The following is a 142,243-nucleotide window of genomic DNA, read 5'->3' as shown; positions in this document are numbered from 1 at the left end:
TAATCTTAAGCTAGTTTCTATGCAGAAGTAGCATCAGAAATGAACGACAGTCTGATTATGTGGTGATGGGGGAGAAAAGTGTTCTCCCCCTGACAAATCCCTTAACTTCATGTACCGTCTGAGAGTCCCGTCATTACATGCAGCTTTATCTGTACTCACTCACGGCTTTGGGATGCCTTTTCTTTTCAGTTTCTCATTCCAGAAACAGAAGTTTGCATCGGTTCAGCTCAGTGTTAAAAGAGGTTTTGGAGCAGGGGTAACTGTCTTCATTTGAGCACAATACAGCCAAATTCTTCTGGCAGCTCAGCTGTGGTACAGATAGTTCTTGAGCTTCTTGATGCCTTGTTGAAGAAGGGAAGTCCAAAATAGTTTTCTGAAATTCTCTTTAATTTTTCAAGTGGAGACTGTTAGCTCTCATGTTTGTTTGCGTGTGAGGATGGATTTTGGCAGTTGTCAAGTCGGATCAAAAGCAGCAAGTACAGAAAACAAGAAAAACATGATTGTTGAATTGCCTTCACTTAGACTGTTTCTCAACGATGTATGGCAAAATCGGAGGGCTCTTTGTGTGGTGTTAAGATGGGATGGGGAAGATCATCATCATCATCATCAATACTCCCTTGAGTATTTGTAGTGTGGATCTCTGGGACTATTCGGCCGATGAGTTGAATGTTGTTGATGCATTCCCAGGGCTTGCTTGTATATGTGGAGCCAGAGCCCACCCTGAGTATGCTTTCCATGACTATTATGTCTTGAAATGCCATGATACCATCATCTTAAGTTTTTAGTTTGTCTCCCTTCTTCTTGCTGCGTGTATTTGTTCTTTTTTCCTTTCAGTCTCTGCTGCCCGATTTTTTTTCTCCTTGCTGTTTGATGCCTGTCGCCTCTCCCAGTTGCCTCACCTGTTTTCCCAGGGCATTCCTCCCCCTGCCCATGATAATGATTTCACCAGTGTGGGAAATGCAGCTTACCACATATGCTAGCTGTTCGAAGCCAAGATCACAGCAGTCGAATGTGAATTGGTTCCTAGTCCAGAGGCAATTTTTCTGCTTTGCTTTCTGCAAAAAGACTGAACTGGAAGGGACCTCCTGATCGTTGGATCTCATCCCCTCATCAGCAGATAGGTTTCCCCAGTGCTGGCTGTCTCGCTTCTCTACCTGTGATCTCTGCTAAACACCCCTTTTTTGGGGCTGGAACAGACTGTGAACATTTTGAAGCAGTTTTAACTTTTAACTCTGGCATTTTAACCCAGGGTGCCATTTTTGCTGTGACTGTAACGAATGAATCCTAACCCAGACTGGGATTCCTATGTCTTAACCACCCAGCAAGCAAAATTTATGGGGTTTTTGTTTGCTTCCTTGTGAAAAAGGCACATTTAGATATGCACCATTTTGGTACAGATAGGCTAGGATGTGGCTAGACGGTAGGGGAAGCATTCACGTGGATTTAGGGGACACAGCTGGGACTTCCAGTTGTCTCATAACCCGTGCTGACACAGGCTGTGCTTGCTGGGCTGAAGCTAGCATGAGTATGCTTGCAGTTCTGCGGTTGCAATTTAGACATGCCCTCAAAAGCAAAGAGCTCGTAGTTTTTCTTCTTGGAGAATACTTGAAAGTACTGTTTACTGGGGATTGTCGTGGTTGAGTTTGGCTCCTGCAGCTTAGACAGCTGTTTGTCAGATGCAAATGATGTTGGTGGATGTTGCCTGCGAAGAGGTGCAAAGCCAATTTGAGGTTTTGGGGTTTGTTAGGAAGGGTAAAGACAGAAGCATGTACAGCGCCGTGGCTTACAGCTAATCAATCCCTGGATTGCCTGGGCGTAGGAAGCCTTGAGCGCTGGCCGACCAGGTAAATTGATGTTAGTATGCAGCAGTTGCAGGGCCAGTTTTGAAGTGCAAATTGAAATCCCGTTTTTGTGAAATCATTGCTATTAGTTAATTGATGTCTGTTACCAGCAAGAGCAGTTCAGAGGACTGACTAATCTATCACAGATGGATTTGAAAGGACATTTTGTAGCTTCTGCCTTGACTTGCTGGACATTCCCTACAAGACTATAGCAATTTTTAAGCAAGTTCCAATATCTTTATCCTTTTTAATTTAGCATTTGCTGAGGAAGTTTACGATACCCAGCCTTTCATACAAGAAGCGTGTAGGTGTGCTCTGCTCCCTCTGCTGGCATCTGCCCCTGCTAACTCGTGGTGAGTGCACATCGGTTTCTCAGGGCTATGTAACCAACAACACTACAAAGTGACCTGTCCCTCATTGATAAAATCAAGTGAAATACAGAAAATCGAGACTTGTAAATCAAGCAAATAAATACTGTATGTTTGTTGGGGGGGTGGGAACCCTAAAACTCCAAACCAACAGATAATCTGTAGCCACTAATGGATGTAAAGGAGTTTTTTTTTAAGGCTCATGTTTTAATGACTCGCAGAATTTCTATCTTTACAGTCAGTTTCTTAAATGGTTGGGATCTCCTTACCTGGAGTTGGGGCGGGGTGTGTGTGTTTTCTCTGCCTGTCCCCTGCCCTCCCGCTTGACTGTGAGTTTTGGTGCATTAAGAAAGTATGCAAATGGCTGCCTGAGAGTAGCATCAGAACATGGGATTAACCCATGAATGTAAGAAATCCTCTCAAGTTTCTTCTAATACAAAATGTTAATAACATTTCCCAGTGCACAAGTAATATTTTTATTTCCTTTTTCATGTAGTTTCCAGCTGGTTAGCCTTTTATCTGTCTTGTTTCATAAAATGCTTTCTTTTATGATTCAAAGTACTTGCAGGTATCTTCTTACCTGACTTTCTTCTTAGGGATAGTGGCAGTGCAGGTAGCCTGAGGTTTGTTTCAGTTTCTGTTGCGTTTTAGTAAGAGTGTTGCTGTGCTGAAGTATGTATTCTGTCCTTTGCTCTGTAGGATGAGCTTTCTTACCGATTTGTGCTAGCCCTACTGTGTAACACGAAAGGATTGTGGAGCTATGTAATCATCTTAAATCTATGCCAATGTATTGGTCATCTGTGAATTCATTTGAAAGTGAATTATGTTTATTTGAAAGCCAAAATGCCATAGAGCAGGAAATAAATTGTTCTATGCATGTGTTGTCTTCCTTAAGGAACACCTCTCGACAGGTTGAGCACTTTCTAACTCCAGTCAAATAGATGATCAATTCAAGTTTGGCAACTTAATGTGGAAATTGGGTCCTCTGCTTATATAAAGGCAGTACAATTAAAACCATCGACACTCTCCGTTACGTTGTCCCATCAACACGTCTCAATTTTCAATGTGAAGATAAGCTTTTCTTTTCCCTATCGCATATATACCCCACCTTGTGGGTCCGGATTTGAATGTGATGGAATTAAGCACGTCACTGAATGTGGGAAAGGCTTCTCTATCTTTTCCTCCCTTGATTAAATGCCTCCGCATCATATGTGATGCAGGAGCGCATCGGGATGAAATTTGTACACGTCTTTTAGTGTTTCTATTACAGGCACGAGGAAGTAATTATACTGCAGGTCTGCTCTGTGTAGGCACTTAGTGGGAAGTGATGTGTTCTGGATTGTGTTGGTGTTGAGTGGAGTGTATGCTGTGGAGCGCTGCTGACATGCAGATGACGCCTGGAAAAGGTTGGCATGAAAACGTTCGAGCTTGTGACAAGATGAGGTGCCAAACAAGTGGGGAGCCTTGGAGTTGGAAGCAGAGCCTAAATATATAGAGCAATGGTGTGAACCTTTTTCTAAGGGGTCTATAACGTCTGAGCAAAGCAGTCCTGAATCCGCTATTGGGAGCCTTTCTGTCTGCAGGGAAACTTGTAAGGCTCTGCATATAAAATGGGCTGGAAACCTTTGATATAAGCAGAGTAGTAACAATAAAGCCGTGATGTGTAACCAGCAGGTGGGCAGAAGACAGGACAGTATGATCCTGTTTTCTTCATTTAGAGGTAATTCAGCGGCCAGAGATAACATGCGATACGGGAGCCCACTGACTCCCAGAAATGCGTTGTACATCTAATAATATATGTCAGTGAGAAGGTTAACATCATTCTTAGATTATTAATAAAGATAGCAACCCCGTAGCAAATGGGAAGGAAAAAAACCAGCCCATGCATTGTTTAGGTAAGACACTTCTTTCCTTAGGCACCTCTCCTGGGAAGACCTTGGTACTTGTAAATGAATCTGCCGCCTACCTTGTGTACCTTCATTTTAATGTGGGGATTGAGGAGGAGCCAGCTATCGGAAAACCAGCCAGAGATGGATGCGTTGGAAAGTTGCCACTAATTACTGTGGCGTCTGACAATTAGCTGTTGTTAAGCCCTTCCTTGCAAGTTCTCAACAGTGCACCAGGAAACAAAAACAAGGACCTGGAGAAAGGCAAGAGCTGTCCTCGTAATGAGCTTGTAAAAAAAATTTCTGGGTGGTTGTTATTTTGCTGATCTTACTAAAAGCAGAACAGAGAGTTGATTCTGACGTGGTTCCTTTCTAGCGGAGCAGGCAGGATTTGATGAACCCAGAAGCTCTTTGGTTTTTTGCTGTCGGGCTCTGTCGTAGTCGGCAAACTTTTTACACCGCTTACCTATAAAAAAGGTTTGAGGCTACCGTTCTTCACGCTAAAGCTGTATATCAGTAACATCTGCAAAGTGTTACTGTTGATGTTAATCTTAGAATTCTTAACAAAAATTAAGATTTAATGAAAATAATAATAAAAAGATGCAAAGAAATCTTGCAGTTGGTTTCTCACATTTGCCTCCAGGGTCTTCTGACTTTGTTTTTACTTTGTGGCAGTGATGAATAGCACCAAGCCTTTTGCACGTGTCTCAAGGGTGTAGTTAGTTAGGAGCAATGATTGAGCTGAAGCTGGCAGGTATCTCAAGGATTGGGTACAGAAGCTAAATTGCCCCCAACCCGTCAGGAATCAGACCTGCTCTTTCTCTGGAGATAACTTTTACGTTGCCAGGACAATGATGATTTTGATTAGAAAGGCCAAGCAATGCAATTATTTCTTCCTTGTCAAAGGAGCTGTTGGGGAAGATGTTTTTGTGTCAGTTGAATGTTTGCCCTACTGAGCTTGCGTTTCAGACATTACTCAGGCAGCAAGGCCCAGAGCATCTTCCAGAGTAGTTTACCCAAGTACGACCCAGGCTTTGCACTGACTCGCGTCTCTCTGTAATTCCATTGACTTGGAAGGAGTGACATGTAATCTCTAGACAGATCTTGAGTCTGTTTTAATATGCATCTCTGATCTGTAATACATGCGCAGACACGGCGATCCTTTTGGTTGCCACTGAAAGCAGCTATATCTGGGACAGAGAGTGGCAGCTGTTTGACAAATGTCATAGAGTAGGTATTATAAAAAGAACCAAAGTAAATTTCTTCCTCTTAAAACTGATTAAAGCAAAAGCAGCATTGCCGATGTTTCTTGCGAGCTTAATGCTGCTTTGCAGGGGTGTCTTGCTTGGACGCTTTGCTGTCCCTGTACCTATTCTTAGCCTGTTTACCAAGAGCTGTTGTGTGCATATTGAGGGAGCGCTGTGTTAACTCCTACTGTGTACGGACTGCTTGTATGTTTATGTGGAGCCTTTTCGGGAGGGAGGGGATTATACCTGAGCTGTTCTGTCACCTTCCCCTGCTACTGTGCAGATTTATAATCTGTAGGAAATAGAGGTTAACGTTTCCATAGTATCTAAGTGTATTGCAGTGCTTCTGTGATGTAGGGAATTACTGCCCAGTACTTGTTGACACTGACCTTTTGGATTCGGGATTCATGACATGGTTGAACTGATTCCATAGTTTGCTGCTGGAAGGGATGGCCTTGGTTCCTTTCCCTCTCTCAGCTCTGCAGTCCCTGTCATTTATATGATGTCTCAGTGAGGTGATTTGGTTTGATAATCCAACAGCAAACTGCTTGTGGGTTTTTTGGGGGGAGGCAAAGCATTCCTTTAGTAGTAAGATTTGGGGCGGAGATTGCTAGACACCGCTTCTCTTCTTCTCTCTGTTATTTTACTGTCTGGATGTTCCTGCATTAGGATATTCCTGTCTTGAGTCCAGCCTGTCTCTGCCAAGATGTGAGATATGAGCAGTGCCTGAGGAGGAGACCCGCTCACTTGGCAGGGGGCAGGGAGTGTCTCTGTATTTTGATAGTTCTACCCAGCTCTAGTACTCTGAATTTTGCTGCCCCAAGGCTATGAGGGATAGATGCCTGGTACGAGGTGACCTGTTTCTGTTACTCAGAAGGCAAAGTGAGAGACAGAGCAGTGAGAAGCTGGACAGAAGCTCCTTCTTTGCTGCAGGAGGGGATGGTAGGGATGGGCACCTGCTACTTAGGGAGGACAGTGCCTATATGTGCTTGGCCCCTTCCCCTGGCAGCGACAGGAGTGGCTGAGTATGGCAGGGCTTGGGCAGATACAGATGTAGAGAGAGCCGCTGTGCCGTGTCAGAAGTCTGCTCCAGCGCTCTTTTATCTTCATTGCAGCTCTGGAGTCTGCACAGGACCAATGAGGGTAATTTAATGAAGCTGGGGGACTTGTTATAAATGAACGCGCTGAATGGACAAGAATGGTTCACTGTTGTATATGACTATGAAGGTCACTAGAATAAGATGCTCATTTTTCAGTTCCTGTATGCTGCTGGGTGAAACCGAGGTTTGTGCTGACACACGCAGTTCTTGTTAATGGGGACTGGAGTTGCACTGAAAGAAGAAAATGGCCTGTTTTGAAGGCTGCTTGGCAGTGAGACAACTGGAAAGACATGTGGTATTGGTACGAATCTTTTCAGACTTTGGTGCTTCTTTTTATTGCCTGACTTCTTATTCTGAGGCCTTCTTACTATGACTTCTGCTCTTCTGTTATGAGAAGTGAAATTAATAACCTCCCTTATTTCCCATACATGGGAAGGAATGTCTCCATTCTGGCCCAAGTTTAACTGCAGATGAGATCTGTTTTGGGAACTGCATTATGCAAAAGCAGAGGAAGAGGAAACAAACAGTTGTGTAGCCTACTCACTTTGAAATGAAGTTTTAATGGTTCCCTGGTATTCATATAATTATTTAACTGGCTATGCGATCCTTGGGATTATTACTCTTTCCAAGTAATAACTAGAGCAGTAAAGATGTCTTGTTAAATTGAAAAAAAGAATTGGCATATGTTGTTTTCAGTATTGCATTTTAGTAATTGTTTGCAATGACCTTTTGGAATCACAGAATCACAGAATCACAGAATCAGTACGGTTGGAAAAGACCTGTAAGATCATCGAGTCCAACCTGGGCGGGGGGAAAAAAAAAAAAAAAAAAAAAAAAAAAAAACAACCCACAAAAAAAAAAAAAAAAAAAACCACAACCACAAAACCCACGCCACACAACAACAATAACAAGCCACAACCCACCCAACACCACACAGCACCATGTCCATCAAGCTACATCCCACAATGCCACATCCACACGCTCCTTGAATACCTCCAGGGAGGGTGACTCTACCACCTCCCTGGGCAGCCTATTCCAGTGTTTCACCACTCTCTCAGTGAAGAACTTTTTCCTAATGTCTAGCCTGAACCTCCCCTGTCGCAACTTGAGGCCATTTCCTCTAGTCCTGTCACTAGTCACTTGGGAGAAGAGACCAACACCCACCTCTCTGCAACCCCCTTTCAGGTAGTTGTAGAGAGCGATAAGGTCTCCCCTCAGCCTCCTCTTCTCCAGGCTAAACAACCCCAGCTCGCTCAGCCGCTCCTCATAAGACTTGTGTTCCAGACCCCTCACCAGCTTCGTCGCCCTTCTCTGGACACGCTCCAGCACCTCAATGTCCTTCTTGTAGTGAGGGGCCCAAAACTGAACACAGTATTCGAGGTGCGGCCTCACCAGAGCCGAGTACAGAGGCATGATCACCTCCCTGCTCCTGCTGGCCACACCATTTCTGATGCAAGCCAGGATGCCGTTGGCCTTCTTGGCCACCTGGGCACACTGCTGGCTCATATTCAGCCGGGTGTCGATCAACACCCCCAGGTCCTTTTCTGCAGGGGAACTTTCCAGCCACTCATCCCCAAGCCTGTAGCGTTGCCTGGGGTTGTTGTGGCCGAAGTGTAGAACCCGGCACTTGGCCTTATTGAACTTCATCCGGTTGGCCTCAGCCCATCGATCCAGCCTGTCCAGATCCCTCTGCAGAGCCTTCCTACCCTCAAGCAGATCAACACTCCCTCCCAACTTGGTGTCATCTGCAAACTTGCTGAGGGAGCACTCTATCCCCTCATCCAGATCATCAATGAAGATATTAAACAAGACCGGTCCCAAAACCGAGCCCTGGGGGACTCCGCTTGTGACCGGCCGCCAGCTGGATTTCACCCCATTCACCACAACCCTCTGGGCTCGGCCATCCAGCCAGTTTTTTACCCAGCGAAGAGTGTACCTGTCTAAACCACAGGCCGCCAGCTTCTCTAGGAGAATACTGTGGGGAACAGTGTCAAAGGCTTTGCTGAAGTCCAGGTAGACAACATCAACAGCCTTCCCCTCATCCACTAGGCGGGTCACCTGGTCATAGAAGGAGATCAGGTTGGTCAAGCAGGACCTGCCTTTCATGAACCCGTGCTGGCTTGGCCTGATCCCTTGGGTAACCTGCACGTGTCCCGTGAGCGCCCTCAAGATGAGCCTCTCCATAACCTTCCCCGGCACCGAGGTCAGGCTGACAGGCCTGTAGTTCCCCGGATCCTCCTTCCGACCCTTCTTGTAGAATCTCACAGAGAAAATTTCTTTGTTTGACTTTCTCCTAGATTGGCTCCTGGCTATCTCGAAACAGAGCAGAAATGAGTTGTTTTGTTTTTTTTAATTACCTTCTGACAGCAAAACCTATTCTTCTGTGTGCGTTACAGTTCTGGCTTTTTTAAAGGTTAAGCTGTCTTTAATAGGACTTCTGCAGAAGTAGTTTTGTGAAACATGAGGATTTTTTGTGTTTGGGGTTTGGGGTTTTTTTTGAGCCAGAATTGCTTGTCCTTGGTGTTATTTCAAAATAATGCTTTATTTATTTATTTTTTAATCTAAGGGGAAAATTCTCACTGTATTTTTGAATATCTAGAGACGTGATGATGAAAGGGCTGTGGTTTGTTGTTGGATTTTGTTTGGGTGTTTGGTTTGGTTTTTTTGTTTGTTTGGTTCGTTGGGGTGTCAGTGTTTTGGCGGTTTTTTTAGCTTAACAGGTTGGAATGTGATTAGGTCATAGAACCTTACCAGGTTTGGGAAAAAAAATCCTTTTTTCATTTTTTTCACAAAGTTTTAGCAAAACTCTTGTGAAATCTTGTTCCTCGATGTCACTGGATTGTGGTCACAGGCTGCTGTGGGTTTGGTATGTAGGAAAATGTCAGACATCTGAGAGGGCCTCATTCCACATAGTGTGTCTGTGTGAAACCTGCTATTCTCGGGGACAAGATCAGTGGTTCCTTCTTTTACCCTTTCAAAATGTCTCTTCTGGCATTCTTCCTCTTTCCTCTCTAAAATCTGACAACTCTTGAGATCGAAGGGTCGGAAAAACAGATTGTGTGAAATCTCTCAGATCAACTCGCCATTTAAGCATGAGTGTTCACATGCGAGCCCATTGCACCATGTGTTTTCCAAAGCTGTACTTGGAGCAGCTGTGAGAGCCTGGTCCTTCAAATACACCAAAGAAAGCTCTGTGAAACAAGCATCAAATAGCAGGTGCTGCAAAATTAGGGTTCTGCTGAGTTTTGAGAAGCAAAATTGCACTGACAGAGATCTGCATCTCTCAAGGGAAAATAAGTCTCCAAAATGAGTGTCCAAGCTGGAACAAGAGGACAGACACTGAAAGTATCTCCAGTAGCTCAGTTTGCAGCGGGTCCTTCCCTGCCTCTCAGTCTGGTCCATTAAGGCAGTGTCATATCTAGAAGGACTGAAATGCTGGAGTTGTTTGCCTAGATGACAGAAATGAGTGGAAGAATCAAATGGGACCCAACACCATGTCTCCGTAGATCCACACTCAACTGGATCTGGGCAAGCAGAAGCTTGTGTGATTCCAGCCCCTAATCAGGCTGGTTTTTACACATCATAACTTGAAAAAGTGGCCTTTTCATCCTTGAATCTGAGTAGACAAACCTGAGGGGCACTCTGTATTTCCTGCTAAATTCTAGATAAGATCTTCTACTGTTTGAACTTGCAAAGCAGTTTAGGTGTGTGCTTCCCTGCTTGCAGGGCTCCTGCACAGAGTTTGATCCACCCCTTCATTTTGTTGACTCTGTTAGGAATGAATGGTGTTCCTCAAGCTGTGAACACAAGAATGGTTTAGCTTTAAAAAAAAATAATTAAAAAATCCCCTGCAAACAGATGATGTAATGCCCAAGTCCCATGTTTAAACAGTAGCTAATTTGCCAGGGGATAAACCAGAGTTAAATCTGTCAGGCTTTCTAATTCCCAGATTCAGCAGAGCTTTGTTGTTTGCGCTTTCAAATGCAGGATATGTATGTATGTCCACTGCTGTCGGTGTGATTTCCTTCAGCTTTTGTAGCTAAAGAGTTTGTCCAGGGGTGAGAGAAAATGTTGCTATAAACCTTTTGTTTCTATAAACCTTGATACGTATCTATTTGTTTTTAAGTTTTACTCTGCCACTGAATTAAAAAGAAAACCATCCCGTCGGTGAGCTGCAGCACTGCGAAACAGGGTTTCTCCTGAATTTGGATCTTGTGTCTTTGCAGGCGCCTTCCTTTCGCCAAGCAAGACTAGCTCCCTGCAAGGTCCCAGGGACACTGCTGGTTGGCAGGCTCCACGCTCCGCAGCTGGTTTGGGCTGCATGTGGACTGTTTACGCCGTGTTTGGGCTCTCCTCTCCCAGACAGTTATGTACAAAACAGGGAACACTTAGTTTTCACGCATGTAGCTTTTGGTTTTTATGAGCAGCTTTCTCTGCTGGTGGCAGCTTTGACCTGTGTAATGCTTCATATCTGCTGACAGGAGGGGACTTACTGTGGTTGATTGTGTAAGAGGAAGGTTTGTATCAACACCTTTTTTTGTGTTTGGTGTTTGTTTTTTTTTTTCTTTCCCCGGGGTTGCTCTGTTTATTGGGATTTTTCACTGACCTATTCTTTTAATCTTCGATTTTGGCAGCATTTCCCAGGGCTCATGTGAGCAAAGAACTTTGCCACCTAGCAGGATGAACCAGTGCATGCAACAAGGTTAGAGAGATCCAGAAGCTTTAGTATCTGCCTGCAATCACGGAGGAGGGGAGACGATGCTATCCTGAGAAAATGAAGTGGCAGTTTAAGGAATTGCTTCTATTTTCTCTAGCTTTTTATACTGAAAAAGGAAAAATGTCAGTCTTCTAACCCGGAACAGCTTCATATTGAAGTTGACACCTATTTCTTTGTAATGTCATTAACCAACTTGGCATGTTGGGTGGTTTCAGCAGTTTTTCTTCCTCTAAACAGCACTGGCAGAAAACTCAGAGCGAGTTGCGCTGACGCTGCGCTTGGTCTGGAGATGTTGCTCTGGAAAACAGTCACTTTGGGAGAGATCACATCTGTGAAGAGACGTTGCTGACTCACACCATCGATATCTGCTGGGATGTGCTTGTTTTAAACAACTGGATTGCAGAAGGGGGTGGGAAGCTGAGAGACTGTCCTGCAGTTGATGGTTTCTTACTTTTTCCATAGTCTCTCTTGAAAACCAAGAGTAAGAGTAGTGGGCTGGTTGCAGTTTATGGTGGAGTTGTGCTTAATCTGTTCTGTTTATTATTTTATTCCTCACACTCTGCTTGCTGACTTGACTTCCTCCTCTTTGGCATTATTTTCACATAAATCGTTTTCCTCAGAATTTCCTTGTTCTCTGCCAGCTGTGGAGCAGCTGTGAAGATACCAGAAAACATTAACTGCTCTTAAGAACTGCTCAGAGATGTGTGGTTTTGCGATGGAGACTGGATTTAGCTGGAGCTCCTTGTATGGGCTGAACTGCCCTATAGCTAGCAGTGATGGGGATGTGTTGAGAAATTGTGGACTGGTTCAGACAACAGGCTTTTTGTTTGATTGCCTTAGCAACCCTGCCTCTCTGAAAGATGAGATGTTCTCACTCGCACATAGTGTTGTTTGCAGGAAGGTTGGTTGTTTCTCATGAGGCAGGCCCAGTTTGGAGGACTGATCTTGGGAGACACTGGTCCTTCTATTCCCTCACACCCTTTTTTTGACAACAGGAGGTCTCCAGCCAAAAGAAGTCCATGGTTATCTAGTGTTCGTCCCCCAAATCCCAAGCAGCGTGTCCTGCTGTCTCTCATCCTTTGCTATATCTGCTCCTGTGGGCACAATGCGCTGAATTTAAATAAATTGTAGTCCTTGCTAAATATCTGTCAAATATTGACTTAGTCTGTGGCATGAGCTGACTAAGCTGAAATTAATGGTGTAATTCTAGCTTGTTTGGCACGTGTGTATAGGCAATTTCATTGCAGATGGTAGAGGAAATTAAGATCTTACCTTGACTCCATCTCAAGGGGAGGAAAGAGAAGCCTCGGGCTTATAACGGCAGTAAGGGAAGACTTGTTGGAGACGTGGAGGGGAGTGTTTGTAAAGATGTTATTTGAGGGTGATAAAAACTCTTCCTAATGAGTGAGGTCATAAGACAAAATTGAGGAGTTGTTGTTAATTGTGTGCTATTACAGATGTCTTGAAATGATCGTTCTGGTCCATTGCCATACCCCTGGGATAATTTTTCTTAATCTGTTGAAAATGAGATCCAAAAAAAAATGAGACAATCTGGCTGGCTGAGGTTTCGGCATAGATCAGCAGACGCAGCGCTGGTATCTGCTGGCTTCCCGTGTTCTGTGGAAGCTTTACCCTCTGCGGAGATAAGGGTATCTAGAAAGAGACCATGGCATCTCCTTTCCTTGGGTTGAGGAGATATGGAAAACTCCATGTGTTTTTGGGGTGCTACTGCAAAATGACAAAGCACTGACGCCTCTAAGCAGGCAAAGAAATGGAGGTGCAAGGAGGTGTCTGAAGTCGTCAAGTTATCTGAATGAGCTGATGGCAGAACTGAAGCTAAAACAATGCAACTTCCCTCGTGCTTCAGAGCTACCGTGCAGCCTGTCCTTCAAACTCCTGGGAAGCTTGTGGTTTTTTGAGGTTACCATTGAGAAGTTGGTTGCTGGCATAAATAAATCTTGGGATTCAAAACAATAAAGATGCAGCTTCAGGTCCTGCTTGAGTGACTGCAGGGATCTCACTGCTGGAACTGTGAATCTGGTGGAAGCTTATGTAAATGGTGAGCTCATGAGTTGTGTTTTGTTTTTTTAAAGACACCTTTTTTTTTTCTTCACCACTCTAGCTTTTTGCTGCAGTTTTGGTGCAGGCAGTAAGATCTCCATTGTAGCTTTCGCTTTGTGGGAGCTTTATGTCTACAATTGATTGGTTGCTATCTGTTCTTCAGTAGCCCAGAGAGCAAATGTAATGCAGCAAATTCATTATATGCTAAAATATTTATCGTATTACTGTAAAGGTCATTGACGGCAATGAAGGCTCAGTACAATACAGTCCTGAATCTTTTCAAAGATGGTATCCGTCACCACTCTCTTTTGAGAGCAGTGTCCCTTGAAGTACCTGGAATAACTTATCCTTGGCACATTCTTATTGAGGTACATGCTTGGATCCTCCATAGGTCAATAAATAGCTGTTATACTGCATCTGAAAGTTAACAGCTGTTTTTAATTTTGTTGTGCGTACTCTCACAGGCAGGCATGAAGGGTAGAGCAGGAAAGGAGTCTTAATTTAACCTTGTACTTTTTTGTGTGATTGAAGTAATTTGCAGAGTTGTATAATAAAATCTCCGTGATCTTATTTCTATCAAGATTATAGTAATCTAGAATTGTTATTAAGGCTGAAGGGCATTTTTGCTCCTACGCGTGTAGGAGTGAATTACTTGTTGCATAACATGATTTGGAAAGATGGCAATGAAAAGGCTTCTCAGCAACGAGGTGGGCTGTGATTTGCCTTCCCCTGAACCACAAAACGAAGTATCATTTGGCAAATGGATTCGGGACTGCGAGGAACCTCTCAAACCATTTTCACAGGTGCGTGAGTGGTGATGTGTGACTGTTGCCTGTTGGAGGGCCCTGAATGGTGTAGGATATATGGCTGACCTATTTGCTGGCAGTTTTAGCATCTGGCTAGGATCAGTTGTTCAGCCAGCTGATACCCAATTCCTTCTTGTAATGGTAAGTCTTTAAGCAACAGTTAGATGACTGGAGGCTGAGGAGCATTTTGGAGTCTGGCCTTGCAAATACAGCTTGTTAATTGAAGCTACGCTCGCTGTCAAGGCTGCCTTTTTAAGTTCTGCTCTCTGTCCTAATGATATTCCAGTCTCTCTGGCTTCTCGTTGACTGCAGATGAAGCGCTGACTGCAGTCTGCCTCTGATCCTCACTTTGTTAGACGGGGACTGCAGTTCGTCTGCCAAGCCGCGGCTGCTGGCACGCACGTTTGTCACCTGTGGCCACTCCTCTTGCTGTGATGGGCTCTTTCCTCGTCGCACCGAGAGTTTTGCTAATTGGAAGTGAGCATTGAAGGGGCCGCGTTTATTGTTCAGTGTCACGAGTAAGCTCTTTGCCTGACTGTGCGTTTCAGGCAGCTGCATGAGGTTCAACAGCTTTGTCTGTCATGATCAGACAGATCTCTAGATAATCTAGCAAATCTCTTGATTATGAGGGTGGAAAATAATATGCTTTGATTTACAGATGTTGCTGCACAAAAAGTGCTTCTGTGAATTCTCTGAATGGCAATATCTGGGTGTGTTTGGCATCCTCAGTTTTGGAGTACATCCATTTTCTGAACATATCCTGAATTTCTGCATACTTTTCTGGACAGAGTATGCAGTTGCTTGCACATATAATGTGGACAGCCATTTTACAGACAAGCAGATGATTAGTAATTTTTCAGTAGCGTTTTAAGCCAAGTTGAGGGATTACATTGGGTCAAGAGTCCTTGAAGTTTATGATAAAAAAGACAAAAGATGATAGAGGCTATTGCGTTATGTCTGATTTTACAGGCAGAGCTGAAAAAGGGAAGGGGATGAAGCATATTTTGAATTAAATCCTCTGAATACCTTTTCCTTTTCTCCCGTAGGAAGCTGTAGACAAACTTGAAACCGTTTTCCAGTGTCTGTGCCTCTGTGAGCGGTGGAAGGGGAAAGAAATGCAGCAGCCAGGCATATCTCATATCTGCAGCTCGTGGTGCCTGTTTTGGTGAGGGTGCACCAGCAGCAGGAGTGTTGCAGGTATTTGTGAAGGGTGTTGAAGTATTTTCTCCTTTTGGGCACAGAAACTCTCTTGGTTAGAGACTGACTGACAGATATGCAGAAGATTAGGAAACGTTTTCACAACGCCTTGAGGTTGTGGTAAGCTGGAAGAAAGTGGTCTCTCTCCTGGCTGTGCGGTAGGGCAGATTGGGAAGTGATTGAATTGAATCTAAGCTTCCTTCTTGTTTGTGAGGTTAATTGTAACCTCAGTTCGCTGTGCAGCCACACTGTGCTTTTGCTGGGACAAGGAAGAGGAGAGATGATGGCAGGGTAGAAATACTCTGATTTTGGTTTGAAGAACTAATGAATTTATGGTGTTTAGCTTCTTTGCTATTTAAGGTGAGGGCAGCATTCGAGTGAGAGACATTTAGGTTGGGACTCTTTTGTACAGATGTAGTTGTCTACAAAGTTGGTGAGGTTTTTTCTTTTCTTTTTTTTTTCCTTTCCCTGAGGTCTGCTTTATAGCCAGCGGAGAAAAACAGCCATATCTGTAGCACAGTTCATCTTGTCCTAAGTAGGCATCTTGAACCAATCAAGTTTATGTGCCCCAGAAGTGCCTGCTGCTTTTGCTAGCTGTAGAGAGATCCAGACCAGCTAGTTTAGGTGTAATGTTAGTCGGTTGTGGCCTACCGTGACACCTTATTGAATGAGAAGTGGCTTATGCAAGGCCAAACCTTGGGTGCTGGGTAGTTTTGGAGACTGTACAAGCTCCTCTTAGTTGTAATTTCCTCCTTCTCAGAAGAAGGAAGAGCTGATGTGATCGCTGGATCTGATTATACCATGTGGTAGCAGGTCTGAGGTTTGAAGTATGTATGGCCATTTTAGTGAGAGTTGTTGTGTGATGGTTCAGATACCAATGAAGAAAGTTGAAGGGCTTTGTTTCACTCTCCTGACCCTGGAAGGATTGGCCAGTTTGTCATCTGTGATCCATCCACAAGGGAGGGACCCACCTGGATGGGGTGATGTCCTGGTAGCAAGCTTGGAGGGGTCTTACTGCACTAGCAAAGGAGGGAAGGAGATAGTGCAAAGGGTCTTTTCCCAGTGATTTTTTTATCTTTGGTCAGATGTGCATTGGTGGAGGAAATCACACTGAAAACGACCACAAAGCTTTTTGTTTTAACTCTCTAACTTGAGCCTAGATCATACAAAGCAAATCTCTGAGCCTGTGAAGGGGGTTTTGTGGAGGAATTAAGCTTATTGTCAGCTGGGTGTTCAGACCCTTGGGAAATTGTGACCATTGTCTGGGCTATTATTGCTTGATAAAAGCTTTGCATTTCCTCATTCAGGGTCTTGAAAATCTGGTTCTGTGCTTTTAAAAATAACTCAGCATGAGCCACAATTGGGAGCATTCACAGAGGAAATTCTTCAGCCATTTAAAACAAAGTGAAGGGAGGGAAAAAAGCCCTCCTTAAAGTGCTTTTACTTGTCCGTGAAGAGTGAGTGTGTCCGAGCTGTGCTTCTGCTATCTGGAGGAAGCACAGTGGGCTGAGAGCCCGGTTCTGCTCCTGCTGAAGGTTTGTTTGCCTGCAGCCTTCAAGGATTTTGGGTCCAGCTCTATCCCAGCTGGGGGGCCAGGGCTGGTAGTGGGCCAGATGCAATGAATGCATCCTCTTGGGACAGAGGGGATGGTGCACCTCTCATGGATGAGTATCTCCGGGCAGGTGGGTGGACTGGCATGCACTGATAGGGTTGATGCATTTTGTGCTTGATGAAAAGGCAGGATAATGTGTTTCTCTCTGCTTGTAACAGAGACAGTAACTTTAGGCAAACTGAAACTCGGTCACTCACTGAAGGATGTGCAGTATTTAGGGCACCTGCTACTGCAGGGTCTGCACTGGCTTTGGGGTGTTGCCTCAGTGCAGACACTGCTGCAGGCTATGACGGGGGTCACTAGTTGGGGGGCAGAAATGGAGCCAGCATGTATTGCAGTTAGCCTCACTGATGTTGGGATGCTGGGCAAGGGAGTGGTTTTTGAACCAGCCAGCGCTGGGTTGGGGAAGCGGGCAGAGGAGAGGGTGCTGTGGGCTCTGCGGTGTGCATCAGCCCTGAAGTTGGCTTATCCATAGTTTTTTACTCTTCCTGACTTATGCTGTGAGGTTGTAGCCCTGCATAGAAGCGCCTGAACTATTTTGCAAATCCAGTTTTGAAGGCTTATGTCTTTCCGTATGTGTGTGTTCTTGTGTATATTTTTCTTCTTGTGTGGAAATAAATATATTGCTTGTTTCTTATGTTCTGGCTTTGACTATGAGGAGGAATGTATTCAGGTTTTTTTTGTGTTGTGGTGGTTAGTTTTGTTTTTATTGTTGGTTTTTTTTTCCCTTCTACAGCAAGCAGCACAGTTTCTGCTGTTAAAATATTCTGGACAGCAGTTGCTGCCCACGTACAGCACAGAACTGTGTGTTTAGTGGTTGCAAGGCATGCTTGGACTGGGTGTGCCGCCTTGTTTTGTTCAGTGCAAGTGTCCACGTATATGATTTGCCATAATTTATCATTGCCGTTAAGCTGGGGAGATACCATTTACATTACAAGCACAGTAATTTGTGCTTTGTGAAGGCTAGAATTATATACATTGACTCTTGATTTTGAAATAAGTTTTCTCTTGGAGCTGCGTGTTTCTTGCAGGATAGAGGCCACAGCGTGAGGAGGGAGCTGCCTGGGATGACACTGGGCTGCAGCAGTACCGTAGAAGGCACTTGGTAGTGAAGAAGCTCGTGGCTGGGATATCAGCTCAGTTTTACCACTGAGATAGGAAATTAATTTAGGCAGAATATGCCATTTCCGTGCCTCAGTTTCTCCACTGGAAAATGAATACAGCATGACTTGCCTTTTCATTGTATTGGACAGCTTGCGATCTCTTCAAACTCTGCGTAATTAAGTCAGAAAATGGATGAATACGGGCACTGGAGAAATACCTTAACTGCAAGGTGTGGTGAGATCGTAGCGCAAGAGAGTGGTGGAAAGCCTAGTGTTGGTGTGTTTCCAAGCCGTGCTCAAGCAAGCGCTGAAATGCCTTAGATACGGTATGCTGCGAAGTTCAGCGTTAGTTGGACCTTTTGCCTATAGGCAGCGCTGAGGGCGGTTTCTTGTCCTTAGAAAGAAGGATAGAAAGGGTTTCCGAGTGTGTGTGTGTGTTCATTAGGACCAAGGAGGAGCTACTCTTCCTCCCTTTTACTGTCTTCTGTAGCATCTGTGATATGCACAGGAGTATGCGATGCAAGAGAATGGGGACAAGACACAGCCCTGCAGTAGCTAAATCCTGTCACACCTTTCTGTGGATTGGTATTACTTGACATTTTATAGGTCTTGTGCACTGTTAAAATGATTTCCATGCCTGTGTTTGGAGAATCTGCTGTGCCTATTTTCGTTTCTATCCATGTGACTGATTCAGGGCCATATGTTAAGAATATAACTGCTTTTTCTTTTTTTCAACTGTTGGTGTCTAAATATGTCTAATAAAAATGCAGACTGGAGCTCTTTAATGAGGCGATAAGTCATTCCTGCCTCTCTTCTTTTTAAGACAAAACCACCTCACACACTGGCTTCTTTTTGTATGGACTTCTGCTTTGCATTTCTACACATTCATCATAGCATGAAGCCTCTCACAAAAGGCAGTAAGAAAAGCCTGCTGAACAGAACATTTTGGTGTGCATAAACCTGGACTCTTGCAAAGGGAAAAACGCCGAGCTTTAGTGAGGGAAGCCACAGGCTGTGTCTGAGTGAGTGTGATGATAGAAAGTGTTTTGGGGAAAAATAAAAACTGTAGTGCTGAGTAAGTTTAGCATGGTCTTGAATTGTACAGCTAAGAACAAGAGCCATTAGGAAGCAGTTTGCAAGGAAAAATGTTTCCAGTTTTGGTCCTTCCCCTTGCAAAATTCAAGTGATTGTTGGAAGTTTACACCACTGAAAGTAAAAAACTTTATATTGCTGTCGCCTCGTTTCTTGGTTAAGCCGGTGGTCGATGTTGTGTGCAGCAGCATGCGAGTGGCAGCTGGGTTGTGTGTGGCACGGCTGGGCACTGGTATATGGATACTCCATTCCTGATTTTGAACCTTCGATTCTGGGAGGAAATAGCTTTGCTACAAGAGCAGCTCTGGTTTGCAAGCATGTTGCTGCGCACGCTGCTGCAGTGAATGTACCGTGGTTGTGGTTTGACAGCTGAAGTCAGAATACGGCTGGTAAATCAGATTACGCTTGCACACGGTGGCTGGGTGTGAAATCCCGGGTGGCTGAGTGGCACCGTCACCGACGCACCGCTGTGCAGTTGCACAATGTGTTTTCTGGAGTGGCAGAGTTGTCTCCCTGACTTGCCATGCCTGAACGCTCATTTGCGTCCCAGCGCTGCTGCTCGCTGCTTATGCCAGGACATCTGTTTGCCGGCTTATATTGTGAACTGCATTGCTGAAATGTCCGAATCAGGGGGAAAAGAAAAGATGCGCTTGTTTTGGAAGAGCTTCTTCCTTTTTCACCTCTCGCAGGTTGATCCCGCATGTGGTCGGTGGGGTGATAAGCTGGAAGTTGGGGTCCCCATCTCCTTTTGCTAGAGAAGACCCACCATGTGGCTACACACCAAGACTTGCTTGACCAGGCGTATAGAGGAGGAGGAGGAGAGGGGAGCCTTAGCAATTCCAAGTTGTGATTGAGGATTGAAGGCCAACTTTTTGATTGTATAAAACAATAGATCTGTGAGTAATTGTTTAACTATGAAGTATGTCAGAACAGCTGAAAAAGAAGTTGAGTTCTCTGAAATGCCAGCCCACATGAAAAGTTTCTGAGAGAAGGTAGTCAGGGTTGTGTTCAATGACCTCTTCAGACGGGCAGTCAAAACCTACTAATCAAATTTAGCAGGGCCTTGCATAATAAGAGGTGCTTTATTTACAGGCTGCACATTCACTTGTAGACATTGAGGCACAATGATATGTTATTTAACTATAGATATCCAAAGAAGCGAGCCAGGCGCCTGCTGGGCCGCGTTGTCTCTCGGCTTCCCAGCTTTGCATGTCCTCTGGCTGGCTTATTCACAAAATCCATCCATTTGCAGAAGCGGTCTGTCGGTTATTAATGTTAATTAGAGAGGTTCTGCTCTATGAATATTCCTGTAGTATGTGCTTTCAAAACATAAAAAGTGCTAAGCTCTTCACCCGTATAACGAGAGTGTATATAGCTAGATTGTTAATTAGCTGCATCCCTCCAAGGACGTGTGCCCCTCTTGGGAATGGTAGTTTTGGTGTTCAGCTGCTTGTGGTAGTTAGAGCAAGTCCCCTCTGAGACTTGCAGACTTGTGCTGTAGTCAGGTTGTCAGATTTTTGGCCTTTGTTTTAATCATTAGTTTCTCCTCAGTGCATTCTACTTACTAAACAGTGCGTTTTCTGATATTAGTTATTTTCAGATTTGCCATTAGTCCCTTGTTTTAATCAGTGCCAATAAAGCACCTGACTTGGTATATGCTTCAGGTAGGGGTTGGGATTTAAGTGGTTTTTCAAAAAAGCTTTTATGCTATGAGAATGGTGCTCCTTGTGCTGATGACAGTTTTATATCTCTGCCTCCTAATAACCATCCTGTGATAACACCTTCTTCCTCCGACTTACACAAACAACTCTTCCAAGGAGAAATTTCCCCCTGAAAATGTAGAAGTGCCACTTGTTCTGTGAAGTCCAGCTGGGGCTTTATTATTGCTCTGATTTAATATTCTTGCTGCTGGGATGTTCGTGGTGTGGGTGAAACATCTCTGAGAGATCTCCTCTCTCTACAACTTGGTAGAAAAACTTTCCCCCCCCTTCTTGTTTTAACACCTAGCACAACAGCATGGAGGAAGATGATACTCCTTGCTGTATAGGTAAATAAGAGGGCTGTGAATGAGAACCAAGTTATACTTTAATTTTTATGTATGTTCAGGATCAAAAAGCAATGTGAGATCAGCAGGTCTTTCCAGAAGAGGAGAGTTGTTCTCAAATACGTATGCTTTGTCCCTAGTTTTACGTTTTCAGTATCATCCAGAAGACTCTTGGTTTTGCTGTTTGATTATAATTTGCATTTAGATTGGCTGCCTGAAGGGGAGTCGCTTGCAAGGGGAGATGGGGCTATATGGCTCAAGTCTCTTGCAGATCTGGCTGAAAGTAATGGCATTTACATAAAAACCATTAGCTCTGTTATTGATAAACATGAAAGGCATCCATTTCATTTAATTTTCTGATGAGCAGTCTTTAATATAAGCATACAATAGCACTGCAGTAGTAATATTCCTGCCCCCCCTCCCTCCTTACTGACCTCTTGTTTTAAGGGCAAGTTTTGATTGGGATGTTGTTGGTAGGGAGATGTGGAGTTATTTCTATTCCAATTTACTGAAGTAGCCAGTTGTCTTGCTACATTGTAGGGAATTATTTAATGCTCATCTTAAGAGGTGTCTCTATTAATTGAACAGGGATTTAATGCCTCCCTGAAGCATAATTTGTCTGTGTGTGATGTATACTAACATGTATGTCTAGTGACAGGTTTTCCTTCTGTCTGCATCCCAGTACCATTCTATAGGTAATATTTTTCTTAATCAAAGTGGGTTTAAGCAGAAGTACAGCGGTTCTTTATTAAGGGGAGAAAGTGAGTGAAACAACAAATCTATTAAGGGAACTTCTTTGGTGCATGCTAGATCACATCCTGTCTAACCCTTCAGGACTGCATCTTGATAAAGTAGTTTTTGTGGCCAGTGGGGAAAAATTTCTTTCCCTGTGCAATGCTCTTGACCACACGTGTCATGGTGCGTTGGTGATCAGCATGTGTCACAAAGAGCTGTGATTTACCGTCTCTGTAGCAACTGGTTTTGCGTAGCTATTGGTGCTACTCTCTTTTATAAACATCTTGCTTTACTCTTGGGTGGCATCAGGTCTGACCTTCTTGAGAACCCCCAGAGGCAGCCGGTGCCATGGTTGTTTTCAAACATCACAGCATTTGCTTGAGAGACCTTGCTGTGAGCTTTGCAAGCTCTTTCAGTTCTTGACCTCAGTGTTTGGGGTGTGTTGGCCTACTTCTTGATTTTTTTTTTTTTTTTTTTTGAATTTTTAAAATTTTTTTTTGTCACTTTGTCAATATTTACAACTTTTTTCCTCTCTAATAGGCTCTAGACAAATGAGTAGAGAGTTGGGTATAGAAGAGGGACAGATTCCAGTTTCCCAGTTGATCACCTTGTACAGTAAGTACCTTAACATTTCAAGAATAAGATTTTCTGCAGTGCCTAACGTTTGCTTAAAATTGACTTAACTGGGGAGCAGCATTAAGTCTGCATGCTTGGACAATGTTGTCCTAGAAATGCAAGCTCCCTTGGCTTAACTCTTGTTTTGGGTGAAGCAGATGTTGTCGGCTCCAGCTCCTTTTATCTGAAGTGGTAAATTTTATTCGTATCCTCCTTCCAGTAGTGTGCACATTTCAGCAGGGCGGAGAACTGATGCAGTTATGTCTTGTACCTGCTCAAGGCTGTGGGGAATCAACAGTAAAGGTGTTGCCGCATAATTTAGCAATGTGTCATGTGTGGCTTCCTGTGCTGCAGAGCAGAGGAGGCTCTAGGGTCAGGAGAGCAAAGGTTCACCTCCTCTATTCCAGCCTTGTTGGAGGCGTTGAACTTGGCGAGTGGGGTGGATGAGGGACCTGCCATGGCACGTGTAGGCATTACTCATAAAGGCATGCTGTGAAATCAGGCAAATGAGGCTTGGCTTGACTTGTGGGCTGGAAAGGGTAAGAAAAAAGAACTGGAAAGTGTTGCCTATTTCATGGCAAGGATAACAGGTTTGTTGTGAAAGTAAAGGAGAAAATCATTATTTCATGGGGAATTTTTACACATTAGCATGCATGCGAGATATTTTAATGGGCTGTAATAACAAGCCCATGCTTTGAGGTGTCTATGAATATTCTTAAACTTGCTACTGTGAGGGACTTGAGCTAGTAAGTCCTGGTTCATTGGAACATCCTGGTGCGTCTGGTCCAGTGGCATAGCCAGGCTGAAATAGTTACCTGCCTACTGTAGGCATCTGCAAGCCAGGACGACACTCTGCTTCTGGGTGTGAAATGCAGGCGCAGATACAGCAGGTGAGTGTGGGAGCTGCACTGATTGACTGAGACCACTGTGCAATTAACGTTATTCTAACAGTCCTAGCAGGCGACTCCCCTAAGGATAACATGGGATGACGAATTTTAAAACTGAGGGCGTTCGCTAATGAAAGTCATGGATGAAATAATACACTTTGAGACTGGAGTGTGTCAGCAGGTTGGTTTAAATACATCCTGGGAGCAGGGCAGGGAATTCCTGTGCTTCTGTGCAAGAAGGGGAAAGAGGCTTACTTATTTGTGGCTTCTTAACTTCTATATCTGACCAGTATCGCATGATATGCAGGATGTCCTTGGTTCAGATGTTCTGTTCCTATGTATTACAGCATTGATTTAGCTTGTTATACTTCTGGATTCAGGACAGTCTTTTTAGCCTACTTTTGTAACATGCCAAACACAGTGAGGACTCTCTTCTCAGCTGGTATATAGCTACTGTAACAAACACAATGGTGAAAAATAAAACTGGAAGTAGTAGAAAGGTCACATGAAGAACAAATGATGCTGTTATTGACCAAAGGTGCCATCGTGCCATGGTCTTAATCGACAGATCTAATCCCAACGTGTGTTGAGAGTCAGATCTGCTGACTTCAGTTGCTAAAATAAGTCGATACCATTGAATTCTCTTTCTCCTTGCATATCTTAAGTAGAACGTAGTAAGTTACAGCCTGACAGCTGTGCAATCCGCAGAGGGCCACAGGGCTGCATAGGCTTCCCCGAGGGCATAATTTGGCCTGCAGAACACTTACTATGGCTGGTGTCATTTGTAGCAGGCTCAGCATTGACCTTTAGAAGCTGTTCCGCATTTGTGGGCCTGATGGCTGGAAGAATGAACATCGGAGACAGGGGTTTCAGGTTTGGAGTCCCTTTTGTAGGGCAGAAGACTGTGATTAAAGCAAGAAGAGTGCATGTTTGAATTTAGGTCAGTAGGAGATAGCTGGGCGGAGGGCTGTTTTTGGCAGAGAGCTGGAACAGAAGAGATGCTAGAAACATGGTCTGTCTGATTGCCATGGGACAGAATGGGAAAATAACCTGTTTCAAGGGAGTCCTTAACAAGTCATTCTTATGCAAGACTATCTCTGTGGCACTAAATACCTAAATAACTGGGCTGTGGCTGGAATATAAAAATATTTTCAGGAGACTCATCTTCAGGCATCACCTGAGGCTTCCTGGCTTGGCAGCAAAGCTAAGTATTGCAGGAGGTTGTATTGCAGGTCCCTTCCTATGAGGATGTGGCATCATCTGTATGAACATGAGTGTAGGTCTGATGCTTCCTGTGCAAGCACCAGGCTTAGCTGTGTACCTGCTTGTGTGGTCTTTGTCTGCTCACAACTGCAGTTAAGAAGGATAAGTGAGAGCAGTTAGTTTGGTATTGCAAGGAGGATTTGTGCTGCCTGTACCTCCTGCCTGCAGTCCTCCCGAGGAGCACTGGGCAGTGCAGGAGATGAATTCCTGCTTCTTGCTGCTGTTCTCAGAAGATGCCATAGGCTCTTGCCTGCTTTATTAAAAACTCAGAACATGGCAAACAAACACCTGAGCTGTGGGAGGCCAGAAGTGTGTCCTGTAGTAAAAATGGCCTTCATCTCAGATCAATTTATTTAGCTCTTATTTGAACCCACATGTTCTTTTGGCCTTTCTCCTGCTCCCAGACGTTTCAAAGTTTATAACTTTGTGTGATGAACCGCCTCCTTTTGGTAACTGAACCTGCTGCCAACTAGTTTACTGTAATAAGCTCCTGTTTAGGGAATTGTGGAATTGGCAGACGTGCAAACAACGCTGGTTTGGGTTCTGTAGATCCCTACCGTGCCCCTTGTTGGAGGTCTCTTTTCCAGACTAAACTGTCCTAATTAATTCAACTGTCCTTACAGAAGATGCTCCATATCTTTGACCATCTTCACTACTCTTCTGTCCTCTTTCCTTTTGACGGTAACTTTTGGTCATGGTGCACATCTGTTTTTTCTCCTCTCGAATGTTCTCATAGTCCTACGTATTAGAAGCTTGAAAGAACCATTAGGTTTCTGAGGGCCTGTCCTTTTGCTTCAGTTCTCTGTATTTTTAACCCTGGAAAAGTAACTAGGAATTTTGTATGCTCCACATAATAATAAGCCATAGACTTATTTTTTTTTCCTAAAAACCAGAAGTTTATGTGTCTAATCTAAAGACTTTATCTAAAGCTGTGAATAAACCTGATATGTTCCAGTGCACTGAGTTACTAGAACAATATAGTATTTAACAAGGAGCCCTGGCAGACATTGTGTGGCTTTGTGCTAAAGCTGTCAGCCAGGATATGAGATGTGTCTTTGTATCCTGCAGCAATTTCGTGAAACTAAATGGCTGCTGGTGTGCATTGCATCTTCTGAATGGGGACAAGAAACACTCTGGATGTTAAACCTTCTCCCCCTCTCCATTGGTTAGGAGGGGAAATAATATCAAAAGAGAGAATTAGTCTTATTGAGATAAATATAAATCAGTGTCATCAAACAGGTACTGGTTCTGCAAGGGAAGAGCATGCCTCTCCATCCCCTGTGCTTTGCATAAGTGCTATTTATTTTTTTAGTGCTGTGGCTTCCAAAAAGTAGAACCGGAATACAAGGTGATTAAAATCTTAACAGCCAGGGTTGTAGTCACAGGTCTGCAGTGATGGCCTGCAGACTGATGTGCCTGGGGCTGTGACAAGCCTGTGGTTTTGTATATCTGCGCTGACTCATATCCGTGGCTTTTGTGCTGCCCTAAGGTGAATCACAGCTCCCACAAGGGTGGTTCAAGTCCTGCCCTCTGGGCAGCCTGGGAAACATCGGCCTTGGTTCAGCTAAGGAACACTCCGCTGTTTTCCTCATCCTTTTCCTCAGCACTGAGTCAGAGCTCCATTGATCATCCAGAGCAGTTTTTCCCTGCGTTGAGGCTCACCTTTCGAGTCCCGGGGCATCCTTCCCCATGCCTCCCAGCTCCACGGCTATTCCTGCTGCTGGACTTTTCTTCCTCTTTCCTCTCTGTCACCTTCCCTAGTGCTTCCTTCCAGCTTTTAAAACCAAAGAACCCACACAGTCATTTGGGCCTGTCTGTGCTCTGCTGGTGGATTTTGTTCTGTTCAGAGGAGCCAAAGGACCTGGCTTCTGTCTGCCTCAGCCAACCCCATGTTGATCACCGTTAGGGTATGGGTATAGTTAGGGTATGGTGATAATTTCTGCCATACCTGTACCACGCCAAAAGCCCTGCAACCATTCTGCACTGGTCTGCGGTATCACGGTACTGTAAATGAGACCTACAGGTGTGGACAGACCAAGTCCTCATAGCAGTTTTCGCCCGAAGCAGCCGGTGTTGCTGCTGTGTCCAGGAAAGTATGTCAACAAATGTACAATCGTTTCATTGCACAGATTTGTCCAGACACTGGTAATAAAACACCAGCTCCCTAAAGCCTCACTAGGCCTGCCAAGATGTGTCGCCCTGGGCACACTGGGCTATCTCACACAGCCACACAGTCCTGAATCCAAGCTGTGGAGTCCCCCTCGGCAGGAGACATGTATGGCACGAGGAAGAGGAGAGAGGGAGAGAAATACATCCAGAAACCATAGGTTGATCTGGGGTCTGTCACTACCTAGGGTGTCCCAGGCCCTGCTTGTTTGAAGTGAAGGACTGTTGGCAGGAGGTTTTTTCATTCTTGCCTTGCCTTCTTCATATATGTATCTGTGGTTCTTTCTCATTCTTCTTTTGACGCATGCTTATGTGAAGTTGCACGCAGCTAGCTTGCCAGCCCACAGACAGCCTACTGTTATTTCAGATGTAGTTTAGTTAGATAGTAAATTGAGAGTAATTTTTAATCTGGCTGGGGTAAGAACAGCCAAATTGGCTGTTTCTCATATCGGTTTCAGCATTATTTTTGGACAGGCAGTCCTTAGAGGGTGTAAATGCACCAGACATTGATCCCTCTGAAAGAGGGATCAGCTCTTCCTGGACAGCACTGGAACACTGCATCTATTATGTGTATTTTTATTTTTTTTAGTACATTGAATGAATAATATAGCCAGCATGGAGAGGGCTTGTAAAATGCTGAGTTATGTGTTGGACCTTTGCTCTGTCTGGGAAAATCTCTTGTGACGGAGAGACTCCATGTAGGGGAAACCTCATGTGTTAGCTTGGAGCAAGGGAAGTCTGGAGACCTTGCCGGGATCCCTGCTGTGATCCAGTGACGCTAGCGAAGTGGTATGCTATAAATGGGGAGCTCCAAGAAGCCAACTAGCGCCATCACCCAGGGGACTTTTTCATTTAATACAGCCATTGAAATGGAGACTTGAGGCTGTGTGGGACAATGCTGTAATGGTAAAGCTGTAACAGGCTGCCTTTGTGGCAGAATTACAAAGCCGGCAGTATGTACTGAAGTGCTCCTGCTTGCTAAGCCTGTAATATCAGTTCAGGTTCTGTTCTCCTCCCTTCCCCTCCAGGAACTGGTTCATATTTAGGTAGAGTAAGTCACTGTTTGTGTGTTTATTTCTTTTCTGCTTAGTTCTTCTTGAATCCCATGGCGGGTTAGAGGAAGAGCGCTCAAGTGAGGCTAAACCCATCATGTTGCATGCAAGGTCCTCCATAATGTGTTAATGCAGGTCTGCAACTCTCCATCCCTCTTATTCTCTTGCTGTTGCTATTTTTTCAGTATCAAATAACAAAGCTCAGCTATCCCCTGTTGGGCTGTGGCTCCAGCTCTCCTGCTGCTCTTCTCCAGGCTGTTTCTTGGGTTCATTCCTGAACTGCTTCTGGGAGAATATCTGAGCAGATTCCCTAGCTATATTTTTCACGCTGTCTCTGCTACAGGGACAAGGCTCTAAGCCGGTTTCTTTCTGTTCCTCTGTCTTGTGCCCCCATCCAAAAAGGAGCGGGGAGGATCTGACCATTCCTGTTCAGAAATATCATGCAGGACTTGCTTTTGAAGCAGGGATAAACATTAACTGGCACTTTTGAAGCAACAGAGATAAACAGGCAGAGAGTTACTGAACTTGTAGCTGCAATTTTTATGTTGAGGCAATTTTTATGTTCAGGCGTTTCACGTTTGTGGCAAGGGACCATTTTCTTGCCAGCCTTTTCTTCATATTTATCTACAAGCACGGTTTGTGGGGACCTGTCACTGAACATGTGCTCTCCATTCTAGAGATAACAGCGGCTGATCAGAAACTGTGTCCCCTGGAGGCCAGGTAGCCTGCTGGGGCGGTTTCCTAGAACTATTCACAGCATGGGTTGGAAGTAGAGCTGGATTATGCCAGCCATGAGAGCTGTGGGATGGCATGGGATCTTCTCTGCAAAATAAAGGATACCTTGGCTCTAACCTGTGTCTTGGTCAGGCAAATAAGTCCAAATCCAAATTACATCCAGATTTGCCAAAAGGATGTTGCATGTGGATGATGGATAACCTTGGAAGCTGGACGGAGGCCAAGGAGTTGAGCCTGCAGTGGATGCCTCCTTGCAGTCAGACAAGCCTCATTGGATCTGGCCTGGTGGCTCCTTTGCTTTGCTCTGCTCCGTTTTTTTTCCATCAAGCACCCCAGGTACTGTAGCAGTGACGTGTGGCGGTTTAGGAGGCGGTTCTGCTCCTGAGGAGCGTGTCTGTGCCAGCCAGGGGTGAGAGGGCTCCGAGCATCAGCTTCCAGGTAATTTGTAAAGCAGAGGTCTTGACCGTTTGTGCTCATTAAAAGATTCCATCATAAGAATAGGGTTAGTAACCCTGGGGACTGGCCAGATTTCAGTTTGATTTAAGAACTTCTGGCTTCCCTCGATTTCTCGTGAGTGCAATATCATTCACTTATCCAAAAGCAGGTACTGAGAGCCTGCTCTGTTGGAAGTAATTTAAGTATATCTGGACTTTGGCACCTCGGAAGGGAACGGTGCTGGAGACAAGAATACTCCGAGGTACAAAACCTGAGAACAGATTAAAACTTGCTTGTGATACGGAAATGTTGCAGTAATTATTTACTATAATAAAGCTATTTCAAAGTGATTAAAAAAGTATTAAAGGGACTCTCCAGGTGGTTTGCATTACTATAGTAATGATAAGGAAGTAGGGAACAATGTTTGCCAGTAGCACTAATTTGCTTCTGTGAGTGAAATCTATAGACAGCTGGACGTAAACACTTTCTAGATAGCCTCAGACCTGATAAAAGATTGTCTAGTGAAATTTCAGTTTGGATAAAAGTGCATTAGCTCACATTGTCAGCTGAAGCTTTTTCTACACTGAAGGTTCACGTGGTATTTTGGAGGGAGGCCCCTCGGAACAATTGTGGGAAGCACAAGTGAAATCCTCCTTGCTTTTGTGTGAGCAAGGAAGTTTCCAGTGCAACTTGATCACAGAAGGCCCTGATATGAAAAGGATTTACTTTGTGGAATTGTTCTGTCATCACTCAGCAGGATAATTGACTTCTGATTAGGAAGAATATATAGCTGAACATCGTGTTTGAGGTTATAAAGTCCTCTTCAAAAGGCAGAGCTCTTACTTAAACAGCGACTGCTCTGACAAGGAAAGGATGCTTGCGACTCCATTATGCCAGTATTGATGTAACAGCTGCTGTTGTTTAAACAACTTGTTTCTCCCTCCTTCACACTCCTCCCTCCTCCTGTTGCAAATCAAAGGAAGAGTGGGAATCAGTGTTGTTGTTTTTCCAAGAATAATAACAAGGTTATTGAATTTTTCACTTCTGGAAATGTTTTTGTCATATGCTTCCTGTACTCAGTGGGTCTTGGACCTGCTGCTGTCTGAGTGTTTAGCTGGTGATGCTGATGACTGAAGGATACTTATTTCTTACAGACCTTTCTTCTGTTACTGCCTCCAAAGTGACACACGACCTAAAAGCAAGCCAAGATTTGTATCTCTCGCAGGCAGCAGAAAGGCTGATGTGGAACTCATGGGCATCTCACTGTGAGGATGATGCTTAAAATTTTAGAAGATGAATTCTTGGTCCAGATTGGTGAGCAAGGGGTATGACTTACCTCACTGGGAAGACTCCTGGGCAGAACAGGTTTCATTTCTGCCTCTATGAGCAGGCTTCAGCCTGGACCTGCATTAGATAGCGCTGCAGAAATGCTTATCTGGACACCTGAGTCTTTGTTAGTAATCTATGAAGAGTCAGATCATTGTTTTGCATATTAGTATTTACACTGTGGAAAAGAGAGGGGGAAGATTTTGAAAGCTGGTGCTAAGTCGATCTGGATCTGGAATGAGTTGAGAGGCGTTGCACAGTGCCTCAACCCTGAGTAAAAGTGTCCAGTGGTGGCTGCTGCTCTGGACAGTATAGATCTTATGGGCTATAGTTCAGGTCTTAAAAGCCAGTTCCTATGAAAGCATCTTCAGAAGAGACATGCAAGTTGGGAAGGGTGGAAGGTTGAATGCATTGCTGCACTGAAACTGCCCTTGAGGATAGCAGGATGCACTTCTTCCCTTTCCCCTCCTGTCTTCTGTGTGGGACTGCCTGGCTCCTCCACTTCATCCTGCTGATCCAGCTGCCACCTTTCCCTGTGGACAGATTTTGTGTCCTTTTAATTCTGTCTAGAGTGCTCACCGTGAGGCATCACAGAGCTGATGCCTTTGAGGAGGAAAGGAAGCCTTCGTTAGGTCTCTAGGGAGCTAATTTATACTGATACTCTTGGGTTCGCTAGTCAAGTGTGTCTTTGTTTCTATATGCTTTTGCCTCTGAGATCTTATTGTAAGAGTGAGATGAAGTGTCAAGTCTGCTGCTGTCTGCAGGACTGTAACTGCACAGTTCACAGTTTCGGATCTTTAGCAGGAAGGGGAGGGAGAGGTGACAAAATATTTGGGCTGAAATTGGATGTTTCAGCCTTTCTGGTTGAAGTTGGGTTTTGTTGTTCTCTCTCAGCAAGTTGTGGATTCTTTCAACCTTGAATGTCTAGACTAAAGCACTTTTTAATAATTATTACTAGTTTATTTTATCAGTGATACTAGCAGAAGATTAGAAAGTGTGTGGGGAGAAGAGTGATCTCACCCTTGCCAGCGCTGATAGGAGATATCACTGGCATATTTCTGTCTGATGTTGAATTTTATTTCAATACAGTAAAAAATTCTTAAATATTTAAAGAAGTAAAGTGTGTGGTATAGCTGCATTTTTTTCAAGCCATGATTAGAAAGAAAAAAACAAGGGACAGAAATTGGCTACTTGCTGTTGAACACTGAGCTTTGTCTAATAGCCAAAATTAAAAGTTTTCTGTGTCTGCCTTGAACACAGTTCACTCTCTCCAGAAACTTCTTAAAATGGAGCACAGCCTGAATGGGAAAGCTTTTAAAAAGTCTGTTGGAAATCCCAGATCAGCAGAGGGTAGATAGAAGTATCAATGGGAAAAAACAACCGTGTCTTCTGCCCGTGCAGCCTGGAGTTTGTTTTCGGAGAGGTTTTCCCTTTTCTGGAGAAGGTGGAAATGAGAAAGTGACTTAGAGAGTGAGTGGTGAAACCTGATGCCATCGCTGGGTCTCGGGATGGTTTTTCTGGCTCAAAAGAAGGCCCCCAGGTTTTTTCCTCATGCTCATTTTATCCAGAGTAAGTGTTCCCATTAGACTCTGTGTGTGAAAGGGTACTGGATGCTGTGTGAGATGGATAATAAGGTAGTAAGCCAAGAGCAGCACGATTTATAACATGTGAAGTGATTCTCTTCATAGCATTAATGAGTGGTGACCCAAGCACAGGTAAATTGTCTGTAGGTTTTTTTTTCCCCTTTCCTCCTAAACCTATGATCATTTCCCTCCCCAGGCAACCCATCCTTCACCACCATTAGCTTTGTCTCGGTTTTTGTCTACATTCAAAAGTTGAACCACTTTATCCGCAATTGATGTGTGCTCCTGTAGGGTGGAGAGCGCTATGGTGATATAAAAGCATTTATAATAGAATGGCTCATTCTTGTGTTGGGAGAGGAATAATGGATGTGAAATACAGCTTTATAGTTATAAAGCTATTTAAATTTAGAGTGTGGTTGTGCATTGTAGCTGAACTGATCTAATGTCAAGCTGGTGCTGCAAGGAAAGGTTTTGCTCCCAGCGTTGTGCTCCCACTGATCTTTTTGTGCTGATACGTATCTGATTCCTTCCTTCTCAGTACGGATAGTTTTCTTCCAGCTTAGCTCCCTGAATCAGCTCTCTGTGGATCCAGGCTTGGAAGCTGGGGAAGAGATCTCTCTTTTCGACAGCAACAGGCCATTAGATCAGCTGAGCGAGAGTGCGAAACCACATCCTAAATGAAGTCTTTCATGCTAGTAGCATGTGTCAGTATTTGAAAGGTATTTGCAGTTGTTCTGCTTTCCCCCCTGTGATAAGTGATATGTGGGGCAACCATTGTAAAAGCAGTGCTTTCATATTACTTTGTTAGCCTGAGTTAAGTTACTTCTTCTGGAAATAGCTGTATTTGCTTACAGCCACTAAAATAAGTGCAGAGAACTGTGGGCAGATCATTTCTATGGCATATGGTCTGTGATGTTCTGTGTGTTACGGCCAACTTGAAAAAATAATAAAAAAAAAAATGTTTTGCTGTTTCTTGCTGGATGTTGTTGGATACTTAATGGAGCTCATTGGCAGTAAAGCGCTCCCTCCCCAGGGATCTTTCCAGAGTCATTAGACTCAGTGAAGGATGATCTGGAAGAGTCTGCCACATAAGAAAATGCCGCTTCTCTGAAGCGTGGAACATTTGCTGGACACGGGAGCTGCAAACGGGGCCCTGTCAGACATCCCTGAGCAGCTGCAGGGTGGTAACAGAGGTGTGCTTGGGATGCTGAAGGGAGGCAGAAGGGTTACTATCTCTCTCTGTAAATATGTAATACAGACGATACCATACAGGGGGGAAAAAAAAATATCCTTTAACTTAAAGGACAGTGTTGATCCCCAAAAGGAATGATACTATAAGGCCACAAATAAGCAGCGACTGAGAGTTAGAAGAAGGCTTTTAGTCATGAGATACACAGCTTCAAAACAGTAGTTCGGGTGGAAAAAAGGGGGATGAGTTCAACAGCCAGTTGGGCTATTTCTAAAACATTTTGACGTTTTTCAGAGAGGGCTTTGAGTTGGTGACTGTAGCCAGTTGTACTTGATGTAGGAGGTCCCAAGCTGTCCCACGCTTGTTTATACTTGCTATCAAGATTCAAGGCTACTGAGCAATGCTTGCTTTGTGCGAGAGATGTGTGTGCGTGGTGTTTGCCTGCCGTGAGGGCAGGAGAGAGTGGGCACCGGTGGGGGATTATTGATCTGTGGGAAGTCATGAGGACAGCCTGCAAGGTGGCCTTTGCAAAATGCTTCACCTGCAAAGGGTTGTGGGGCAAAAATTTGCTGCTCTTTTGTTCGGTTGGGGCTTTCTTCTGGAAAGCATGCACTTTCAAGAAGGATTTTAATGCAATTTCCAGATGTTAATGTGATAGTATTTTTAATGCTGTATTTTGAGGGAGAAGCCTTTGCTGAATGTAACCTTCGGCAAAGTTTAAAACAAACAAACAAACAAAAAAGTGAAATGGGAAGCGATAAAGAGTTGGCAGTCATACAACTATGGATTTGTGTGGGAAGGCCAAAAATGTGCTCTGTTTCTTATCACAAAGAACGAAATAACAAGACCTGGCCTATGCCCTACACAGGCAGAAGGATACCCCCTGCTAGCTCCGGTCCTCCTGCAGCCTTGAGTGCCGAGCCTCAAACCTCTCCTTGAAGTTTAGAAGAGGAGGGTTGCTCAGATGGCAAAGCACCCCGTGCATTGCCAGGTGGGTGTGTGGCTGTGAACTTGGGGCCTCTCTGTTCTCCTGCAAGCTTCCAGCCTCTGCCGTCCCTGCGGGCAGAGCTGCCCCTGGCCCCCAGGTGGTCCCAGGCCTCCCATCTTCTCCCTATGCTGGGTACAGGCATCAGGTCACCAGTTACGCCACCTCTCAGCTGGTACCAGTGAGCTGCTACCGCACCATGCAGATGTGCGCTGTGTTGGAGGGTGCTGCTCTGTGCTGTGTCCTCAAAGGGCAGTAGAAATCCAAAACCAGTCCAAACATTGCAAACGTTTGTCGGAAGGACCACAGAACGGCAGCCAGGAAAGTTCAGTGCAGCTGCCTTGCATCGCAGTGTGTGTTAAAACACGGCGACATCTCTCATTTGGAATTGCCTTGATTCAAAGTTGTCATCAAGATAAAGTGTACTGCAAATACATACATTTCTGCGGGAATTGCTCTGAATGCAATGGACAGCTTTAATAATGTCTCAATATCTACCTCACTGTGTGCAATCTTAATTTAACTAGAAGCCAAGGGCATAGATGAAATTTCTAGCCAAAAAACTTCGACTCTATCTATCACTAAAAACTAATGCATGCAGTTGAGGTGCATTAACCTCTGTATTACCCCTGTATTACCACTATCCTGAGTGAGCAGGTTGGAGAAGCAGCCCTAAGATGGATGGGAAAGGAAGCGGGTGTCTGCATGGCAAGAGCTTGGACTGGATCTGGCATGTGGGGCTGGGTGGAGCGAGCAGTTGGGATTCCCTGTGGGTCCTGCCTCCCTGCAAAGGGTCGGAGAGGGGGTAACTAAATGCAGCAGCAAACATCTGCTGGCTCTAACCCAAATGTTTCTGATGTCTCTTGGCAGTGCCAGATTGCAACAGCACATGCAGTACTGGAATTGCACAACCAGCTACCTGGTTCCCTGGCTATGTTTCAGCTTTTCATGGTCTTAGGAACTGCCTCTGCCTTGGATTAGCAAAGAGAAGATGGTGGCCACCTGTGTGGGGCAGTGACAAAGCTGACTTCTCAGTGGTGACCCCACTATGCTGCAGTATATAGCAGCCTGGTTTTGCAGGCCATACCTTGCAGCTCCTCCAGAAAGTTGCTGTGACCATCCAAGCTCCCAAGAAAGCCAGTTGAGGCACTGGATTAGGCTAGGGAAAGCTTTCCATCTTCTGCATTTGGTCTAAACGCTGCTTGCAGACCTGCATAGTCTCCTGACCTGCTGAGCATAGCAGCCAGATGCTGGTGAAACCTGCACTGTGCCCTGTAGGGCACGGTGTTACGCTAAAAACATAAATGGAATATAAATTTTGTGTGTGTGTATATATATATGCATATGTGTGTAAAAACATAGTTACACTATGTTTGTGTAACTTGTGTCTGCCGTTGGGTATGTGAGCTCTTCGGAAGGAACGCTGTCCGACAGCATTTCTGGTGGATGGCAATATCTGAATAAGGTGACCATGCTAGGAGTTGGGTTTTTAAGCCAGGCAGGCTGGCCCAGGTGGCTAGTGAAGTGGTGTCAGAGCGCAGCTGGAGATGCGATGGACAATTTGAAAATGTCCTCACCTCTGCTGTTGTAGGAAAACATAACCTGAATGACATTGAATTTGGGTAAAATAGTCTAGAGCACATGAGACTAGATGATTTGAATGGCAGTTTGTATCCCCAAACTCTTACTTCCTTGGTAGTTCCTTTAGGTTGAAGAATGCTTTAAGTCGGTGCACTCACTGCATACAAAACCAGTGGACCTGTAATTGCTGCTGAATTGGCATGTCCAAGGGATCTGTGAGAGGCTCAGCTGCACATCTGCTTTTGCTGTCACAAGTGAGGGACTTGTGTTTGTCGAGCTTCAGGGTAGTAGCCGTTACTCAACACCTTACGGTAGAGGAAGAGACAACGCTCTTAATCTCTGCAGAGATCCTCCTTCTGTGTTCAGCAGGGTAAGGCAGAAGGGGTCTTTGTCAAGTATGTGTTAGATGAAAAATTAGAATGGAAACAAGGTTTTAAACTACATATTTTACACTATTATGCTCCTATCCGAGCTTCTCCTAGGCTATACATATGTTGGGGCGAGATTTTTGAAAACTAGTGGATTTTACGCCTTTTAGTGTATTAAGTCTTTTGAATGTGCTCCACTTATTTTTAGGTTTCCTTTCCAACTGCATCATTAAATGTATTTCCAGCTGAAATATATACTTAATCAGCTGCCTCAAGGATTTTTTTTATCGGGGAAGAACTCCAAATATGCTTATTCTCATGGTAAGATCACAAGCATTGGCCACATTGTGTATTTTGGCTTTCTAGTTCGCATGTGTGTTTATGTATACTCTTCCTGTCTTTGCAGATGTTCTCAGCTACTTTTTGTAGATCCAATAAACTGACCCTTCTCCTCTTAAATACAAAATTTTCCATGTCTATTTAGCAAATAATTGACTGGTTTTCTTTTGAGGATAAGCTCTTTTTTACTGAAGACAGCAGTACTACTGCCTTGCCAGTATAGATGTCTCAAATACTTCATGCCTCTTACTTTTTTTTTGGCAATATTTCACTGCTCCTTTTTATCTCCACTGGTTCTCCCTGCTTTAACTCAGCATATTGGATTAAATTTACACTAATACTATTTTATTTTGTCACATTGGAGAGTAGTGTATGTATATCAATGTATGGAATAGGAAGCTTATATGGACGGTTGCTGTAGCTGTTGGTGGCTAGGCATAAAGCTACTTTGAAATACTTATATGTGCTGATATAATGTCTGATTAGAGGGAACGTGGATGAAACCTGATTGTTACTGGATTCGCAGGCGCTTGCCTTGGGCTCAGCGACAAGGAACTCAGCCCAATCTGAGGACTTGAGTCCCTGATTGGAGCATCGCGTGGGGGAGATGCTAGAAGTATTTCTCCTCTTCCAGCAGGAGAGAGCTTGTGTTACAGCAGGCAGATTGCTGGGGGTAAGGAGGACATACTCTTCTCTACCTGGCAGTGTGTGTTCTGAATGTAGGTAAGTGGTCCAAGAGCCCGGGACATTTCCCTGGACAGTGCCTTTACAAAGGTGGGTGTCTGTAAAGCGGTGTTGAGAAACAGCAGTCCTGCAGAGAAACAGCTCTCAAATGTGGGAGACATTTCCCAGCATGAAGCCCAGTCAGTCTGGAAAGGCTGAATTGTCTTTGATGAAGAGGAAAACCAAAGGAAGAGCAGCTGAAGTGTTTTTTTAGAACTCATAAAGGGATGGTGTTGCTTTAAAGCTTGTTTGTAGTGCTTGTATTCACCTCTGTTGACCTGCACGGCCAGAGCTGGCTTGCTTTTTCTGCAGGGTCAAGATTTCTGTTGGGGGCAGTAGGCAGAGGGAAATAAGAGGTATCAACTCTGTCCTGGCTGTGTGCTGGAGAAGGCTGCTGGACTGGAAAGGTTAATTTGCGTTTTTAATGGTGTGTGCATCTATGGGACACTTCCTAAGTAGAAAGAGTAGGTACCTTATGTTAAAAGTGCCCGAGATATTCATTCCCCTCTCTGCAAAATAAGAATAAATACTTCTTGATCTGCCAAAAGGGGCTGTGTGGGTTTAATTAACGTTTGCAAAGTGCTTGTGGATAGCATCTTTCATCTGAGAATCTAAAGGCAAAATATATTCTAGGCATTCTCTCTCAGCTTTGCAATTATTCCTCCAGCTGTCGTGAGCTGTGCCAACAAAAACTACTCTCCTGTCATCAAGGGATTGTTGATGCTTTGTGACTTGTTTTGATTTTGATATTCTCTTTCCCCCACTCCTTCTCCCCTCACACACTTGCTACACAAAATATAGCATGTTCTCCAAATCTGGGGGAGAGAAAAAAACCTATTCTTTTCCATCACAAACTATTTGTGTCTTATGTTATGCCCTTTGAGGGGTGTGTGTGTGTCTTTTCCTTTTCTTTTTTTTTCTGTTTTTTTTTTTTCTTATTATTGCCATAATTTGTTAAATCCCAGTCACTCCAGAGAGGCATGCTGGCCCATGCACTGTCATTTTTTATTTTAAGGTGGATGTGAAATACTAGATGAATTCCTCCATTCCCTGGACTCAGCTTCCCCTGAGTTCATACTCGGAGCATTTGGGGAGTTAAGATCTACAGCTTGCTTCTCCCAAATACTAATTTTATTGCTAACAGTACTTTGTAAAAGCCTCTTTGTAAAAATCAATATTACTCACATTATTTTTAAAGGAAGGCTTGTATGTATATAGTCTCCAAGAGAATAATACTAAGCCTAACAATTTTTAGGTTAAATAGTTACGGGTTCAACCCAGATTGAGGTACAGCCTTTCTATACAAGACCATAAGCATATCTATGTGAAAAGGGAAAATACCTCTGGTTTCCAAATACGTTCGCTGTTGTTGATACTTGCTGTGGGACTGAGTCCTTGTACTAAATGTCCTGCTGTCTTCATCCATCTCAACGTGTCCTTGCAGCACTGTCGTGTTGTTGGTGTTCGGCTGCAGTGGGCAACCACTGCAGACTTGGGTGGGTTTGTAGGCAGGCTGAGCATGGGCAGCCTGTGAGGGAAGTATAGATGTGGGAAATTGTTTTTTGGGAAAACTGAGTACCCCAGAGCACCCCCACAAGTCTATCGCTTAGGTAACTGTGGCTATTACTGCTATTCTTGTGAGGATTCATTGATCTTGACTTAAAAAGCATAAGATTTTAGGTTTGTTTTTTTTTAACTTGAAGAAAGTGCAAAATATCATTTGAAGTCTTGGAATGTTCAAGCTCATAATTATCTGTGGGAATGAAGGCTATGAAGAAATTACTTCAAGAGTAGCAACGTATGGCAGCTTTCATCAACCTGTGTGTTGAAGCTAGATCTGTTTGCTTTAGCACTTCAACCCTTGCTCCTGTTTGCCCTTCAGATGAAGTAATGCTGTGGGAGAACGAGCTGGAGTCTGTCCCACCGCATGTATCCCTATCGGAAAATGAGCTGGTTCTTAGTGACAAATTCTTTTATTATTGGCAAGGGTTTAAGAGGCAGAAAAATAAAATGCAGTGCGATATCTTGGTTTCCCCTCTTTAAATCCCAAGTCATACATCTCAGAGTACACAGCAAGATGTGATTATTCTCTGCCTGGTGCTTCTGGCTTGAGGGATTTGAGGCTCCAAATTGAAATGAATATCCCTGCTTCCCACTAAGAGTGGGGGGAGTTGTGTGACTTCATGAAGATTTGTGTCCATGTTTGGCAGTGTGAACTTCATTACGGGAGTAGAGATGTCTGACTCCCACATAAAATGTAGCAAGTTTTCTTCTCCCCAGAAGAGAATTCTGAATTCTGCCAAGTGTGTCGTTGATGGTTTTCTAAATAATAACTCTTAGCACGCTGCATGCACTTTACTCCTTACCGGAGTCTGTGGTATTTGTTGGGTGAGGATGCCAGTAGCTGAGATGCAATCCACCACTGCCTCCCTGTGCTCTGGTGCCTTAAGAGGGAATGGAGAATCTTTGAGTGAATGATGACTTAACCAGTAAGTTTGATTAAAACAAGAGATGAGCTCATCTGAGCATCCTAGTAATCATTTGCTCCTTTATGCAACTCCTGGGATTTGAGCTTAAGGCAGCACATTCCCTGCTGCCCCTGGGCTGCCTGTCCTCCACGGGAGAGGTGTGCTGAGAGGGGTGTTCCCAGTGCTGCGCTCACCTTTTTTGCTAAAGAGCTCTTGATGTTTTCTTGAGAAATGTCATGAAATGTTGCCTGGTATTTGGAAACAATTTTGCTTTGCTGTGTCTTTCAGAAGGGTTGTTTTTTCCCTCCTACTAAACCCCTTTCCCGTCTGACAACTGTATGCCCTCTTTGTGGCAACGCCTGTGGCTCTTGCAGCAATTTGGTCATTCGTGACCAGCAACCCTGAGTGGGGGAGTAAAGGGCGAGTGGCTCAAAGGGCCTTGCAGAGGGATCTGGACAGGCTGGATCCATGGGCCCAGGCCAATTGGATGAAGTTCAACAAGGCCAAGTGCCGGGTCCTGCACTTGGGTCACAACAACCCCAGGCAACGCTACAGGCTTGGGGATGAGTGGTTGGAAAGCTGCCCCACAGAAAAGGACCTGGGGGTGTTGGTCGACAGCCGGCTGAAGATGAGCCAGCAGTGTGCCCAGGTGGCCAAGAAGGCCAACGCCATCCTGGCCTGGATCAGAAATGGTGTGGCCAGCAGGAGCAGGGAGGGGATCGTGCCCCTGTACTCGGCGCTGGTGAGGCCGCACCTCGAATGCTGTGTTCAGTTTTGGGCCCCTCACTCCAAGAAGGCCATTGAGGTGCTGGAGCGTGTCCAGAGAAGGGCGACGGAGCTGGTGAGGGGTCTGGAGCACAAGTCTGATGAGGAGCGGCTGAGGGAGCTGGGGTTGTTCAGTCTGGAGAAGAGGAGGCTGAGGGGAGACCTCATCGCTCTCTACAACTACCTGAAAGGGGGTTGTGGGGAGGTGGGTGTTGGTCTCTTCTCCCAAGAGACTAGCGACAGGACAAGAGGAAATGGCCTCAAGTTGCACCAGGGGAGGTTCAGGCTGGATTAGGAAAAATTTCTTTCCTGAGAGAGTGGTAACACACTGGCACAGGCTGCCCAGGGAGGTGGTGGAGTCACCATCACTGGAGGTATTCAAGGAACATGTGAATGTGGCATTGTGGGACGTGGCTTGATGGGAATGGTGGTGTGTGGTGTGTTTTTTGTTTGTGTTGTGGTTTGGTTTTTTTGTTGTTGTTGGTTTTGTTAATGGTTGGACTTGATGATCTTACAGGTCTTTTCCAACCTTAGTGGGGGAGACTTGGAGGAGGAAATTAAGGAAAATAGGAAAACTCCATGTGCAAAGTTTGTTTCTGTAGCCCTGAGCTCTGATTACGTGCAGTTCTGCAGTGTAACGATCTTCTCACTCAACTTGTCTGTCTGTAGCTGTGAAGAGCAACCAGGGAGGCTGTCGAGCCGTACCCCTGGACTGGCAACCAAACTGCTTCTCCACTGTGCATCATCTTGTGGTTTTATTGCTGAAAAATGGGGCTCCTACTCCTGCTCTTAGGGGACTTCTTGGTGTTCCCGTAGAGCTTCATCATCTGAAGAAAGCTCAAAATTACATCTCTGAAATTGTCATTCTGTCATTCCAAGCAAAGCCTTGTGTATCATTGCCAGATAATTCCTCTCTCTTCAAGTTTGGGGAGCCATCATCACATGTTCCTGTCTCAGCTGCTTTTTAGCTACTCTTAGCTCCGGGGCTCTTCTGTTCCTGGAGCAGGAGAGATTAACAAGCAAGTTTGTCATGATTAGTTTCCTTATGTATGCCTTAATTACAGCACTTGAGAGGAGGAGTTTTTCCCATCTTTCTATCTTGTTTCGTTTATCTCATTGTAGGCCTTTCCTTTTGGGCTGGATTTAATTGGTGAGCCATGTCTCAGGAACTTTAGCTGGTATTTAGTCATCCCTCGCTTTAAAAGTTGGGCAGAAATCCATTCCTTCGTTTGACCTCTGTGCTGTCTGCCTGCCCCAGTGGCCTTTTTCCTTTTCCTAGCAAACTTAACGTTTCTGAAGCCGGGTGAGTTATTCGCCTCCACTGCTGTGTCGTGTTTTCCCTAAACTGGTATGACTGATTCAATTCATACCCTCTAAGCAGTCTTTTTCACCTAACAGAGTTGATGCAGTAAAATGAACTTGGAAAACAAATTTGTTATTCCTTAATATTTTTAAACTCCCTAGTCTCCCATATTTATTTACTTTTCTTTCTTTAAGAGAAACCTCCCATTGAGCTTTTTTGTCACAGCTTTGTATCTCGACTTTTCTCTTAATGGCTGGCTTCTGGGCTACAGCACTCAACGCACAAGGAAAATAGCCTTAAGCATCATATAATGCTTTCCATTCCCAGGATTTCTAAGCCCTTGACAGCTATACGTTCACAGCTCTGTGGAAATATAGCCATCTGGGAGGTGGAAAAATGATTATCGACTAGAAGAGCAGTATTGCGCTTTAGTATGGGAGCAGAAAGTTGGGCTGAGACTGCTATGGGGTGTTTGGAAGAATTTCTGGGAGGTTCATGGCTCATCTGCATATGGATATGCAAACTAATCTGAATTCAACTTCTCAGGTTCTTCAATTGTTTGAAGCTTATGAAATTTGGTTCTTACTCGGAATGAAATTTGCCTGAAGGTTTGTCTTAATTTACTTCCAGAGTCAAATTAAGGTAATTCAAAAGAAGGTCACTTCTGCAAATAGAGGTTTAGTATGGTTGAATTAATTGCCTTGGATTAATACCCTTTTAGTTAAAATAGAGTAATTTTCATTGAGTAGCGCTGCAGTGAAGTCAGCGCTGGGTTAGGACCCAGGAATTCTTGCTGTTGTCAAAGGGTTTTGACTTGCTTTTATTCATGCCCCTTTTCTGTGCCTTTGATGTGGGCACACAGGCTGGGCACCAGCTGTTTTGTATCACTTACCATGTGTTCGTGTGTGTTGAGTTTTCTCTGTGCACAGCAAATCCACCACATCATCAAGTGAAATCTGCCTTTCTATGCAATAAGATGCCTTGAGTCTAGCAGAGCAGTATTCATTTTAAATTTATTTTAAAGCAAGTAGTGTTTTTTTCCAGAGCAATAAGGCAATAAATAAGAAAAGCTTCCTCAATATTTTTAGGAAATTACAATTTTTGTTTATACTTATTCTGAAATCTGCAATGAAAACATGAATGTTTCTGTGACATGTAAAGGTTTTAAAGATGCTCCAAAAATGAAAAATGGTCTAAACCGAAAGCTTGGTCAGCTTACAGATCTGTTTTCCCATGGAAAATGCTTTTCCCTTGTGGACATAGTAAAGGCTGAATAATCTTGCTTAGAACTTGATTCTCAGATTTCAGGGCAAGTCTGCTTTAAACCTCTTGAATCTACACATATAATTCATCCTTCCTGGCAAATGCTCTGGTGCTGGTTTTCCTTGTAAAATCAATAAACGGAGATAAAGAAGAAAAACAAGCATTAAGATCTTTGACTGAAGGGGAGAGATGGTGCTTTTGAAGGTACTTGGAAGAAATGAAATTTAAGCAATTTTCCTCATCTCAAGCTGCTGTTCTTTTTGTGCGTATTGACTTTTAAAATCTTGTTCATTCTTCAGTTCCTGCTAGGAGGGTAACACTTGCACTCATCTGAACTCTAGCAGATGGCTGTTAGTTAAGTGTGTGAGCAGGAGAGAGGGACCCACAATTTCTCTCAAGCACCACAGATTAAAGAAAATTTTCTCTCCATAAAAGCATCTATACATGCTCTTAATGTTAGACCTTGTATATTTTATCTTGAGTAGTCATCCTTTCTACCTGAATTATGTTACTGCATTTTAATTGTAACAGATTATCTAGTTGATTGTGATGACTGTTTCACAAGCTGGGATCTTACATGCCTATAATTTGTATGGATGACTTTGGCATCAGGAGTTACTGTTTTGGCATTGATTTCAGCCTGTGAGTAAATACAGTCTACCTAGCCTTTAGTAAAGCCTTTGACACCATTTCCCACAGCATTCTCCTGGAGAAAGTGACTGCTCATGGCTTGGATGGGCGCACTCTTCACTGGGTAACAAACTGGCTGGATGGCCGGGCCCAAAGGGTTGTGGTGAATGCAGTTAAATCCCGTTGGCAGCCGGTCACAAGTGGTGTTCCCCAGGGCTCGGAACTGGGGCCGGTCTTGTTTAATATCTTCATCAATGATCTGGACGAGGGGATCAAGTATACCTTCAGTAAGCCTGCAGACAATGCCAAATTGGGTGGGATTGTTTGTTGATCTGCTGGAGGGCAGGAAGGCTCTGCAGAGGGATCTGGACAGGCTGGATCGATGGGCCGAGGCCAATTGTATGAGGTTCAACAAGGCCAAGTGCCGGGTCCTGCACTTGGGTCACAACAACCCCATGCAACGCTACAGGCTTGGGGACGAGTGGCTGGAAAGCTCCCCCGCAGAAAAGGACCTGGGGGTGTTGGTCGACAGCCGGCTGAAGATGAGCCAGCAGTGTGCCCAGGTGGCCAAGAAGGCCAACGGCATCCTGGCCTGGATCAGAAATGGTGTGGCCAGCAGGAGTAGGGAGGGGATCGTGCCCCTGTACTCGGTGCTGGTGAGGCCGCACCTCGAATACTGTGTTCAGTGTTGGGCCCCTCACTCCAAGAAGGCCATTGAGGTGCTGGAGCGTGTCCAGAGAAGGGCGACGGAGCTGGTGAGGGGTCTGGAGCACAAGTCTGATGAGGAGCGGCTGAGGGAGCTGGGGTTGTTCAGTCTGGAGAAGAGGAGGCTGAGGGGAGACCTCATCGCTCTCTACAACTCCCTGAAAGGGGGTTGTGGTGAGGTGGGTGTTGGTCTCTTCTCCCAAGTGACGAGTGACAGGACAAGAGGAAATGGCCTCAAGTTGCGCCAGGGGAGGTTTAGGCTGGGTATTGGGAAAAACTTCTTCACCGAACGGGTTGTCAGACATTGGCACAGGCTGCCCAGGGAGGTGGTGGAGTCACCATCGCTGGAGGGATTTACAAGACGTGTGGATGAGGCGCTTGGGGACATGGTTTAATGGTGGCCTTGGCAGGGTTAGGTTAACGGTTGGACTTGATGATCTTAAAGGTCTTTTCCAACCTAAACGATTCTACGATTCTGTGATTCTGCATGAAGCTTATGAGTTGCATGGCCATTGTATGCAGCTATCAGTTGTCACAGACACTGTGATAATGCTTTTTTGTCATGAGGATTAAAATTATACTGCTCCCTTCCCAAATTAATGAAATAATTATTTAATTATTAGATAAAGGATAAATGGGCTTAGTAGATGGGATTTAATTAGCCTGATAATTTAGTTTGATGTTAACCTGCTTTTTAAATTTTAAATTTTTATATTCTTTCAGTTCATTTTGTTTAGTTAATAAACTAAATACAGCTGGAAACTTTTGTGTAGTGGTTCCCTTTTTGCCAGGAGCAGACACAAGCGAGAGCCACCCCAGCCTATGTCCGGGCGAGCTCTGTGACCCTCTGGAGTAAGCACCTCTCTCTCAACGCCAGTCGGTCTGTGCAACCCAGACTGCAGGAGCTGCAGAAACGTGTGGTTCTTCCCTCCTCTCACCTCGCGCTCATCTGTAAGCACTTAAAAAGGCATACAATGATTTGATCTCTGGGATCTGCTGTTTTTCAGGGCTTACAAAGTCTGCTCCGGGGCAGGACAGCATGGCGTTGGCAGGACTTCCCGAAGGGCGTTATCCCTTCTGCGTAGGTGGCTGCAGGGAGACCCAGTGCTGCACTGTGAACATTCCGAAAACTGAAGGCTGAGAGCAGTGGATAAGGGGATGGACAGTGCGCTGGTTCCTAGCACTTCTTCACAGTGTTAAGTGCTAGTTTCAGAGCAGTTCAGGGAAGAAGAGAAGCATTAGCTTTATTTTTTTTTTTTTAATTTTATTTTTTCTTTAAGCCAAGGATTTTTTTGGCCCCACAGTTAGAGGGTTTTCCTCAGGCAAGAAGACAGGAATTATCGGCTAGAAGCCCAAAGCTGTCAGGACCAAGAGCGCTTGTTCCCTTGGAGCTGAGGAAGTGTCTTGCGGTGATGCTGGAATATGCAGTGCAGAGAAACCTTGAAGTGTCTCCAGAACTGCTCAAAGAAAGATATTTCCTTAAGTCTTTTATTGTATAAAGCGCATTTTAGTCATTGATGGTGGCCTGTTGGCAGGGTCCTTTGCACTGGAATGCTCTTTCTTCTCTTCGTGATAGCAACCTGCACACTGTTTGATCCTGTGTGGCAGGCAGTAAGTGCAGCCCCGTCTAATCCCACAGAGAGCAGTTGCTGCCCATGAGAGAGGATGTGAAGCAACTTCATATTCTCTCTTACAGGGTGTTCATTTATTTTGTTTCAGTATTAAATGATTAGATGCTCAAAATGTTAATTTGGAAGACTTACCCCCATGGAAGTATTTATCTGCACATTCTCCTCCACATTCATCCCAAGCACTTCCCCCAAGTCTGTCAGGGTGCAGCTCTGGGGACTGGGATGTCACTGGCTAGGACTGTCGGTCAGGCTGTGGCATTCCTGTGCTGTTCCCTGGCCTCAGCCCGCCTGGTACAGCCTGGACATGATCTTGCTGTCACACTTCCAGCCTCCAAATCGGGACAGCCTTGTCCCAGGTCTGTTTGAAAACGGTCCCCAGCCTGTGCTGTTTCCTGAACCTTACCTAGAGGCTGTTTGGGTGACCTCTGGCATAGTTTAACTTATTACTGTAGGCACAGCCCCTGGATTTAGTCCTTGTCCCTGTCATTTAACCACTTGGTTTTTCTTCTGTCATTCCCCTGTGTAGGTTTTTCTTCTGTCATTCCCCTGTTGTAGGGACCAAGATCTTCCAGGTGAGGGACATCTTTTCCAGGATGGTGCATGGGGACTATGTTCTTGGGGCCATCTCCGTTCATGTTGAAATAGTGCACAATAGTATTGCTGTTAAACTTGCTGGTAATAAATGGTCTTCCCATGGCAGGATTGTCCCTGTTCTAGTTTCTCTTGTCTGACTTTATAGTAAAGGTGTTGCTTTGTCTTTCTGTGTTAGAAAGTTGTTCTCTAGTCCTTAAACTCTGTTTTTGTGGTGTTACTACTGCCTGTCACAACACAGGATCCTTCTCTGAATGGTCTTTACCCTCAAAATATTGGCGTCGTCATGCTAAATTCCCTCCCCTGGCAATGTGTCCAGTCCTTAATGTGAAATGAAAACATGAGAAATCCAAACTGTTTCACCAGAAGGTTTTAACTACAAGTTCTGGTCGTGAGGTGGCCGTGGCGCAGGGTTGGGTATGCAGCTCAGGGTGGCTGGAAAAGCAGTGCCGATAGAAACCCATGGTCTGCACCATCTGAGGGACTGGGCTCCCTCAGCATGATTGCTGGGGCAATGCTAAAATCAGCACCAAAAGAGGGAGGCAGGGGGCTGTGTATTTCTCAAATTATATGTATATATATTTAATCCATTAAATAATTTAAAAAATTAAGTCCCACATGGCCTTAAGGTTTTGGAGGAGAGAGAACGAGCCTGCTTTCTTTCAGTGAGCAAGGAAGTTAAAAAGCAATAGGTTGCTTTAGATGATACCTTACTAACTGTATTTCTTCAAACCATGGCTAGAACTTTAGACTTTACAAAAACTGTTTCGTTTGTTTTGGGTTTTTTTAGGAGAAATCCAAGACAAATACTGAAACCTGTTTGATATTCATGTTTGAGGCATGTCAAACATCTTGTGTTAGCAGAACCAGACACTGTTGAGGCTCATACATAAAATATCCACTTTTACTACATTTTTATTCCTGTCTACTGTTACTATGAAATTCCCATTTCAGTCTGGGTATTCAATTTCCTTTTTCAAACAAAATTTTACCTCCTTATGAATCCAGATCCATAAGATACGCTGTGCGTCCAACCTTCGTATGCACCTTTCTTGGATGGGATTTCTCATTTAAAGGGTATGGGACTCTCTGGACTGATAGAGTGAAAGCAAGTCACTTTGGTTTTACTCTTTTGAGTGCTTCTTCACAGTTTCTGCAGTCTGGAAGCGCCTCCTTCTCGAAGATAAATAAAATCAAAAGGAGATCTGAGACTTTTCAGTCTTGTTATTCTTCTTTGCAACAGCTGGGTGCTTGTCAGAGACATGCACACTGGAAGGGATGTCTCAGGTAGTAAAGTTAAAGTCACCAGCTTTTATCTGTGTGGCCAGTGTGTGTTGGTTGCTTGAGGTATTGCATATTCCAAAGCTGTTAAGTGAGATTACCAGGAAATTACTATTATTTAGGTCAGCTAAATGTCTTTGAGCTGCCTTTTGTGTATATCCATTTCTTGTCACACCCATGCTTCAGAAAAAATTATGGCTGAAGGAGTAAACTGCTGTATACATGATGTGGGCAGCACTTCTTGTACACCAGTACTCTTTGGAGTTGACATATGAATATGTGTGGGAAGGGAACTGTTTTGAATAGCTTTGCATGGAGTGAAGTACCTGTGTATATTTTTCAGCGAGAATTATGTGCAGGTGTTCTGTCTTTTATGTTCAGTCGATCCTGTCGATCATCTGTGGAGACGCTGAGGTTTTAGGAAAAAAATGGTCGTGTGCAAGTCAAAGCACAACTGTTAAACTACTCTTTGGGAATCACAGTTTCTTTGTATGGCTGAAATCTGGAGCCAGGTTTGTTGTGCTCAGTTTTGAGCAAAGGTGAAGTTTGTGTTTGAGTCTACGCTGATCCAGTTCCTGCCATACTTAACACAATTGCCTCTGCTGAAATGTCTCTGTCACTTAAAATTTCCCAGGTAACGATTCTCTTCAATGCAAGGGAAATTCTGCGGAGGCTTTAGAAAAGTCTGTGTTGTATAAAGTGCATGGTGCAAAATTAAAGAAGACACAGAGCTCCCTGTGTCGTACGAAATGGAGGCATTTTAATTGAAGACAGTGATGCTTTGCGTTAATGGCATGCAGCTGCTTGTCATTGCACATCTTCGTGGCACATTGAAGCAGTTAGATGCCAAACATCATAAAAGTCTCAGGGCTTCAAGAGCTTGGGGGGGGGAAATGGAGGCTCTGTCAACTCTTGAATGTTTATTCAGATGTGTGCGCTGTCTGTAGTGCTCTTGTTCCCTAATGATGGCTCTGCCTCTACTTCTGGGATGAATGAGAACAGTTCACTGGGGGACAGGATTTAGACGAATCCAGGACCAAGCAACTGACTGAAGGTCTCGGGGCTCCAGTTGTGCCTCTCTGGCTCGGAGTGATCCCCATGAGCCACCTAGGCTGTGTCTCGCTGCCTCTCTGAATGGCAGATCTGCCGAGGAATGGGCTGCTGCGTGTGAAGCCTGCACAAATGGTTCATTTGCATGGTTAGTTCATATGTTTGGAAAGTCTGTTTCATGCTATAAAGCACTAAGCTTCATTTCTGATGAGCAGGTGTTTGGCAAGTAAAGAGACATCACACCATCAGCTGGGATAGAGGAGGAATCTGCTACTGGAGTGTTGATTCAGAAGTCGTGGCTGGTGTTCAGGAAACTTTTATTTGAAGAGTTTTCTGAAGTTCTTTGCTTGCAAATGAAGCAAGAGAACCCTGCTGGGCTCCCAGTCTTGTGCTTATAAATGGTGCTGGGCAGCAGGATCTGTTTCTAGGAAGTCCTAGCAAGAGGTTGGTGATGCAGTTAGCTGGGCAAGTCTGTGGAGGGGTCGACTCCTGGGTCCTCTCAGCTTTGTGTGTCACTGCTGGCCTGCAAATTAGTCAGTGTCTCCTTGGCTCTTCATTATTATGGAGTTATCATTTAGCCTTTCACTCTTTGCAAAGTCTACTTTAGTACTGAACTTCTGAATGTGACTCAAGATAAAGCCACGAGTAAAAAAATTTGACTCAAAGCCGTAACTTCAGACTTCACAAGGTGCCATGAAGGGAGTGTCAGGCTTTGCAGTGATTTAGGTTCATCCTGGTACCCTGCTTGTACACAGCGTGCTTCTGAGTTGTCAAATGGATGGGCTTAGGCTCTTTTGCTCTCGATCAACAACTGTGCTATTTCCCCCGACTTTATTCTGCCTCCGTGTATGTATCGCTCAAGTGATGGCTCTGGCTCGAGGAGCAGCAGGTTGCCTGGTCGGCTGGGGCTGGGGCTGTAGGTCTGTGTAATGCCGCTTGCTGCGCGGGCTGTTTCTCTTCAGCATTCCCATGTACTTGCATGTGGGTTTTTGTTTGGATTGGCAAGCATGAATGATCATTTTTGAAACACTCCTGCAGATTTGAAAGCTTTTCGTCCTGAAAAAATGAAGTCTTTCTGCCCTTTCATCCTGGAAAGATTACAGAGGGCTTTTAACATTCGGGAGATACTGGACAAAAGATGCTGTTGGAAGGCAAAGGTGCAAAGTGGGTTTTCCTCAATGCAGCCTTGCTCTGATTCTGCCCTTGCAGAACACAGTGGCAAAAACAGCAATTATTTTTGTGACAGCTGGAGTGGTCTTGGAAAGTCTCACCCATGCTATATGCTTTATAGTGTATTTTCCAGAGAGATTTCGGAGCTGTCGGAGCTGTGTACAGCAGCAGCCCAGGAGATGGGGTTGTCGGCTGTTTGTGTGGCCCTTTTGTAGGGATAAGTAGGTCAGTGTTACCAAGTGGTACTTGTGACGCTTCACCCTGAAAGCAAAGCGTAGCTGTTGGGCTGTTCTCTGGCCATTTGCTTCACTCAGTGTTACGTGTTTTGCCTTCAGACTGGCAGATGATGATTTAAATCTGTGCAAAGTATTGCTGTGACACTGCTTTTCTTTCAAGGGTCTGAGCCGTGAATCCTGTAACACAAACGTGCCAATTAACTAATTGGATCACTGTACTGCCAGTGGGTATGGTTATGCAAAAAGAGGTGGGAGAAGATGCTGATGAGGGGTTCCTATTTTTGCTGCAACTTTTCTTTCCAGATTACCCCACATGGCTTTTCTAGTGTTGAAGCTACTCTGAGGAGTTAATACGTTGTCTCAAATATTCACAGTCAATGTGGTGCAAGAGTTTTGAACTGGAAGGTATACCATTAGTATACCTCTTTCTGAGGACCTCGGAGCATTTCACAAAGAACTACCACTGCTCTGCCCCCTGCAAAAGAAAACCAGCAAAAGATCCTGGGTACTAGAATATGTTTGGTTCCAAACAAACTTCAAACTTCAGAGCTACATAAGTGAAATGTCAGAAATAAACACCCTTTTCCTCCTTCCTTTTATTCTTTCATTGTGTTTAACTTGTGGGAGTTCCCCCCCTTTATTTATTTATTTTTTTAAGCTTGAAGTTTGGGTCTGATTTGAAATCGAGAGGCCAGGAGGGCTCCACTAAGAGTTCTCGCATATTCCTGGCATGTCTCACTCCTAAGCTCAGGTTTCATTACAGTGTCAGAGCTACGAAATAATTTAAGCCAGACCAACAAAAGGTGCTTAATTTTTCCTGTCTCCCAGAATCATCTTTCGAGACCATCAAGACACATGTCCTCAAATAATGTCCCTGGTAGTGTTGGGCTATGGGCATGGCTCAGCATGGGTGTCCCCTTTCAGTCCCATAAAAGTGGGATGGTTGGAGGGCGCAGATCGATCTGTTTTGTGTAGTTACATCTTTTGGTCTTGTTACAAGCAAATTTGTAAGATGCTTTACATCCTGCTGAACAGGAAGTTGCTCTCGATTATATTTCTAGTCTCAGCTGCTATTTGTAACCCATGAGATCCCTTGTGAATTACTGAGGAATGCTGCAAGCGAGGGAACCGGAGCAGATGAAGCGAATTCCCTGAGGTTGCGCACAAGGTCTGAGACACAGCTGGGAATAAAACCCCAGTCACCTGACACCCCATCCCTTGCTTTAACTACTGTACAAGAATTTCCTCCTACTGTGCTTCTAATAGAAACTGCAGGGCCAAATTAAGTGGGCAGATTGTAATCACTGCTGCTGAGCTGTCCCAGCTGTAGAATTACTGCAGCTCTTTGCTACTAATTTGGAAAGTTTGCTGCCTCTTCCCCTCCAGTGCTCCACCTTGCCACATTCCAGGCTCTGCGTTGTGGGAAGAGAGCTTGAATGACCATAAAGAGCCCAGATGTTGTGTCCAGGGGCAGGAAGCACCAGTCAGCTACCCCTGATTTGTGAAGCTAAAAATAGCGAGAACTTTAATACCGATCTCTCCCTTCGGCTCGCTGGGCAGTCTGGCTTCTCCAGATGTATCTTCGTTGTAGGAGGCAGGCAGCTTGTTAAATTCATTTCTCGGCAGTTTGATTTATTCTTTTATTTGTATTACAGGAGTGCCTGCAGGCCTGAGTGGAGCTTAGACCCCCGTTAAGACATCAGCTAGGCACGACATGGGTGCATTGCAAGAGACTTTTCGAGCCTAAAGATGTTCTAGATGAATTTAAGAGTAAACAAGTGTGGCGAGTGATGGGAAGGAAATAGAAGGCAGCAGCCACGTGACATAGACCAGCGATAAACCTAGTGTGAGTTGTTTATTACCTGTTACGAGCACAATTAGTGTCCTCAGCTCATCCTTGGCTGAATCATTGCTGTCATGTGCTTGCCTCGCTGGGAGCACTGTGGAACGGCTGGTGCTTGGTGGGCAATTGGGAGAGCGAGGCATTGCCCCCTTCCTAAACCCGCTCAGGAGCATGATCTGTCAAGAGTGGTTTCTTGGGCAGAGTCTGTCCGGATGGCAGATGCACTGAACAATCTTTCCAAGTCCCTTTGAGTCCCCTTTTCAGCGATTTCATGTCAGGGGTAGCGAATGGGAGAGCACACGTGGGCATTTAGGGGACTGGAGGGTGTCTGGACCTTGTCTAGCATTACGGCTGGGGAGGAGAGGGTAGGGAACAAGATGATCAAAGTAGCTTTTGTTCCCTGCAGCATAGATTATAGTAATGTTGCTATGGCCACAAATCTCCCTCAAATTGCTGCAGCCAATTCATGAATTTCCTTTTTTATTACATCCTGACATTGAAAATCAGCTAGGCTGCCAGAAACCTCTCCCAAGGAAATCTCTATCACTGGAGACATCAAGAGCTGCAGCAGAGGTTGGAGTACAGGTAGTAAGTATTGCTGTGCTAGGAGGATGCTGTAAAGGGAATCTCTTGTTGCTGTAATTTTGGGATGCTTTTGAAGCTGAAGTAATTAAATTAATCCTAAATATCTAGCTGCTCACTTATATCCCATGACTCCCTATTAATTAGTTACTCTGTCTCCAGGGTAATTGGAGTATCAGGATACCTGAGTCATAGGCAGTTTAGTCCTGTAAGCTTTATCCCACTCTGTTCTGCTCCCTGCGGTGCTTTCTCAAGGAAGCCGTGTGGTCAGGCGAGCTTCATCGTCCTCTGCACAGCAGTGGGGTTCCTGAAGCCAGGCTATGAGATCCGTAGCAATGCTTCCTGCTGCTGCAGCGCCCAAGAAGCTTTTATTTTTTCCTTCTGTTTGTAGCTTTGCTTGCTCACAAAGGAGCGTGTACTGTACCGTACAGCATGTCTCGGGCAGCCCAGCCAAGCAAGCGTCCCTTCAGCAGCACTTGGGCTCTTTGACCCCTGAGCGCTGGGGGGTGAAGGACTTTTTGTTTTTCTTTTTGTTTTCAGTCAAGCTCTAGATCTTGCCTGAAATCACTCAGCCAGCAAAACTCTTGTCTTTGTGGGTGGAGAGGAAGGGAGCAGAGAGAAAGTTGGTTTTGGCTGCAGCACGGCTTTCTCACCCCATGGCAGGTTTTGAGATGCCAGTGCTTCATTCCGGCAGCTCCCACGTGAATCGGTCTTGTGGGGATTCTGTCAGGTCTTTGGGAACAGGGCTGTAAACAAGACCACTGAATGCCACTCAGTTCTCCATCACTGACTGCCTTCTGCGGCCCTGGGCAAACCATTTAGCTCTTCCTTGCCTTAATTTGCCTAATTATTGCCTTCGATATCTCCAAGTTCTGGTAATTAGTGCTGCTGGTTGTACATGGAGGCAACGACAAGGAAACTCTTGGCTTGCAGAGGGGACCATTTCAGCGTGATTCCCTGTTAGTCTCTAGCAAAATAAATGACAAAACTCCTGTTTGCTGTGTTTGATACGGCAGCTTAGAGGTGATGACTGAGTTTGTAACACAAGGCTTAGCTGTCGCCGCGGGGTTGCTTGCCCATTCCAGCATGGATGCTAACAGGTGGTACTGGTGTGACCTTGTCTGGAAATCAAACCATATGTTATTTTGATCAATTTGTTAATTCGATGCTCATTGAAACATATCCTTGGTACTTGTCCTCTTCTGAATCATGGGGTAGGTTTTGCCGTGGCTTGAAGTGATAGAGCGAAAGCTTTAGTGCATAAAACAACTTTGTTCATTTCATGAGCTTAGACTAGAAATCTTCTGCATGTCTACAGTGCATATTATTTGAGGAACTATGAGATTTATGGTTGTTAAACATGATCAAGCCTTTCTGTGCGGGAGGAGAAATGGTTGTGCCCTCCAAGTGTCTGGGTTAAGCACAGCTAGCGTTTTGCATCTTTTTTTGTCCGTTGACTTGTTCTTCTTGGGCTGCCTCGTTTTTGTGGGTATTGTGGATCTCTTCTGTGTAGCGCCTTGAGTTTGGATGCACACATCAAAGGCTCAGTGTCGGTGCCAGCGGCAAGAATAGTGAGCTTTCAGCACAGCGGTTGGGTTCAGCTGCTGGGTGGCATACAGAGCACCTGGGGTGAGGTGAGCCTCTGAGGCATCCCATTTGGGGCTGGGGGTGCAAGGGATGTGGGTGGAGAGTTGGGGCAGCAAAGACGATCATTTTGGGTTGGCTCTACATAAAGAAATAGAGGAAGAAATCCTAGTGTATCTACTGGAGCCTCCTGGAGCACTTCTCTGATGGGAGGGAGAGGGTCAAATCTGAAGGAACTGTCTGAGAAATGGAATAAGGATTGTGGCGGAGCTGGAAGCAAAGGTGGGAAGTGTCCCAGACAAGGAATGGTGGACAAGGATACAGGTCCAGATTGTAGGCAGAGGCTGTGTGCCCTGATTTCGTTCCTTTTTTTTTTTTTTCTATTTGTTTTTACTTCCTTCTCATGGCATTTGCACTAACCGTACTGACACTTTTAGTTAATTTCTAAGAAAAGAAAAAAAAAAAAAATTAAACTGTTTCTGCAGCTTCAAAAGCAGGAAACCCTCATTAGCTGCGGTGTGGCCTTATCAGCCCGTTCCCATGCTGGCAGTCTGAGCTTTGCCACCCTGAAGTCCCTTCCCATGGCCCAGCAGGCTTGGACCAGGCTGTTGTGGCTCTTGTGAGCTGCATGTCTGGCTGGAAAAATCAAGACTATGCTGAATGGACAGACTTGGACTGCTCTGGCACCCGCTGGCCTGATCAGCATGATGGTCTTTCATCCCATATCCATGGTGAGTTCTCATGTTCACCCCACAAAGCATTAATGTTCTTGTAACTGATTTGGCAGAGAAATTAGTATCTGGGGGAAGTCATAAATAACCTCTTTCTCCACCACTTAGTGTCCTAGATGTTAGTGTGACCTTTTTTTTTCCCCCAGAACATCAATTTGAAGTGTCACAAATGTGTAAGTGTGGATCCTTCATAGCCTTTTTGGCTACCTTTTGCAGAGGGCACAGCATGGAGCAAACGGCACAAGTGGCTTCGGGTATTTCCCACAAGAGAGATGGATCTGTTCCTCTAATACAGATGATTCTTTATCATTCAACTGAATACAGAAGGAATGTGCTGCTTCTTACCCAGGACTTGCTGCTTATTCCTTTCCTTGTTTGCTGCAAGACCACCTTACTACCCTTCTGCCTCCAAATCATCTGCTGCAGGGTTTGGTTTGGCTCAGAATCTTTTTTATAAAAAGCTTCCAGCACTATTCCCACTGCCTGCTATCAAAATATAGATAATAAATACCATGGATCCTCCTGTCATGTGTGTGTGGAAGTGAAGGGGGGCTGTGGGATGGTGTTTTGAGGCGGACTGTGTAGAAATCTCTCCCAGTTCCGTTCGTGTAATCAGTGTTTTTATTATGTGCTTCAGCCCGATCACCTTTAACTCGATTGTTCTGAGATTACTTATCTGAAAGAGACGGACGTTCATTATGTTAATTGGCTCTGAAATTACTGCATTAAATATCTGTAATTGGTAGTATTATTCTGGTCTTGCTGTGTCCTAGGGTTTTCAGCGAGCAGAAATTAATACGGAAACCTGCGCTTTCTGTTGTGGTTGCTGGCGGAGCCTCACGTGAGATTGGTGTTTGAAGAGCCTGTTCAATGCTTCTTTTAGCAAGGAGTGAGTTTGGTGACATAGAGGGGGGTAAGATCCCTGCTTGAACATGTCTGTGTTTAATCACGGCTCCAGGGAGAGCTCCCTGCTCCAACTGAGGTGACGCTTCTCCAGCAGGATTGCTCTGGCTTAGATCCCAAAGCGCTTTTTGGAGAAAGGAAAGCATTGCTTACCTTTTGTTGTACTGAACCAGGGCAAGAGTGGCCTGAATGCAGTGCAGGGAGGGAAGCACCCGCAGGGGTCTGCTGCAAAGCTTGTGGGGGTTTCTGATTGCCCACTTGGGCTAGTGGCCCTGGGATTAATATCGCATGTTTTTTCGGCTTGAAAGAGGCTTTTTTTAAACCATTTTAGAATGAGAACTGTGAGTACAGGGAAGATGTGGCCACTAGGAAGATGAACTATGGGTGTGCGGTTGGAAAGTTAATTTTAGGAGGGAACAATTGTGGAATAAGCTGATGTTTCCACTCCTGACAGCACCACCTAAAATTATTTGGAGAGGGGATAACTTCTGCCAGTGTGGTGTGTCTTGTTCCTGCTGACAGCACAATTTCTACCCAGTTATGAGGTCCTCTTACAACCAAAGCTATTCTCTTCCCTCCCACCTCTCCAGTTTGGCCAAAATGGTTTTCTCCTTCATCAGGCAGAGTGAGAACTTTCTTAACAGTTGCCGACAGCATCGGGACCTTGGATGAGCTGTGGCATAACCTGATCCTCTCTAAACTGCAAAGCACAGGCGATGTTTCAGTAATCTGCTGTAACAGGATCTCTGTGCCCAGCAGAAATTGTAACGTAGGTTGGAACTTTGTGTTGATGGGAGGATATTGAAAAGAAGGGAGGGCTGCTGGATAATGGGTGAGGAAAGTAAGAGGGTTGGGGTAAGAGCCAGAAATTGGAGGAAGGGCAGCATTAACAGGTAGGAGATGAGGTGCATGGGGAAGAAATGAGGAGAGGTGTCAGGGTAAAGGGGAGGAAATGAGGATCTGCTTTCAGTTCCTCCTAAGCATTTCTTTTGAAGCACTCCTATTTGTTTCTGCTCCATTCCCTGGTGATCCCTAGGGAACTCGCTCTGGCAGAGAGATGGAGGGCAACATGCTGAGGAGTGCTGGGCTGCTGTTGTGTTTGATGGATGGGCATGGCTGCTTGCCCAGGAGTCGGGCAGGACACCCAGGAGCTGTTTGGGAGAGGTGTGTGGCTACCCTGGCTGGACTGGAGTAAGACCAAACCTTGCACTGTGTGTAGGGCATAAGAGTTGTTCCCTCTGGCATTGTATCTACCATGGTAATGATTTTTCTCCTTGAAGCCTGATTTATTTGAAGAGTAAGTACACAGCAGGCTGTTCAGAGCTTCATTTGAAAGAAGAGACCTGTACTACTTGGTTGGGCCAAATGTCTGTTCAGAGCAGCGTCCTGCATGGCTGCAGTGCTGAATGCTTAGGGAAGAGTGGAAGAGCAGGCATTTATAGTGATTTCTCCTCCTATTCCCTCCTACCATGTAGCAGCCAGGGACCTCCAGAGCTGGAAATTGCCAAGTGACCTGCTCTTTCCATCTCTGTAGTCCTGTAGGTCAAACCACCTCTACGTTTGTCCTTACCAAATTATAAATTAGTGCAGTCTCTGCAATACCTGGAAGATGCAAATAAAGGCAGGTGCTGATTGCAGTTCTACCTCACATGCTAGCAGAAGTACAGCTTCGATGATCCTGCTTTCATCTCCTGTATCTTCTCCTGTTCTCCGCTTTGCAAGTATTTGTTTGCTGGGCAAAAATGCACAGCTCTGCATTGCCTCTCCAGCACCAGAATAAGAGATGAGCTGGGCTATCGTCTGGATTAGACATTGCTGATACAAATTTAAAACTAAATTCAAGCTTCAGAGGTTGCTTCTTTTTAAGGTGCTGTGAGTTGGAAAGAGTATTAGAGCTATGTTATAGCTATATGGGACACTTAAAAAATGAAAAATACCGATTTGCAGAAGGAAAGCTACTTACAGGCAGTGGATAAGCACGCTGTGGGCAAGGGAATCCTTTTCCCACCCCAGCTGCCTGTGTGGATGCCTGGAGCTTTGTAAAGAAATTTTCCACAGTCTGATGCACACATTGTAGAATTAAGGACAAACTTTGCTGCCATCGTTTTCAAACTATTTCCTTATTATTTGATCAAAAAATTCTGAAGACTTTTTTCACCGTGCCTCTGAGTCCTCTGTGAGCGACACCAAGATGCTGTCAGCTTTTCTGTGGCATCAAATTTTCTGAAGTTTTGACTGTTTGTTTTTTGGGGTTTTTTTTAAAGTGTTCTTTAGGTTGAATTTGGAATGATACAGCTTCCATCTGGGAACTATTTTAGTTATAATTTGAAAAAACAGACTATAAAACACACACTCATAAAAACAGTTTGTCCTTTCCAATGTACTAGAAAATTATTCTCATCAGCCTCTTAAGGCACTCTACTTTTATGTATTTAAGCTCCATGGCATGTTCAGAGAAATAGTTACTGTGGGTTTTAATGCAGGGTCATATATAAATTTCCAGTATGGATCATTTGGGGAAGATTAATACAGAGAATGTGTTAATAGTAAAGAATTTGAAGTCATGGCAGATTTTGCAGCGCTTGCTATGCACAAATAGCTTAGTGACCGTAAAGTTGTTGTCCGGTTTTGCTTGAAAATGAGATGTACTCAAAGGATGTACTTGTAACTTTGAAAATCAAGGGTGCCGGTACATGTGCATGCATACCCCTACCTTGCTGTGGAAGAGTAGTTGACACGTATTGAGTGTTGGCTTTGGGCTAACAGTGCTTCAACCTGATCATCTATCTACTCCTGCCACTTTATTGCCATCTTGTTGGGAGCTGCAAGGTTTAACAGTGGGGTACACTGGGATTCACCGACTTGGCAGTGGGTGATCTAGCGTGGCACTATCCAAAAGCATTGATCAGTTTTCTGCAGACTTCTGGAAACCATCTTCTGCTCCCTGATTTTGGCTTTTTAGCGTTCGTTACATCTCCAGCTCTGCTCAGGGCAATTGAGTTTGTGGTACAGGGGCAGGAGTAAGGCGCCACTTAACAGCTTAAGAATTTACCAGCTGATACTGTCAGTTTTCCATAGGGCAACACTGATTACCAAGGCTTTGATTTGATGCTCTTATTCATGAGCCTGACAGAGCCTGTGCGTCTCCCTCACCCCCAGGGAGGTCCCTTGATTAAGTCATTCATACTTCATGGGACCTCATGGGGAGCCTGTGCTGCCAAAAGTAATGAGCTGAAAAGACCAGCAGTGTCAGATAATATCGGCATCCCGCAAAGATCTCATTCCCTTCTGATTCCTCGTTACTCTTGGTGGGCTTGGTTAGGATGCCATTGGATTTTTTGCGATAAGGAATTTTTTGCAGCTTGGATATGGAGAAGCAGGGTTGGGCAAGGGATGGTGCGAAGCAGCAAGGTGTCTGGCAGTGTTTGACCTGCAAGGGTTGCAGCTGCCCACCTTCTCCTTCATCCCAAGCAGTACTTGCTTCAGGGATTGTTGGAGACTTTAAAACAGAACAAAAAAACACCAACCCACCAAACCACCACCAAATCGCTTTTAAGTAACGTGAAATCCTGATTATGGAAATGTTATTTGTGTATCACAACATGCATTCATCTTCTGCCTGCTCAGAAATGCTGCCGGTGGCCCATACATGAACAGAAGGACATTTAAAGAGAATTTTGCTTAAAATGCACTTGTTAGGATGCCTGTGTAAAACTGGTGCCTTCATGGCCGAAATCGATGTTTTTGTTTGTGAAGCAGCATTGGTGTGCTGAGTAACTTTTATGGATGAATAAAATGTCGAGGCCTTTTTCCAAAGGAGCATGTGGCCTAAATTGGATAATGCAGCAAAACAAAACAGCAGAGAAAGGTGCGTAAAGAGCCCCGAGAGAGGATTGATGCAGGCTTTTATCTGGGAGAGATGGATGGTGGCATTCCTAAGCTTCTCCCTGCTAGCATTTCCCTGTAACAGATCTTTAAAATATCTGGAGTACATGTAACCTAAGATGTGATTATTATATTTTGAACAGAGCTAAGTTACGGTGATAGAAGGGTTGTGCTTTTATTATGCCTTGATTTGCCACAAGTGATGTTTGAAGCTGGAGGTTGATTTTAGACTCTGAAGGGAGATGAGGACTCCTGGCCTGCAGCCCCCGCACACATTGCTAATCCAGGTGAATGGCCAAGAGAGAGGAGGGATTTCTGAGCAAGCGCCTGGCAAAGATGTCCTGAACTGCCCTTGGGAGGAACTTCCCTGCTTCTCTCTTTCTTTTTCTCCTACTTTGGAGAGATCCTAAAGACACCAACTAGCTAACTTGGGTGTCTAATGTTTGGTGGTGTAAAAACCTTATCAGCAGCTGGGGCTGATGCTAACACTCATTATTAAAAGTTTGCCAGACTTTCTGTGTTTGAAAAATCCTATTTTTGGTTGCTCATGTTTTGTCAGACTTTATTTCAGCTAGAACTTTCCAGCTCATTGTCTGCTGGGAGATGTGCTTTTTGGGAAGACTCTAGTGAAAACCGTTCAGCTGTTTTGGAGAATGAGACTGAGAAAATACACACTTTCTTACAACTGAAAAAAAAAAAAGGCATGGTGACCATTCAAAGTCACAGTGCCCCTGCACTTGGGAGCAATGATCTGATGTTTGGCAGATGTCTCTTTTGCAGTTCCCGTAAAACTCCGCCAAAGTTGGGCCAATTTGGAAACATGTTGGGGAATAGGGGCAGGAAACTGGAGGAGGAGGGAGAAAAGATGTGTTGCTTAAGCATCACTGAATACCACCCTCGAGTTGGATCCTCTCCTTGCTGTTGCCTCAGAGCGTGTGATTTTGGGGAAGCTGCTGGAAACAGTCTCTTCAGAAATATCATTTTCAGAGCAGCATATGTTTTTGGAGACGCTGGATCTAGTTTTGCAGGGTTGGTGGGGTTCAGTGGGACCTGTCCTCTGTGTGTTTGTCTGTATGTGAAAATATGTATCTATATATAGCTGTATTTTGGTTGAAGATGGTAAAATATATCTACATACAGATATATTGATGTCTGAGGCATCCCCACGTTAGCAGAAGCTGCTGTTCCTACTCCCTCCCTGCCTCTGAGGCTTGTGTCCTTATGGAAGGACAATCTTAATGTCTTAAGAGCTTCATCCTGGGCCAGATTTGGCTTGAAACTGTTTCAGAAGATGTTTAGAAGAGGTGTAAGAAAACACACTTGTACAAATCTTATTTCTATAAGAATCTAGGTTGGAAGTGGGCTAAGGGCAGTGTTTCACACCCTGAAGTGTTGGGCAGAGCATCAGTGAGATGCAGAGCGTGGGATATAGATGCTCCAGCACCCACCTCTACCCTGCCAGCAGTTAGTGCCTGCAGGAAGCAGACAGGCAAATTGTTGTGACCCTGCAGAAATGGAGGCCCAATGGAGCAGAAACCCTGCCAAGGGACATCTTGGGTCAGGCTCTGCAAGTTACATTGATGCATCATGCCGCCTTCTTCAGAATAGTCTGGAGTTTTGCAGGAAGCCCCGTGGCCGCTCTGTACTCCTGTGGCTTGGGCTGGTGCATTGGCCTCTTGGCTTCGAGCATCATGGAGGACAGTGACGGTAATGACCCTTCTTTTCTGGTGGAGGTGGTTGTGACCAAAAGAAATAAGGTGAGGCATTACAGAGTGTTTTGTGCCTGTCTTCCTCATAAAGGAAAGTTTTAATCGCAGGATGGCTGAGATGAACAGACATCTCGTCTCTGCTCAATTTGCCCAGCAGGAATTACTAAGTGCATGAGATATTATTCAGTAACAAAACAAACCAGCAAACAACCTACTTGAAGGTGGAGCCTACATCAAAGTGCAACACTTGGGGTAGGTGGAATCTAAGTTGCCTGAAGAGCCTCTGGACTTTAATGACCTTTTAATAAAGCTTTTTCGCATGTTAAAGTTACAGACTCGAGCATTGGTGGTGGTAGCACCAAGCATCATTCCTGTGATGACAAAGATCTGCAGAAGTATTGGATGGGACGAGAAAAGTGTGAGAGTCGTTGAAGGATGTATTTGTCTTTACTCCTGGGCAAATACTTAACATTTGCCAGTTTTTTGAGTTATTTTGATTTGATAGATAGTAGATAAGCAGATTTATTTTTTAAGGATGACTTCTGCTTTATCAGTTTTCTCTTGTCCATAGTGAAAAGAAATTGAGTGTAATATCTTGTGCTTATAGGTAGGAGTGGGTTCTCTGTGAGCTTGTGGTAAAACGCTGCTCTGAATGAATTCAGTTTTGTGTGACTAGACAGTGTCAAAGCTGTCATGAAGATAGCGTAAGGCCATGTCTCTGCTCTTTTTTCGTCAGTGTAGGAAATAAAAGTAATGTAAAGGCTGTGATAAAGCTGTAGTGCTGTAAATGTGATCATGGGAGTTCGTAAGAATAGCTGCATCCTTGCTGGTTTTGTGATTTTCATCAAGTACGGAGTGGCTGCCGAGAAAATCTGTGGACTTCACAAAACTGATGGAGTAATAAATCATTACGAGAATACAATCAATGGCTTGGAGTAATCCAGATGACTTGTAAACTGCAGTCCCACAAATCATATGTGAATGACCCATGACGAAGTTGCATGTGGAAGAGCAAGCAGCGTGGGCCATGCCCGAGGAAGAGGGCTCTGCCCTGGACAGACAGTCGCTGTGACAAGGTACTTGTGGTTGTACTGAGCAGCCAAGTCTACTTGAATTCCCAGAGTGATAGTGCAGTAAGAAGTGTTTAATGCCATCTATGGACATGTGAACTGTGGAATAGGAACAAAGGATGTTTTCACTTCCAAAAACTGCATTTATGAAAATACTGGTGGAATAGCTTATTTAGCTCTGATATCCGTATTTTAAAATAGGCATGGGAAAAGCTAGAGAACATGCAGAAGGAGCAGCAGGGCAGTATTTGGAGTGGGGAGAAAATATCTAGAGTTCAGCTTTTTAAAAAATCTCCCACTGTGTTTGTTGGATCAAGAGAGAGACCGAAACACGACTCCCTTGTGTGGGGAGAGGGTGCTGGATGCTGCCGAGTCTGTCGGAGAGGACTGTGAGTAAGTACCAGCTCTTTGGAGGGTGATGTTAGAAGGTAGGCATGGGCTGCAATTAATCATCGGAGCAAATTGGCAGGAAGGGATGGATTCGCTGTCTCTTTGGATCAAGCCTTGATGCGTCTTTGGAAGTTGTACTTTAGCTAAAATCAGGTAACAGGGTTCATTGGGAGACATGTAACCAGTTACTTTTGCTTTACGTACGGGAATGCTGAGATACAGAGAGGCTGGGTCTGTTCTACTGGTGCGGAAAGTCCATGGCGTGGTCACAACTAAGGTATGGTATGTATCAGTCCAGTGTCTGATGCAAAATTGAGACTGTGTCAGGAGGCGGTTTCTGAACACCTCGTGCCAGCACAGTTCTGTGCAGTGACACCAGTTTGATGGCATTGAGCGAAGGGAGTTTCCTTTCCCTTTCTTGAAGGCAAAATCCCATAGCACCATTTTTACTGTGAAAGCAAAATGCCATCATTAAACAGACGGTGGTTTCGCGCAGTAAAATGCTGGAAGTTCTTGCTTGGACCACTTTCTTCCAAATTAATTTCCGCAGTGAACTGGAAGTGACAGTTTTCTAAAGGGGAAGTGTTGCTACCTCTATGTGCTTTATCTGCCTGTGGAAGAGGGAAGGACTTCTGTGCTGAGACAGACTCTAATGTCTTTGAAGCAGCTAATTTGCCCCTGCTGAGCATCCTTCCGCTTGCATGCTAGTTCTTTGTGCCACCCAACTGGTTTAATGTGAAATGATTTGTAATATCTCCAGCAGTGAGCTGTGACTTCAGGTGAAGAGGGACAGGCCAGCCACAGAGGACCTTAATTTGAAGGTCTAGTTTTTTCCTTAAAGGTTGTCTTGAGCCTGAGCAGCATGTACAAAGTGGCTTCTTTATGAAAGCTTTTTGAGTTAGCTAAGGAAAAAATCCTTCTTTTTCTTTTCCCCCTCAAAATTAAGTCCTGATACTGTCTGTTGTCTTGTTACTCCTTGTTGATAAATGATAGGAGTAACAGTGCCTGAGTAAATGCCCCATTTTCCTTATCCACCCTCATTTCTGCATTGAGCATCCTTGTGCATTCCTTCTTTTCTTGTGCCAAGCCCCGCTCTCTCTATGCAAGCGCTCCCTATACATCGTCATATCAGCCGATTGGCAGACTAGAGCTTGCCGAGGGGAATTTAGGGATTTTTAAAGGGGATCTTTTGTCAGTTGGGCATTTAGATAGTCACTCGGTCATCTAAAGGTACATGGTAAAGAGTTGTGTCTCCTACAAGAGGATGTGAAAGGGAAATTGTGGCTACTAGATTGGAAGGTTGAGGACACACAGACCTTTCAGTTGAATGTCTCCAGCATGAGCTACGCCCTGCCTGTGCGTTGGCAAGCTCCTAGTCAGCTGTAAGGTAAATTATTAGCTTAAACCCCTTTCCCTTCCAGTGACTCAGCAGGCAGGCAGTAGCTTTTAGGGCATCTCTAACCTGTTTGACTTTCGATTGCGAGTCTGAACCCAGACTGGCAGTCTTCAAAGGTAAACGGTTAGGAGAAGACGGTAGAAACTAATCCTTTGCTGGCAGGGCTGGACTTGACTCTTGTGGCGGGGGGGAAATAATTTCCCAGTTAGCTTCTGGGAAATCAGTTGTATTTATTCAGGTTTGCAGAAGAAACTAACAGTTTATCCCTATTCTTTGCAAGCCTTTTAAAATGCCTTTCTTGCAGCGGGATCATAAAATCTTTGACTTTGTGTCTGCTCTACAACAACAGGTTTTAATTTCACTGTTTGTATGATTTTGTTTGCTAAAGTGGAAGCTAGATAGGGGCTCTCTGGGGTTTTCTTCTGTGCTTTTTTTCTCTCCCATACACCCCTCCTGCCTCTTCCCAGTGCAGTCTGCACTGTAACTCTGGCATAACAACAGGCACCCACCCCAAGCAGTCCTTTATTTCTAGCTCTGTTTTACGTGTTCTTTTCCAGAGTATTAATATGCTGGGTAGCCTCTGTGCTCAAACGAGGCATAAACAATTCGGACAGCAAATGCTATAGAGCAAGTGCAGTTAATGGACCCAGATGGTTATGTTGCCAGTTTTATGTGACATGTTGCCTGCATTAGCCTGGGAAACTTTCGGTTCTTATATATCAAAGAATGCTTATTTAATGTTTTGTGTTGTCCAAACTTCTGCTGGACTTTGGCATCTGCTTAATGGCACTTGGTACCGCGGGTACGGGGGTGCCAGAAATGCCTTCTGCCTGACCTTGCCTAATGTCTCCATCCCAACCATGGTCAGCTCAGCAGCTTTCGTGGAGAGACCCTTGGAGAGATGCCAGTGCATGTGTGCACAGTGGAGCAGATTGCAGCCTCCCGTGCCTTCGCCGCGGAAGGTTGGCCCACCGGGTCTGCAGATCTGAGCTCGCCCTGCGCCACGTCTTGATCACCTTGGCCTTCTGCTCAGATTGGGTTAGAGCGTTGCATACCGGGGATGATTTCCACGGGCGTATTTCTGTATGAGGTTGCAATATTAGTCTACAGTAGTGCAGGAGAATGAGCTTAAATAACCATACTGAAAACAAATTTTAGATACGCAATAGCATGCCTGACAATGTGAAAAATAATGATGGTACAGGCAGATGAGTGAAATAAAGAAGCAACCTGGATGAGAGCCTTGAAAGAAGAGAAAATAGGGAAGCAAGTGGATATAATTGTTAGGAAAGGGTGAGATGGAAGCAGATTGTGATGTTTTTCTGGCTGAGGGGTAAAGGAAAAAGCTTTTCAGTGGACACTGTGAGGATGAGCGAAAGAAAATGGACAGATTTATCTGGATAGTGAAGAGAGGAGGTCAGAAAAGAAAGCTGAGATAGTTAAATATCCAAAGATGCCATTTAGTGCTATGTGTTTTACTCTTGGCCTTCCCCAGCCCCCACTAACGTGGATTGCTCCAGGCCACCTGGGGCTGCAAATTCTCCATCCCTGTTTCCTGCTGGGGAGAAGGAGAGCTCATCTGTGTACATATCCGAGATGCTGTTTTTAATTTCCAGGAGGATGTAGATCTTATTTGTTTATGTTGGAGCAGCAGGCTGGAGAGGCCAGGAGGAGACCATGTGTCTGGGAGCAGGGCTGGATTCCCTGGGGAGCAGAGGGCCCTTCCTGGGCATCTCTCCATTGCTGCTCTCCTATTCCAGCTGTGCCCCACTCTGCCTTCAGCCCATGTTCTTGCTACCTTCCTCCAACCCTGCATCCCAAAGGTGTTGTACCTGGTACTGTATTAACATTTCTCTTGTTGTAATAGCACAGATCCTTGCTGAGACGTAAGGACAGGTTTAATCCCTACCTTATGTATTCCAGCAGTCTCCGTGCTGGAGTTCCCTCATCTCCAGTGCTTGGTGCTAAGCTCGGTGTCTTGGCATGGTTGCTTAGGGCAAAGTTTCCTTTTTACTTTTTGAACCGATTCTTACATGCACGCCTGCCCGTACAGGCTGTGTGCAGCAGACATCTGTCCCTTGCTTTTCTCCTGTGGACGGTAGTGGTGAGGCACGCAGTTAAAGGTTGACGGTGGGCTGAGTAGCAGATGTTGGTAAATGTTGTCTCTGCAGCATATGCGCCGTTCTGCTCCATCTACGCAAAATGCAACCATGTTTGCCTTGCAGAATAACCAAGGGTGAAAGACAGGGGTGGCATGAAAAAAATGCAATTTAAACATTCTTTTAAAAAGGCAGCAACAACAAATTTCCGTTTCAAAGGATGGAGGGGTCCTTATCCACTAAAGACGTCACGCCATGCAGATTCCTGTGATCTCGAGACACCTTTGGGAGCTCCAGCTCACCAAACGGTAACACATCAAAGAAATGTCCATGGGGCTTGGAGTACAAACATGTAATATGCAGATGGCATAGGGACTTTACAAGGCTTTGAGTCCATGCCCAGGGAACAGATACTCCCTTGCTGAGAAGACCATCTGACAGCCTCCTTCTTCTAGGTGACTCTTTGCATCAAAGGTGACCTGAAAAACCTTTTTTAATACATTCAAAAAAAAAAAAGGCTCCCAAACGTAAAAATCCCGAAGTCCAGGTACAAGAGCCATCCCTCTGCTTAGAAGATCATACTTTGCAAAGTAAGTTTTGCTTGTCTTCACAGACTTTAAGGCATGGTTGCCTGTCACAGGGGCGTCTTTAGCTCTTGCTCTGGCAAAGGTGGAGCTCTCTCGTAGCACGATGTCCACATGTGCCAAGGGCAACTTGGAGGGATCCACAACAAGTGGGCAGTTGAGAATGACCCATTCTCCTATACTTACCATGTAGCATCATCTGTCATCTGATAAACTAGAGAGAAGGCATGCCATCCAGAGGGACCTTGACGAGTGGGCCCATGTGAATCTCATGAAGCTCAAGAAGGCCAAGTGCAAGGTCCTGCACCTGGGTCGGGGCAACCCCTGGTATCAATCCAGGCTGGGGGATGAAGGGATTGAGAGCAGCCCTGCGGAGAAGGACTTGGGGGTACTGGTGGATGAAAAGCTGGACATGAGCCATCAATGTGCGGTCACAGCTCAGAAAGCCAACTGTATCCTGGGCTGCGTCAGAAGAAATGTGGCCAGCAGGTTGAGGGAGGGGATTCTGCCCCTCAACGCTGCTCTGGTGAGAACCCCCTGGAGCACTGCATCCAGCTCTGGGGTCCCCAGCACAGGGAAGACATGGACCTGTTGGAGCGGGTCCAGAGGAGGCCACGGAGATGGTCAGAGGGCTGGAACAGCTCTGCTGTGAGGACAGGCTGGGAGAGATGGGGTTGCTCAGCCTGGAGAAGAGAAAAATCCGGGGAGACCTTCCTGCAGCCTTTCAGTACTTAAAGGGGGCCGATAAGAAAGATGGGGACAGACTTTTTAGTAGGGCCTGTAGTGATAGGACAAGGGGGAATGGTTTTAAACTAAAAGAGGGGAGATTCAGACTAGATCTAAGGAAGAAATTGTTTACGCTGAAGGTGGTGAGGCACTGGACTCGGTTGCCCAGAGAGGTGGTAGCTGCCCCATCCCTGGAAACATTCCAGGTCAGGTTGGACGGGGCTCTGAGCAACCTGGTCTGGTTGGAGATGTCCCTGCTCATGGCAGGGGGTTGGACTAGATGGCCTGGAAAGGTCCCTTCCAGCCCAAACCATTCTGTGGTTCTGTCATCTCAGCTGGGGATCATGGTGTTTGGCGGTTTCATCTGAGGTGACAGCGATGGAGTTGCTGAGGCTGTTGGTGCAGGAATTACTTGCGGTTCTTAATACTGTTTTAAGGCTTCTGTCTGTGCAGGATAAACAAATTAGAGCATTGGTTCCTGCAGAAACCTCACCTTTGTAATGGAGGCACTTTTGAGGCACCAAGTAATGCTTCATTATGCCGTGGGCGATGTAGGTTGGGCTCTCGATGCAACTCGGCGGTGTAACCGAGATCTGCAGGCAACAAGGCTGCCTCTGCCCCAAGCATGGAGAGACCCGGGTTCAGCTGGGTTTTAGCTTCTGCTGAATCAGGATCTGCGATGCAGATGAGAACACAGCCTTGCCTGCCCTTCCAGCTGAGGTTTGTCAGCCTTGGGAGCCCCTCCTCGCTGCAAGCACCCTGAGAGGTGGGGTAAGGTGGTCCCCATGCATTTCATGGCTTTCAGGTGTGTGGGACCTGGGAAAGCTCAGAATCCTGCGGAGCGGTGGGGAAGCAGGACTTGAATTCAGTCATACGATTTGTCTGGTGCCCAGTTTAATGCACTGCTTTGACTGAGAATGCCCCCATTTGTTTTGCCCTCCCACAAAGTAACGTTCCTTTCTCTTTTTCTGGGTTAGTTTTCATAATTGGGTCTGGAAGCGAGTCCTCTGCCAGGCAAGCAGCCAGCAGACGTCTCAGCGGTGGGATGTTCTCTGCCCTCCAGCCCCACGGTGCTCAGGGCAGCTGGGTGAGGGTGAAGACCAGCACCTCCTACCAGCTCGGTCTGGTGGGGAGAAGTGGTTGGGTTGGTCCATGAGTACAAGTTCAAGGAACAGCTGATACAAATTAAATCACTTTTTGATCGTCTGTAGAGAGGAGTCCAGCAGAACCCTGGGGTGGTGCTTGGACAAAAAGCAGATGCCTACTGTCTCAGGAATCCTCAAAACATTGCTCCTTTTGCCAGTGCTGCTTGAGGCTTTCCTGGGTTGGGTCTGCGCCAGCTCCGTCGTGCTCCGATCCTCTGCTTATCCCCTTCAGGGGCTGGCACAGCAGGGAAGTGGCGTTACCTGCACTTGATTGATGGGGCAGCGCTGTGCACAGCAAAACAAATACCCTGGGGATTTCTGGTGTCTCCTCTCCATCTCCTGGGACCGGGTCTGAAGGAGGGAACCACCCCAGCCTGCTTCTGCCAGGTCCCTCGCGTGTGCCGGCAGCACCTTGGTGAGCCATGTTTCAATCGCAGCACACGTTACAGAGGAGCTAATTTTTGTACGTAGGGATGAGGGTAAAGGAGAGGTTTGTTTGGAAGCAAATTAGCACAAGGTCTCCTTCAACTCCTAATTACAATGTATGCTGTCAGTCTGTCCTTTCACGAGCCCGGGCTGCACTCCATCCCACCGAGAGCCCATCACATGCTACCACGCTTGATTTTAGCCTGAGGGATGTGAAGCAGCATGTTGCCTCCTTGTCCATGTCGCAGCAGATGTGTGCCAGAGCGCTGCCGGCTTCCACCGATGGCAGGGAGAGTCACGACGCTGTATGTGTATGTACATGTGTTTTGGCAGAGCTGCAAAAATCGGCATTTACCACATATTACGGAGCCACCCCCCCTTTGGTCACGAGAGAATAATATCGCAGAAAGTGCACATCCCCACGAGGGAACAATTTGGTAGTAATCAGCAGTTGTTGACTCTTGAACAGCTCCTGCTGGTCCAGCCAGTTCTTCAAAGGCTGGGGGTTTTGGTCTTTTTTTTTTTTTAAATGGCAGCTTGCTAAGGGCCAGATATTGTTGTGACAGTACCTCTAAAATCCTTAAGCTGCTTGAATCACTCCAAGGAGCCAAGCAATAAAAGAGCTAGAATAAAATGTATCCCACAATGTCCTTCACTTCTGCTGACAACTGCAGTTTAAATTACTGGTGCAACCTTTTAGCATAGCTAGCTTGTAAAAACTAATAAAAAATAAAATGAAGTCATAACAGCTACTTACCACCGCTTCTCTGATGGGGAGTAGAGAGAAACTGCCTTTCTTCTCAGGTGAGCCTGTGCTAGTGTACTATTATTGCTGTTAATATTATTCTGATCACTGTCATTTAATATATGCTGTAATTTTTACATTATATAAGTTACACAGTGTTTATTATAGAGGGACTTTACCTTTATCATAAGGTAGCATTTATCCCATAAGCACCGTAATGTTTTTCAGGCTTACATTAGAATTATGCTTCAAAAAAACTAAGCTCTCAGGAGAGTGTTTCGTTTGGCTGATGCAAATTTGGGCATCCCATTGCCAGGTGCTCTGATTCTGTGGGTCCTTTGCCCCAAGTGTCCGGAGTTCCAGGGACCCAGAGTTATTTGTGACTTTGGAAAAAAAAAAATTTAACCAATGTGAATTTTTATTTTGTAACCTATGCATTCAAAGCTTGTGATAAAATATTTCCAGACCTCAAAGAGCCAGGGAGGGTTGTGTACAGGTGCTGGGTTCACGTAGTGTGGGTGAGCATTGGAGCGTGTATTTTGCAGGGCATGTTGAAATGAAATCCTCAGCTGTGGCTGTTGAGTAACATCTTCACACGTGATTTCTGGAGAACTCTGGAAAGAGCTTTGCAGTCCAGGGAGGAGCGAGGGCTAGAGGGGTCGTGGCTGTTAGTTCTCGTTTCTGCAAACGTCTTGTAGCCTTATGCAGATGGAAACGTGCCACGTCCTGCAGCCTGCCAAGAGAGAGACGAGCTGCATTCACGATACGTTTCCTTCTTTGTAGCCCAGAGATGGAGGCACTCGGAAAGCATTTTGCTAGCCAAAGTGAAAAGGATGGAGGCAGCCTTTATAAGCAGCTGCCAGTCTCGTCACCAGAGCCCAGCACCAGCCCCTGAGGACCAGCACCAGCTCCCTGCCGGGAGTGACGGCGGAGCTGGGACTGTGTGAAAGGCTGCGAGTATGGAACGCATTAGTAAGAGTAGGAGTGGGAAGAGGGAGGCTTGGGATACTCTGCTTGTCCTGGCCGCCAAAACTGTGACTGTCCAAAAGGCTGTGTAGGAGGGTGAAGGCAGGATGTGGATGGCCCTGATGCGCAGCGCTTTTTGTTCTGAAACAAAAGGAAATGCCACCTACAGCAAAGGCATCACCCGCTGAACGATAGTCCTGAAGCCTTGGACTTTGGTTAGCAAAAGGTATTTCATTTTGTTTCAGTTTTCTATATGTTTAGCTGCTAAGATCAGACAGTTGTTTGCAGCAGAAGCGTGTCTGAGAGAGGATTTGAGCTAGGAAAAAAGCTGGATGAAAAATCATTGTGAGTTACTGGGCTTGAGGCTGGAACTGGTGGGTGGAGCTCGGGGTGTGTCACGCAACAGGTCAGACTGGATGGCTTGCAGTGGTCCTCTATGACCTTGGCATTTATGGAACAATGTAGTTGATTATTTTATTTCATTTTTTGTGGGAAACGGTCAAATGCATGTGACTTGAGAGCTATCAGTTGCCAGGTGTTGTAGTGGAAATGTTTTCTGTGAAGGGAGCCGAGAACTCCTGCAAGGTGGCTTTGAGCTGATGAAGCACAGAGCTGGCGACTCACATCTCATCCCATTTAGCTACAAAGGATTTGAAATATCCCTTCTCTAGGTTGTCTCGTTTAGAGAGAGGTACCAGCAGCAGTGTTTGTAAAGTATGCTGATCATTTACCACTGCAGTTCTGCTGCTGTAGATTGTAGTGGCTCTTCTGAAGCCGAGTATCCTTATCCCCGGCTTCAGGTAATGGGCCAGGCTTTGGTGGAGTGAAGGTAACTAAGCAAGTCAGCAGCAGGGCTGACAACCAAGAGCATTTCTCGCGTCCTTCTTCTGGACCTGGCTGTCCCTGTAAGTGTGTGTAGTGCCCTTATAAGCCAAAGCATCAAATTCAGGTAGAGGAGGCTCGGAGTTCGTTTTCCTGGTGTTCCTGCAATGGAAGGGGCTCAGGACCAGGAGTCCAGCTCATCAAAACTTTGCTTGGGGAATTTTGGCCAGTTTGCTTTCTATTACGGAAGCCCTGCACTCCCTTTGAGTCTCTGCTGTGCTGAGGAATATGCAGGAGCCAGGGATGTGTCTCATTGCTCTGGGCATCATACCACCCAAGGAGGTATCCCTTGCCTTGGGCCTAATCTTGTGCCTGTCTCCTCAGCTAGTGTCCTCCAGGCTCCGATACTGCGCAGCAGCCCAGATTGTCAAGCCCATGGGAGCATTCAGGCAGAAAGCCGACTACTTATGAATCTCTCATCTGTTTGGAGATGGTCTGGAAGGAGTGTTTTTAGCCAGTGTGCTAATAGGCAGCCTCTCTTGCATGATGCCTCTAGGCGATGGGTAATATGTTTCTTAAGTACATGTGGTTTCGTTTGTGTTTTTATATTAAACAGGAGAAGAACCCTTGAGATCAACGCTGGGAGAAAGAAGAAAAGTAGTGAAGGAGTCGATGTGTGATGCAGGACAGGTCTGAGCCAAGGTGCAGAAGGTAAAGCACAAACGAGCCCTGCAGTGTCAGTCTGCTCCATGCTTGGTATTAGATTGCATCTTCCCTTGCTGTATTTTAACACCGTCTGCCAAAACATCTCTGCACTCTCCTAGCAACACTCCCTTCTCCCCATAGTCAAGTTAAAGTAATGGTGAGATGAGGAAAGCGTGTAGAAGTTGGGCAGCACCGGTGTAGTGTCACCCTTGGAGTCGTAATCAAACCCCTTACATATTTTTTGGCCATCAACTCTTTTTTTAATCATCTATTACTTGCTGAAAGTTTTAGTCAAATTCAACTGGCAGAACCACAGGCAAAGAAGTGTCATTTCACAATATTCTGATTTCAGCAGTTTAAATTCTGGTCTTAAAAGCAGCGTTGAATGTCATTAATGGTCTGAGCTCACTGGCTCAGTGTCTGGGTGCCTCAGGATCCAAATCCCCACACACAGCTCAGCGGGGGGAGTTGGGCTCTGAAACTGTGTGCATGATCTGAAAATCTTTCTTCTTTAGCATCGTTCATTAGGCAGATTCTTGTCCCAAAAAGCTTTGCAACCAAGGTAGGTTCACCATGTAGGTAAGGATTAGTCCATGGGCTGCTGATGCACAGCAATTGAGGGGGTGTGAGGCTGACGGGAGCAAGGGCAGTCTCACTGCAGAGGCTGGAGATTGCTGCCAGCAGCACATTTCTCCTTCTCCAGTTTTCCTCTCACTCCTGTAACGAAGCCAGAGGATGGGATTTCGTGCCCTGCGCTGAGCTCCTTCAGGCAAACTCTGGAGTATTGTCAAAACTGCTGATGAATTTGGGCTTGAGCAAAGGTGTCAAGCGTGAAGCAAAGTGGCTGGAGTGTGGAGTCACTCCTACCTCTGCCAGGGAGTGGTGTTTTCTGGCGGAGGGACGCAAGGGCACCGAGAAGCTGTTGCATCCTACGCAAAGCTACTCTGGCAGCCCCAGTTTTTGAGCGGAAGTAGCACATGGATTGTTACTGGGAGCTGCCACAGTTAATTCAAGTTGGGATTTGGCTGCCAGATCTAACTCACGCTCTTAGGAAAACTTGGATGAAATGTAGTGGTCCGTGATACAGCAAGAAGCAGACTAGGTGCTTTCAAGGTCCCTTTTGGCCTTGAACTCTATAATCTGGGAAAAAAATCACAGCTGCATCTCTAATGACACATGACCAGTTCAAGCCCCTGTTTTGACTTGCTGTCAAAAGATTTCTCCAGGAGCGCTGTGTCCTTGTGTGTCATGTTTGGAGCATCTGCTCCGTATATACTTGGGTTGAACTGCTTCCAGCAGACTTAGCAACTGTGCTGGTGATTTCCTCCAGGAAATCCAACCATGCAGGATAGTGTTTAGCTTATAGGATCATGGCAATCAAGCCATAATGGCAGTCTTAAGTTGCTGCTTTTTTTTTTCCCCCAACCTTTTAGCTGTCTCCCCACCCCCAACCACATATCTGTACATCTGGGTTGGGGTTTTTTTTCTGCCGTGTTCAAGTGAAAGAATAAATCCTTTTTGATTTATTCCAGAGCAGCCCTCGAGCTCAGCTCCTGTGAGAGCCTGCTGACTTTGAGTTCAAAAGATCTCACGTCTTTGAGGCCAGGCTGTGGTCTTCCATCTTGCCTCAAAGTTAAACTGAAAGAGAAAATTCTTTTTTTTCTTAAAAAGAGAGAAAATAAGCATGCTGTGTAAGGGAATCAGCTTTACCTGCAGCAGAAGAGAATGCCAACATGCAGAATTTCAGGTTAAAATCTGGTTGTATAGTGAAAGCTTTATTTTCAAGCACCAAGCGTGTTGTTTAGTAAGTGTTTCATAGAGATAAATACTTCCTTTTAAAGCAGTGCTGTTAGCTGGCTGGGATCCAGCCTGTGATCCTACATTAAAGCATTTTTTGGTGTTTAAACCACTACATTACCATGGTGGCTAGAAATGGTAGTTCTGATCCCTAATTTCCTGCAGATCTGCTGATAACAAGGTCTGGCTCAGACCAAGTTTTGCATCGCTAACTCCAGAGTTCAGTCTTTATGTCTGTGCTGAATTTCACCACAAGCAAGAGTGTTGGTCACTGCCATAATTGCTTTGTTGTCTAGTTGATGTTTTCAGGAAGGAACACTAAAAGATAGGCCAGGGACATCGCAGGCCAACGTTTTGGCTTAACATCTGCCTCAATCTCTGCGTTTTCTTTTCCTTGTTGTCCGACTCGAGGCATTTGGAGGTAAAAGCGAAGCTGCTCGGACATGGGCTGTAGCACACACGCCAAGCAAGAAAGGCTTGCCTTAAATGTGGATTTCTAATGCTTAACTTCTAACGTCATCCTATGGAGCAATATTAAATGTGTCCAACAGTTGTTGTTCGTATCAAATGACCGTCTTGACATACCAGAGGGGTTGGGTGTGGTTGATACCTTAAAATGCCTGTTATGCTGGACACTGTGGTGATGTATATGAAGTATTAAGCCCTATACCAAAGATGACCTGTGCACTTGAAAGGAAGGAGGTGCAGACAGCTATCTGGCATGCATATATATATATTTATATATATTTATTTTATATATATAAAAGGTGTATGTACATATAGAGCAAAATAAATATGTAAGTGATATTATATGCCATCTCTCTTCCATAGGGCCCTGTTTAGTCCAGATTTATGCAGTTAATGTTACAGCTGTGTGTTTGCAAGGGCAGAGGTAATAGATGGAAGACCTTTAATATATGGGGACCTTCCTTTTAAAAACCAGCTCTTCTGAGCAAGGTGACCTAGGCTCTGCTTCTAACTTGGGAAACTAGCAATGCAGTGGAGAGGAGATGCTGATCACTGCAGTGAAGGCTCGGTCGGACGCCAGCAGAAGATAAAACATTGGTTGGGTTGGTCAGGAGTTTTAACGACAAGTGGGGTTGTCAGGGCTGCCGTGTAAAACTGTGGGTGCTCTCCCAAACTTGTATGTATTGAATATATACCTGGGAGGTGTGTATCTATATTTTTTTTTCAAAAGCTCCAATTTTGCTATGGCATACTGTGGAGAAAAACAGCTTTCTTACCTGCTTCCAAGGTACACAGTGGCTTACTGACAGAGTAAGCGACAGCTCAGCCAGCCCTTACGGGCATGGGGAAAGTCTCGTGTGATGTTCTGCAAGCCATTCTTACCAAGTTCTTCATTTCCAGAAACCCTTTCTTTCAAAGTTTTATAGTCTGTGGAACGTGTGCGTGAGAACACCTTGGTGTTTATACCTGTCTTTTGGGGAAAAATGCATCGAGAACGCCAGCAGAAACTGCAGTCATTTTCTGGCATGTCTGTGTGCAGTAAATCCACACAGCTCAGGTTAGGATAGAAGGACAGGTAATTGACTCTTCTTTTCTTCTGTCACCACTTCTGCTGTTCTTTCTTCAGCAGAGAAAAACCACACATCACCCTTCTCCCGCAAACCCGTCTTCTGAGCCAGCAATAAAGTAGGAAAATGTTTTTTTCCAAATCTAGTTTGAAACATGATGACTGGACCATTCTTAAACAGCTTCCAACTTAACAATAAAGAAACTTCACAGAGTGCTTGGCAGGAGCCTCTGTACATAATTTAGATCATAATCAGATGCATTAACACATTTTATATGGATCTCATGGGGGCCAAGAAGACGAGGTGTGCTGCGTAATTTCTTTCCAGATTTCTTTACCTGATTGTTTATTACTCTTGGGGACTTCATTTGTGGTCCAAATGTCACCAGCAGAATCCTGCTGCTTCATGTGCCTGCATTTAGAGTAGGTAGTAGCAAGGCTTCAAATAACCTAATTGGCATGTTATCATCAGTCTTTCCATCTGTGTGTGTCAAAGGGAGGATGGAGAGTACGTGGGGAGGGAGAGAGGAACAAAAGCAAGGACCCAATTCTGCAAATTGCTGAGCTTCCCCTGTGCCTGCAGCTCAATGGGAGGGAAGGTGCCGAGAGTGCTCGACGAGTACCGTGTTTCCCGCTGAGTACAATCATGAGCTCTGCTTCTACAGAACTGCATGGGGGAAGCGCTCCCTCCCCACCTTTTCATTTTAGCTGTTAAATATAAGCAGCTCTAATTTTATAAAGCTTCTGAAAGCTTTTTGGTCCTCTGCGCAAAGAAACGATCGTATATAATTCGCATTGCTTCATTGTTTTGCCATGAATCCACCCATGCCAAAAGCATCCTTGTTATGAAATCTCTCTTTTGACAGAAAATTCTGTTGCTGTTTTGATAAATGATGTTTTGGATTTCTTTCTGCTCTGCTGGTTTGTATTATCCCCTCAAAAGGTGGGAAGTGAAGTTCCCTGTCACTTCAATGTTTCCTTTATACACGCTGAAGTAATAACCCTTCCTATGTGTTTCATGGGTATTTATTTGTTATTAAATGCGGTGAACTAGTGTAACGTCATCATTCCCCATCCCTCCCCAGCCGTGGGCTGTCGAGGACAGGCTCTGCTCCGTGATGCACGGCTCAGGGCTGAGAGCCTGGTCACCGGGACGCAAGGGGATGCTCCTGGGCACTGGGGCTCACTCACCCAGGCTGTAACTCAGGCGGCGGTGGCCTCAGCCAGCTAGCATTGATCCACACGATCCCCGGCCACGGGCCAGAAGTCAGCACAACCAGGAACCGAACCCGCAAGGCAGGTTGGATATGGCCACTGTGTTCAGGAAGGTGCAAAAGTTTAAGAGCACAAAAGCGGACAGATTGCACCCGCTGGACTGGGGGCCAGAGAACAGGCGGATGTACTGGTGTGGCCTTGGGGCTACAGCAGCCTGTACCAAAAACAGAGCCCCTCCTTCCCCTTTTTCCTGTGATACTGATACTGAAAACCACCCCTGGCTGGAAAGCCAGTGTTTTACTGGCACGCAGTGAAGAAGTGCTGTGGCACGGTGCTTGTTGTGCACAGCACCCAGTACAGGCAAACTGTGCCAGCTAAGGCCCTTGTAGCCAAAACAGGTTTGAGTGCAGAAAGATCCTTTGGAGGCCAGAGGAGAAGCACTGATTTCTGTTTGCCTCGTTTTTTTTTTATTTTTTTCCTTAGTAATTGTTTATCAACAACATTTTCCCAGGCGATGATGAAACTCAGCATCCCAGATTAGCTGAGCTCATAAAGTGATTTTTATAACAGAACATAATGATGATGAAGAAATGAGTATCCTTAAAAATCTGAGGTGATTGGGTTGTTGACTTTCCATTTCACGTACCAAGCGGGTCCCTGTGTCTCACCCCTGTAACAGCAGTGCATTGTGCTGTTGAAATGTTGATGGGGAGAAAGGAGAGGGTGAAGAGCTGAGTCACCTGGTGCCTTTCCCCAGGTTTTCCAGCTAAGTACTGAGGAATGTCATTGCGTGCAGGTTATCCAGCCCCAAGGTATAAAAGTTACGGTTGTTGGGCTCTCCTGAGCAAACCCTGTCCCCTCCATCTCCTGCTTATTTTGAATCATGAGAGTGTCAGAGCAGGCTGAGACAGGCTGCGAAGGGTTTGTGCAGCAGGGCGGGCAGGCGTACACACAAGGGAGAAAATATCCCCAGTCCCTTTGCTATTTATAGCCAGCTCATGAGCAGTTTCCTTGCTGCCAGTGCCCAAATTACCAGCTGTGACTGATGTATTCTCCTTAGGTCAGCAGCACGTACAGCGACCGACTTGTCTTGAGAAGCTTGGTGGGTTATCGGTTCAGCTGACGAAGTTAGTGTAGCAGCACGCTGAGCAGCACGGCTCTGCTCGCGCTGTGGTTTGGCTGGGGCACGGACACACTTGCTTGGTTGGGCTGTGGAAGGGGGGGTCTGAGTTTACCAGGGCAGTGAAGGAAAAGGAGTGTTTTGTTTCCTATTTGCTTAAGATCTACTTGGGCTGGACTTCAGAATTATTGATGTTCAACCTGCCTTTGTACCAAAACACTGTGACTGTTCAAACAATTGCTCAGCTGAAACTATTGGATTACCTCTCGCTGAAGCATTGTTTGATTTGGCTTGCTGCTTTGTCAAGCCTCTGAAGATAATAGCTTGCTTTAGCCTTTCGTCTCCGCATAGCATGAAAGAAGCAGCCATCCGGAGGGGATGTGCTTCTGCCTTCTAATTTCTGTGAGTTAGAAGCACCGTGGCTTATCTGCATGGTGAAGGATCCATACAGTCTTCACCTGCCTTCTTCTTTAAATCCTGCATGTGTTGCTCAGCTGGGTAAGAATTTTGTTTGCTGAAGACCTGCCAGGTGCTGATCTGTTCTTGCTAGATCACAGCTGCTGTGTTCTCTTATTGCATAGTTTGGGTAACCCCTTACAGCTGAGGTCTCATATCTGGAAAAAAAGTGGTGACACTCTTCCAGGGATTTTGTCCATGTGGTTATATGCTGAAATGCAAGGGGCAAAGTGGTGTTTTTCTTCTGTGTGGTTTGTTTGTGTGGCCTGGCAGGTCCTTCTCATGTACAGGGAGAAGAGCAGAACTGCCGCTGAGCGGGGAAGCTGAGGAATTTAGGTTCTCTTTTGCCTAATTTCAGGTGAATATACTCTGCTATTCGGTGGATGCTGTTTAAGTGTCATAGGGAGGGGCATAGACATAAATAAGGCAGAATGGGAAAGATGGAACACTTAAACTCTTCGGATGGTTGGAAATGGGAAGAAAGTGTATTTTATTTTTTTTATCAGGCAGTAGGATGCTAGCTGTTGTGTATGTGTGTGGTTGCCCTCCACTGGTTGATGTTAGAATGACCTCCCTCTATCAGAGACTCACTTTGCCAAGATCAACGTGTTTCTTCAGATTGACTTTGAAGAGAGTCAGGAGTGGTTTAGATGCAGGGATGGGTTGTTGAGAACTGGTCAGTGTGACTGCTCACTCTTCATCTGCAAAGCCGCTGTGGGCAAGAGGCAACTTCTGAGCTGGTGAAGCAGGAGGAGTTGTCCAGCGCGGAGGGATGCACAGAAGCCGACTCCATCACTAAACACAGCCAAGGTTTGCAGAGGGGTGTAGGTGCTTGCAGCAGGGTAGCCAGGGCTTGGAGAGGCTGCAAAACACATGCTGCTGCAAGATGTGGCTCTGAGCAATCCATCATCAAACCCCGGTGACCCCTCGGGGCACATCGCATCTCAAAATAGGCAGCACACCCCTTGCCTTCTGGTCTGCTCACTCAAGTTGGCTTGGGTTATGCATCAGGCTGAGCATTATGCAACAGTCTTAGTTACAAAATTGTTTGCTGACCTTCAGTTTTATGAAAATAATCTTAAAGTGAGTTTATCAGCACTTAAATGGCTGTTATGGCCGAGAAGCAGAGGCTTAGAGGATTTAAGGGAGCTGCATCCAGCACTTGCGATTTCCACTCCGGTGTGTTATACCGTGTCCTTGAAGGCTGCTGATATTCACTAAGTCAGGTAATCCTGGTCAGCAAAACCAGCGACTTGTGGTTTTGGTTTTTTTCCTTCTGGATCAGAACCAGCAAAGTCAGGAAGATAGCTGTGTGCCTTACAAGACCATATTAAGGGTGAGAACTTTGCTGTGCACTTGAAACCCTTTCAGAATGTGTATGGTAGGAACTATAGATTTTTGTCTTCTATGGATTTTGGCAAGACAGCTGTGAGAATAAGGTGAAAGGAAAACAAACCTGAGAGGAGTTTTTAATTTTGGTGAAACTCAATAGTTACACTTTCCAGTAGCAGAAGACATTTCTAACAAGAAATCCCAGACCTCATGACACCTAGAATTCAAACACAGCATCTAATCCATTCTTTTTTCATCCCACTAAAGAAACCAGACGGGATCCAGTCTGGGATGTGCATGGCTTGTGTATCTCTCTGCATGTTGGATACATGAAAGGATTTGGGGAAATGATTGTGTAATAGTTGAGCAGAGAGATAGGAGCAGAGGATGTCTCTTACAATGTCTTTTAACATCAGCCCAACCCATTTAATCTCACAGTGTTGCTCTCATGAATGTTTATCACCTTCTACAGGTATTAAGTCTTATGACGCCACTAAAGCACCTTAAATTTTAATGTGAAAGTGGTATATGTATCTTAATTGAACAGATATATTCCTCTGTTCAAGATGTAAACATTAGAGAAAAGGAAGCACAGTGTGCTGGGAGACTTCCCCCTGTCACCAGGTCATCAGCTCAATGAAGAGCTTATGAAGAGTTATTTTTATTTTTTATTATACATAAGAGCTTTGTCTATTTCAGATATCTCCAGGAAAGACTTCCACCTTCTCTTCGGCATTTCTTTGAATCATAGAATAAATCAGGTTGGGAGGCACCTCTGGAGGTCTCTAATCCAGCATCCTACTTGAAGTAAAGCTAACTGCAAAGGTGGATGAGGTTGCTCAGGGCTTTGTCTAGTTGAGGTTTGACCGTCACGGGGGTGGAGGGTCTACCACCTCTTTGGGCTTCTGTTCCAGTCATTTGTTTTCCCCCTATATATCCAGTCATAGGAGACCACATCAAATCCTTGCTGATGTCAAGGGAATCAGCAACAAATGCTGTCTGCTCATCTACCAAGCCAGTCACTTCATTACAGAAGACAATCAGATCGGTGAGGTACGATTACCCATGGTACATGTGTGCTGTTCCAAATTACCTTCTTGACCTTCATGGCCATGGGAATGGCTTCTGGGAGGATTTGCTCCATCCATCCCTGCTCACAAACTGCTGCTGGCAGCAAGGTGCTGTGCAGGCAAATGGGCAGGGTAAGTGCAGCCTTTACAGTTGCATTGCTGTCCTCTTTGTTCCTTCCTCTGAGGTACAGATACTCTCAAGAGTGAGTTTGTGTTGTCTAAGTTAATGCTTGGAAACTTACTGCAGATAAGCTTGGCTTCATCTTGACTTGGCTGCTCACGGGCTTTCATTGCCTTAGCTAATAAAGCCTTTACAATTGCTTAGAGACACTTAAAGTTGTAAGTGTTTAAATAAAGGGATTAATTTCAGGCATCCTGCTGCTAAACTTGTATGTTAGAATTTTGAAAAAGTGTGTTTTCCCTGCGAGGTGCGAACAGGCTCTGAAAACCGGTTAACTTTCATCAGCTAAATGGACTGTAACTCCTTGTGAAGAGCTGCTGAACTCTTCGACATCGATTTAGGCTTGCCAGGCAATGGAAACAATTACGTTGGCTCCATGAAGAATAAATAGAGAGGGGTCTTGCGGCGTGAATATAGGAAGGTACGTCAGGAACACCTACCCTTTAAACCTACTCCTGCTGTTGATTTTATTGAGGATTGAGTCAGTATTTTAACATTTCCGTGCCTTGGTTTCCCTGTCTATAAATTACTTGTGTCTTCCTTTTGGGTTATTGAGGACTGGTTGGCTATCATGTATAAAATGCTGTCAAGGTAAGGTGCCAAGTGAATACAAACTATTTTATTTTTAGTGCCTTTTGAAATCTTAGACTTTTTGTTCTCCCTTTTATCTGTCTCTTTAATCACACAAAATGGAAATAAACTCAATCACAGCTGTTGCTGGAGAAGAATCATTAGGCCCATCCAGCTGGCTCTCTCGGGGCCAGCGCGGGATTGTTCCCTACGCTGCATTTCAGAAGTATTTTATCTCCTGTAGTCTTGTGCGTGCGCGGAGTGATGAGCGTCTTTCACTTCTGACAGCTCTCTTCATTGATCCAAATGGGAAGGGCTATTTTTAGATGGCTGTAAGTAAACGGACATGAGGCACTGCAGAAAGGGAACTGAGTTATTTTTGGAAACCCATCACTAGCTGTTCTGGCAGGTCCTGCTGCAAATTTTGTCTTTGGTTGGGCTGTCTCAGTTTGTGGTATCAGTTCCCGAGGTTGTGAACCTGGTTCCTTGGGTGTGATTTGCAGTCCGAATCTGGAATTAGCAGCTGCTGGAGATTGACTTGACGGCATCAGTTTATGAGAGTTAGTTCCCCCTAAAACAGCCTGGCTTGGAGGGATGCAGGGTGATGATTGAGCTGGAGGTTTTGGGGCAGAAGATGAGGTCAGCTTAGGGGCAACATGTGAAATACACCTCGAATAGAGACCAGCCCATGGAGACAACCTCACGGTTTGAGCCCTGGATGAATGTGCAGAAGACTTGGCATCTGTTAGTGGCTGCGCAGCAGGTTTTGGTGTGCTCTTGGGCAATTTGCTTGCGTTTATTCTGCTTCAGTGGATTTCAGAAGGATGACATTTTCTCGGGTTTGCTTAGTCTTTTTCATAAGCATTTTGGGACAGCTTCTGCCTCTCGCTGAATTTGTGCGCGGGGCTTGCTGATGCTGTGCGGAGCCATTAGGCACTCCAGTTACTCGGCTGTGAATGTGCGCGTGGGAGTCCATGGGGGCAATGACTAAACCTACACCACTGGTGGTTGGAGAGCTTGAAAAGCCCAAGCAGAAAGCATTGTGTATGTGATTTAGTTGCACATTATCTTCTCTCTCTCAGCAAAGACCCAAGTCTAATTTCAAAGGTCAGAACATGCTCTCACCTGGGTGTTCCAGGCCTTTTATAGAGCGGTTGAAGGCCATTACCTAAAATTAGCTTGTTGCTTGGGGAAAGCTGGTATTAGCTCCATATTAGGACTCTTTTCAAAGCTCTTGATGATCATTTACTTGATGGGCTCCTATTGAAGCTTGTGGGTATAAGGTAGAAAATGGAAGGCAAATAGCACCTGATATTGCTTCCTAACTGAGAAGAAAAATCAGGTGGGCTTTTTGGCAGAATTCTTCCTCTTCTAGGGTGGTTTTTGGTGGTGGGGTGTGTTTTTAAGGCTCTCTAGTGAATCTTTCCTAGGCAGGCCAGTGGATTGCCTTTAGTCGGACTTATTTTGATTTTCCTCGAACTTCCTGATAATCCAGAAGTGCTGGGGAGCACTGGGAAGGGGAGCACGTGATTCTGAAGCAGGCTTAAATTGTAAAGCACAGCCAGATCTGCTAAGCAACAGCATTGACACGTTTAAATAAATCTGCTGTTGAGTAATATAGAGTGACATATTGAGAGCAATTTAAAAAAAAAAAGAAACCCGGCACAAATTTGGGAAATGACTGGAACGGAAACAGAGCATAGATGTTAGAGAGGACGTTGGATAAAAGAGAGGGAGGGCTACTCCACTGAAGGACTGTACTGGAGAACCAGGATGTCCATCAGGAAGGGTGAGACAACAGCAAAAGTGCAGATTTATGCTGAAATCGTCTCTTGGCAGTAGGATACTTGTATTTCTACTTCTTTGCCAACGCTGATGGTCACAAGGATTGAAAAAATCAACGCTGCATAGTTCAGTGAGGAGCATGTGGTGGGATGTCAGCCAGCTTAGAGGAGGTAAGGTGGCAGTTCTTGTTCCGCTGGCTTTCTTACTAATGTTCCTCTGGGTCCGTAGTGAGTTGGGCGAGAGTCTTGGTGTACCCGTCGCTGTAGAGGTGTGTAATGCTGTATTGGTAGAAGAGGACACGGAATGAATTTGGAGGTTTTGTAGTTGAAGCTGGTGAAAGGAAATGGCTTGTGTGGCTTTCTTTTTTTTTTTTTTTTAAACAGTTTGGACTTTGTACGTGATTGATTGCTTCAAAAAAGTATTTTGGTAGACAGCTTCTGTTCTTCAAGAGCTCATGCAACTCCTATTTGCTAGTGGTTAGGGGAAAATTGTTCCGAATAAGCTGTTCTGTGAGTATGATTTATGAGTATTTTGCTCCAAAGCAGCTGGAAATGAGCACTCAGGAGTAAGGGGTTGAAGTGGACGGATCATTGATTTGATCTAATACAGCCATCCTCGTGGTTTTTTTATTATTTTTATTGGATTCTATACAATGGTCAAATTGAGTTGTGAATTCTGTGGCTATCTTAATGACTTGGTTCCAAGCCGATGACTTCATGCCTGTCTGCATAGCATGTTCGCAGTGGAGTTGGTGGCTGTGTCGCTGAGCCCCTCAAAGCACGTGTTCACTGGCAGCTTTCCCAAGCTCTGGGAACATCTCCCCTTTTCTTGGCTGGGCATCGGGTATTTACTTTGGACACGAGCAGCTTCTGTCCAGTGGATGGCAATAGTTAACTCAGGCACTAGCCAACCTGTTGTGCTGTTAAGCCTAAAAGGGAGAGAGCTGTGCTGTCCCTTGCAATATTTTTGTGCGATCTGAGCCATTTATGGCTCAACCCACTGAGGTGAGAGTGAGATGGCACAGCGTGAGAGATGCTTGGCCTTACTCTTCTGTCCATAATAACTGATGCAAATGGCCAGAAGAGACATTTGTGGCTTCCTTGTCCATGAGGACCTCTTGGCATCTATTCTGCAGGTGGTCCCTGAAGCTGGTATGAGTTAGAAATAGTCTGATCTTTGGGATGATGGCTGGGAGATAGCAGCTTGTGTTGGAAGCAATTGCTTCATCTGCACGAGCGTTGTGCTGGCAGTATGTCCCACTGCCCGTTTTGGAGCTGCTCTGAGGACATTTGGCCCCACTTACCCAGCAAAAATAGCTGTTGTGCATTGGAGATTTCTGCCTGGAGTATTTTTAAGCTTGGCGTGTCCTCGCCAAAGTAGCTTCAGCCTTCCCCAATGCACCCCCTCTGCTAACATTTGGATTCTCTTCACCTTCTGCTGTGATCGGGCAGGTGGGACTGCACATGGTGGGGATTACTTGGGCAATCTCCAAAGTACAGAGTGTATCCACAATATCTGTGGCACGTGGTTTCTCTGGGAATTTTTCCTCTGGGCCACAAAAGTGCATTAGTGATGTTAACTGTTTGATCTGTCCTGCACATCCTGTTGCCAGTCCAGGGAAGCTGTTAAGTCATTAACTTAGCAAAAACTTGGCTGGTTTAAGCTGCTCATTGCTAGCACCAGTCTCACCACTCATTGCAGTGGATGAATAGCTAAAGCATGTGGGCATTACATGATTACATGAGACAGATTGTCTCAAAGCCACAAGGTATTTAGCTGGCCTGCATGTTCGATACCAGTTAATAAGGATTTCTTTGAAAAGACACTATTGCTTACCATTGCACGCTCTTTAATGTTGTTAGAGCGTTCTAATAAAATGGGTCTTTGGCATCTGGTCTTATCTGTTAGTCTTCCAATAACTTTCGAACCTATCAGCTGTTTTCACTCAAATTAGAGGGACAGAGCTCACCAAAGCATTAACTCCCTATAAATGTCCTGAAAATAGGAAACCAAGGCTCTTTACAGGATACTGGAGGACCCCATGGAAGCTTGAAGGCACCAACCAGTAAGAATTCAGGCTTCATTTGTGCTGGTGTTCCCAGAAGGACTTGTTGGGGCTACATTGAGACAACAGATTACATTTTTCTCTGAGTACAGTGCTGAGCATCGCAGGGGCCGTTACAAGTGCCTGACTAAATTAATAATCATTCCAGCTGTTTCTCCAGCTAGCTAACAGGACACCATTAGGTTTGGGAGAGCAGTTGGGAAGTGCCTTTGGACCAAGCCGTATGCTTCATAGGATTTTGGTTTCAAAGGCAGAGGGTTTTAAAAAAACAAACCAAGTCACATAAGGAGTCACGCTTTGGTGCCTTGGCCTGGAAGGCAGCGTTGAAACTAAAAGCTCTATTAGTGGGTTTCAATTTACTCAGGCTGAATCCTTCCCTGAGGATTGCTCATGTTCTGTGGAATTACAGGGTTTGGCATGATAATGTTTCTCCCCTGTACTTCTCCCTTTTGCAGTTTCTTGGTGCGAGCAGGCAAAGCAGCAGCAGCAAAACTCTGCAGAGGCTGGAGAGGCGTGAGAGCGCTCAAGGGCTTGCATGGGAGCGTGGCTCTGTTAGACCAGGAGATGTGCGGGCACAGCAAAATGCGGTCTAAGGACATGAGTGATGCTCCAGGCTTTGGAAATAATAAATGTCAATAGAGGAAACCAGCGCTGGGTGTCTGCCCTCAAACTGCTGGTCGTTACCTGACTTGCTGCAAAGGAGGAGGATGGAGGTGGGTCACAGAGAAGCATGAAGAAGGATATGGATGAACTAAACCGATGGGCTGACAGCGCTCATTTGCGGAGGGTACAGAAGCCACAGCGGGGTGGTGGGAGAGGGAGGAAAGGAGAGACAAAACAGAGGAAGGTGGGATTTGGGCAGCAGAGGAAAGGTGGTGAGAGAGGAGCAAAGAAAATGATCTCAGCAGCTGCATTTTGCGTGGCTACTCCTGTATCCCGCAGCTGTTCATTAGAAATTCTGTTTATGCCACAGGGAGTTTTGGAGTCTCTGAAGCTGACACAGTTTTAATAGACAAAGACATTTTGAGTGCAGCACATCTGCTCCAGGATGCTAAGGAACAGCCTCCGTGCGGCAGTGCCATTGGTTGAAGCATTTCATCGTGCTTTTTTTATTTTAAGACCTCCTCTTCTTTTATCCTAAAAAGTAATTTTTGAGGTCAAAAGAAGTGCTGTGTTTGCTCATTAAGTTTGCAGCCATTAAACAGTCCTGCCATACTCTTACTAATATCCCTGAGTTCCCAGCCCTGAGAGTTGGCAGAATCACCTTCTACTTTGAAGGATCCCAAAGCATTTCACAAAAGTGGCCGTCGCGGAGGTGCGAAGCAGCGGTTCAGTAAGGAATATGCTGTGTAACCTGGGGGAGTGCAAAAAAAAGTGGGTGTGAGTATGGGATAACATGCTTCCCGGAGTGTGGGAGGTTGCTGATGCCTCCTGAGCGCCAGGTGTCAGCTGGGAACCGGAAGAGTCCAAATAAAATGAAATAATAAGTAAATTATGTATATGACAGGAATTGCACAAAACTAGGGAGTTCTGCTATTAATGGTTTTGGTGGGTTTTCTGCTGTTAAGTTGCAGATATTAAGAAACGCTGAAAGGGAGCCAGTCACTTTGGGCTGTGTCTTGCCCAGGCTGCAGTGGTGAAGCTGTAGGGAGGGAGCAGCCCCGGTGGGACCCTCAGCACGGGCACAAGCTCAGTGCTGGAGGGATGCTGCTCCAGAGCAGAGGCCTCCGTTGGTTGCCTGATGGCTAATATAAAGCTGCGTTCTTAAAAATTCAGTGAGTGGGTGTATTTAATTGATCAATTTATTTCTAGGAAGACTCAATCTAACCCTTAGCTTAACTTTTATAACCTGTGGCTTTCCAAAACCCATCTAATCTTGCTCGGTGATTGAATCTACCTTGTGCAGGTGAAAAGTTAATTCCTTCCTTCACCTCCAACTTTGGCCAAGTTCCTTTGATTCCTCTTTCCCTGACCTCTCTCTTAGGTTTTCATTAAACAGAACAGTGTAACTTTGCCCTTCCTAACTGGTCTGTTATTATGACATCTGTCCCCCAGTGTTTTCTCTATGTCTTTCTACCTACCCATTACGATACAAGCAGTCTCTATGCCGGACACACATGCTGAGCGGAGTTTGCTGTCTTCCATCCTGCCTCTTCCAGGGTCTGGGTGTTGTTAGTCTTCTGCAGCCACGCAGCTTGAGACTAGGTTTGTCATTTATGTTTCTTTATGATATCTTGCAAGCGAGGCACTGGGCACCAGTGACAGACCAGCACACAGCTTGTGTCAAATTATCCAGTGTTTCAAATTCAAGTGGCGACTTTGCTTTGTAGAAATTTAATTATCATGCATTCTGCTAGCGCTTATCTTCTATCATACACTCTTATGATGGTTAATAACTTCGTTAAGCACACCCACAAGCTTCAGGCAGTGTTTTGTTCTCTCTGTGTATTTTGAAGTGCGGTATTTGGCCGCTTCCACATCTGCACATCCTAACCTGTATCGTGCGAGTGTCCTGCACAGACTCTCATTAGCTTAATTCACCTGGTCAGGTTCCTCTTTGCATTGCACGACTACAGTAATTAGCTTTAAATTCAGCCATCATAACATTGCTTTAGCTGGCAGAGATCTTGCCTGAAAGGTGTCTCCCAGTGGTGCCTCTTGGTTTCAGGAGAGTTTATCTGGCACAGCACTTAACGCCAACAGCATTTTTCCAGCAAGGATGCTACACGCCGCATCGCTTTCTGCCAGCGTGGGGGTACCTTGCACAGGAGGGAGATCTGTAGATACACTTCGTGGTGTTCTCTGAGTGTGTTAAGGATAGGCCATGCCCTGGGGAGCTCGCAGGTTAAACAGATGGGGAGGAGAATGGCCAGACTTGCATGTTTACTGTGACTTAGTTCACCACTGAGTCAGGCCTTTAGAAAAGGGTTGCTAAGGTTGATGAGTGAAAGGAGCTCCTGGGGGGTCCAGAAAAGAAACAGGAGGAAAATGCTCTGTGATGCAATCCAGAAGGACCAGTAAAGCTGGGCCTGTTTGTGTGATGGGTGAGGAGGGAGCAGGACAATCATCAGCTTTTCTCAGAAGGCTAGAAAAAGGGCAGAATATCCTTAGATGTATTTTTTTTCCCATGGCTGACCTTAAGCTTAACCATCCTTCTGCACCAAGATGGGGACAGGACAGCCTGCTCTCCAGCTCATCCTGCTCTGGGCTTGGTTTTCGCTGGAGGGGTGATTTCTCCAGAAGCAGTTATTGTGATTCAATCTCTCTGTGCAGAGTACGTTTCCACTCTTGTATGTGGCCAGATCTGCACGAGTATACACGATGCAAAGCCTACCCACGCACAAGCGCAACCAGCTGCCGGTATAACAGTGGTAGTGGGACTAGGATGCTGTTATAGTTAAAGAGGGACAGCTTTTACACAAGCCCAGCAGAGGTGGTGGCATGACGGCATGTGGCATGGTGACATCTTTCTCCTGAAACTTCTGCAGATGGTGCAGGTGCAGATTAGTTGAGCCACTGAGTTCCTGCTGTGTTGCACGCCTGTGAGTGCAGCAAAAAGGCATTTAATGTCCCTCACCTAATTGGGACTGTGTGACTCGAGTGTCTGGTAATGAGAGAGGGGTTTTCACCATAGGACTGACTTTGAAGCTAGTCCAAATTAATAGAGTCCTGGCAATAGTTGTGTTTGTGCATTTGAATTTCTAGCTTGCTTTGTAATGAACTGTGTCGGATAAGCATCCGCCCGCTATATATAAATACAGGCGATTAAGGCGCGTCAGGTAATTTAGTTATTTGGCATGATCGATCGGGCTGTCTGAAATGGAGCGGCCTCTGTTTACGTGGTGATGAAGCGTTCTCCAAAAAGTGCAGAAGGCCGCCAGCTTGCTAATGAGACTGCGTGCGGCTGCCCGCCCCGCGCATCAAAGGCTTTTCTGAGAGGAGGGGAAAAGCTGGTGTTAGATGCACAGCAGCACAGATACAAATGGGAAGACGGGGGGACAGGTGAAAGAGCTAAACAGGGAGGGAAGGTACGCTTGGAGTTGGTTAGCCTGCTTAATTTGGCCGTGTAGCACTGATGAATTTAATGTCACTGCACCTTGCTCAGGTGTAGCAGCCGGGGTTCCGTAGTTTCTATAGGTTTTCCGTGGATGCAAACTTCCCGGCATGCCTGGGTCATGAGGACTGACACTTGCCCACTGAGGTCCACAAGAAGCCACCCGTATGATTTCATGCTTGTTAGAGGCCCCTCGATGGAGATGCTCAGTCTCCAGAACTGGCTTATTCGCTGCGTGCGGGAAATGGGCAAACTTTCCAGAAAACCCATAGAGACATGTTATTTTCCATAGTGACCCACCCTGCTAAGTGAGATGCTGTTAAACATTGTGTGTGTTTCTGTGCTGTTGGGGCAATATTTCCTTTTTTTATAACTTGTCCAGGACAAAGAAAACTTTAAATTTGTGCTTTATTATGACCTGAAGCATCTACCAAAGAGCGGGAGCCTGAATTCTGCCACATGGTTATTTGCTGCTGAGGAGGTGGTGACGATGGTGTTTTAGGGAGGTGAGAGAGGTTTGTATTTTTGCCTTGGGGAAAATAATGTGCCTGAGCTATCTAGGGCTGAAAACCACAAAGAATACCAAGGACTTGAGCTGTCTCACAAAGTCAGCCCTCTCCTCCTGTCTGGAGTTGACCTCTGCATGCTTCTCTCGTACGACGCTAAGCGCCTGTCTCTTCACTGTGGTTTTACCTCAAGACAGTTCTTGTTCATTAATTGCTTCAAGGTAAAAGCAAAAAGAACCTTCCCCTCCTCCCACACCTAATTTATCCCTTTTAGCGGTGAACAAAAGATCAGCCACGCATCTACTCCTCGAGTAGCTTGTGCCGCTGCACACGATGGAGCAAAGTACCTGCTTCCTCGGTTTGCTTCCCACGTCCCAAAAAATCTTCAGCACTTTGTAAATGGGAACACGGTGAGCAGTGCAACATCAGCTGCTGTGTTGTTGTACGGATTTATCAGCTTTCTTGTAAAGCGCTGCCCTGCGGTCCCTTGCTCTGAGATTTGGAGGGGGGTGAGCTTCACATCCAGGTTGCTCTGCCATTCAGTACCGCAGAATGTAAAAGGATTTGCTCGTAAGCTGGGTATTTCTTTGTGCGGAAAAGTGCTTGTGTGCAGCCTGGAAGAATAAATAAAACAATATGGCTGGTTTATTACCAGAAAACAACACTAAGTAATAAATTTAAGAACTAAAAGCTCTATATGTAAAGTAGATTTCGCAATGCATTATGCAAAAAGCAAGAAGGCACTGGAGAAGGAAACCACTGGAAAAAGGCAGGCTGGGAAGATGGACGATCTTGCGGACAGGACAATTAGATGTGGAGTGAATCCCAAGCTGACACAGCTTCTGGGGTGACCTTGGGCAAATTGTTTCTCTGTACCTGCCTTACCTGCTCTCTGAAAACTGGATGCGGTTTTACTGTCTAAGGATTTCATCAGAATAAATGAATGTTCATGAACCACTCAGTTAACCTCAGCTGAGGAGCATGACAGACCTTCAGCAGCTGCCTTTCTTAGAGGGCAAAGCAGGTGGATGCCTGGAAGCACTCGGGCAAGAGATTTCTGTAACTTCTGCTTGCCACAATACTGAGGATCTCCTGGAGTGGGTTCTTGTCCCTTTGCCCCAGATGGGGAACAAAAAGCTGTAAACCAGACTGTCCGTTCTTCACTTGTCTGCTTTGAAGCAGTTTGAGTTCACCTTTGCTTTGTAAAGAAGCGGAATGAGGCATGGAGGTTGTGTGGTTTCCCCTGGGTGCTGGAGGGAGGCAGTGTTAGTGCTGGGGGCAGACCCAGGACATCTTGACTCCAGGTTTCCACTCGCATTTCTGAATTATTGCCACGTGAGAGCCCAGACGCAGAATCGTACAATCACTTAGGCTGGAAGGGACCTCTGGAGGTCTCTGAACCTGGGCATTGTCCAGATGAGTTCTGAGTATCTTTTGATCTCCTGTCACGGGACCAGCTTTGGCTAAGTAGGTAGTGGCCAGAGCTGCAGGTTGATGGCACTCCCCACCTCCATGTGCTTTTTCATTCTGCCAGTGCCGGATCCCTGGAAAGCCGCTTGCTGCCACCACAGGTGGATTTGGGGTTGCAGGGAGTCAGCAGGAGGAACCCCCACTCCCAACCCTTCCAGTTCTCCTCTCCTTCCTGCTCCCAGCCTGGATGTCCAGTGCACTTCTCCCAATTCTCCCTCCCTTCTTTTCCTTCTTTCCTTCTTGTGTTGATGAGGCAACTCAACTTCCATCCTTGAGCCAGCAGCACTCCATTTTACCTCCACGCCTGGAATGGTTAGCTCTACCATCTCTTTTGGGTATCGATTTCCCCGTTCACCCTTCATAAGCTCTCAAAAGCACCAGCAGCAGTACAAACTGATGTGCTTCTTGGGGTCTCGCCTGTTGGGGTTTATCAGCTGATGGTGCTTCTGACTTTTCTTGCCATGAAACTTCAGAAGGGCCGATTGCCTCTGAGAAAGGTCTGATCCTGAACTTGCCTGCTGGGGCTCCACAACCAGCAGCAAAGAGTTTGTGCTGATTATAATGATCCTTTCGGCAGCTGCAGCAGACTTACCTGTCTGTTTCGTGCCCAGAGGGCCTGCAGGTCATGGCACTGAGCAGCTCCAGGGTGGAGCGTGCGCCGAGGGCTGGTGCCCTGGGGTGTTGCAGGCTGGAGTGTCCTTGGCAAGAGATGCCGTGGTTGCAGAATTGAGCGCCCTTTGCCCCTGAGATGTGGGTGGAAGTCAGCTCTCAAAGGATTTGTCCTCAAGTGCCACTTCTAAACCTCCCCAGATACCTCTCTTATCCATCTCTGTTGTCACAGTTAAGGTTGGTGGAGCGTCTGCAAAGGAGAGAAAGTCAGAAAAGGTCTTGTAAGGTCCTGCGTTTTCTATTCGGTTGCATCTCTTCCCCCTAGCTCTGTTCCCCATCCACATGAGCTGTTGAGACAATTTGCATGTGCAGCGGGTCTTTTTCTTCTCTCTCCTCTCCCCAAAGATTTCTGAATTGCAGGAGATGCATTTGTGAAGACTGTAAGATGAAATGGTGCTGTACTGGGAGCTCTGGTCCTATGCTATCAGGGCAGGAGGATGCCTGGCTGGAGAGAAGGTAGCAAGCATGGGGCAAAGCCAGTGTCCGTGTTTTCTGGGACCTGTTTGCAACAGAGCATGCAAGCAGCCCAGGGAAAGAGTAGAACAGGGCAAATGAACGTGATGCTTCCCTAATATCGTTCAGCCACTGCCTTCTTCAGCACACGTGGTTTTCTGACTTTGCTGGAGCGAGCACATGAAGGGGCTCTCCTGGAGTGTTTGTCCAGGACCCCTTTACCCCACGCATGCCCAGCTGCGGATGGGGAGCATGGCTGGAAGCAAGTTTGGCTTTGCACGGAGCTGCAAATGTGGTGAATGTTCCTTGGTTTAGATAAAAGCTTCCTAAAGCCAGGGATGCAGCTTATCCCCTGAATTTACAGATTACAAGACCTTTTACCGGTTAAACGTGTAGCAGCGTTGATCTTACCCTAGGAGAATTTCTCTGTACCTGTGAGCTCTCGAGATGGTACAAATCCCTCGTGATGGTCCCTAAGGCTGTAGCATGCGAAGCATTTCAGAGTGAATTTTCCATCTGCTCCTTTTAAAGATCTGCTTTCAAACGTACCTTAAAGCACACACCTAATAGATTTATTCTCCTTGTTCAGCTGCTCCTGTTCCCAAAGTGATCGGAGATTTGGGGTGTAATCCTTTCCTTTGAGAGCATTAGGAAGTAGAAAGTTATCATTGCTGAAGGGCTGTTTTGTGTTCGTTTCTTTTCCATTTCACCAGAAACCTGTTCTAAAGTGGGGGGAATAAGCTGTATTTTCTTTGTTTAGCAGAATTTTCTGCTTCTCCTTTTTTTTTTTTTTAAAAAAAAAGGTTGCTTTTTTTTTTTTCTTTTTAGTGCTGGTGAAAAAGAGACTTGGCAATAGAAACTGTCTATGCAAGACTGGACAGATAAAGCACAGGAGCCACTAACACGCATTCCCTGACATCCTTCGCTGTTCATCAGGAGGGAGCCTGCGTGACAGAGGTGGGTACGGTGCTTCGCTCTCCATGGAGAGTGCTAACACAGCAGAAAGTTTGTGGAGGACGCACACCACAGACCTGTCATCTGATGAGTAAGGGCAAGTATGGGTGCATACAGAGTGAGTTTGGGAGCTCTAATTTAGTGGATGCAGGATCCCTGTGGATTTTCCTCCTGGAAAGTTCAGTGCAGTCTGTGTCTGCAGTCATATTCTGCCTGTTGGTTATTTATTGCTGAGCTTTGCTCTGGAGGACCGTAAGTTTAAGGTTTCCAGGCTCTGTTCACAAATATGCTGAGAAAGGGACAATATTTCCCTAATTTTATAGGGAGATGGACAAAAGGAGAGGTGTAAGCAGGGAGGAATAGGTATGCACAGGTGTTAGCAGAAGGAGGTTGGTGACTGAACATTTGCAGAGTAATGACTCCACGAGCATCCACACATCAGATCAGCCTGGCTCTTTCTGCTAGAAATGCAAAATGAGGGAGAACCTCAGGTATTCCCGTAACTTCACGGGCACGGGGAGCGCCCACTGTGGAGTTGAGGAAAGCTGGGAACACAGCCCAGGATTTGAACTAAGATGTGACAACGTGCCCGAACACCAATTTAGTCTTGTAGCCCCACGCTGTGGGAGGAGGAACTGCAGTGTGCAAACCTGTTGTGCCCAAGACGCCGGTCAGATTGGCATTTGGGAAGAGGCTCTGGTAATTATTGAGCTTCTGATTTCCTAAGAGCTCTTCCTGCCTCTTGTTTTTTGTGTGTGTGTGTGTGTAATTAGGTCTATCAGGCAGCACCGTTGTGTTATAATGTCAACAAGAGTTTCTCAGTGTGGGGCTCAATCAGTTTAAAGAACTAAATAGTACTTGGGAGTGAGAGGAATGAGTTGGCTGGAGAGCCTAGCAACTAACCTGTTTCTCCTGCTCCCAAACTTCTGTTTGGGGACTATGGAAATCAGCAGCCTTTTTCCCCAGGGCTGCTTATTGCTCTTAAATACAATACTGAATTCTGTCTTGGTAAAACCACAGATTGGGTTTTTACTTTGCTTTTTTATTTTTTAAGTCCTAATAACAATGCGTTACAACCTTAGGCTCTATCGAGTTGATGAGGAATAAAGTCTTAGTAATGAAGAAGAGTCCAAGAGTGTGTCTAAAGTGCTTGCTTTATTGCCAGCACATATTTCTTACTGACAGTCAATACTTTTAACTGATCCCAAGCCACGTGCGTTGCATTTCAAATCCCTCCTAAGCCTGCTCTGGTCTTTCCCGTGTGGTCTTTTCCAAGCTAGCAGCAGAGTTAGTTTGTCAGCTTCAGGTTTCTGAGCATACAGATTTTTTTTAGTTCACAGCCCATGTTTTTAGGTCAGGAGGATAAAGTTTGTTCTGCATCAACTGAATGGGAGGACCAGAAGAGCCACTGGAAGGATTAGGTGGCAGAACAGCTGCAGAGGATCATGTGTGGGGCGATGGATTTAGCTTTTCAAGGACTCCAATTGCCATTTTAGGGAGTCCAGTTTGCCATTTCATCACAGTTTAGGGCTCATAAATGGGCAAAGCAGCTAAAACAGAACAAGATTTAGGTGCAGCCTGAGCTGATAAACTTTGTGACTGCCTTTACTGCCTGTGGGGCTGCAGTGTTCTCTGGCCAAACTGAAGCAGCACATCCACATGCCCCTCCCTTGTTTCTTGGCCACATTTATGATCCCTTGTTTCTGCATTATCTCAACACCGTGCAGGGTTTGACTGCACTTATCCCACGGCACACTCAAACAAAAAAAACAGCAGAGCTTGTTTTCCCATGTGGGCCTTGAAGTTAAGCTGGCTTTTAGACTCACTGGTGTTCGAGTGAGCGTGTGCTTGGAAGAAGGGTTAATAGGGCAGCTCTCATCTGGCCAGCTGCTTGCAGCAATTCTAGGACCTTTGCAGCCCCTATGAGACCAGGCTGAAATAGTGGGGACTGACTACTGGTGCATGCACACGGACAGTGACAGCATGAGCTTCATTTCCTGGGGAGAGCTTAAAAAGGCAGGGGGAAGAAAAATAGACATTAAAAGCTTTTTTTTATTATTTATTTTTGCCTTCAGTTGCCTGGTTTGTACACTGGTGCATGCTAAAACCCTTCTGATGTGTAGCAGCGGTCCCAGAGGCACGATGCAAATGTGCTGCTATTGCCAGGGCTCCCTGTGCCTGACGGACAGCCCTGCGCAGAAGCGCTGAGGATTTACATTCATCACCAGCCTCTATCCCAGCCTGGGCAAATGCAAGTTGGTGTACAGAGAATAGTATTAAAATGTCCTGCCAACAGAGCTGAAGCCTCCCCCATCTGCCCGCAGCGACTGTGCTGCCAAGATCTGAGAAAGCTGATTTAGCCTTTACCTGATGTTTTAGCCCTTTTATCCTCTCGGCTTTCTGAGATTTACACCAGTGCTGTTTGTCAGACAATGTTATGAATTTTAAATCTGCCTTAATTTGAAGTGTCCATACTGCTGTGCAACTCCCAGTTGCAGGTCAGGTTGGGGGGCATTCCCATTTAATTGCGGGCCATTAAGTTACTGACAACAAATGGCCTTGTAACAAAATAGGCCTAGGAATTGTGCTTTATTACTCCACTTGTTTCCCCTTTCATTATGATTTTTCCTGGTTAAAATCAAATCTTCCATTTATTTTTTCTGACGTGCACTTGTGTACTATACTGAAAATTATTCCTGACTTCCCTCTGCTCCTTTAAGGTGAACTTTTGTTTTGCTTTGGCCTGTTTCCAGATCTCTGTTTTAGCTGAGATTTGCTTCCTCGCCTTCTTTCTGCTAATTCTTGATGAGTAGATGAGAGGAGTATTAAATAGATTTAGTGAAAAATGACCATCACCAATGTAGATGACTTCCCTCTAATTAAAAATTGAAGCGGAAATGAATAAGCTTCTCTTGAGGCTGTGCAACAGTCGATACTTAGCCCAGTGTCATATTCATCAGTGATGCGGGAAGTCCGGTATATGAAAGAATATCCCAGAAACTTGGGTACCTCGGAGGATGCTAATAAAAGGAAAGGAAAGGTTCTAGTGGCAGTGTATTCATCTGGCCTAGATTTAAATCTTTTGGTATAGACCAAAGACTCAGAGCTGAATTTGCCATGTCCTTGATTTCTATGCCCAAGCCAGGTAGGCATTCAGTGCCACAGCAGAGTTTTCCAAGCAAAAAGGCATGTCTAAGCAAGCTGATACCGCTTGGGTGGTGTGGTACCCAATGGATCCTAACCTGGGCATCTTTGCTTTGATGTACAGTGTAGGCTTTTCCAGTTTTGACCAGAAATTCTCTCTCGTATGCAGCCAGCCAGAGGAGGTAATCATAACCAACACGAGTACGTTCCCTTTAAAATTTCTCTTGCAATGAGTCAAAATTTTCCAGCAGGAAATGAAAGCAAAACACTTCATCTAAAAATTCCTCATCAGCTCTAGTCACTAGACCAGAACAATAGTGATTACACTCAGTTATGCAGTACAAATTCACAGCAGTGCTGTGTCCCAGGATCACAACATGCCATTAAAAGGCAGGTAGAGAGAGCAGGTGTACGTTAATATCTCCATTTTGTATATGAGGAGACAGAGGCTTGCAGATGTTAAGCAGCTTCTGCAAAGTTACACAGTGAGACAGTGGCAGAGGCAGAAATAGGAAACCAGATCCACGGGCTGTGAGTTTTCTGGTTTGGCCACTGAAGCATGCAACCCTAATGAAAAGCAGAGTGCCCGGAGAAAGCCATGTGTCCACATCTAATGAATCCCATCACTTTCTCAGGTTTACTGGTATTAACCCCGGAGGTGTTAGACATGTACAAAGATTGCTTTTTTGCAGAGAGGACAGTTGCTTTTAAAAACTAAGTGTCTTAGGTCACTAAGAGGTTGTTCTGTTTGCATTGTCTGAATATATGATTGTTCTCTTGTAGGAATGGCAGCGCATCAGCCGCGCAGCAGCGATGAGAGAGACTGATGTTCGTACGAGTCTCTTCTGGCTCCTTCTCCACGATGGCTGGTGCCTCTGCATATTCATTGGATGGTAATGCAGGATGTAGAGAGCAGTGGTAGAGTTTGGCTTGATCCCATTGTGTTTTTCTTCTGCCGGTTGAGACTTTGAATCACCATGACAACGCTGTGACACTTCCAGCAACGGTTGTCCGCAGACCAGGGGTGGGCTGGGGGTGGGTGAGAAGGTCAATGATTGAATCTATCAGGATCAAAAGTTGTGCCTGCAGCAAAACGACTGTAGAAAAGCCGTCAGCACGACAAGAAGATGAAATTCCCCTTCTATTGGCTTCTCGTTAAGCAGGCACAATAACTTTTTTTCCCGAGAGACTCGCTATAAAAACTCTTTTGGTTATGGCTACTGATCCAACGTGATTGGGCGCGCAGCGACTTTTGAACTCATGACTGGATATACGATGTTGCGGAATGGGGGAGTGGGGAACGGAGGCCAGCCGTGGGTGTTGAGATGGTCCAGTCGGATCCGGCTCACCTGGCTTAGTTTCACCCTCTTCATTATCCTCGTCTTCTTTCCCCTCATTGCCCACTACTACCTAACCACCATCGATGACGCGGACGATGCTGGCAAGCGCATCTTTGGCCCTCGGACCGGCAACGAGCTGTGTGAGGTAAAGCACGTGCAAGACCTGTGCCGCATCCGCGAGTCGGTCAGCGAGGAGCTGCTCCAGCTGGAGGCCAAACGGCAGGAGCTCAACAGTGAGATAGCCAAGCTCAACTTGAAGATCGAAGCCTGCAAAAAGAGCATTGAAAATGCCAAACAGGACCTGCTGCAGCTGAAGAACGTCATCAGCCAGACCGAGCATTCCTACAAAGAGTTGATGGCTCAGAACCAGCCCAAACTTTCCTTGCCCATCCGGCTGCTGCCAGACAAAGACGATGTAACCTTCCCCCTGCCAAAATCCAACCGGAACTGCAGGCTACACAACTGCTTTGACTACTCACGCTGCCCATTGACATCTGGCTTTCCAGTCTATGTCTACAACAGTGACGATTACCCTTTCGGTAGTTCCTTAGACCCTTTAATTAAACAAGCCTTTGAGGCGACTGTCAGAACTAATGTTTATGTTACTGAAAATGCAAATATTGCTTGTGTGTATATAATTTTAGTGGGGGAAATGCAAGAGCCTGTAATGCCAAAACCTACTGAACTAGAGCAACAGTTGCACTCTTTGCCGTATTGGAGGACTGATGGACATAACCATCTCATCATCAATTTATCAAGAAAATCGGAAACACAGAACTTCATTTACAACATCAGCACAGGGCGCGCCATGATTGCCCAGTCCACCTTTTACGATGTGCAGTATCGACCGGGGTTTGATATTGTGGTGTCGCCTCTGGTCCATGCTATGTCTGAACCCAACTTCCTAGAAATCCCGCCCCAGGTGCCAGTCAAGCGTAAATATCTGTTTAGTTTCCAGGGGGAGAAGATCGAGTCTCTGAGATCTAGCTTGCAAGAGGTTCGCTCATTTGAAGAGGAGATAGAAGGCAATGCCCCAGCTGACTACGACGATCGGATCATCACCACCTTGAAGGCTGTTCAGGACAGCAAGTTGGACTTTGTTTTGGTGGAGTTCACGTGTAAGAACCAGCCTAAGGCGAGTCTGCCCACTGAGTGGGCTCTGTGTGGAGAAAGGGATGACAGACTAGAGCTACTGAAGCTATCTACTTTTGCACTGATAATCACCCCAGGGGACACCCATTTAGTGATCTCCGCCGGGTGTGCCATGAGACTGTTTGAGGCTCTGGAAGTTGGAGCCATCCCGGTGGTTCTCGGAGAGCAAGTTCAGCTACCCTATAATGATGTGATCCGGTGGAACGAGGCAGCCTTAATCATACCAAAGCCACGTATCACAGAAGTGCACTTTCTTCTGAGAAGCATTTCTGACAACGATCTCCTTGCCATGAGGAGGCAGGGCCGCTTCTTGTGGGAGACCTACTTCTCCACCTCTGACAACGTGTTCAGCACAGTCTTAGCTATCATAAGGACTCGAATCCAAATCCCGGCTGCTCCTATCCGAGAAGAAACCGCCGTGGAGATTCCCCACCGGTCTGGCAAAGCTGCTGGTACAGACCCCAATATGGCAGACAACGGTGACCTGGACTTGGGGCCTGTGGAAACAGAACCACCCTATGCATCTCCCAAATATCTCCGCAATTTCACCCTCACTGCAATGGACATCTACAGGAATTGGAATTCTGCTCCGGGGCCTTTCCACCTCTTCCCCTACACTCCCTTTGACCCTGTTTTACCGTCAGAAGCAAAATTTTTGGGGTCTGGGACTGGATTTCGACCAATTGGTGGAGGAGCAGGTGGCTCTGGGAAGGAGTTCCAGGCTGCTTTGGGTGGCAACGTCCCCCGGGAGCAGTTCACAGTAGTGATGTTGACTTACGAGCGGGAGGAAGTGTTGATGAACTCCCTAGAAAGGCTCAATGGTCTCCCGTACTTAAATAAAGTTGTGGTAGTGTGGAACTCTCCCAAGCTTCCCTCTGAGGATCTCTTGTGGCCAGACATTGGTGTCCCAATCATGGTAAGAATGATGTAGCTACTATGGTCTCGCTTCCTGGTGAGGTTTGTGCATTAAAGTTGGCTGTAGCTCTTCTGTAGCATGTCAGCTCAGCTTAAGTCATCTAGGACAGCATTCAGCTTACATGGTTGTAGATGTCTGTACCTGATCTGGACACTTTGTCAGTGGAAAAGAGGGAGATTACAGGTATAACTCATGTGACCCATTTTAGGTGTTTGCATGAGAATGCCATGGCTGATGCTCTAGAAATGCCTGTTTGTCTCCACCGGCTTTGACGGGAGGCCAATATTCAGGGGCGGATGGCTGCGCTGTGCGGATGTGTGAACTCAGGCAGGATGAATTGCTGTCCTAAAAGAATTCGTTTGGTGACCTTTGGGTTATGAAATACAGGAGCTGTTACGCAGGAGAGCCTAAATTGTAAAAATACGGGATCTTTAGAGGTGCCAGGTGTTTAGCACTCAGGAAACAGTAATTGCTTATATGGAGCATAATATGAATCTTGAGGCTTAAAGCTAGAGATTCTTGCTTATTGAAAATCTTCGCTTAGGCTCTTTAAGCGTCACACTGCGAGGACAGTTATAAATACCTAAGTACTGACTCTTTCTGCACTTTACCAAATAAATCTTTTATAAAAACAAAAGAGGGACCAGCTGAAGCCATGCCTACTGCAAGGGCCTTGAGAGGCATTTATCACTTTATATTGCAAGGGATGGCAGAGAAGAAGACAGGGGAAAACACAAGCCCAGGCCAATGTGACCATGGCAGCTTCCACGCTCCAAAGGTTGTAATTAAGTTTTGCTTATGTTTGGGTTGCTCCAGCCAAACTGAATAAGTGACACCTTCAAAAACCAACGATGTTCTTTTCATGCCCAGCTACTTGCTTGCATATCGGCGCTGTTGCTTCTAAGGCATTAATTCTGCCTATATTATTACTTAGGTATGTATTTATTTTAGGGTTTCTCTGTCATCCCAGCATAACTTTCTGCACTGGCCATTGTTAACAATCAATATTAAATATAAATCTCCACGTGCTCTCGTAAAGGGAGCATGGGCATAGAGCCACTAACAAGAAGCAACACTGTGTTGTCTGAATCGCTCGTGTTTAGAGGACAAATGGAAGGATAATGCCTTACAAATTAGGGGAGGGAAAAATAAGAGAGGGAGATGGTACTTAAGTACGCAAACTGTGTGTGGTTTATGTGACAGGACGCTACTAAGCTTAATAGCAGTGTGAGCTTTATGCTTCATGCAAAGAGATTCATTGATTTAATATTTCGTTTTATTATTATTGTGATGAATAAATCCTTCTGCTCACATTTAAAAACCCTTATGGTCCAGGGACAATGAGGAGAGAAAATTGCTTGGATAATTGCAAAATAATCTTTCACATTAGTCCTGTTGAATGCCTGAATTCTGCAAAATCTTTGCATTGTGTCTGCTGAAAAACTGTGTACTCCTTCAGAGCTGAAGAGTGGGGATTGTTCTCCTTGGAGTTGCTAATGAGTGTTATTTGTGAAAGAAAAATATGTTTCTGTTGATGGACATTAATGCCTTTTTTTACTCTGTTCTCATCTGCACATCTATTGTGTTGGAGGCCCACTGGCTTTTTGGGGGACTTTGACACACACGAGTTGCTGCGTGTCGCCTTTGAGCCACACGCTGAGGTTTGTATGCTATGGGGGATGTTCGGGACCGCTCCGTTCAAGAGGAGGAAATTGTCTCCTCTCTATTTTGGGATGGTGGGTGGTAACACTGCTCGTGGCCAAGTGCCAGGGAGCGGCTGGAGCACATCAAGCTTCTGCCGGGGTCCTTTCTGAAGGAGCGTGTTGGTCTGATAATAGGTGTGCTTTCATCCCGTTTTCCTAAATCCCATTTTATAAAAGAGCCCAAGTCTCTTGGGATCTCTCGTAGGAGGCTTAAACCTTTGCAGCCCCCAGGCGTCCGTCCCACCAAAGCATTTGTTACTAAGTCCGCATCCAGACTGGGTGTTTAAATCGCATTGGGAGTCTGTGTTATTCATCTATATGGATGGTTTAGTGTGTTAATGATATAAAAACTTACCTGGGCTTCATCCAACAGCAACAAATCCTAAGGCCTACTGTGGAAAAGGGCAGGAAGAACTTGGGGAATAGAGGTGAGGCTCCGTTTGAGCCTCGGTGGCTGAGACGTGGGATGTGCTAGCAGGGGGAGAAGCAGGTGGGTACGTGGGGTTGGGAAGAAACACAAGCCTTTATGACTGCTGATGTCAAAAGAAACTGCAGAGCTGAGAATTTGATTTCCTTACGGGGAAAAAAGTCTTTTGATGCGGAATATCCAATTCTCTCAGATCTTGAAGCAGTGCTGTATCTCTATGTATTAAATATGTACCAGTAACTTTGGGGTGCAAGGAATTGCCTTGCGTTCAAGTCTCAAAGCACAGCGCTATGCAGAGGAAACTTGGGGGGAAGAGAAGCGGATGGGGGCGGATTTGGGTGCCCCCCCTGTTGCGATTGAAGTGGGTCCAGGCACCAGCTGACTGCGAGGAGCAGTGCAACAGCAGCACATGTACGCCAGCATGATCCATGATCAAAGCACCCAAAGCCAGAAGTTTATTGAAGTAAATCACAGCCTAATGAGACGAAGCATCGTGTGTAGCATGTTCTGGGCTGAAAGAGCCCGTGGAAGCATAATGTAGCCCTAAGTCCCGCCAGCAGTGCCTTGGTGGGACTTAGGTCTGTGCTTTCGCTGTGCGGCTTTGGGCTAGCAGAATACCTGAAGGAGAATTGGACTTCCCCCTTTAGCCTTACTGCATGGGTAGTTAGTTCGTTGATCAGTTCCTTGAAACTTTGTTTGCAAACTGTGCTGCTTGGTTGTGATTTGGTCTTCCAAAGCAGGTTACGTGGTTTCTTTTCCCCAGTGGGCTGGGAGTTAATCAAGAGCAAAGCTTGAAGATGTTTTGGATCTTTGAATCTTTCACGGATAATGAGATAAACAGGGCTACAGAATATATTTGATTTTTTTAAAGCTTTTACTTAGATACAGATTTCTTGTGACGGCGTAATTTACTAAAAAATCAGTAAGATTCCTTAGCTGCACAGGAGTCTCTGATAAAATATTCTGGCCCTGTACTGAGCTTGAAGTGACTAGGTGCAAATATAATTCAATGTAAAGTTGTGTGTGTAGTCATTCAAAGCTGCCCCTGGAACAGATGTAGGTAGATTACACTCTAAATTAGAGTGCCTTTGTGCTGGAGTTGAGCTGTAAAAATTGTTCCCATCTCACGTTAAATAGTATTGCAGCAAAAAACAAAGGTTGTAAGTGAGAAGTCCTGTTCGTGCAAGCTTACAAACACTTGCAGAAAGCAAGTTTTTGTATCTCTAGCACTGCATTAGGAGAACTTCCCCAGACAGAAGAACCTGGAGAGCGTGACCCTACCAGCGCCAACAGCAACACTGCAACCACTGCTTATCTTCTGAGTGCCTTCCTGCAGCATTTACGCAGCACTGATGCATCCTTCAAGATGTCTGTGGTATCTGGCAAAGTCTCAATATACTCGAGGAATTAAAAACTGCCTGGACCACCGATCCCTGCCAGCAGTTGAGCTCCGCTCCCTTGTAGCACGGGTGAGAGCCCTCCTGTACGCAGCATTGCTGCGGTTGCTGAAGTCCCCGGCGTGGTGCTGCTCGCACCTCACCAGTGAGTGCTGCTGCTAGTTCCATGCTTACGGGGAAGAAAAGGGGAAAAGAATTTGGATTAAATCTCTGCTCTGAACAAATGGAAAGACTGCACTAGGGTTTGAGGGAGGTGGCGATGCTTGGCTGCTGTCCTGCACTGCCCCTGCACATACATTATTATTGGAAAGATTTCCAGTGGTGGAATAAAGAAGGAGTCATTAAGGAGAAGATCCGGCTCAATCTTGGGATAGAGACTTCCAGCTTCCCCTTTCAGCATCTCCGCGCTCAGGATTTCTAAATAGCATACAGGCGATGACAGGAGAAGCCTCTTTTTGCTTTGCGATTCCTTGACAGCGTTTTCATCCGCATGAATAAAAGTGAAGGGAAACAAATGAAACAAAACACTCAGGCAACCACACATCCAGCCCACGCAAATGGTAATAAGATGCACCCAAGAAGATTCAGATCCTGCTGTGCGTTGCGGTGTGCTCGGCATTGATGTGCTGCTGCTTTTGTCGGCAAACTTGCAGTATAGATGCAAGTCCAGATGCTTAATAAGCTCTGTACGTGGTTTTAGCAGCTCTTCAAATCTTCCAGAGCTGGTTCACCATCCATCTTCCATGCAGCTCTCAGCAGGACGTGGAGTAGGGCAAGGGGACGGGATTCATTTTCCCTGTTTCTGCTCTGGCTTTAATCCTGAAAACCTAAAAGAATGAGTTGAGCTTGAACAGCCAGAGTTACCTGAACAGTTTGTTTTAATATATTTTATATGTATTTCAGAAAGCTGCCAGTGCTGCATATGCCCTCGGTTCGGTGGGGAAAGCACAAAGCTCCGAGCAGCGAGGTGATTAAGCTCTGGAGTGGCTTGCACTCAAAAACAGCCACAGATCCTCTAATGCAGCAATTCAATGATCCATTTCCCTTTCAGAAACTTCCTTAAAGCCCCCCAGGAGTTGCAGTCCGAGCCAGGAAAGCAAACTGCGCTCAGCAGCCTCCCCTTACCTCCTCTCTGCCCGCATTTCCCAGCCTGTGTGTTGTGCCCTGGAGATGGGAGGAGACCGGGAAAGGGAAGACTGAGCTCAGGAAGACCCTAGATTTGGTTATAATCTCATGTAAAAAAAAAATTCTCGGCCTGTTGTATGCACCCGCTGCCATCGGACTGCAGCGTCTTTGGGTCAGTCTGGCTCTTAAACTGGACAAAGATAAATTTTTAACACTTTTTTCCCTGTCCTTAGTAGTGTAAGGAGACAGCATCTCTTTTTAAGTAAAGGTTTTGCCAGCCGGCGAGAGGAACCGCTGCTTTCATAGTGTGAGGGATTAGTACTGTGTTGCCAGCACGGCAATCTCTGCTTGCCAAAGGCCGCCGAAGTCCAAGCAACATGAGAAAAAGGTTTGTGGAAAACAGCTTCATGGGGACAAATGCTTCACCTCTGTACAGGGGTGTTTGAACCTGGAGCAGTGATTTCCAAACAATGTTGCTTTTATTTCTCAAGGCTTGTCTTTTTTTTTTTCCCTGTCCTGAGCCCTTTGCATGCAGCTTGGGGTGGCTGCTGACATTACGGGTCTCAAATCCATCGCTTCCAAACGTTTGCTGGCCGCTCAGTGACCCTCCTGCAGACTTCTCAAACAACGTCGCTTCATCTGAGATCTGAGCTGGTTGGGCTGCATATGTTGGAGGCAGAGGAAGAACGAGATTTATCCTCATTAGCTGATAACTGAGATTTTATACCAACCTGAAGTCAGGATGTGTTGCTGGGGGAGGTGGGTTGGATCAGGACTATCCAGTTGTGTCGTGGTTTTACCTTGGTTTGAGCCACTGTAACATCTCTCCCGCTTTCCCAGTAATGACTGGCTTTCGGTTGGGTTATTTTGGAAGCCCAAGGGCTTTGCATGGGCTGCCCATGTCATGCGTGGAACGTTGCCTGTGAGCCCAGCTGAGCTGCAAAAGGGCCTCCCACATTTGGGGCTAAACCCTACTCAGCCCCAAACAGTATTTTCACAACATGTGCTCACGTTCTAAGAAATTACAGCCTGAATTTCCAACTCCTCCTTCTTTTCTGCATGCGTGCAGGTCCTTCAGTGACAGAGCCGTGGCTGGAAAAGCCCTGCAGCAGTTTGCTTTATCCTCTTCCTCCGGGGTTAGGTGGTGTGTGCTTGTAGGCATTTCTGAGCAATTTAGCTGGGTTCACTGCCAGTGCCAGCTCCTGTGGCTTTCGGCAGTGACTAATCCTTCCCTTCAGCTTTGTTATAGAATAAGTAGCTGGCTTTGATCTCTGCAGCCAGTTCCAGTGGCGTAATGTTCTTTTCTGCTGGCTTGGTGGCCGGCTGAGAAAGCTCATTCAATTTAGCTGCTTGTTTAAAAAGGAATAATCTTTGGAAAATTTCTACTCCGGAAGCATTGCTGCGTCTACAGAGCTGTTTGGCTGGTCAACGTGTCCCTTGAAACGCCACTTGTTAATCAGGAGCAGACTGGGGGGAAATGCCGTCATAACTTTCCCTTCTGTTTGGGCAGCGTCTGTACAACCGTACTGTGCGGAGCTTGCTGCTGAAGGATGGATGCCTTAGGTTTGCACCTCCTTTCTGCCAGAAATATTTGAAGGTGCTTTGGTATCTCCATTTTAAGGAGCATGATGGGGTCCCTGAGTGATGCATCTGGCTAAGAAGAGGAGGAACAGAACCTGATCAGACTGCAGCATCAGTGTGTAGCGTGCCATGGTGGCAGCGTGAGCTTCTCTGCTTGTCCTTCCACATCATGTTTGGTTTTCTGAGAAGAGCGGAGCCAACCTTGCAAACTAACAGCTCTCACAGTCACCGGTAACTCAGCTAAACTGGAGTGGTGTGTGCGATCCAGGGCGAGGTCCTCGAGGGGACCATGGGGACCAGAGAACACAGCTCTCCATGCTGATCACTCCACCATTTCAATTGCTCCTTCTGCTTCCTGGGAGCTTTGCATAAATACCAGCTCAGGTCCTGGCTCAACTAAGTAGTTAAGTGTGTACCTAACCCTTCCTTGGTGACGTGACTTGTGCTGGGCCAACTCACCTGCTGAAGCTCCTCGGTGAGTCAGAGCTTTACACGGGGCTCTTACTGCTTTTCCCTACCTTACCCGAGCTTGCAACTCTTGTGTACCAAATCAGGAGGAACCCAACTTAACTTTCAGGTCCTGGTTTGCGTATGGGAATGGGGAGCTACAGGTTTGCTTCCAGAAGGAACCATTCAGGCTATGCTTTCTGTGACCAAGAAAATCAGCTGAGAAAAATCACCTTGTTTCTTAGCACTGAGTCACTTTACACAAGAGATCTGCGCCATCCCTGGGTTAAATGGGCCCCATCCAGTGCACCAGCTTTACCGGCAGTGTATCGCGGGTTTATGAGTTAGATTTCTCGATGAGAGCAATTTTATAAGGCGCGGCGACGTTGCACGAAAATGTTTGTGTGCTGCTGTCGGGTACGTAGCACCACCTGCTGCCTGCAGAGCACGGTGCTCCTGGAGAGGCGGATTAGTTCCCAAATCCCTGCAAGTTTCGCCCTCTCGATATGTTTTTACCATTGTATAGCAGAAGAGGAAGGAGCAAATTTGCTGCTTAGTTTACCTGCAATGCTAAAATCCAGATGCTTGTCACTGCAGGGCCTAAGCAAAGGTGCAGCGATGCATGAATGTACACTGATAATGTAACAAGCAGTGCCGACTTCTTAGGGATTTGCACTGTGAATATTAACTCAAACAGCCTTGCAATACTCCACTGCTGTTGCCTAAAACCAGCGCTTAATTCTCTCGCGTGCCATATGCTGGTTTGTAATAGCTTTTCCGTAGGCAAAATGTTACTGTAGCCTCAGCTCTCTGAATTCCCTTGGCTTAGGATGTAGCTAATGGGGTCGGTGACCAGAAGAAAGGTGTTAATTTGGGGCATCAGAAAGGAAAAACAAGGGAGGGAAGCGTCCTTGTACACTACAGTGTCTCTAATCAGATGGGTTTTCTTAAAAGCTTGAAAACGTCACGGGTGCAAATCCCCCTGTGTTGAAGCCTTTAACCATCAACAGAAAAGCTGTGCGTCTTGAAAACACCCTCCCCTCTGGAACAGGCTGGCACGGCAGCTAGGGGACAAAAGCAGCACGATAGGACTTGGCACTGCAGTCAGTGCAGCAGCAAAGCACCACGTTGTTTTTCCAGGGCTGGATTCCTGCTACTTTTAGGGTTTGCATGGTGGCCTGCATGTGCCTGTTTAAATAACAGAGTATTTAATGTCCCCAAATTTTTCCATACAGTGGAACAAGCATGGGGGGGGACACTGAGCATGTGGATGCATTTTCTCCACTTTTTTCCCCCTCTGTTTTCACCTTCTTTTCATTTTCTGTGACTGTTATTGCAGCTCTTACTTAGTTCATATGGCACCGTGTGTTGATACCCACTTCAAGCTACGCCCTTCTTCCGATAAGGTCCCAGAGCCCGGGTATCTGTGTTTCCTTTCTTCCCATGCTTTTAACTGTCTTGGTGGAGTGGTTTTGCTGTGCAAAATGATTTGATTGTGCATTCTGTACAGGTTGCTTTATTTGTGAAGTGAAGGCAGCCTTGTCTCCCAGAGTAGCTATAAATTGATGTGGTACCACAAGAAATGGATGGGCCCGAAGGCACAGGAGAGAAGGAGCGAGCTGTAGTCGCCGAGGTCGTGAGTTTGGCTTTGGCTTGTGGGTATTAAATAGACGGGACAAAAGAAAATCCGTGTTGTTAAAGTTTGCTGGAACGGGAGGGACCTTGCAGGGCATTGGGACATCAAGGAGACGACCGTGAAGGACATGAGAAGGTTGTAAAGAGGAAGGTAGCTCTTGGATACAAGGTTAGAAAAAGAGATGAGGAGCAAGAGAGAGGTTTTAATCACTCTGCTTGTTATTACGTGTCTGGTGTAGCTCACAGATGCCTCCCCAAGCTCTGTGGGATCGATGAGCAAAGAGATTGCAGCTCTCAAATAGAAGATGGTGACTTATTCCCGAGTTTGCTAGTGGGCTGGCGATGGTGCAGCACAGCAGCCACAATATTATTCACCTCCTGGACAGTCTCTTACCCCTTTTCCCCACGGTACGTGCCTGTATCTGGCGAGGAAGCAGATGCTGCTCTCCCTTATCTAACTGATGGATGCTTTTTCTTCAGTTTTCTTGAAATCAAACCCTGCGGTTAGCGATAAGGCATGACGGATCTCCCTGCCGTGCAGTGCATAGGGAGCGCTCCCCTCTCCAAAAAGCAGCGCCTGGCTCCTTCATGTGCTTCTGGAGGAGGAGTTCATCTCGTGTGAAAAGCAATCGATAAGCAGAAAGGTGATGGAGTAGCTGGATTCAGAACCAAGGGCTGCAGTTTGTTTTCCCGTTGTCTTGACTGCTGTCTTGACTGCGGTCCCATTTTGCTACAAGTACCCAGAAAGGATGGATTTATTTTTTTTTCCTTGTGATGACAGTGAGGCGATGCCATTTTAGAGAGCATCAGATATTTCTAGAGAAAAAGCAGTAGTTTTACATCACTTCCATCCATTTAAAGCCTTGAGTTCATTAATGAAAATCTGCGTTACCCTGTGAAGAAGGGTGAGGAATATTTCCCCTCTCCTGAAACTGGCACAAAGAGCAATGAGCTAAGGGCATCTTGCTAGTAAGCCAGAGGGAAACTGAGGCACAGAGAACAGAAAGCCATGGTCACTGAAGTGTGCACTTGTACGTCTCCTTATAGGCTCACAGAAATGCTGTGGAAAGTGTTTTCACCTATTCCCAGATTTACTAGCAGCAGAAAGATGGGAATTTTGGCGAAGCTGTTCTTAGGCTTCCCTATTGTACTCTTGAGTTTTTTGAGCTTTGTGTAGAGAAGGGAAATGGGTTTTATTCGCAATATTGAACATTAAAAGCACTCTGGGCAGGGAGGTTCAGTTTGCAACTTCGATGTGAAGGGACTCATCATCACTTTCATCTCCTGAGCTGCCCGGAGCCCTGGCTGGTGGAAACCTGCCTTATCTCTAGAGCAAGGGACAGCCCCATCTTTTACTGTGGAAGAAGAGAGCTAACAGGGAACAAGAAAAGCACTATTCTGGGGAATATAACAGCTGTAAGCTAGATAATTCTTGGCAATAAGGCTCATTTTCCTCTTGCTCTGAATGCAGGTGAAAAAGCAAATTGGTTTCAAAACAGTGGTAATAATTAGGTTGATTTTATCAGAAGTTTATAAAAGGAATTGTTTTTAATTATGCCTTATTTATGTGAACTCAGTAATTTCTAACACATGCTGGTCCTTAATTCCCAACCCATACCGTGGATTGTGGGAGGTGGTTATGGTAGTCCGTATTCATCCCAACGATGTATTTGTCAGTAACATATTAACTACCTCTTGATGGAAGCATTTGTTCCCCCTTGATTTTTGTTTTGCTTTTTAGTTGACTAGCGGGAGAAGTTTAAATAGATCACGAAGTAGTAAAAGTCTCAGGGCAAGCCAAGCTTTGAAGAACATGATGTTGCCCACCGCAAAGCCCATGGCTTGGAGAGTGTGGGGATGGTGCTCCTCTTGCTGCTGCCTTCTGCTCCTCTGGATGGAGGACGGTGGGCGACATGGACCAGGTGAAGTAGGCTTCAGCCAAGGGTCCCAGCAATTAGGATCCAGCAATTGAAGCCTACGAGCAAAGGGAAGTTCCTCAGAAACCCATCTGGGGCTTGTATCCTGGTTTGTCATCAACTGGCTCTGCCATGTCCAGTGAGAAGGCATTTGTTGCTTGCTGAGGTGAGATTGCATGTTTGGTGAAAATGCCTTTCCCTGACCACATTCAGGGTAATATCCTGACCCTATTCTCTGATACTTTTGCTGATGGAAATAGCTTTTCTCCATGAGCTGTACTCGTGGAACAACAAGAACAAAAAAAGATAAAATGCTGATTAGGGAATCGTGGTATGGGTTTGCTAGTTCTTTTCTTCTAACCTTACATAAAGGAGCTCTCATCTCTAGATAATGGATTTGAGGACAGACATGCTGGCAGAAAGCTGTCTTGATTTCATCCAGACCCATCAGCACTTTCCCGGTGAGATCTCGGCCTTCTTATCTTGGAGGTCCCCGGAAAGCTTCTGGTCTGGAATAAATCTGGAAGCCAAAAGTGGGTTTGCGTGCCTGAGTGCTCTTTATGGTTGCTGCTCCCAGCCACGTAAGCATTAACAAATCCTCTGTCCTCTTCCCATCAAAAAATAACCTACCTGCAAACTTGATGCTGTCTTGGCTCTGCTTACATACCGAGTTTATATACCAACTTTTTTAGTAGCTGCTCAGTAAGTTAACAGTCTGACCCCAGTTCCTTCCTCCGTTAGTTGAGATATAATGTTCATTTTGATGCCTTCAGCCCCCGGATATGAATGCCTGCGCTAAAGCCTCTTCTAGGATGGGACACAGTGGCTTTTAAATGCTGAACAGCATTACCGGGCATCATTAGATGTGATGTATTCCAAACGGTGAGACATACCAATTCTAACGAACTTAAAAATAATCGCACCTGCTCTGCCAGGCGTTTTCTTTTACTGCTGGACTGGAAATCCTGCTTGACAGATACCGAGTAGAAAGAGAAGGAACCTGCTGAAGAAGTAATTGCACAACAACACTGAGTATTTGCACGGACGAAAGTCTCTGTTAATTAAAGCAGCTGGGCTATCAGCCAAAGAGCAAAGTGTGGAAAGATAAGCTCTGCCTCACTTAGTGAGCAGAAAGAAGGTATTTCCAATAATCCCCTGGGACCTCATCCCTTGGGTTTCCAGCACTTTCTTCTTCCACTGGAGATGCTCTGAATCTCCGTTGCGCATTTCTGTATCTCTAAGATGGATGTTGCTGTGTTTCCTTCCCATTGATGCTGATGACCTGGTATTGCACGGCAGCTGATGGCTTGGCAAGAAGAGGATACCTCAAGGGTGCTCCTGAACTGCCTTGCTGACTTTTACATGCTCTCCGTCTTGCAGATGAGATGTGACAGCGCCTCTCAGATCCATCCCTGAGCTCGCAGTCCGTTTGCTGCCAGACTTCTCAGCACGGACCAGGGGACTAGCAACGTGTCTTTTCCAATGAAATTAGAAGTGCACGAATTAGCTAGTGGAGTCTTAAGAGTGAAAGGCTGAGAGAAATCTGGCCTTCAATACTTCAGAAGTTTTTTGGTTTTGCTTGTTTTTTTAAATAAGCTCAGGGCGTTGCAGTTTGTGTATCTTTCTTAGGCTCTCGTAAGGCTGTTCCAGGCTCTTGTATGGCTCTTCCAAGGGGGACAACGTACTGAGATCGTACCTGGCCTGACACATCTCCCGACACATCTGTGGTGAGCGCTCCACCTGCATAGCGCAGCTGGGAAAGTGAGGCAGGGACACTGAATATTTTTGCCAAAATAAGGTCAGGCTTTCCCAGTTGGTTCCTCTGTGAGCTGGTTGCCTTTTTGTTCTTTGGCTGTACAGGCTGTATTACACAGCATTTCTGTGGTTAGTTCAAGTACAGGAACAGGATAGTCCTGGCCGTGGGCTCTTTCCTGGCCCGTTTGTACTCTGCTGCTCTGAATTTCACAAGCTGCTCTGAAAACAAATTAGCCCAAGCGGCGTGCGGCTGTCCTGGCTGTGAGTATCGCTCCCACCTTGTGCATCTCTGCCCTGCATGGTGCAGTGCCAGATTCCCTACGATACCAAAGCAGATCCAGGAGAGAAAGCTAGTTCAGAGCAGTGATCCTTCTAACCCGATGTGCTCTTCAGGCTCTCCCTGCCTCCGGGGACGGACGAGGATGCTGCGAAGGTCTGCAACTCCTCCGCTGGCAGAACCAAACTCCTCCTGATTCCCAGGCATCAGAGTTAGCTTAAAACTGAAGCGGAAAGGTGGTATCTGTTCCCAGGCTCACTGGCAGTAAAGCATATCTGTTCTGGAGCTGTTGGTATTTACCAGTCTCGTCTGGAAAGTTTTTGCTACCCACAAGCAGTTGGAGTCCCCCGTCCCTGAGCTCCAGGCACTAATACTCCACCTTGTGAAGAGTTAAAAGATGTTCCTGCCCTCTTTCTGTCTCTGCGTGTTCTCTTTTTCAACAGCGAGGGCTGGTTAGAAACGGCATCTCTGTGTTTTACCTAATATTAGCAAAATGCCTTTGGTACAGAAAATGCAAGGCAGGTGTCCCCATTTCATCAGGTCTCGGCTCTCCCTGAGCACGCTGCTGGATCTTGCCCAGGGCGAGCTCAGGCGCCCGGGTTGGATGGAGACACAGAGCTGGAGAAGGGATGCTGTAGAGATGAGGAGGTCATAGTGGGAAGAAGCTTCCCCTCAGATTGAATTTTATAGGGCAAATAAAATTTATCAGGGATGGACATGGGGAGACTGACATAAGCCTGGTATTTTTTTCCTGTGTTAAGTGACACAGAGCTGTGCTTCTCCAGCTCCTGGGTCTCAGCCCTGTGCATCCAACCTTGTTGTTTCACCACTTCACTCAACTGATGCTGCGCTATCAGGTGTTGGGTGAAATTTGTCAGTTTTCATGACCTTTGAAAACCCTCTAACAGTTTATTTCCATCCAAAGATCTTTGAGTTGTTAGCAAACATCCGTCAACCTAACAGCTGCCTTGCGAGATCAGGAAAGGATAGATGGCACTGGTTCATTAAAATGCAGCCGCATTGGCTTGGAGCGTGCCAGTAGTTTCAACAGTGCATTGTATCATTACCCCAAGCTTTAGAAGAGCAAGCTGTTTTATCTGACAACCTCTTTGCTATTAAAATTACCACTATAGCAGCCAAGGGGTATTTGGAGAGGAAGAACGGGCACAGAGGATGAAGTTCAGAGTCAAGGTGGACTTTCAGAAGCAAGAGCTTGAAGATGGAAAGGGCAAAATGAAGGCTGAGAAATCAAGAGTTTTTCTGAGAACGTATTTTTGTTGTTAGGACGAGTGTTTCGGTGCTGTCACTGGAGAAGTCTTGGTGGCAGGATTGTTGTCCTTCCTGCAGAAAGCTGGATGCGATGTCCCACATGGCCTCTTGCAAAGTCTCCCTACAGGAGCCGTGGACAGCAGGACAAGAGCAAAACCTTGCAGCAGGATCATCTGGTAAGGGCCATACAGCGGGCAAGTTCAACACTGCCACTTTTAAATTGCAGCAGAAAGCCTGCAGACAGGATGTTTCTAGTTTATTTGCCTTACTTTGTCTTACAGAAGACAAATAGTTGTGTATATATGCCCCTGCTTGCATTGAACCCGTGCGTGCTCTTGCTACAGTCGTGCTGCCGTCCCTCGTCTCCCCAGCATGTTTCAGATCTGAGCTCTGGGACTGTTTCTAGGCTGGGCAGAATAAATGTCATCTGAATTTTCAGGCCTTGAATACCAAGACAGGATTTGCCAAGCGAAAGCAGGTTTGCAACATTTGTCTAGCTGCAGCTTGAGAGCTCATCAATAAAGAACCACCAATTCATTCATCTGTCGGAACATCACACCTTTGGATATTGCCAATTTCATTCCAGAATAAAACCCCACCAAACCCAAAATGGGGGTTATCGGTATCAAAACCCTGAGCGTGAGATCTTCCCTCCTCAAATGACTTTCTCTGGTTTCACAGGAAACAGTGATTTGTAAATCTGGGTCGTGATCCCAGACATGCTGATGGAGGTTGGGGGGTGAGCTTTTCTGTCCCCTCGCGCTCAGCAGTTTTTCCCTGCGAGCTTTCATGTAAAGCACAGAGCGGAGTTTCAGAAAGTTGGGAAAGGAGTGAGATGAAGCAATGGGAGACAAGGTATTTGAAAGCCTCAACTGCAAGTGACAGCATGTTATCTCAGGGATGTTCTTTGGAGCCAAATAATTACAAATAATTGTAAAATAAATCTAATCAGACAACCAACTCAACGTGCATCTTTAACTGCACAGCCACTAACAGCAACACCCAGAGAGAATAAAAATAAGTGAGTATCTAGATCCCTGTAATGTTAAAATAAGCATTCTTCCTCTTTAGTTTCTCTAGAAAGATTCGACAGCTGCACCCGCATGAAAATGAATAAATAATCAGTTTTATTTGTATCACAAGCTGTTTTCTCATCTCAGAGATGAGCAACCCACTGATAGCAGTCGAGTAGTTTTAAAGAGAGCCCAACCGTTTGTACGTATTACATGCACGGATACAGTATCAGTTGAAAAAAAGAATTTCCACTAATATCTTCCTGTGTGGTTTTGTTCTCAGTGGGGGTTAATTTATGCTTGGTTTTATGTTGCATTATTTAATTACGCGTATTTTAAAAATGCATCTGTTTTGCCAATTTATATGCAGTATACGCTGCCTTTGGATAGCTTTGTAGCTAAATGCCCTTCCAGTGAAACTCTGTTTTCATACCTCTGGAGATGAGTCTTAAAATAGCCTATAAATCCTTTTCATTCAAATTTTGAAAATGCCTTAAATTGGAGGTAGCAAAGCACAGAAGTCTTGAGCCTCGCTAGGCTGGTTAAGGGCATGAAGGAGGGGGAAGGTGAGGAGCAAGCGCTGGGGAAGGAGCACAGAATAATTAATGCATGAGAAGGGGGATAATGGTAACTTTCTAATCCATCTTTACAAGCAAAGATTAAAGTGAAAACAAGAAGGTGAAGAATTGCCAGGGGAAGCCACTGTAAAAACCAGGGATGGCTCATCAGGCAATAGATGACTGAAGAAACATCCTGCTAAGAGCATTTCTGAAGAGCTGGTTTCGGGTGGACATTCAAATAAATGACCGATATTTTTTGGTGCAAGTGTCATCAAATCAAGCAAGAGAGCAGGTGCTGGAGAATACATATGGGGTGGGCGAGAACTGATGTGGAAGAGGTCTGGGAACAAGAACCGGAGGAGAAGTGCCGTCTCCTTTCTCCTGCCCGCTCTCCCCTTTGCCCGGCTGCAGCAGATGTTGGTACAGCACCATCCGGAGCCAAGCGCCGTGTGGCTTGGGCCTCATCCAGACTAGCTGGAGCGGAGCTGGGAGCCAGCCGGGCATGGCAAGGCTGTTTCATGGAGAGAGAGCAGTCATGCGGGTGGTTCCAAGCAGTCTCTTTCCAGGATAGCTTTGTCAGAGGTAACGGGGCTCGTGTAGGAGCTGTGGTCACATCCATGCCCATTTATCAATGCCTTCTGGATTTGAGCGTGTTAACCCTAGGATAATGGCAGAAGACTGTTGCCTTAACAAACTTCTTAAGGTTTTGAGAGAGGCGTTTTGAAAGAGCTGCTTTCTGCATCCGTGATTTTGCCTGTGCATCCCAAGGTTTTTAAACATTAATTACCATAAATGCTCACAATCAAAAGAACATCCATCTCTTTACAAAACGCCAATCTACTAAGATCTGCCAGTGCTGGCGGCATTTCTGGAAGGCGCTTTAACACCACGTTTATGCGTGTGTCAAAGTGCAGGGCTGCAATTCCCGCAGGATTTGCAGCTCATCAGGAACTGTCAGAAACGCCCTGTTAGTCCTGTGTTGTGCTGGACTCATTTCCTTGAGTTTTCAGGTCTGGGCTGGGAATGAGAGCATGATTGCAGGGAGGAAAGGCATCATCCCGGGGGCTTGGTTACAGTGGAAAGGCCGTGCTAGCATCTTCTGCCTGCTCGTGCAGCCCCAGCAGCCTGGCTGTGTGCCGAGAGGAGCATCGTGTTGTATCGGCTGAGGCCAGATTTTTTTATTTCTTATTAAATGAAGAATTGCTGGCTGAGCTCAAGGCTTGGATCTGTGCTTTTCAGTGTGGTTTTGGCTTTGGAAAGCAGGATGCTGGCCAGTAGGAATTGGGTGATTGCTGTCCTCTGCAAACTGGGAGGGTTTTCTCATGGTGGGAGTTGAGAGTGGCAGGAGGAAACAGTTCTGTATGGGCAGGGCAGGACCCTGGGGCCGCGGAGTTTGATGCTGGACTTTCAGGAGGCAATTGATAGTGTTCAGTAAGCACCGCCGTAGTTGTCCTTGGGAAGGGCAGTCAAATAGATTTGAGGTCTGGGCTGAGAGCCACAGTGATCTTGCCAGCTTTTGTGGAGTGTCTCGGCTTGCCCAGGAGCAGGTAGTGATAAAATGCTGAGAAAATCAAGGAAAAAAAGACCGTGGTCTTGGTCAAAACCGTGCGATTCACACAAACATCACCTAGCTGGGAACGGGTAGAGGGCTGCAGAGATTTTTTGGTGGCATCTGTAGCAATATCAACAGCTTCTTTGGCTTCTCCTTGGTAGCTGCCTTGGCAGAGAGCTTGGCTTCTCATCATGCAGCCAACGTGCACATGCAGTGCCTGCCTCGGGACCGGCCTCTCTTCTCTTTTCAGCTCCCTGACATGTTAAATGGGGGAAGATAACACGGAGCACGAGAAAAATCAGAATCAAAGTCATTTTTAAGAGAGTGAACCTCAGGTGTGTAGTTTCCATATGGAGCCTCTCCCGACGCCAGAATTCCTGCCATGGCCAGGGATGTTTATGTGGCCCCATCTGACATCCACACTTGTTGTTGATTTCCAGCTGGTCAGTGCAAACCCATTCTGACAGCTGCCCTCCCGAAAAAATACACAGCTTCAAGGATGCTCCTGTTTCTTGGGACCAGGCAGACTTGTCATCTTCCTCGCCTGCGTCTCTTGGTTGCATTTGCAGAGAAGCAAGTGCCAGTCTGATCTCACACCTCGGTTGCATAGGGAGCAGGGGATGGAGTCAGCCGTGATTAAAAAAAAGATGTGTTTTATCCTGCTTATGCATATGTGAATCTGCATGCACACATAACTCCTTCTAAGGAGTCTTGTAAATAATCTTCTGACTCACTCATGTCTATGCTGATGCATAGAGAGAAGAGACCCTGGTGTATCTGGTAGTCTGCGGGTATTAAGGGCTGATGCGGGCAACTTTCTGAATCGGAGGATGTCTGAATTTGTCCAAACTAGGAGTTGAAAATAAATGCCTAATTACAGAATAGTTTCAGGGATACTTGGTACCTGCTCATTGTTCCCCTCTGCTGGAGTTTGCCATCTCCCAAAGTCTGCTAACAGAGCCCTTCCTAACTTCTACTAAGCCTAGTTTGGCTGATTTTTAACTGCATTCCTTACTACGTCAGCCAACGGGAGCAGCTGCGTGTGCTGCCAGCCTGCAGAAGCCTTGGCTTCCCATGTGCTCTCTGCGGAAGGAAAAAGCCATCATGAAGGTGGACGGGAAGCCACCTGCTCAACTTGAAACAAGGATGTGGATGTGGATGGCATAAGATCATCAGCTGCCAAACGTGCAAATCTTGCCTTCCTCAAGGGGTGGGGATGGTGATGGTGGCATCTCTGGAGCCAAGTCCAAGTGCTCAGACTGGTCACCCATGATTTGGGAGATGCGTTAGCCCTTTTCTTCATGCAGAGGATCTGAACCCCTGCGTGGTCCTCCATGCGGAGTGGAGCAGCAGGGTCCTTGTTGGGAGCTTCACCCCCGATGAGGTCCTGGGCAGATCCCACCCCTGGGGTCAGTGCTGTCCCCACCAGGCTAAGCTGAGTTTTGCAGAGGGCTTCGCTCCAGTCCAGCGGATCAGTCCTTGGGACAGCGGCAAGCGATACGGCACAACCCCCGAGCCTCTGGCTAGGGTGCTCCCATGCAAAGCAGGAGACTTGCTTCACTGAATCTCATTAATAAAATGTTTAGAGTTGGTGCCAAGAAAAGGGATTGACAGTGTTGTAAATCTGCATCCTCCCTGGAGGACTGAGTTGGCAGGAGCTCTCTGCTTTTTCCTTCGAATTGTAGATCGAGGTCAACTCTTCAGGTGGAAGAGGCAGATGCATTTGGTTCCCGCGTCTTCAGTGCCGTAATTCTCAACTGCATGGTGAAAGGGAGCTTGTGGTATCTCCATCCCCACTCTGCCTATGGTGCTATATTTCCCTAGCCCGTTTGGGTTAAATTGGTACATATTTGGGCATGATGGAAATGGATCCTTTTCCCGAGAGCTTGTTCTTTGTCTCCCCAAATTATCCAGCTCTCCTAAGGGCATCCTTCTGGTTTTTTTCCTGATGAAGACCTGACGTGAGCAATGAGGTTCCCGGTTTCTTGCAGAGTTTGCTCTTTGCCCAGAAATCAATCCGGTTCACTAAGTTGAACTGTCAAAACTTCTCCAAGGGCATAGACATTCTTCATGTTTTCACCGTCAAATTATATGTGACACTTAATTTAAAGCTTAAGCGTAAAGCCTCGCTAGCAAGGAGACTGCTGGAAGATACTGATTTTACTGCATTTTTGTATTTATGTATAAAAATGTGCTATAAAGTATTGGTGAGGGGCATTATTGCTGGGCAGACTCTGGATTTATGCTCTGTTTTAGTTCTGTCTAACATTTTTAAGATCCATTTGGCCAGCGTAGCTATGAACAACACCAGGAGCAAATGGACTTGCATAGAGTTGTGGGGTTTTGTGCTCCCTGAGTCAAAAAAAATACCCCACATTGTGGAACTGAATCACCTTGAATTGATTTGCTGAAAACAGCAGAAACTTCTAATGTGGTGTGTCGGGCGCTCGGAGGCATCTTAGGTCTTGCAGTTTGTCTCAGAAGTTTGCAAACTGTTTAGGAGATTCATGATTTTGAGCTGGGGGCCATTTAGCTGATGCCAAAGTGTTTTTAAAAAAAAAATCATTCCCAAGGAAAAGCCTAAAATAAAGACAGCCAGACATAGAGAGTCTAGGATAGTTTTGAGTCTGGAAGGCCTGGGGTTTGCGTGCAGGTCCGACCGCTGATGCTCTGCTCAGTGTTCAGAGCCTTAATGTTTGCTGTAAGGGCAGGTGGCTTTTTGGTAAATGCCTTTGTGTCTGTCTTTTAGCTTGCTGGCTGATTTCATGTCCTCCTCACTAATTTAATCTCCTTGGGTAAGGGTAACTGCTGACTCTCTGTTTTGCCGGAGCGCAGCGTTTCAGCTTTGCTGAGGGAATATCTTTTGTTGGGTTTTGAAAGAGCTCTTGGCTCGAGACCATTGAGAAACAAGATTGTGGCGAAATCAGTCATTAAAATGATGGAAGGGTGGGAGAAACAGCCCTGGGTGAGAGATTGAGACCTCAATCTGTTTGAAAAAGAACAGAGAGAGGGTTTGGTTATGGCACCTGAATACTTTTCTGGGGCAGATGAGGCCCACCAAGTAGTGGCTTGGGAACTGAAGGCAGATAATTCACAAGGAGCAAGTTGTTAATGTTTGAGAGTGAACATCTCCAAGGAAAGGTAGATTTCCCCACTCTTGATGTCTTCAAATGGAGACAGGATGTCTTTCCAGCAGAGATGCTTCTGCTGGCTGCAGCTCAGGTGTGAGATGAGGTCCCTGTGACCTGGATCATGTAGAAGGTTAATGTAGGTGACTTGAAAGTCCCTTTTGGCTTAACTTACTGCTGTCAACGCTGCCAGCTGTCTGCTGTTGGTTCTGCAGAAAAGCATTTGGAGTTCAACTGGTGCCATGAAGTTTGAACTCATGGCTTTGTAATTTGGTCTGAGTTGCTGTTTCACAGCTGTTCTACGGTGCCGTGTGATGGGAGTCTTCCAGGTGGCTGCACCACGTCTCCTGGTCCACCATGTAAGGAGGTCACACAAGATTATCAAGATGACCTCTTCTGGCCTGTAAATCCCTGAGTTTGGCAACATAACGTGCCTCTTCTCTGTACGTATAGATCTGTGGTCACTATAGTGCCTGCTGGCTTTCTCCACCCAGCCACACACGTGGTGGAGGGAGATTAATTAGTTACTGCTGGAGGAGTGCTTTGAGATACCTGCGGCTGAGGACATGGCACAATAAGGTGTCATTCATCTGTATTTTAAGTGTGTGATGAAGTCATGAAAAATTGCTAAATCTCACTTAATGACATGTGAGGGAGAGGACTGGACTGTTTTTTATACTTTGCTGGTATAATAACCCTTCTTTTTCACCCAGCCTAATAAGCTTCTGAGTACGTTTGTGCCCATAATGGCCATTTCATGCCTGAGAAATCTGGTGGTTGTAGAGGCCTATTGAAATGTAAAAACTTTAGAAGAGATAGAAATGTTTCAAGTCCCTGAATCAAATACTCTTCCCATTCCCCCTAACCTGTTTTTACAAGATTAGTTGCTTGTATTAAAGCAGAAAAGTTTCCCGAAAATTCACTTTTGTCTTTCTCAAGAGTTATCTTTTCCATCTAATAACATGATGTTCTCATTTCCGCAGCTCGGGCTGCAGTGTATTCGGTCAAGATCAAAACCTAGTCTTGCCTGGGGAGGCACCGTGCGTGAGCTGTCCTGGGGGGATAGAGAGATGGGAGGAAGGTTTTGAATCTCAGCCCCATCATTCCGACCTCAGATCGCTGCCTGCAGGTCCCCAAGCTCTTCCTTGGTGTAGTCGCCCAGGGGAAGGTGCAGGGATTTACAAAAGTCACGGAACAGTTGTCTGATGACAATTAGCTGCATCCTAAAAGTGCTGTAAATCGGGATAGTTTCTTTGAAAACAAAGCATCAAAGGCAATAGCTTTAAGTTGCTTCCAACTTTTGCTGGAGCTAATGTGATGAATTGAATGCGCTTATCAAGGCGCGGAGGCATCCGGCTCCTTTGTAGCATCCTTCTCTTTAAGGAAGAGTTTAATGCCAGTGCACCGCTCTCTCTATCCTCTGGGGTCCCCAATTTCAGATGTTTCAGGCAGGATCCGCTTCACTTTCTCAATTGACAGTAGTTGCATCATGTTACTGTTCAGCAAGTTACGGGAAAACAAGCCAATCAATAAGTTTCCTGGGTTTTCCCTGGGCATCTATTGATTTACAGGCTGCTTAAATCTTAAATAGTCCCAGATGAAAGGCAGGAGTACACCTATTTTCTGTGAAATGCAAAAGCTGAACACTGACATTTCCAGACCTGCGAAGCTTCAGACGTGGTGGAGTAACCTGAAACGTGCCCGTTGCAGAGCTTGTGCCGAGTTTCGCTTCATGTCCAGATCTTTACAACGCAAGAAGGTGGGCCTGACTCCAAAGCTCAGGTGAAAAACAGTCCCGACTTCATTGGGTCGTTGGACCTCTGAGTGAAACATTGCAACTTCTACCTCTCTCTTGATTTTTGAATAGCAGCCAAAGCTCAGGTCTGGCCCTGGATTCTCTTTAATCTTGTGAACAGTCCCTTTGGAAATGGTTGACACAAAGATGTACAGTTGCCGCGGGGGCTCGCTGTGGCAGTGGAAGAGCTTTAAAAGTGGTTTGACCACGAAATGCAGGACAGTGCTGTGGGCAAAACCTCCGTGCTGCCATTTTCAGCTTTGGGGAGCAGAAATGAGTTGACGTTTGTAGATGCGGCACCTGAATCTTTCCGGAGAAGTTGAGATGAAGACCTACAGTGCGTAGGAGTCTGATAAATTCAAAGCGGTATCTACTTCCCAGCGCATCGGTGAGGCAGAGAGGGGTTTCTGCTGCTCAGCCTGATGGTTCTCACTCTTCTTTTGTCCTTTATTCAACTGGCAAGGCAGGACCTTGCCTGGAAAGCATGATATCAATTTACTACGGACTCAGTCCAACTTCTGCTAATCCTAATGGGTAAGACACCCACAGACTTCACTGAGATGAGGCTTTCCGAGGAAATAACCATCGTAACAGCAGAGACACAGCGTGGCACGTGCTCTTTAGCAGAAGGCTGAATTATGTATCGGTGCTGGGTTTAATAACTTTGCTAAACCGCGAAAGTTGCTTTCGGGTGGTTTTTGCAATCGTTGCCGATCCTGAAGTCTTCGTGAAGCAGTTGAGAGCTGGTGTGCGGGGTGGGCTGCCTGCGCGCTGACCGGGAAAGGAGCTGCTCACATGTGGGAGGCAGAAAATTTCCTAAGGCATTCAACCACGCACTTAATAAAAATGGATCCTATAAATGTCACGATGCACTGGGTGAGTAATTAGAAAAGGGCTGGAAATGGGGGTTAATGGCTCTTAATTAAAAAGGTGAAATGCCCATGTCCCACTGGAGGTGTTCAGTGGCCGCCACTAAGGTCTGCTTTGCTGCCCTGTGCGATGTTCTTGGTTTTGTTGTCATACCAGTTTGCCAAAGTGCTCTTCCAGTCCAAAAAGCACCTCTGAGCGGGGCCCAGCTGCCCCATCGAGAGCCGCATCCCCTCTTTCTGAACCAGCAGACCTGGTCCTCCTGGTGCAGCTCCAAGAGCACTTGGGTTTGCTAAAGCCATTTACAGGTACAGCCATGGCGATGCAGAAAATTTAAAATCTCCTTGTCGACAATTTGGGGACCACTCTTGGCTCCTCTCCTTTCCTGGTTGACACATCCAGAGGATGCCCACAGCGTGCTGGGTTTGGTGATGCTTCTGCGGAGATGGTTTTCTCGAAGCCTGCGCTGGCCTCCTTGTGTCCAGGTCTTCCTTGGCCTCCTTGTGTCCAGGTCTTCCTTGGCCTCCTTGTGTCCAGGTCTTCCTTGGCCTCCTGGGCCAGCGCCTAAGGGCCGTTCCCTTCCAAACCGCCTGGTTTTTTGATTCCTGTCTTATCAGCTGCCTCCACTAAATCAGTGTGTGGACTTGCCTCCTCTCCCGCTTCCCTCCTTATCGCCCATTCCCACCGTGATTCCTGCAACCCATCTATCCAGCAGTTCCCAGAAAGAGATGATATCCCTGGAAGCATTTGCTGGCGAGCGCTAGCGCTGAAAGTAAATACAAATGCCGTGCTGATTTTTGTCATGCTTCTCCACCTTGGGAGGGAGAGGGGGAAGAAATTCCTGCGCCGGCATTGTCTGTCTCTGCTTTTGCTTTCCTCTACGGGCACTAATTGCATCGCAGCCCTCCTGGGGTGGGAGTGCTGCCGGCTCGGCTCTGGCCCTGCTCCACCGCAGCTTAGAGCTGCAGAATTTGTTCACCTCCCTGCAATAAATTGTTCGTGCTTTTGATGGATCTTCAGTGAAATATTTTAATGCGTTCTCGTCGGATGTTCCATTTCCCCGCCCCCCAGGAGCTATTGACAGATGAAAGCACTAACATTGGCTTTACATGGGAATTTAATCGTACCAGCTGTCATGCAGATCCCCGATACAAATATTTTCCACTGTTAATGGTTTCAGTGTGGGCTTTTTTTATGTGATCAAATGTAATCTTGTTTAATGGAGTTTTATTGCTGTGACGCCTTATTCTTTTCACCAGGCTGGACTTTATTTTTAAATCAAGAGAGATTGTTCAGAGGAGAACCAGAGAAACGACTGGAGGGATTGAACGGGACGGGAAGCCTGGGATGAACTGAGTGACTATAGGTCAGCCAGGGCAGGCGAAAAGTGTAAGAGCAAGGGAGAGAAAGGGTCCAGCATGGAAGGAGCAGCCAAGAAGAGGGAGAAATTCAGTCTGATTTTAGATGTGTATGGCTGGGGATAAGGGCAATTGCACAGGGGGGTTGGAAGAGCTTTGAGAGAGGGAGGCATTGCAAACGAGTTGTGTCCAAGGCAGAAAGCATGGATAGTTGTAAAAACAATTCAGTTCAGATCAGTGCTGGGAAAATGCTGCAAGGGCCACTTTTTCAGCAGCCGTAGGAGAGACCGGCTGTGGCTGCTGTGTTTCCACCTCTGGCTGATGCTTCGTTATTGCAGAGCCACCCTCCTGCACATGAGAGGGCAGGCGACCGCAAGCACAACCTGGCATCGTGGGGCTCGGGTTCGGCTCTGGCAGTCCTGCGAGACGGGCAGGAGGCGGCAGGTAGAAGGGCTGGAAGCTGGAGCTGGCACCGGAGTGAGCTGATGCTTTTTGCTTAGAAAGTGTTTCCCCGTTGAAGGGGCTATGAGGCAATGCCGAAATGCTGGACCACTGCAGCTGGAGGGCACAGCCCCAGCCCCTGAATCTCTTCTCTGTGCACATACAGCCGCCATAACTACCATGTGTTCATCTCTTAGGTTGTCCGCACGGAGAAAAACAGCCTGAACAACCGGTTCCTGCCGTGGGATGAGATTGAGACGGAGGCCATCCTGTCCATTGATGACGATGCTCACCTTCGCCACGACGAGATCATGTTTGGGTTCCGGTGAGTAGCCTCTGCACACATAGTCTTTGGACCCAAACTGATGTTTTCCGCATCCAGGGTCTGCTCAGGTGCAGCGTGGCCTCGTGGCTAAAGCCGGGGCCAGAACTAGGACTAGCACATCCCTTCCCATGGCTTTCCAACTCAGTTTCTTGGAGGAGTAATACGTGGTAATGAGCTGTTTAATTAGTGCAGGCGGGTGGACTGATTTCAGGTTGTCCAGGCAACACTGATTCTCACGCTTCCTAACCTCGACTCCTCAGCTTTTGCCGTGCTGATAATGCTCCCTTAATGGTTTTGGGGGTGCCTGGCTTCCTAGGGTGGAAGGAAACTGGAAAACAAATCCAAGAGGCTGTTGCACTCCATCCTTCATGTGCTGTTGGCAAGGCCAGGACGTTCACAGCCGCTGCAGGATGTGATGCTCGTCTGCTCGTGGTGGGCTGCCGTCCTCTTTGCTTGGTGTGACGTTGGGATGTGACGTTGGGATGTGACAGGTATTTTGGTGGTTTTTCCTGCAGAGCATGAAAAAGACAGATGTTACACAGAAAAGGCTGGTGCTGGTTGCTCTCATTCCCACCCCGTTTCTGCTCCAGCATCTGCATTTTCCCTTGTCTTTGCCCCGGCCAAAAACGTCCTGATTACAGAGCCAAGGAAGAAAGCAGTTACGTGGGCTCCTGCCATGGGAGGTTTCTGCAGGCTGCCCCTGCAGCTCGTACAGCTAAACCTCGCCGTCTGCCAAAGAGGCACTGGGGAGTGAGGATGGCACGAGGAGAGAGCGCTGGCGCTCGTTTGGCTGCGGCTCGTCAGCCCGCCGGGCCAGGAGCGGGGGCTGCGATTGCTAATCCGAGAGCACCCGGCAGCTGGCTGGGGGGTGGGAGACGGGGACCGACTCTCCGCTCTCACTGAAACGTGTTGGCTCATGTTTGGGAGGAAGATTAAAAGGCACAAAAACCCAACAAGCTCCCTCTGAGAGATGAGAAACGAGGTGTTAAAGTGATTGAAGCAGGGGAGTAGGCGTCAGGACTCCTGGCTTCCCTTCCCGGCCCCGTTTCAGGCTCTTTATCTGAACTCGGCTGTTTTCTCCCCCTCTTTGGTCTCCGTTTTCCTTCGCTTTACCACAGCACCTGGCTGAGGTTTTACTGATTAGCCCTGGAATGAAATGAAATGAAAATTTTAAGTGCCGTGTATTATTCTCACTCATATCCCTGCTTACAAACACCTTGTTCCCACAAAGCCTCCCTGTGTTAACGCGTTCAGCCAGGGAAGAGACGATGTCTCGGCGACTGAGTGAACCTCTGCCCATAACAACTGTGTTTTGTTGAAACTTTGCTTCGGGCTATAATTCTTGGGGCCAAAAGCCTCTTCTTGCTCTGTTTGCCGCTCAGGAGCGAGCAAACCTTTCTGAGGAGCACACCCAAAATGATTCTCCGGAGAAATCCTTGTTTTTCTGGCTGAGCTGGGAAGGAAAAAGTGTCACGTTTGTAGGAAAGCGAGGCGTGGGAGAAGTGAAAGGGAATGAGTAGTTTCGACTCCGACTTTTCAAAACAATCACATTGGCTTGACAGAAATCGCAGCAAACAAGTCCTTGTTGGGAGGATGGTGCCAGGGAAGCTGCTGGCGGTGTTAATTACTCAGTTTTCATTGCCAGGTTATATGGGAGTTTCATTGATTTGAGTAGAGCATATAACAATAAAGACACCTTCGCTCCTGGCTGTGTCAGTACGTGTAATGAAAGCTCGGGGCTCTCGGAAACTCGGTCTCTTCAGCAGCCTGCGACTGCCCTGCAGCCATCGCTTCTGCAGCTCTCCGCGGGAGCGGGGGTTGTGGGAGGAACTCGCATCCACACGAGGAAAAAAACCAAACCAGCCACTTTCTGCCCCATTTTGTGCCTGTGAAGAAGGGAAAACCCTTCCGTGTCCAGCAGGCTCCTGCTTGGGACTTGTTTCTTGTAGTCCAGAGTCACCGGGTTTGGAGATGCAGCTTGGACACTAACCGTTAGGGAGATGGGATCGGACAATCGGAAGGAAGCCGGCAGCCCTGCCAGTGGAAGCTGGATTTATTTCCCAGGTTAGGCATTACGCACTGATGTTTTTCTTAATTATTCCTGCCGGTGTTGCAGCTATTCTGTGGGATTTCTCTGGAGGAGAGTAAGCTTCAGATGAGAGCAGAATATTAAGCAAGCCCACGCTCTCACGTGCAAACCTCAGGATTCAATTCCCGACGGCTGGACTGTGAGTGTGAGGGTGAAGGATGCGCTTACAGCCCCCACGTTTTTTCCCGTATGGACAGAGCCCGGGAAGCAGCCGGGTGCCGGTTTGGGATGGGAAGCTGGCAGTTTGGTAGTCCAGACCTTCTGTCTGGAGTCACCAGGGTCTTCAGCATCTCAGCAGCTTTCCTAAAGGGAGCTTGATGTTATCTCGACTTTACAGAGGAGGAAGCTGAGCTTCTGGGAGGTGGAAAGTCCCAGGGATTTGGGGGAAGAGGCCAGGAGACACTGGGTTCCTCCCATGCCAAGCCCTGGCTGCTCTGGACTTTGTGTAGAGGGAAGTAAGAGAGAAGCAGTGCTGGCATGTGTGTCGTGCAGTGACGCCCCTGCATGGGCTGTGGGAAGCTGGTGACGAATGGAAGAGTTTCCCATCTCGCTGCCTTTCACTGCCTCTTTCTGTCTTTCCATCCGAGGTCTTAAGTTTTCCATTCTCTGTGTAATTCAGAAACTAATTTGGGGCCACTGGGCTTTTTTGTTAGTTTTGATCTAAACCTACAGAACAGCCTTTATGAGTTAGAAAAATCCCTAATTTATGAGTTAGGAGCACTTTCCATGTGAATAAGCAACTCAAACGTGCCTCTAGGAGAGGACCAAGGTGAGAAGCTCAGCTTTGTGCCAAGCAACGTTGGTCTGTGCTCACAGCCCGTGCTTGGGAGAGTTGGCTGAGGGATGCTTCGATTCACATCTAACAGCTTTTAACCTTTTAGAAGAGCACGTCAACAAATTCTGCCTGTCCGTTAAAGCCAAGATTTCTGCATTCAGCCTTTTCCTGTACTGCAATGGGAAAGAAATGGGAGTTATCTTGGGGAGAGTCCTTGCTCACGTGTCACTCAGGCAGCTGTGATGGCTTGTCCATCCCTCCTAGCGACAGTGGAGCTTTGGTGCTGTGGCGGTGGGCGAGCTTGCACTGAACAGCCTACCTAAAAAGACACCTTTTGCGTGTTGGAGTTTTCTGTGTTTTTATTTAAAAAAATTAAATGGCTGTTAAAGCAAGGCAATTGCATGTTTTAACGATGTTTATCCTTTTTTTCCCAAACTACAATGTGTGTTGGCCATTCTTTGGATGAGCAGTTGCCAAACTTTTTAATGTACAGGCATTTCCATTGCTTGCAGCCCGCCTTGGGAGCCGGTCCGTTGGCGTCGAGGGCATAGTCCTGTGGGTAGTGGTTCTCGGCCAGAGCTGTGCTCATCTCTGGACGGGCTCCCTGGGTTTGTGTCTCACTGAAAGGCTTTGTGTTTGCAGTGTCTGGAGAGAGGCAAGGGACCGCATCGTTGGCTTCCCAGGGCGCTACCACGCGTGGGACATCCCCCATCAGTCCTGGCTCTACAACTCCAACTACTCTTGCGAGCTCTCTATGGTGCTCACTGGTGCTGCCTTCTTCCACAAGGTGAGAAATCATGGCCACAAAGCTTTCCATTCCTTCTCAGGGTAACCACAGTCTGTATGTTAGTGGGGTGGTTTTTTTTAAAGAACAGGTTTAGGAGCTCACCACTCCTTTTCCCTCGCTTCCTCCAAACTGAAACGCAGCCAGCGACTGGTCTGTGTCCCAGCGAACGCTCTCCTCGAGGAGCAGCTTATGTTTGTGCCACGTGAGAAGCACCGTGGCACTGAAGCAGGCGGATGGAGCGCAGAGGCCGAGCACGTTTCAGCCATGCTGTCGGTCACGGCGAGGGCGAGGCCGGCCACGGGATTGCCTGCCCTGTGTCTTTACTGTAGCATCTTTAATCTTACAGACTCAAAGTGTTGCAAGGGGTAGTTTGCAGGGAGGTCGGGCGTTTCTGCAGCTGCGTGGAGGCACAGGCTGGCTGATAGATGTGGGAGGTGGCTGGTCTGCATTGGAAGGGAGCGGTGCAGAAAGTGGCTTCGTGACCTGTGCCTTTCTGTATGGGAGAGACAACAGCGGGCAAACAGGCCTTGAGAAAAGGGTGGGCTGTTTTCCCCAGGGGACTGTCCTGAGCCGTCATATTGCACTGGGAAGGTTATCCACCACCTACTGCTGCCATGCTGACTCTGCAGCAGCAAAGACAGGAAGATCTGAAGGGGCTGAAACCACCATTCCTCGATTTCTGAAGTTACAGGAGCCTCGGGACTCGGCGAGGGTGGTGGCTGTGGGGTAGATTTGCTGCTGCTGTGGCTACAGCAGCTCTCCTTGGTGCAGGATTAACTCTGTTGTGGGGAGTCTCTCCACTGGCATCCTTCAACTCCTAGTCAGACAAGTCCCAGCGAACCGTCTTGATAGTCACCTGCGGTGCCATGACTGCTCCAGGTCTGGCGCGGATGGCACCAGCGATGGGTGGGCACTTGCTGCTCGGGACCGCCTTGAGCAACGTTGCGCCTTTCTGTCCTTTTCAGTACTACGCCTACCTGTACTCCTACGTGATGCCGCAAGCCATCCGCGACATGGTGGATGAATACATCAACTGCGAGGACATCGCCATGAATTTCCTGGTCTCTCACCTGACGAGAAAGCCTCCCATAAAGGTAAGCTGCCAGGCGGGAGTTTGTACTGGGCTTTGCATTTCTGGAGGAACAGTGGTTTGGCCGATGACTTTGAAAGGTAAGCGGCGTGTTAGGAGGCTGCTCTGCTCCAGGGGAAATCCAGCTCCCTTTCTCTCAGCGCAGCCTGGTGCAGAAGCTGTGCTGTGCAGCACGTGCTGCCCTTACCAAAATCTGAGTGCATCACGTCTCTGAAGCGCTGTGCTTCAAGCGTGATGTGCTCGAAGCTGTCAGCATGTCCCCTCTCCGGCCTCGAGGAGATGTAGTGTGTGTTCAAAAAGGCGTGAAAACTCAGTACAGCCCTTAGAAGCAGCCAAATCCCCGCCATGACGAGCAGATGAATTGGAGTTTGACTTACGCTGCAGCTCAGACCAGAGGGTTTCCTGGCTCAGCAAAGGCCCTTCTGAGCAGCTGATCCTGAAAAGACGAATTTCTTTCTTTCCGTAACATACAGCACAAGTAGGAATTATTTCCTTGCTGATTTTGTATAGCTTTCCAGAGACATTTAGGCTCATCTGCATGCAGAGGGCTGTTGGTTCCAAACACTGCAGCCCAGCTGAAATTTCCCTGCCCTGCGATAACAAATTGAATGTCACAATTTTGAGCCCGAATTTCAGATGCAGATCATTCTGCTCTTTATCGCTGCTGGCAAACTGCTCTTTACAGCCCTGCATATGTCTCACTGTCACAAGCCAGCTGCCTTGGAGACGGGTCTTGGCCATAAATATGATGGGTGGGTTTTTCTGTGTGGTGTTCCTCCCATCTGGAGCTACTATGAAGTGGAGGTTGTAGAGTTTGGTGCAGCTGAGAGGAGGATCAGACCAAAACCAAAGGGCACTGCAATGGGATGTCTGATTCAAGACAGACGAGGAGGCCCTTTAATCAACGGGTGGTCCTACAGCACCTCCTGAAAACTGGAGCCCCCTCCAAAGATCCTACTCTGGGTGCCTAAAACAAGAGGTGCCCCAAACTGCTAATTCTTCTGGAGCATCTGTGGCCAGCAGGTCGAGGGAGGGGATTCTGCCCCTCAACTCCGCTCTGGTGAGACCCCCCGGGAGCACTGCGTCCAGCTCTGGGGTCCCCAGCACAGGGAAGACATGGACCTGTTGGAGCGGGTCCAGAGGAGGCCACGGAGATGGTGAGAGGGCTGGAACAGCTCTGCTGTGAGGACAGGCTGGGAGAGATGGGGTTGCTCAGCCTGGAGAAGAGAAAGATCCGGGGAGACCTTCCTGCGGCCTTTCAGTACTTCAAGGGGGCCAATAAGAAAGATGGGGACAGACTTTTTAGTAGGGCCTGTAGTGATAGGACAAGGGTTAACGGTTTAAAACTAAAAGGGGAGATTCAAACTAGATAGAAGGAAGAAATTGTTCATGCTGAGGGTGGTGAAACCCTGGCAGAGGTTGCCCAGAGAGGTGGTGGATGCCCCATCCCTGGAAACATTCCAGGTCAGGTTGGATGGGGCTCTGAGCAACCTGGTCTGGTTGGAGATGTCCCTGCTCATGGCAGGGGGTTGGACTAGATGAACTTCAAAGGTCCCTTCCCACCCAAACCATGCTGTGATTCTATCTGTAGCCAGTGAAAGGAGAGGAGTTCCTTTTTCAAGGTCTTTTTTTTTCCTGAAACAGCTTCTCAAGTGTTAAACCAGAAAAACGTAACTAATCTTTTAGCAGATCATCGTGTCCCCCTTTAAGTCTCTGCTCTGACAGAGCTGGTGTGGACCATGTCCTTTCTTGCCTGACCGGGCAGCTGGGGAGAGCACGGCCGAATCTGTGCCCGATCTGTGGCATGTCATGAAGGACGTCAAGCCAAGTCCCCCCACGCAGTGCCTTGGGGGCAGGCAGGGTGTCCCCCCTGGCCGGGGTGTTGTGGGCAGCGTGGCAGCAACCGTCTTTTGCCCTTCTCATTGCAGGTGACTTCCCGCTGGACTTTCCGCTGCCCTGGGTGCCCCCAGGCGCTTTCGCACGACGACTCTCACTTCCATGAACGACACAAGTGCATCAACTTCTTCGTCAAGGTGTACGGGTACATGCCCCTCCTGTACACCCAGTTCCGCGTGGACTCAGTCCTCTTCAAGACCCGCCTGCCCCACGACAAGACAAAATGCTTCAAGTTCATCTAGAAGCGGGAGGCAGCCGGGCGCCCTCGGCTCTCCGAACTTTGGCCGGAGGCGGGTGAGGGCAGAGGGTGGCTTTTTTGACGGGGCTGCGAGTGCAAAACGCCTTTTGCTGTTGACTCCGGCCTCCCTCCCGCGGAGCAAAAGGGACGTCCTGGATTTGGATGGGCACGTTTCCCCCTCCCATCCCGCTCTCCCAACAGCGACTCGACCGAGCAGCAGGGAACAGGATCTCACGACTTGTGTAAAGACACTCCCTAGGATCATACACTGAGGAATGGCACGTTGGCTAGTGGCTCTGCCCCTTCGCTAGCCAAGGGCAACCATTCTTTTTAATTATAATAATTGTTATTTAAAATGAAAGTGTTTTAGATTTGCCGCGTGAGGCTTTTTTTTTTTTTTTTCCTTTTCTTTTCCCCCCTCCTCTTCCCCTTTTCCCCTCTGGACCTGTCTGTCCACTCAAGGGGGACCGCAGTGAGGCCGGGTTGGAGGTGTTTGACTGCAGAGAGGTTATTCCCAGCATCAAGGCAGCTCCGCTCACCGCTGCTGTCCCCATTCTTTCTCCTGCGGGGCAGCCCTTCTCCTCCCCTCTTGCACACCACGACCCGGCTCGTCTTGCCCTGTGGCTACTACTGAGGACATTTAGGTGTCGTCCAGTGATGAGCTCTTCGCTCTGCTCTGCTCACCACCCTGAGCCCTGCCCTCGGAGAGGGGCAAGCAGGGAAGAGGTTGGCCCCGAAGGGTCCTTCCCCGGCTCCCAGCACCGCTCCGGGTCCCGTGCTGCAGCCCCGGGGGAGTTCGGTTGCTGCGTTCTCGTTCTCAGTGTCCTTTTTCCACCCTGTGCGACACGCCACAGGCGCTGCTAAACCTCTGAAGGTGGGGAGCGTGTTTGGGGCTTGGGAACGATCCCTCTGCAGCACAGCAGGGGCTGGCGATGCCCCAGGCTCGCGCCTTCGAGCGGGCTGCCTTGGCCTGCCCTTTTCCTACAGCCGCTGCAGCGCCAAAGGCAGCTGCGGAGAGTCTCCGAGTCTGGCCTGGCCTTTCACAAGCGCTTTGGGACTTTTCCTCCTGTCCCTCAGGGCCTCGTTCACTGGCCCTGGAGAGCTGCTCCAGCAGCACCCCAAGATTGGCTGTGTGAGCCTTTGCTGATAAAACAAACCTCCTTCCCAAAAGCATCCAAGGGTGGTCAGGGGCTGCTGAGAGCCGGCTTTTCGCGGTGCCCGGTCCCTGCCAGGGGAGCAGGCAGTAGTTCAGCTTTCAGTGCCGGTGCGATGGGAGTCGGGATATCGGGGCCGTCTCTTGAGATCGCTTCACATTTTGCAGAGTGGAGGAAGAAGACACTGCCCCTTCATCTGTGCGCAGCCAAGCAGAGCCGGAGCGAAGTGCCAACCCAGCCTGTGTGTGCCGGAGCCGGGGCTGCACCGTGGGCCAGAGTCCCCACTCTGCCTCATCCCTCATCCCCCATCCCAGAGGGAAACGTGCCCATGTCGGGATTGTCCGTGGGCCTCAGCATAACTGCCTTAAACCCCCATCCTGTCCACGCTCGTGCCCTGGCTTTGGGCTGCGTTCGAAGGTTAATCCCACCAAGAGCTTTCCTTCACCTGAACTGGGAGACGCCTCTGGGATCGCGTTCATGGGGCTGTTTTTGGAGCTTGTTTGTCTCCCACCACAGCGAAACACTGTTACGTCTGTGCGATCGCCCAGCCTCTGACAGCTCGACTCGCTGCTCCGTTCTGCTTCGATCCCGTCCCGTAACAGGAGGGAAGGACACGGGTTGCCCCCTCTGCTGTGATGTTCTCCCTCAGTGTGTCCCAGATGTTTAAGGGCAGCCTGGAGAAGCTCTTGCTGGGCAGATGGGAAGATGAAACTTGTGTGATTCACCTCAATGTCGCTGGTTTTCCTGGCCCGACTTCAGCGCAGCAGGCTGCAGCTCAGCATCCCGGCATCCTGCAGCAGAAGGTTTTACCACCTGGTTGTGTCGCTGGTGTGTCCCAACAGAGGAGCAGGGATGGTCCGTCAGCAGCTCCCGGCCTCACCCGTAAGGTCAGCTCTGTCCGCACTCCTCTCCTGCGGCACGTTTTGGGGTGTTAAGTGGCCTCTCCAGCCACGTTTCAGCCATTTTTCCTGCCAGCCCCATGGGTGGGGGTCACCGACACTTGCTCCTTGGGAAGGGGCAGGGACGAGGCAGCCCGTCCCCAGCAGAGCCGACGGCTCCTGCCCTCACCAGCACTACAGACCACAGCGAGATATGACTCAAGGCTTCTCTTCTTCTCTCTGTTTTTTTTCCTTTCCACTCTCTTTTGTTTTAACATCGGGTGCTCAAAACGGAGCATGTGAAGACTCACAGTCTCCTTAAAAATGCGATCGGAGGCTGCTGCGAGGCCCCGGAACACCTGGAAGGTTGTTTTCTGCCCTGCTTGGAGTGGAAACACGGCGCTCGGCAGCAGCTTCAGCATCCCTGAGGGGCCTGACGCTCCTCTGCCGCTGGCTTTAATTCTCCCCTCGTTAGGAGGTGGTTCATTAGCAGTGATGCAGTCGCCCATGTACAGCACAGGTCCCTGGTGTCAGCCAAGGGTGGAGGCAGCTCTGCCTTTCCCAGCGCTCTGCCCGCGCCGCAGGAGTCAAACGGGAGTAAGGAGGGATGCTGGCAGCTGTGGATTGCACTTTATATAAATAGAGAGATACACTTCTCAGCAACTTATTTCTTAAGGGAAATTTTATTATTCTGCAGAGAGACTGTAATACAGGGAGCTCGGAAAATGGGGACGTGCCGTGAGGCATTTGTGTTGCTGTTTGCATCGGGGGGGGCTTGGGGTTTGCTGAGCCTCGTCGCTTGGCTGCAGTCGGAGCTGGCGGCACCCCCAAGGTTGGGGGTTTCTTCTTTCCGTTGGTGCGGTTCAGTTCAAGGCCAGTAGAAATGTAGAGATCAGCGGCGGAAATACAAATGGTTCTTCCTCCCAGGCTCTTAACACGCTCGCCTCTTGCCCAAAGCGTTGGTTTTTTGGAGGATCCCCGGTGCTGCGGTAGCCGGGGGTCAGTCTCGGAGCGTTACGGTAGCGGGGGGAGAGGCTGCGTGATGGGATGGCTGTGCGTGTCGTGGGACGGTTTCCTCCTTGCTGAGACCCCCCGAAGGGGGAGGATTTGGGGGTGAAGGGCTGAACGGGTGCTGCGAGTCGCTGATGGCAGCTGCCGGGGGGGGACGTGCTGGGTGGCAGCAGCGGTGGGAGGGACGCGGTGCCACAAGGAAACTAGATGCCAGCGAGAGCATCTCCTTCCCCGCCCGCAGGGCTGGTGCTGTCCCTCCCCGTTCTCTGCTGCTGTGGCTCTTTCCCAAATCTTCCCAAATAGCCACCAAAACCCCTCCGGAGCACAGGCTTGTGAGTCACACCCAGACTTTCTGCTCCTGAGACATCCGAGGATCTGAGGTGTCCTTAGGCTTCCGTCCACCGTCAGGGAGGAGAGGAGCGTTTCTGGAGAGCAGTCCAGCCCGTGCCACCGTCCCAGTCATCCTCCTTTGCGACCCGTCGCTCTCCCGTGGTTTCCAGGGGGTCCCAGGGTAACTCCGAAGCTCAGGTTAGGCTGTACGATTCATCCCAGCTCCAGCACCGAGCAGCCTGGGGTGCGTGGTCTCCGCCACCCCAGCCCCGAGGAGATGGGAAGGTCTCTCAGCGGCTGCCCCTTTCCCAAGGGAAAGGCCTTCTCCCCTTTTCAGCGTTTCTGCCGCTTCACCCAGGACCGGGGGTTGCAGCCGGAGAGAGGTCTTTCTCACATTCGCTGTAAATAGCATCGTCTGCGGTGACACGGACACCCCCTCCGTACCCCGTTCGTGTCGCACAGCACAGCCCCTGCCCTCCCCTGCGCCGTGGTTGTGCTAACTGCTCCGTGAGCACCAGGTTTAAAAACACGAAACAAAAACACGAGAGAAAAGAAACACTCCTTCAACACGAGCACAATGTTGAGTTTTTTTGTAAAAGGATCCAATAAATGGAGAGTTTAACTTGAGAGCGTCTCCGTGCCTGCTTGGCCAGGGGCTGGGAGAGAGGGCTTGGGAGCAGGAGGGGGCTTACAGCCGCAGTGCTGCTCCGGGGCCCCGGGGCACCCCGAAAACAAGCATCTCCCCAGGCCTGCATTTCCCGAGGGAGCAGGAACCAAGGGGCAGGTGAGCTGGTCCGGAAGGGTGGAAACCCCTCAGGGATGGCAGCGTCTGGTGCTGAACCCCACCGCAGCTCTCCGTGAGCTCATGGCTGGGCCAAGAGCCCCCGGTCCAGCCCCAGGGGGGGTTGGACACTTGCATAGCTTCAGGGGACATCCCATCGCAGCCGCTGCGGTGACGCAGGGCTGCTGGTGGCATCGGGGACATCCAGCCGGGACAGCGCATTGGGGGGAGGCTGGAAACCCCTCGATTGCTGCATCGCCCATTGAAATCACAGCCAACCAAAAAAGCGCTTTCCCCAGAGCCCCGCTCCGCTTGCAGGATACGGCCCTGGGGCCTCTGCCCTGCAGAGGGATGCGGAAAGCCACCGTGGGAAGAGTTGTCCGGATATTTCTAGGCAATGAAAATGGCAGCCGAGCCGGCGGTGGGATTGCAAACCTTCCCATCCCGCCCTGGATCCTGCAATAAGGAAAGCTGGAGGCCATTGCTGGCTCAGGGGATGCTCCTGGCCCCTCTCCTGTGCCGGAGACCGAGGTGGAAAAAGCAGCTGGATCCGTGTGATTTCCCGCCAGATTTCTACCAGCTTCAAACCTGCGGAGGGGAGGAACAGAGCTGGCTGTGCCGTGGGCTCCCCCTCCATGCTGGGCTGGAAATCCCACAGGATTTCCTGCATGTTGCTGGATTTCCTCTCTCTTCCTTTCTCCTTAGCAGCCGGCTTCCTCCATGGTCACTCGGTCACCTCTGTGTCACCTGCCCTTGCTGCTGTCCCCGGGGGGATGTGCCGTTTGTTTTTCCCTGCTGCCTTGGGATAAAAGCTTTTCCCTGCCGGGAATTTTTGTGCTTGGTTTGATTTCCAGGCTAGGTTAGGTTTCAGAGAACCCCCAAATTATTTTGATCCCAGAAGGGCGGAGGTGGGTGCTCTGCCCAGGACCTGCCTCCCAAATGCTGGGGTCTCTCCCCAAAATACTGCTGGGAGGCAGGGGCAGCGCTGACAGCGACAGGGCACAGCAAACCTCGCTCAAAGGCACGGGCCTGGCTGCAGTGGTGGGACGCTGTTTTGGGGGTCCGGCTCCCCGGTGAGCCCAGCGGCGTCTTGGGCACTGGCTCAAAAAACGTGTGGATGTGGCATTGCGGGACGTGGTTTAGTGGGCATGGTGGGGTTGGGTTGATGGTTGGACTCGATGATCTGACAGGTCTTTTCCAACCTTAACGATTCTGTGATTCTGTGACTGTAGCAGATTCGCTCGTGGGGCTTTTCCAGCCCTTCCGCAGCAGATGATAAAAAAATCTCCTGTTAAAGCAGATCATTTTTACAGCTGTAACTGATGTGACCTTGGTGAGACGAGCCACAGCATCGCGGCTCCTGTTCGGTTTTCTTTTTTCCTCCCATATGAGGGTTTGCACCTTGGGATGAGGGAACAGAGACAGGGGAGAGGAGGTGGGGATAAATCCCCCTAATAATTCATTCCCTTCTACCAGGAGGGAGGGCAGGGGGGGAAGTGCTTTACACTCCACTCCTCCACACTAAAAAGCGCCTTCGATTTCCCCTTTCAGACGACACATTCCTTGATAAAAAGCAATTTCACTGAAATGATCCCCGTGTTTCCATTCTGCCCGTCAATGCCATAAAGGCAACCAGCTCCCGCAAGAGCCCGGGAAAGAGGCCGGCACCCACCGGCGCAGACGCTTGCACCCTCCCCCGGCCCTGCCTTACGCCCCGGCCACGCTGAGACTGGCAGGAAGAGGGAAATTACTGGTTTGGATTTGGGGTTTGGTTTTATTTTTCCTAGCTGGAAATGCAGGAACGCATTCCTGCGGGGCCGGCCACCAGCGGCATCGCAAAGCCGAGGGCGCGCTGGGTCCATCGTTCCCAGGTTGATTAGACGAGCGCTTTTCCAGCCACGGGCCGGGGCAGCCCGCGTACCCCGGCATCGCGTTCCTCTTTAAAACAAGCAAAAAAAAAAATAAAAAGGTTGGAATTCAGGAGCGCGTGGTGGTGTGGGGAGTGGGACTGGCAGGGAAAGGGGAGCGCTGCTGCGTGGGGACATTATAAATCCCTACAGCCGCGTAATTTTTCAGAGCATCGCTGGACCTGTGCTACGCGATGTGCGGGCTGGGCAGGATTTATACCTCCAGCCTGCTGCCTGCGACAGATCGTCAAAGGCTTTAGGAATAAAAATGGGATTTTTAGCTCCAATGCTTTAAGAAGTCATTCTGGAGTTTATAGGAGGCTGAGGAGCAAAGGGCGGGTGCGTGTCCGTGGGAGCCCAACGCACAGCGAGCGTCACCCATCACCCTCCTCGCTCCCCGGGTCCTGCTTTTAGCCCCAGCTGCAGTGGCAATACGGAGCCGTAACGGCATTTGGGAGCGCTGGTCTTGGCTTAAAAGCCCGGGGCGAAGCAGGGTGTTGCCCACCGGGCAACCAAACGGCTGCAGAGAGGTAAAGAACAACTCGGGGAAGCGAACCAGGCAGTCAGCACCGCCGCAAAGCACCTGCAGCCACCCAGGGAATGCGTGCGCCGGGCCGACGGCGGCACTCTGTAATTTAGAGGCTCAAAATAGTAAATATTAAGAGCAGTCAGAGAGAAATGAGCAGTTATTAGCAAGGCAATTAATAAAAGACCTATGCTGCGCTCAGTGTTGTGCCTGCGAGGAGAGGATAATTGTCACTGTTTGTTTTAACCCACTAAGTAATTTAGCGTAGTTTTAAAAAAAAAAAAAAAGAAAAAGAAAGAAAACAACCCCAGATCCAGCGGCACCAGTCCTTGTGACGCCTCCCCGGAGCCCGGCTCTGCCCCGGGGATGCAGCGAGTCCTGGAGCGGTGCTGGGGCGGAACCCAACAGGTTGGGTTGGGTTTTTTTGCCCCGTTCCCTTCAAGAACAGAGAAGAGCGGTGCGGTGTAACGCCAGCTCCTGCCGCCTTGGTTTCAAAGCCTTTCGGATGCTCTTCTTGCAGGTGTTTCTCGGCAGAGGGCCCTGCTCTCTCCTGTAGCTGGTTTTTAAGCTCTCACCCTGCACATATTTTGCTGCCAACATGATGCTGCTAATAAAAATTAAAAATAAGACAAGCTGTGACGTCTTTGCGTGTGGTTGGGCTTCTCGGTGTAGCACCATGGGGCTGCTTTGCTCTGTCCCTTTTTGTTACTGAGCGCCCATTAGTATCAAGAAAATAACAATAATAACACAAAGTTTTAGCAAACGGCAAAGTTTTACCGAGAGGAAGGCCAGCGGCTGCACCTTCGGTTATCGCTGCGATGGGAACCAGCTGGTTGTTAGAGGTTTTCTCACCAGGGAGCTCACGCTAAGCCCACGGCTTGGCCCAACCGCACCGAATTACCTTCTGCCTCCGCACATTCGCTGGCGTAGCTTTAATTACCCACGGCAGCCCAGTCTCACCATGCTTGAGATGGGGCCATCACCCCTCGTGTGCTCGGGGCAAGGAGAGGAACGTGTCCTAGGGACACTCAGGGACACTTGTAGGGCCAAGGGAGAGAAAAGATGGGGGAAAGATTTAATTTTTTGCATTAATCAGGGCAAAGAGCTTTTAATCGTTTAGCCCTGCCGGTAAAAATGCAGCAAACTGATGCCATGACTTCTGAAACAGGAGTTTGGGAAGTTCACTGCCTCTTGGGGCTGAATTAATCCCTCTTGATTTAGGAGCCTGCTACGGTGCCACCTGACTGTCGCATCAGTCCATGGGAGAGACGCAGGATGCGGCCCACGACCTCCGACCCTAACGAAGCCTTGCCCGGGGCGTGTTGCCTGCCACCGGTTCCTGGCCAGGGCTGCCCTGTGCTCCCAGGCAGCGCCCCGAGGCCACCAAGTGTCCTCATGGGAGAAGTGCTGTGTCCCCACGGGCGAGAATCCCCTGGAGCCGAGGGAGCTGCCTCCTCAAGGACACAGGTCCCCTTGCCATGCCCTGAAGAGCAGGACTGGGGGGCTTGGCTGCGCCCCCAAGGTCACAGGGAGAGACTTGGCTTGTTCCCTGTGGGCCACAAGACTTGGGGATGGGTCCCCAAAATGATGGGGGCCCAGGTGGTGGGTTTCAAGTGGAAGGTCCTTAGTGATGGGTCCCAGGTGGTTGGTCCCAGGTGATGGGTCCCCAAGGGATGGGGTCACAGTTCGTGGGTCCCAGGTGGTGGGTGAACGGGGACCTGGTTGGTCTGACTTACCTTCCCCATCACGAGCCTACCCAGGCCCTGACATGCCGCTGAACGCAAACCCCTCTGCGCTCGGCTTCGCTCTTCCACCCAAAGGCTGAGCTGCCGATGGGGCACAGACCCAACATCTCGCTCCAGCTTCCTTCTGTTCCTCGTGTCCAGGTCCCGAGGAGGTGGCCCTGGTGTGGCTCAGGGCACTCATCAGGTGGCATTGGGGACAGCTGATCCCGGTGACACTGACTGCGTCTGGGCATGGTGGGGGACAGCGCCAGCCTGGAATTAAATGACCTGGTCCAGTTGTTTTTATTAAGGCTGACATCAGCAGAAAGAAAACACAATGTACTTCTCTCCATCCCGGAATATCTGTTCCATAAAAGCCAGCCAAGTGCAGAAAGCGGATTTTAACCTTTTCTCCCCATTATCCCCCGGCCCAGCGAGGCAGCCCTGGCTGCGCTGCGGGAGCGCGCGGGATGGGGAGGGCACTGAGAAGTAACCGCTTGCCGGGGCCAAGGTGCAGCCCTGCAAAGCGGCTGCTTGAGAAGCAGCCCAGCTGCAGACGCCGCTTATTTGCATTTAATTGAGGGAGCTGAAGGGAGAGGCCGCTGAAGCACAGCACGGGATGTGGGACTCCCACGTCACACGTGGTCACGGGGACTGGGGATGGGCACGGCACAATGAGCATCACACGGTGGCCAAGGGGGTTTTTTGGGTTTTTTTTTTCCTTTCTGGAAGAAAGAGGTGACACCAAGAACCTTTGCTGTTGTCTGTCCGTTAAAGCGCGCGTCCCTGGTTACTACATATTCGCCATCCATCGTATTCCACCCCCTCCACTGGCATCTCTCCTGGGCTGCCATGGTTACCTCTGCAGGGCTGACCCAGCCCGAAGAAATGCTGTTTATTTTTCTTCCTCTGTGCAGAATGAACAAGCACTTATTTTTGCTAGTTTAATTAAGATCTTTTCATTAAAGAATCCCCCCCAGTATGTTTATTTTTCCAGCAGGCACAACCTTTCTGTTTATAAGAAATGAAACAGTTTTCAGATGCTGGACTGGAGCCGTGAGAAGTTTTCCTGCCCAAAATGACAAGAAGAAAAATGTGAAAACTTTTAAATTGATTTTTTTTTTCCCCAAGGAGGGTGGGAAAGCCTTTGGAAAGCCATTAGCTACCAGATGACCTGATAAAATATCAGCAGGGCTGTTACTGGTCAGAGCTTTGCACCTCAAATAAGGATTTTGGTGTGACAGCTCAATCGCATCAATTGCCTTTTCAGTAGTGAACCAAGCTGAAAACTAACCGTGGAGCTTGAGCACATGTCTAATCCCGTTAATCAGCACAGCAGCCCACTCCCAGTTCCCGAATTACCTTCACATCACCGTGCTTTAAATACGACTTCTGCCGCAGCGGCTTTCAGCTGTAAGTCTCGAGGCAGCCCGCAAAGGAGGATGGTACGATTTCTATTTCACGTACGGGGAAAGTGAGGCACTAAGCCAGGAGCGTGTCCAAAAGCATCCATCAGAGGCAGGACTAGACTGGATCTCTCTAGTTCTGTCAAGTTAGGCAGCACCAAGAGATTTCCATGGGGATCTCAGAGCATCGGGGTTTATTTGGCTCAATTATACACTAGTCCCTCCTGTGGAGTAGCTATTGTGGCCGATACAGGCTGATTCACTCTTCACATTTAAATATTTCCTTAATCCCTTGAGATCGGTAAAGCCTCTCTGTCTAACCTGACTTTCTGTGTAACGAGGCTGTGCTGGATGAGTACATCAGGAGGTTATTCTCCCCCGATACGCAAGGCTGGTTGGACTGCGTAACTTCAGCAAAGACGGTGAATCTCTCTCGCCTTCCCGCCCTCACACACCTGCAGAGTCGGAGAAACACAGAGCTCGATTAAATCTTTTATGTCAGTGAATCCGCAGCCCTGTTACTGCAGGGCTCCCTGTCATAGAACCACATAAATGTCATAGAAACGTCCCCATGTGTCTCGGCACCTTGGCTCTTGGGTTCCGGCTCAATGGACTCATCCTGACAACTCGTCTCTATGCCGGCCGAGGTCTTCTTGACTCTTTGTAGCTGGGCTTTAATGCTTCTCATTTCTTGGGTTGTGCAAACTGAGCACTCAGAGCCCGTTCAGCACCAGGGAGCCGCAGTTCTGCTCAACCGTACCCACGTGGCCTCCAACAGCAGTTTGGTGAGGGGAAGAGTCGCGGGCTGGAGCCCAGGCTGCCCCAAAAGCTCGGTGG

At 46.9% G+C, this 142,243-nt stretch overlaps 1 protein-coding gene across 1 annotated transcript; it reads left to right on the top strand.

Moving 5' to 3' along the window:
- The first annotated feature begins 22,390 nt into the window (after positions 1-22,390).
- EXTL3 (exostosin like glycosyltransferase 3) lies at positions 22,391-132,026 on the top strand. Its single transcript, XM_059833553.1, has 8 exons — positions 22,391-22,424; positions 72,372-72,466; positions 93,566-93,694; positions 97,619-100,243; positions 124,687-124,814; positions 128,321-128,465; positions 129,431-129,559; positions 131,484-132,026. The coding sequence occupies exons 4-8, from the start codon at positions 98,096-98,098 to the stop codon at positions 131,691-131,693; spliced, it is 2,760 nt and encodes a 919-aa protein (XP_059689536.1). The 5' UTR covers positions 22,391-22,424; positions 72,372-72,466; positions 93,566-93,694; positions 97,619-98,095; the 3' UTR covers positions 131,694-132,026.
- Positions 132,027-142,243: the final 10,217 nt, after the last annotated feature.

Source organism: Gavia stellata, chromosome 2 (assembly GCF_030936135.1).
Source record: "Gavia stellata isolate bGavSte3 chromosome 2, bGavSte3.hap2, whole genome shotgun sequence".
NCBI lineage: Eukaryota > Metazoa > Chordata > Aves > Gaviiformes > Gaviidae > Gavia > Gavia stellata.
Note: the sequence above shows the minus strand (reverse complement) of the source record. Positions and strands in the feature narration are given on the sequence as shown.

Excerpts from the sequence above, each read along its gene's own strand:
- EXTL3 (XM_059833553.1), top strand. The coding sequence starts at position 98,096 with ATGACTGGATATACGATGTTGCGGAATGGGGGAGTGGGGAACGGAGGC. Across the intron at positions 128,466-129,430 it reads GTGCTGCCTTCTTCCACAAG|TACTACGCCTACCTGTACTC; the intron begins GTGAGAAATCAT and ends TGTCCTTTTCAG. Across the intron at positions 129,560-131,483 it reads CGAGAAAGCCTCCCATAAAG|GTGACTTCCCGCTGGACTTT; the intron begins GTAAGCTGCCAG and ends TTCTCATTGCAG.